Source organism: Catharus ustulatus, chromosome 2 (assembly GCF_009819885.2).
Source record: "Catharus ustulatus isolate bCatUst1 chromosome 2, bCatUst1.pri.v2, whole genome shotgun sequence".
Classification (NCBI taxonomy): domain Eukaryota; kingdom Metazoa; phylum Chordata; class Aves; order Passeriformes; family Turdidae; genus Catharus; species Catharus ustulatus.
The window spans coordinates 46,011,220-46,155,398 of NC_046222.1; the positions used below are offsets into that span (position 1 = coordinate 46,011,220).

Below are 144,179 nucleotides of genomic sequence, written 5' to 3' on the forward strand. Positions count from 1 at the left end.
ATGCTAACACACAGGCTAAAATGAACAAGCTTATCTCCAAGCATATGCCACCATGCTGGATACCACCGAGCTGGAAAAGAAACTATAAGTGGGAGGACACTGGATTTCTTTTAGTGTGCTTTTTGGGCTCTTCTGTCCTAGCAGTTTCAGAATGGGAGAGACCATAGCGTGTCCCATAGTCAAGTTCCATTTAGTATTTCCCCATGATGTGGTTTCAAGCTCCACTCTGTCCCTCAGAAGTAGCTTAGGGAGCTGCTGACACAGGCAAGATAAAAACACATCCTTGCAGGGTGTTCTGCCAAGATGGATTCAGAAAGGGATTGGTCACACAGAAATAGTCTTATTATGAAGACTTAATGTCTTGTAAAGCCAAGCAATTTTTATACAGGGAAGATGGGCAAGAAGTGATTTTTGACCTTATATTCTCCCAGGAGACTATTTGGCATGGCAGTCTGAACAAGTGGATTTACTGAACTGAGAGGATTATTTGGAAAGACCAAAGGAGAGGCAAGAACTCTGGCCATCCCAACAAACCTCCTACCAGGGATCTTGGAGCGATAAATCTCGCTATGGCCTGCAAGATGGCTCCATGTCTTTCAGGTTTTACAACAGAAATGAGAGAGACAGGAACAACATCAGAAATCACACAATTGTGTTTAATCTGTGAGATGTCAGCAGAAAGAAATTAATCTCCATGATTTTTCTAATTTAAAGCAAACAGAGAAGCTACATCTCCATAATCAGCATTTCTTCATTAAAAGGAATTGGTGCAAATGTTTTTTACTCCAGAAGACCTTCTAATTTACATCCTTGTCACATACAACCTGATATCCAAGAAAGCCTGAGACCCAAGAATGCACAATAAATAAACTTTTTTTCCCCATTTTTAGTGTATTCTTCATACTCAGCAATTGAGACAGAGGAAATATACCCTCTCATTGGGGTAGCTTGGTGAGAGGCATTGATGAATTCTAAAGAAACACCCTCTGAACCTTCTTCAGAATATGGGATGAAGAGTAAGGAGAGTGAGATGTGAAGTGAGTACATGCAGCAGAAATCATTACAATGGCAATTAGAAAAAAAAAGAGGAAGCATTCCTCAAAGAAACCAAGCTCTCTTGAAGGACATAACCCCTTAACAAAAGGGTCATGTAGAAACTGCTAGGGACTGGTTCTTACGATAAATTAAAACCAGCATCAGGCTAGTTACCAGATGGGTTACTTACTAAAGGGCTTTATGTCAAAATTTCCCAACCTGAGATGCCTGTAAGAGGCCCAGAGATCAATAACCTGAGGAGAGGATTTGAATGGGAAACATAAAGTGTTAGGATTCTCAAGGACTCAAGGATGTCGTTACTTATGAGACAAGGAGTTATTTCTGTATTGGTAAATTAGGAAATCTAATTTGGGTGAGAATTCAGAGGCCACGAGACCAGAGAGGAAATATGTACATAAAGAAAGGCAAAAAGATGGATGACATGCACAAACAAATCCTCAGAAAGGGATGTTGTGGACAAAAAATTGATTTGCAAAGGAAGAAAGAGTGGGGAGGAAAAAGTAGATTTGTGTTAATAGATTTAGAGAGGACAGGAGAATGTATAAGGACTATGTACTGTGCAAATCACTTTTGGAAACTAAGCAAGAGGCAAGTGGGAAAAAAAAAGAATTAACAACCTCTTCTCTGTTTCTTATCCTTGCCACCTTTAACTGGAAGAATAAGGCAGTGTGAAAAGCTGGGGAGCTTTGAAATTGGAACTGAATGCAGGATTTGCCTTCTAATAGCAGGAATGTGGGATTCACTGTAATTGTTCCAACAGAGCTTCAGATATTGCCAGATTGTTACTTGAATTTTTGCCAGGGAGAGCTGCAGCAGGACTCTGCCTCCCTGAGATAGGCGCTTTAGCAGATCCCTGGTTGCAATTTTATGCTTTGAATTCATCCAAGTGTACGAGGAACCTAACATTAAGGACTGATGTGTGTTTGAGCAGTTGAATTTGGTTAGAAATGTGCTGCTCTGCACAAGGCATCAAAGGTGAACTGAGGAGGCAGGATGGTTCAGCAGCACACAATGAGCTACTTTTATTGTTAGTAATTTCTAAACTGTCTCTGGGCCTTGGAATCACAGTTTCAGTTTTGATCTAGAGTCTGAATAAGATATCACATGAAGAAGCATAAAATAATTTATAAAAATACAGTAATTTCACAATTATAAGCCGCACCATTGTGACTAAAATTTTGCTCCCAAACTGGAAGTGCGTCTTACATTCAGGAACGGTTTATATATGAACAAATTTTGGAAATTTCCCAACCCAGAGCCAGCAGCAGCCCTGAGCCCAGGAGGAGCCCGCTCGGCCCTGGGTGGTGGGGCAGTGGAAGTACAGCGGCAGCGCTGCCCAGCCCCAGGGGGCGCGTCGGCAGCACTGGCTGGGCAAGCCCCTCTCCCTCCTCCCAGCAGCAGCAGTCAGGCACACCACTCCCCTGCCTCCCGGCAGCAGCAGCGAGCAGGGCCAGGGCCGGGGCCACTCCCTGGCAGTCACCCCGAGCAGGGCTGAGCCAGTAAACCCTGTGATCCCACGATTCTGTTACTAATTGGCAACTTTGTGAAAGTTGCACACGGATCCTCGCTGCGAATGAAAGTGCGGCTTACAATCCGGTACAGCTTATTTATGGACAAAGAACGAAAGGTTGCTGACACCCCGGAAGTGCGGCTTATAATTGGTGCGGCTTGTAATCGTGAAATTACTGTATATATTTCACATTCATTCTACTGTCTTGTGTTTTGGTTCAATAGTTTTCCTTGTAATTAAATTTCAGTAGGAATATAAGAAAAAGACATCGCTAAGAAAAAATACATCTATATAGTTAATTGTTGTGATCAAATATTGGTTTCCTTTTTGTTGTTTTTTTTTGTTTGTTTTTTCAGATAAAGAGAATTAGTTTTTTAACAAAAGTTAGCATGTCATCCTTTAAAGTAATAATAAAGAGCATTTCTGCATTGCAGGGAGAAAATTAATTACTGATACTGCACTGACATTTCTCTCCACCTTATTTGCTTGTGAATTGGAAATTTCCTGGCACTGCTTTCATAAAACCAAAGGAGGAAGTACTGCTGTCATTGGGGTTGCTGTCTTGTAATGGTAAAGCATAGGCATAGCCTGCTTAGAGGGTAGAGAAGAATTTCATGTCAGAGACCTCTCTCTGTGTCTCTGATTCACCTTAAACAAGGATACCTTTCAAATAGTTTAAAATACTGGCAAAGTTTCTGAGAATTTTACAGTATTTGCACACCAGAAGTGGCTTGCTGTAAATGCAGAAATGTGACAGGAATACTGTACAAAATTATGTGAGCCAGATAAAAACAATCCAGGGACTTGCTGTTGACCTGAGTTATAGACTTCAACAATGGTGTCTTTTACAGTTCAGTGTGGTGGATAAGCTCAGAAATTTGTGTATGACAGCACCATCAGGCACAAGCTGCCTGCATTCAACAAGCATCTCCGTAGTAAATATCTGTTAAGGAAGCAGATGACAGAAGGAAAATGTTTCATTTGCAGCCACTTGAGATATCAGGCATGGTCTTTCAGAAAGTTTAGACAAAGCAGTGCAATTCTGATTCTGCCTCAAGAGCACATGTACTAGTTAAGGCAGAGCAAGTTATTTGCATAATAAATTAGGGTCCAAATGCTGATGTCAGTATAATCACATAAAGTACATTAACACACCTAAAAGAGAATTGTAATAATGAATGAAATGTCTTTCCCTCTTTTCTCCACAATAAATTATAGAAAACCATAGTGACACACAGAAAGTGATAATGACAAGAAATCCTTAATTGTAGCAGCAAGAAGAATACACAAAACAAAGGACACTGGAGACAGTGTATTAATCTTCTTTAGCATTCCTGGGCAAATCTTTATAATTTTCACTTTGCAAGTGGAAAGTGTTTCTGTGACAGGTGTAATAACTGGAATTCTGAAACTAAAAGGCTTTCTTTTAGATTCTGGTAAACATGAACATTTTGTAATATATGGAAAATATTACCAGTCTAAATCTCTCATAATTTAATGGGAAGGCTCCTCATCCACGTAGTACTGTCAGGGGAACAGTTTGCAAAACTCAGAATATTTGCTGTATGTAATGACAGCTGCATGACATTTATTTCTGGCGTGCGGTTCCCCAAACGTGCTCATTGACGTTCACATTTTATAGAGAATGTTTGACATCTGTATTTGTACTTACATGAATTAGAAGCTTCATATTCATAATGCTTCTGTGAGAGGAAGAAGATTCCTAATCCTGGTATGAGAATAGGAAGCAGCTGCAGAAATAACGTGTGATGAGGTGACCATAATCCCCATTCCCCATCTCTCTGAGTCACTAGAAGGAGGAGTTAGAGGATCAGAAATAAAATTAATACTGGGAAGAAGGGAAGGGTGGAGGGAAGGTGTTTTTAAGATTTAGTTTTGCTTCTCCTTTTTCCACTCTGGCCCATGATGGTAATTGGCGAGTGATCTCTCCCCAGTGATATCCCAACCCATGAGCCTTTCATTAAATTTTCTCTCCCCTATCTAGCTGAGGAAGGGCATGATTGAGTTACTTGGGTGGGCACTAGAGAGTACAAGAGCTAATCTTTTGTTCACTGTGCCAAGGCCAGTTCTTCAAGCTTCTCTTAAGAGAAGCTGTGGTTCCCATTCAGCTTTTTGTATCTCTCATTCAGCAAAGCAATGCAATCAGCATGTTGTCCCTTGCCATCTGCTATCCTACACCCCTCCCTGCTAAGCCTAAGGACCTCTCTAGTCCTGGGTGCACTGAGCTTTGATGACAACTGGGACGTCAGGGAGGACTGCCACAGCAGAGGCATTGGTATTCACAGCACAGATCACACTCACAGAGAGCTTTGCTTTCTCTTTATCTTCTAGACTGCAAATGAATAACCATTTAAGCACATTTGTTATTTCAATAAGGCCAAAAAGGGAACATAATTACTATGAAAATCAGTGCACCAAGAAACGTGTAATATTTCAACCCAAATGCTGACCTTAAAAGAGTTTCATCTCATTACCACTTCCAGGATGTAAAAAGGGGCAAGTGAATACTGCAGAGGGCAGCTGTGGTGGCACACAGTTCTGTGTGTCTCTGCAATACTTTTTCTAAACATCTACCTGCCCTCCTCCCTTGTCCTTTTCTCCTTCACCACTTCATACCTCTTTGAGCATCTGAAGAGACTCTCTGACTTTAACCAAAGAAATATTTCATAACATTTCCAGGCCTCAGAGGATGTCAGGATACTTTTTAATTTTCTACTGTCTGTAAAGAGATGGCATGCCACTAGGATCGTCCTCTGTCTCACGGCCCTCAGAAATGCCAGGAAAAGCTTCCTTGGTAAGGAATTATATATTGCATGTTCAACCCAGTGTGCCTATTCAAGCAGTGTTGCCCAAGCTGGTGTTCCCCATGCCAAAACCTCCTTCCAGAACCAGGACCCACTGGAACTCACCCCCATCAGGCTGCCCAGGACAGGCAGAGTGACACTTTCTGTTCTGAGCCAGCATGAAATGGATCCAAAAAGCTGCTGTGACTCAGCTAAAAGGAATACCTTGCAAGAAGACTGATGGTATCCAAAAGACTGACAATAAAATCTGACTCTTCTCTCAGACATCCCAGGTGCTTCACTGCAGACCTGGTGAGAGGGAAACTGACCTATTCATATATATATATGGCAGTCAATAAATGATGTTAATCAGCCTGGAAGGCAAGAAACACTACATGTGATACCAGACACTACCTAATGCTGCCTCTGCCAGGGAAACAGGGAAATCTGGAAAGCTCTACAGGAGCCACAGGGCCTGCAAAAATAGATCAGTGTTACATAAAGTCCACATTCAATTATTCAGGCTTTGTCTACTTGATGCATTTGAGCCCCAGGTCAGAACAGTGCTTAACCCTGTGTCCAGTCAGAACCAGCAGTGAATTTGGAGGCAGCACTTCTGAGCTATCTTCAGTCAGAACAAGGGTACATTGAGTAATTGAGCACAACTGCAGACCTGATTCCTAATTTGTCACACAAGGTCACGATATGGCAGCACTTCAGTAGGACTTTCAAGCAGTAATTGTTCCTTGCCAGAATACCATATATCCTTAAAGAAGGATGCAGCTACAGGCAATGTACAAACCCAGCAGCAGCTGCTGTGTCCTCAGCAGGAGTCCAGGCACCAGCAAACACAGAGCCATGCAGACACAGAGCTCAGAGATGTGTCCTCCTACTTTATTCTACATGAATGCAATCCACATAATCAGAAATAACAGAGAGCTTGGTCTGGTGAGTTAGTCACTGCACGGACACCCAGCAGAGGCTTCTCACCAGTGACACACTGACACCATGTAGCACTGCACCCTGGAGCTGTCAGGCTAGCTCTGGTCCCACAGTCCAGCTGGGAAAGGGGCGAGTTCCTGCACCCAAATGCTGTGTCGCAGTACTGAAGCCAGCTCAGGTCTTGATGCAAGACATGTTTCCAGCTATGTGATATTCACTGAATGTGTGCAAATCAGCCCCTGAACATGCCCAGAGGGCTCATTGCTACAGACATGTTTCCTTTGTTGTCTAAAGGAAAGAAATCAGTTAAGACAAGGCTGCTGCTACATGGACAGCATTGTGCAGCTGAGGAATGAGACCTTCCTTCCCAAGGGCTCTTCAAAAGCAGACACCAAGCAAAGCACAGGCCAGGTGAATTGTGGTGGCAGCAAGCTCCTCTCTTACTATTCTCATTCCCCTCAGATTTTCTCCATTAAAAGATGGGAGTCTAGGAGAAATGGTGACTGTGAGCAGGCTGCCAGCACAGCAGCCTTTAACCTGCACATGGGAGGCAGGCAGGAGTAAGCCAAGCTGTCCTCAAAGTCCCCACATGATTTAGGATGGGCACCTCGGTTTACGTGCCATTATTTACAGCAGCATGACCTGCCAATACCTTGCCACAACTACAGGCAATCAACCAGTGTAGGAGACAGTGACAGCATAGCTTAGCAGCATTGGTTTCCAGAGGCACCAATAGCCATTCACCTTACAAGAGTCAGCCCATTATTTTAGTTCCAGAAATGCATTCTAGGTATCACTCTCCTTTTGCAGCACGAGAGTTGTATCAAATAAATTGCACTAGTCCTTGTAAGCCACAGCCAAAAGGGCTGCTCTGAGTCAGCCAGCCCAGCATCAGTTCTCCTCTACTCCAGTCCTTGGCTCTTCTGAAGTGCATTAAATAAACTTTGCTCCACTGCCAGCATTTAGAGGTTGAAAATACCCAGAAGAAAACCTGCACCAATATTGCCTTCACTGTAATATTTTTCCCTTTTTTCCCCCTGGAGGATCTCAGGGTCACCCTACCCCCACAAGTCCTGGTGCTACAGGCACAGAGACATGCACTCATAGGAATGCAGGTGTGTAGCAGAGCTGGTCTGGAACTCACACCTCACAGGAACTTTCACACAACACTACAATGAAGAGCTACAGAAATCTGGGGATGAACAGCATGAATTGTGGGTATTTGAGTCAAGGAAGAGAAAAATGTCTGTGGTATCCCCACTAACCTTCCACTTCCCTTTGAGAAAATCATTATTATCACAAATGAGAGTGTATTCCAATCTGAAAGAGACCTGTCACCCCTCATGGACACCAAAGCAGGCAGGATCAAAGCTGAGGCAGCAGTTTGACTCTTCAGTTTAACTGCTTCATATGCCATCCACTCCCTCCTCCCTGATCCACAACTTTACACAGTAAACAGCTCTGCTTTTCCTGCCCAGACTCCATTCCAATTAGCTGTTGACTGCAGGGAAAGCACTGCAGCTACATCAATATAAAGTGGTGTAAGAGAAGGGAGAACCAAGCCCTTTGTCTTTAAAAGATCAATGCTGGCCTTAGTGATTTGCATGGGCAATATTTTCCCACTTAATCCTCTTCACTGTAATTCAGAGAAGTAAAGTAAACATTCTGCAGAGATAGTAGCTGAGTTTTGTCATTATTTTGTTAACATATGCATACAGTGCTAGCCACTGTTATTAATTCAATACACAATCTTTATTCTGTTATTTTAAAAGAGGCAGTAGCTGGAGCCTGCAATAAAAACATCTTTCACAAAATACCTTTCACTTTAAAAAACAAAAACTCTACAGATAGAAGAGGAAGCACCACAGGCTACAACTTTTCTAGAATCACACACCAGTTTCCCTGATCATAATAACTCTTTTGAACCCTCACACAGTCCAGGGATCTGCATACTGCTTCCAGTTCCCCTTCACAGAACACATGGTAATAGCGGTGGAAAACAGGGCTGAGTTCTTGCGATTCTTTGGAGCCACCTGGAACCAACCCTGTATCAACATTTTCCTCTTTCTTTTTAGTACCACCTTTCAGGTGCCAGGGAACCAGCAAATCTTGAGAGTGAAAGGAGGTTCTGTTAGTGTGAACAGGCAGTCTGAAGTCTGCTACTGGCTTGGCATCACAGCTTTCATCCTTCAAGTTGTTAAGGAGCTGGTCAGACCATGCTGAGTCTTGGCTGCTGTTATCAGGCTCTTGGTCACTAAGTGGTCTCTGGGCTGTGGCAGTATTCATTTCCTTGTCTTTGTTTTTACTACCATTCTTTTCCTTAAGGTATTTAGACTTCTGGTTTTTGTATTCTTGTTCCATTGCCCAGACATAAATGAGTGCTGTTCCACCAGGTCTTAGAAGTCGAGCTAGTTCTCGGATAGTAGCCAGTCTCCGCTCCTGGAAAGGAAAAGTGTGAAGTTGGTACATAAACAAGAAGTCAGGAGAATGGAATGGCAGCAATTTCTCCTTACCAAAGATACAATAAAACTTGAAAAGAAGGTGTTTTTTCCCACTATTTATTTTCATTCATAATATAGCCCATCACTGTGTGCAAGTCAAGACATTTTCCTAAACACAATTATCTTTGTGAAGACATCATTCATGTCAAGCACTGGAACAGGCTGTCCAGAGCAGTGGTGGATTCACCATCCCTGGAGATATTTAAAGGACCTGTAGATGTGGCACTCAGGGACATGGTTTAGTGGTGAACTTGGCAGTGTCAGATTAACAGTGGGACTCGGGGATCTTAAAGGTCTTTTCCAGCCTCAGTGATTCTACTATTCTCTTTCCATTTGAAAATAGTTCTCTGCTGAGCAGGATTTCTTGGACATATCAGCCCACCTGGAAAAGACAGACACCTTTTCAAGAAGGTGATTCAGTATTTAAAATCTCAGATTCAAATCTACCACACCTGATGATGCACAGGCTAAATTTGCAGCTGAAGGGGCCAGACTTACAGCTTAAACCCAGGTTCTCTGATCACATGAACAAAGATATGTCAGCCTTCTCCAAAACGGAGTTCCTTCTACTTTTTTTTACTGGATTTGGAAAAACATTCACCTCATTTCTGGTATGTAAAGATCCATGGGGCCTCTCTAAGATGGTCTAGAAACTTGTTACCATGGCACAGTTTCTTCCAGAAGAACCTTACCCAGCCGAGCGATGCAGCAGACTGGTGAGCAGTCTCCCTTTTGTTTGGAGATGGGTAACCAATGCACAGATTTAAAAGCCCAAAATCACAAGATCTGCCCAAGAGCCCAAGATCTGAGCCAGGAAACAATGTAATTCTTGACTCCCAAAGCAGAGTCCCCTTCTCCAGTGTCATTAATTACAAGCACACAAAAATGACACCCAAACATAGGGCCAAAGCTCCACGGGGAGCAAGGGCACCCGAGAAGCAGAATGTGAACAGAAAGTTTAAGAAGCAGCAGTACCACAACAGCTGAACTCTGCTCTGACAACTGCTTACACCAAATGCAAACCTTGGATTTCTTCCCATTTTGTTCTTGCCTTTACTTGTATTGTAGTATTAGTAGCTCTGCACAGCAATCCAACAGTACAGTGGAGCAGAAAGAGGGGTGACTTACTGCTGTTGAGAAGTGGTGGATTACAGCAATTGAGATGCAGGCATCACAAGAACCACTGCGGATCGGCACTGACAGGGCATCACAGACAAATGCCTGGAAATGCTTTTCTCCACAGATATCCACCAGGTTTTTGCTGCGATCACAGCCAACCTGGAACAGAAAGTGTTTCATTAAGCTTTTCATGAGAGGATAATTACAAGACTGGAATATGATTTTCATTTGATGCTTACAGTAAGAGAGTCATCACAGTTTTCCTACTGAGGGAACAGGGTTTAAAATCAAAACAAGAGGCAAGTGTGAGAAAACAGCCTCAAGAGGAGTATATAGTTCCCAGGTATAGACAAAAAGAAAACAACCCTGATGCTACACCTGCCCAGTGTCCACACCAAAGGCAGTAAGACAAAACTTACTGCTTTTGAAAAATCAGCATTTAGAAGTGTTTTTTAAATGCCTGCATAAAAACAATAAATCTAATAAATGTAATAAATCTAAATTGATCAAGACACCTTCTGAAAGAAATAATGAGGCACGCACCATCCTGGTTTTCATGTCTGCACACTGAATACTCAAACCAAAGCCCTGCTATCAGGTTATATATCAAACTTTGCATGCATGAGAATAATAAATTTATTTGTTTTCAGTGACCAGCAAGAAGTAGATAGCAGAGAACAGGCTCAGACAGTATTTGTTGCATTTGACACCAAAAGAATAACTAAACTGTCTTTGATGCCAGAAGAACAGCAAACAACTTACTCTGCTTAATCAACCCAAGAGAGACAGTAGTACCACGAAAATTAAACAACCTCTTTTGCAATGATTACTGAAAATATATTTATCTTCCATCGTAATTTTTCATTTTATCTGTTCAAATCCTTTTATCTTTCAGCCTATCACCACAGTTTGGAAAAAAAACAGAATTCTGTTCCAGCATTCTTTCATGAAAGCTTACCAGTGAGCTGCCTTCTACTCAGGTCCCTGACTTTTGATCCAAAGTAAATGAAACAGTTGTGAAAATGCCAACCTGACAATACAAGATAATCCTCCACAAAAACTATGAATATGCACATATAATCCTGCCAATTAGCAATAAACAGACCTGAAAAGATCAATCCTAACATTGCTTTCTTCGCACTCATTCCTTGGTCTCCGGCATTTACTAAATCACTAAGTGAATTGTGTTGCTTATGAACAAAAAAAGGAAACCCTTATTTACTTGAATGCAAACAAATCCCCATCATTTTACATTGGCAGCCAACTGAAGTGTCTTTAAATTACTCTGACAGCCTGCATGTTAGTGATTGCACACCTCATTACTGGTACCTTTAGTTACTTCTGCAATTAAGACATTGACTTGCAGTACTTAATAATAAAACTCAAAGGACCAAATTCACTGCTGGCAGAAGGAGGAAGAAAAATACTTGCAGCTTCCACTGACAGAAGCTTTCTCAGAAAGAATTGCTTTGGTCCTCCACACCTAGAGTGAAAATGGACTGGATAATGGAACACAATCCCCCGTTCCCAAAATGACCTTGAAAAGGACTACAATGTATGTTGATGAAATCAAACAAACTGAGAACGAGAACAAAGGCATGAGTGCCAGATTGCAAAGCCCTCATTTGCATCTAAATTATTTCAAATATTATGAAGTCAGGTTTACTTATACTGACATACTTTCTCAAGCAAATGTACATCCAAAGCTAGAAGATGGTGTTTCATAGTGAAAATTGAGACCTTGAAACAGTACACTTCAAACACACAGCTGCTCTAAAAGAGGCATATTAGGCTAAAACTTCATGTGGTTTTAAACGTAAACATGACAATGAGTGCTATGCATATAGGCATAAATGGTGAACACAGGGAGCCACCACAGATGCCTGGCGCTGAAGCTAGGCAACTTCCACATCCTTACGGCAATTATCTCTAGGTGATATTTCAAAATGATTATAATCATCACACTCCTGCATTTTCTAACTTACAAGAGACATGCATTCATTAAAACCAAAATACATTTCAGACACTTAGAAAACAACAAGGTAGCAAAAAAGCAGGTAGCAAAAAACCAGGTTAGTTTAGTGGTGCAATACCAGCTTACAGCTGGAAAATTAGCCTGTGGTTTTTATGAGTACAGAAAACATTTACAGCAAGGGGCAGAGAGTCCAAACTCAACTTTTCCCATTCTGTTACTAACTGATTTTTAAATTCTAAAGCATGCAGAAGATTTGACTGATGAAACTTCATCTACAGAAGAGTTCAAGGGACTATTTTAATTGAGAACAGGTTTTTCTCTCTCTAATTAAATATATAATCAAAACATTTAAAACAAATCTCAAAATATAGCTGGAAAGCTTTAATTTTTGCCAGTTCATTTCTCTATTTTCGATGCTCAGAACAGAATATTTATTGTCTTTGCTAGCATCTCCTCTAGAAGAGTGGATACAGGCAGATGAATTACTATTAGTCTGGCGTCCAAACCCAAAAGAATCTAGTATATCTCTAGGTGAGTCAAGCTGCATGTATGTTTTTTGCTTTCTATTTCATATTATCTATGATTCTTCTCAATAATTTCTTGAGAAACTATAAATAAATACCTCAGCTGATTATGCAGCTGAGTCTGCTCAGCCAGTCCACCTCTCAGCAAGTCACTCCTGGCTTCTCAGGTTTCTCACATTTTGCTCCAGACATCCGTTCCCACATCCCTGCCTTTTTGGGAAGTACCTCCACCCATCTCTTCACCACTTTTTGTGATGTAAAAACAATGGCTCACAGGAGCGCAAGAGTGACCACTGACAGGCACTGTGACTGAAACCCACTTGATTTTCAGTGTATAAGGATAAATATGCATCCAACTTTTACTTTAAGACAAGAAATCTGTATTAGTATGGAGGCCTGTAACTCTGCAACTAGAACCCAAACAAAAACAAAACTTAGGAAAGGGGCAAAGGAATGTCAACATTCTGGCATACCACACCCTCTCTGGGCACACTGCATAATGCAAACCTTTAGACAATCAAAGTATCAAAAAGAAAAAAAAAAAAAAAAAAAAAAAAAAAGGCCAAGAAAAAAGAGGAGAAGGAAGGAGAAACAAATGTAACACCTGCCCATGCACCTTCACCTCCACCTTCACAGCAAAGAATAGCTAAAGTAGATTTTATACATTCTGTTTAATGCTGTGGTTTGGTATAGATCATTAGGGAGCAAAAGACACTAAGAAATAGCTTGCTTTGTAATGATGCTGCAAATCTGCAAAAGGCAAGCCCTTTTGCATGCTGAAAAAAAGATAGGTAAAGACAGGTTGAGATTGCCCAACCACTATGTGTTTTCTTTCACATTATCTCATTATAACTAACTCAGCCTGGTAGACTTAGTTCATTTAAGTATCTGGGAACCTGATTTATTCAGCACATTACAAAGCGATGAACAAAACGATATCTAATTCTGAAATCCAGCCACCGAATGGAATTATGTTGCTCTCCAGAGAAACGCCTCAGCTATAACTAACAGCATGAGCTCAAGAAGCCAAATTACATTCCAGCAAACAATTCATCTGAGTCAAGCTTTCAGCATTCCTTTCATGTAGTGTTTTGGCTTTCCATTGCATGTAGTCAGGGTATCTCTGAAAGCAAAGTGCTATGCCTAAGGCCTGGAGTTCATTTCTCAGTGACAAAGCAACAGAAGCAAGTTGAACAATTCAGCCTTCATTCTAGTTTTGTGCTGCTCTTGCCCAGTTCCTTCTTAGCTCTCTTCCCAGATCTCTCACCCATTTAATGACTATTATTCATTGAGAGAAAAGGGCAGGAAAGGTTCATCTGTCTCACCCTTCAGTTCCTAAGATATGGTGAACTTACTCCAGGCATACCTTTACTAAATGGTTTTTCTTTCCCAGGTTTTACTCACTACTAAAAAGTCCTTGGGAGAGGAATCTATTACCCAGTGCAACTAAAACCCACCCAACTTTATGCAACCATACCACAGTAAATATTCACTGTCTCTCCTCCCTACACCCTGGAAAAATTAAATTTTTATATAGTTCCAGTAGATCGCAGTTTGGAGCAGTAATGCAGAAAACAGAGGTACACATCTGACAGCAAAAGCAGGTCTTACAAGGTCTTGTGAAATATAAACTGCATTACCAATTACCTCTGAATGACATACAAAACAGAAATAGGAATATCTGTATTAAAGCAAATAATTTTGGCTCCTCTATTGCCATATTGTTTCTCCTATCATCAGTAGTCTGTCAAGTAGAGTAATTTCTTTATACAAAAAGGAAACATATCTACCTTATGGCATTTTCAGTTATTTGCCACTGAATTTCTCACCAATTTATCAGTTCAATTAAAGATGTAAACTACAAATTTGAAAGACTTAAATGACTTTTCATTCATGCAGCAGTCTGAACATTCCTGCTGAGACTTACACATCACCACACCTACCTGAACACTGGAAACAATGAGACAAAGCTAAAGTGCATAGAAATTAATTACATAATTGCAATAGCATCAATGAAACCTTTGCGGTAATCGGGGAATGGCTAAGGCTGAAACATTTTGTTCCATAAAAATATAAGCTCTGCTTACAGATATGAATATTAAGCTTGAAAACACCTAAATAAAATCTGTTAAAATAATCCCCCAAATGAGATTTGGTGGGAAGGGAATTGTGGAAAAACAACACTAAAACTCTGTCTCTTTTTTGCATTCATTTAAACAATAGCAAGGTGGGCGAGACAAAAAAGAAAAAGTAATCTGAAACACTGTTAAATTCAACCTTTCCCCAGCTTTTGTGCTAGCTACAACAGATATGGATTCCATCTCCAGCTGAAACATCCTTAATCTGAATTTGTTTATCATGGAATTGCTGCTCTCTCACTGTGTCAGAATAATGCAGCCATTACAGCACTGTCACTTTTGCTGAGCATAGATGGACTCGTGCATTTCATTGTCACATGGGACACTCACGTAGATAAGGCTGCATGTAATCATCCAGAGAAACTGAAGCAACTACAACAGCACAGGCCACAGTGGAGACGTTTTCAGACAGCACCTGAAGATTAAAACCATCAAGAGAGCTACCTTAGCTGTGATCTACCATTAGCACTGCTACTTAAACCATAAAAGCGCACAGTAACCTGTAAAGCATATTGCTTGCCTTCAGGAAATGCTTGCCTCGGGTTTCAGTACTTCTGAGTCAAAATACCCCAAGCTACAGAGCTGTGCCAACAGTGCTTTATCCAATCCCTACACAACTCCTAACTTCACAGCACTGCTTCATTGCTTCTTTCCCAACAGGACATGGGCTAAGAGCTCTATTACACTCTGCACAAAAAAAAGATGTAGAATTTACTGAGTTTATGTCTGGATTTTATGTCTCCATCTAAAGAGTAGTAAATGAAGGAGAAAACTGATGCCTCCATCTAGAGAGCACTCCCTTTATCCCAACAATACACCTGACACATAAAACATTGTTACCCCTCACCCTCAGCTCCATGACTAAACCATGGTAGATGGAATTAACAGCACTAGAGACACCTTGTCAAATTTTAAAAACACCTGTAAACACAATACACACAGGGTTTTCTTTAACAACACTGGTTGTTACAGAAAAATAAATCTGGTAGAAAGAAGGAGTTAAATCCATCCTCCTGAGGCACTGTGCTGACTTGTAGATGAAAACAGCCAAATATAAAATCTAGAATCTATCTCCATCTAAGAACCACTAGTTGCCACCAGTGGAAAATAAAATGTCAAGGGAGGCCAACTGAACGAAGCAATTCCCAGATTCTATTTTTCAACCGTCTCAAGTGCTTCTTTAATAGTTTCCTCCCTTTCACTGTTATTTCTAATGTTGTTATTTCTCAGATACATATTAAGTAACAAATTAGGTAACTCCTAGAGTAATAGAGAGAGGAGCTGGCTTTTCTTTGACTGCCAGTCATTATGTGATCATTCCTTTCCTTAGCTGGTCAACTGTGGGCTCCAGAAAACAGACTGGTGCTGGCAATTTCTGAACACAGTAGCTTGCATTAATTTCACTTTAAAAGTCTACCACAAAACTCCACAACTGCAATTTATCAAATCCATTCTACGACCAGTTGACCTTCATGATAAATGTTTCTACTCTCCAGTTAGGCTTGCTGCTTTTTCTTACAGGAGTCAGGACTGAAAGACTGAAATGTACTGAATTAAATAATTAGGCTACAGCAGTCGGGAATAGAGATGCCTACTTATTAATTGGTTGATGTTGTTCTAGCCCATAAGAACAGTAAGGGAAATCATTTACTAACACAAACAGCATTGTAAACAAAAACTTATCTTTTTTAGCTGCATATAAATAACAGGACAGAAACTCCTGAAACAGAAAAACAACTCCAAGTTTTATTATCAATAATGAATGCTTTGCCCTACATAGAAGTTTTCAAGTCTGATGGATTTCAGAGTGTTTCACAGGACAAACAAGTGAAACAATCAGACAATCCTGGAACAGGAGATAGAAGATACCATAACACACACTCCTTTGAGATTTCTTTTGGGTTAGAACAATGGCAAGTTTGACTCTTTTTTATTTCCTCCAAAAATATCTTTTAAATATCTGCAATGAAAGCTATCTCTTGGTTCATATTTGTACATAATTCACCTCTCCCTGCTAGGTAGGGAGAGAAGTAAAACCCGACTAAGTAGAGATTGTGAGACAGTGAAAGAGAGAAAATAAGCAAGAATTATGTCAGAACTGTCTAAACGTGAAAAAAAAAAAAGGGAGTGAAAGGTCAGAAATTTTCCCAAAGTTGAGATCTCACTGTGCTGGATTTTATGTTGGCATATTTATTGGGCCTGTGCACAGAGCCAGAGGTGGAACAGTCAAACATGACATCATTCACAAATGAGATGTGTCACCAGGCCACAGAGAACTGAAGAGGTCATGAAATATAGCATTGCCCATGGAGATTTCACCCACTCACCAAGCAAATGACAATTTTGTTTGAAGCATTCAAATTGCCCAACCATTTAATAAATTTATTCAACGACGACAAAAAAGGCTAAATCATCCATTATAAGTTTTCAATCCATTGCACCCATTACTATTTGTCTTAATGCATTTTAAATTACAGAGCAGAAGTGGCTTTGAAAAAAAGAAAAAGGTAATGCACATAATGAATACATGTGGAAACTTAAGAAAACTGGTAATTGATCTTGCATAAAGAAATACTTTTCTGTTCTCAGCATTCTTCCAATGCCAACCTGAACCTCCAGCATGCTACAAGTGCAGAATAAACACCAGAACCAGTGAAAACAAATGACAGTAGCTACTACTTACCATGTACAAATCCTTGTTGATGCCAAGGTACTTCCCATTACCACAACCAATATCAGCCACTATTGACCCTGTTGGCAAGGACCTGAGAAACTCTACAATTCGGGGCCATGGGCTATGCCTGGTACTGCTGAAGTGTGTGGCAATCTCTTCATACACCTTGTGTACATATTCTTGCTCCAGTTTTGAGGCCTCCATCTCATTCTGGGGAAATGAAGGTTGCACCGGTCTCTGCTGTCCTTTCTGGCTGTCACAGACAGATGGGTAAACTAGATACAGCAACAGATACAAAATATTATTTATTTTAAGCAATTCCTCATTGATTAAGCATACTTAGTAAAATTAACTTAAAAGTGAAATATTAAAATGCAAAAAATGCTTCATTTCTCCTTTACCTTTTAAAAACTGAAACACAGGTCAAACTACAGAAGTGTTTGATGACCTGGAAGTAAGTAACCGGCCCACATGTACCAGAGGCTGTTTGCAGTGATCATTATCTGCTATGTTAATGATGTTTACATTCTCAAAACTGAGATAGTGCCCCCAGTGCCAAAGACCACAACACTATTACAATTCAGCCTCTGAAATTCTGTTTTAAGGGCATAAATGGACTTCAGTTCCATGTAATCATTGAGGCACGAGTCTAATTATCATCTCTGCTGCCCTAAGGCACTTTACATGGCTCTGTCCCAGCAGATATGACCACTTCTCCTTCTCTAATGTACCTGTTTTCTCAAAATTACAGGCTCCTTCAAAAAAAAACCAAACCAATCAAAACTGAGGAAAAAATGTGAATAATAGTACTTATTTCAATTTTGTTACATTATTAAGCACTTGAAATGCCAATGAAACATAAGACTCCAGATTACTTGGTTGTCTCTGGAGCAAGCCAAATGCCTTCTTCTATAGAGAAACTCCAGTAACCACGTGAATGCAACCAATTCAAGCCATATAGTATGCTAAGAACCATCCAAGAATTGCTATGATGACTGCCAAAACTACCCAAAGGAATCAAATAATTTGCTCAAAAAAAGAAAAGCTACCTATTGGTGATAAATAATTTTGACTTGAAGGTTGCCTCAAGACACTTACTGCAATTGCAAGGGCTTCTCCTCACTTTCCTGAATGTAAATGATGTCCTTGTTTCCCTTCGATTTAATGTTAAATCTCCAACATCAGCAGTGATTGTTCTAACTTTGTGCCCAAGTTCTGATGCTTGAATAACATCATATTTTCTAGGTGTGATCCTAAAATAAAGGAACAAAAAATAAAGGAATAATTCAATTTGCATCAGAATAAAACCCAGTCAGTCTTTGTAAGAAGGCAATCCTTACAACCTGTAAGAGAAATGTGATTACAATGTGCTATTTAACATACCTCTGCCTCTCAGTTTTTAACTTATTCAATTTCAGAGAGCAAAGAGATGACACAAATTAATGAAATGAAGGGTTGTTTAATTCCATGTAATTACATTTCCCTTCCCTCCTTCCCCCTTCCATTTCTTTCTTCCATTAAGTTTGATTGTTTCTTTTTCTAGTATTTTTATATACATATAATTTTATTTATTTATTTTTAATGTATAGATTTTTGTCCTGTTTTTGGCTGGGATATATTTAATTTTCTTCTAAGTGTCTGTGCTAACAGCATCAGTGCTGTGTTTTTGATTTAGTATGAGAATGATGTTGGTAACACTCTGATGTTGCAGCTGTAATGCTTACTGTAAGTGAGGACTTTTCAGTTTCCCATGCTCTGCCAGTGAGGAGGGGTAAGAGAAGCTGGGAGGCAGCATGGTCAGGATAGCTGACCCAAACTGAGCAGAGTTTCCATACCACAGAGCATCCTGCTCAGTGTACAAACTGGGGGTGGGCTGACCATCAATCAGTGGGTGGTGAACAACTGCATTGTGCGTCTCTTGTCGCTCTTGGGTTTTGTTCCTCTCTCTTGCTTCTTTTCATTACTATTACTAGAACTTCCCAATGTCAAAAAGAAAATGCTGCATGCCCTCTTGCTTGGCACAGAGGGGTTTTACTATTGCAGTGCCAAGAATGAAGCCTTGCCAGGTAACCAAATATGAAAAACATCACCAATGAACTTCATCAGAAAAGCCAGAATTTTACCTTCACCTGTGATTCAAAAAGAGAATACATCTTTCACCCTCCTTGATGACACTGCATAGTTTATTTCTAAACCATGTATTTCTCATTCACAGAGAGCTGAACAAAAATGCTTTTCCTGTGCACTTTGTTAATGGGGTCAAAACAAAGTCTTTAATTCCTTGGCATTCAAGTATATACCCTGAAAATATGTCCAGATTAATTTCAAAACTGACTCTTGTGCTCTTATGATTTGACTTTCAAGGTGTAGATAAAAGGCATCACAAATGTCATTAAATACATTTTGATATTATGTATGCAAGTGAATTAGTTACAACTTCTGACTGGATGATTTTAATTTTGATTACAGTACAACATTCCAGCGGCATGATGCAAGGCTTACTCCAGTTGAGTATCTTGACCCACTGTTGCTTTTAAAAACATATAGAAAAACTATATTTAGGAAAGATGGACAAGAACCAGCACAGGAACCACTTATGAGTAGAAAGGTCTGAGATCTTAATTTTCAATGTAGTTTATTCATTGGTTCTCAAAAGACAACCATCACTTGAAGGCACAAGGGAGTTAAGTAATCTCATTCCAGGTTTTAACAGACAGGTACACTATTCCAACCTCAATGGTGGCTGGCCAGTACTGCAAGTGCCCAGCACGCATCCTTCTGTCTCCTGGGAGTGCCCAGGGCTGGCTTGGAAAGAGCAGAGCTGGTAGTCCTGGAGAAACCTGAGGCCTCAGAAAGCATGAGCCCTCCCTCCTCTGGGAGCTGTGTTTAAATGGAGGCTGTCCCACTGGCCCTTGTTCCAGTTACAATCTCAGATGCATCCCCAGCTCCGTCTGTGCACGGCCTGACCTTGACCCTGGGCTGGTGTTCCAGCCTGGCCTCAGCATGGCCCAAGGAGCAGCCTGGGGTTGGGGACTGCCCACCGGCTTCCCTGCCCAGCAGTGTTACTGACGTGGAAACTGCACTGTATTCTCAGAGCTGTGCACGACCTTTCCAAAAGACAACTGATGGTATTTGATAGGACAGCATAAGAAGCTTACAATATTGGTATCCATATTCAGTCCTGTATATCAAGCAACAAGGGTGTTCACTGCCCTGAGCTTCTATAGCAATGCACATCAGAAGGACCAAGTGCTTTTTACAGCTATTTAATTTAACAAGGGAAGATACAGGTGGTATAAGAGCTCTATAAAATTAACAATGTAAATGTTACCAGAGAGTCCATGTTCACCCTGTTTTCACAATACATATTAAACAGCAAAATTAAAAGGTAAAAAATTTTCTGCCAATAAAAGGATTTGGTGTATAATTTACACAGAATGTAATTAGTATCTCCAATTGACTGTTGAGCCAGTGACAGCTTGGGTCAAACAAAGGAAGAAATGCCTTACTCTGGGCATTTCTGTCCAATACAGGGTTGCCATATGCTCCTGAAATGCATTCTTGTCACACTCAGAGCTCACGACGTTTTTAGCCTTTTTGCCAATTTCAGCACTCCAACTCTAAGTATCTCCCAGTGGTGCACAATTTTAAAAACATGTATTTAAATTCTACAATAAGCAAAGCCCCAAGACATATTTCAAGAAATCTCTTTGCAGCATCCCAAAACTGCTCAATGCAATCTTACCAGCAGCTAAAGTGTCCCTAAAGCAGCTGGCAACAGCTCAGGAAGACTCCCCTCTGCCACCCTCAGGCTCTCAGTGCAGGGGAAGTCAATCTCTTAAACTAGCCCCTCTCTCAAGCCTTTGGCATATGTGATCCAATGGGAAAAGCTGTGGGCTGAAAAGAGAGAAAGGGAATGGTGACACTAATTGCACTACAATCAATTCTTTGCCAGCTCAGAGTCATTGAGAACTTTCACACTAGAGATGTGAGAACAATTTCCGACTGAAACCTCACTTGTAACAGCAGCAGGAAACTGCACCTCAGGGACTGGCAATTAGCTTCCTAAATCCCCAAGTTTTTCAATTTAACCTAAGCAGCATCTGAGCAGCAGAGTGAATTTGTATATTAATTATAAAGCTTGACTTGATTTCTTTCAGGCAATTTTAAACACAGAATGTCATTTAAAAGCAAACAAACAACATTTATTATTCCTCTATTATCAGCAGTGCAGGTACTCTTACACATACCCATGTGTCCACAGGTATCTGGATTCTCCAGTCATCACCAATAAACTGCATCGGGGCAACATAATTGCCACTGTACGGCCATCAGGGTGCTTGAAATCCATCACAATCTAAAAAGAAACAAAACCAGCCACCATGAATGAGACCTTCTTATACAAGCCAGGTATTCTCAAGTCCTAGCTTTGTTTGTCTCTCTAATGCGTTCAACTGAATATTGCTATGAAACAGCTACGTATTTCCTAGGCATGCACAAGTCTCCATGTCTCCTGCCCTAAAGCTCCCTCCCTTTCAGCACTATGTTCAAATCTCAGGTAGTCACAAAATATGCATATAGAGGTAATTAAAATTACACATCCATTTCATTTCACAACAAAAACTTTGTAAGAACAGTAGCACTGCTCAATCTCTGTGTGCACCTGTGAGGCAGGAAAGGACTGCCATCCCTCAACTAAAGGCAGCTGCATGAGAGGACAAGAGGGCTCATTTGCTGTACCTCCAGCATCTGAATGTTATGTATCTGGACTAAGGCCATCAGCTACTGTCTTTTTGTAATGTCCATACAGAGAGACAAGCTTCTCCACAGGGTTGTTCATTCTAGTGTAAAATGTAGAGCTAAGTGATGTGGAATGACCCTATGCCCTATGGAATTGCCTATCCATTCACAGTGGTGAGCTGAGACAATTAGCTCAGTAGATACATAACACTGAGATAAGCAGTATTAGGTGAGAGAAATAATTTCCAACCTGCCTCAGTTCTTGGGAATTTGAAGCACAACAAGCATATCCCAAGATTCTGATTAACATGCCAACTACCAGACCATCCTTTTATTATCTGCCATCTGGCTTCCAGCCATGGCAATATACTGAGGTAACGCTTTCAGTTTTATTCCAATTTCACAGCCCAGATGGCAGTGGTACATTTTGCTTCTGCTTGGGCTAGGAATGTTATCCTTTTACATTTCCCAAATGAGAGACATTCTTGCTGTGGAAAATAAGGAGCAGGTCATTTGAGCAAGCCAAATGAGTTACAGAAGACTTACTGAAAAATAGAAGTGGTCAAAACCTATTCAAGTCAGCAATTCCTGGTACACTGGAGAATTAGCACCATGGAAATGCTGCCATCTGATTTGTAACCTACTAAGTATGCAATTTAAAAGTAAACTTACTCCAGTAGGCCAGATTAAAACAAATTAAGCAGTTCTCCTTCTGCATACAGATGCTTTTAACAAAGAAAAAACAGTGGTGCAACAATCAGTCATTCAGCACAAAAACCCAGCATGACAGAGACTGAATAAGCAAGACTCTTAAACACTACAAATTGCCACTAACAACAATTACTATTTAATGTTGTGCACACTGAAGCAAAGCACAATAGTATTTACACTTCTAGGAAAAAAATTATTTATACTGTACTACCACTCAGAGTGACACAGCTTCTCCTGTTGGGCTATCCAAATTTAAGGCAAAAAGTGACAAGGGTGATGAACAGCATAGTGGGGAAGAGTAATAAAGCATAACTATAAGCTCTGATTAGAGCATGAAACATTTCAATAGCAAATAGATAAATGGCAGACACTTGCTACTGTACTCCTTCCCTTGGACTTGGCAATTTCTTCTAGGAAACCTCAAAGAAGCATGGAGTGAAGAAGGAGAAAATACAGGAGGCTTTACAAATCTGATGGGGATGCTGTTGTGTAAAACACAAGTAGCAGCAGGTCTCTGTAAAAAGTTGCTGCTATCTGGTAAGAGAAATAAATCATAAGATAACTGATCAGGACCAGCAAGTAAAGAAAGAAAATGGGGAGTGAAGTGGTAGGATGAAATGGGTCAGATGATGCCTCAATCTGTTTTTTGCCTCTCAGGTCACTGCTGCTGGGGACAGGTGTGAGGGGACAAGATAAGAGTCCAGATTCTTCAGCAGTATGGCGTAATATACTGAACACAACAATGTCCAGATTCCTCCCTAAAAGGAATCCCGTTACCCCACTAGTCCTTTCTGAGTCAGTAGCAGCTACAAAGCTCTGTTCTTGCAGATGATATTAAAGAACTGCACTTTATCCATGAATCAATGAGGAGACCTCTAATGTGTCCCCTGCATTTCCAGTTCTCATCTCCCTCCAAGGTCCAAAAGAGGACCTTGTTCCCTTTTCACTTCCACATGCCAGGCTGGTGACTCCATGTGAAATAGTGGGAAACAACAGAAACTCCAGCTCCCTGCCTTCTCTGCTGTTTTACCTCGTTCAATTCCTCTCCAATTCCTTTTCCCCCACCATTTGTGTGGCCCCAGAGTCTCTTCACAGGAGATGTTCCTGAAATCCTGCCCTTTAAACAACTGTGCACCCGAAACAACAGAGGGTCAGAGTGCATAATGGCAGGTGACACGTTGGGAATGAGAGGCCACAAAACTATCCCTGGCAGCTGGATTTTCAGGCAGCAGCTGCAGGAAAATAGAGAAGAGAAAAGCATCTTCTCCTGGCTGAATTTCAACTACACTAACCCAACAAGAAATACATGAAACAAAATTTCTGATGGCGCAGAATTTGAGGCTGAAAAGCAAGAATTTATCTTGGTAACATCTAGTTCTCACCAGAACAGAATCCTAGCTCTGTTCCTGCTCCCTGCTTTTCTGGGAAGGCAAAGTTTCTGTCCTATAATCTCACTTTGTATAGCTGCTCCCCATCTAACTGAATTTCATCTTTATGAAAAGCTGTGATGATTCGGAAGAAAAACATAATTGAAGGATTAATTTACTTGCAAATGGGCAATGACATCAAGTAATTAGCAGTAATTAAGAGTCAAAAAAATCCAAATCCAAAACTGACTTTTGCTGATGAAGCAGACTGAGGTCCTCAGCTAGATTATATTAAGGTTTTGAACTGGTCTATTAACAAAAAATTTGACATTGCAATTGAGACAGAGAATAAAACTTAAGGAACATCTGAAGAAAATGGTAATAAATTCTTATGCTTCATTCCTTTACCTAGATTAATTGCTCCCGAATGCTTAAAAAACCCAAGCAGGAGTACTACTTCTATCCTTTGTTTACAGCACAGTAAAAAACATTCAACACAGAAGGATTTCTGAAGAACTCTGTTCTTATCTCTGGCAAGCCTGTTACTGACTGAATTAGGTAACATTCCCACATTCCTCTATGTGTCTTTATCATGGCAGAGCATTCTCAATTGTCACTGTCAAACACACGCACACAGAAGATTAACACATTTGGTCCTCTTTTTAATTTACTAAGGACTTGCAATCAATAAAGAAACTTTGCCACTGTTGAATCAATCTGCTTCATGACAGCTTTGCTCCACAGAAGCTATTTCCAATTACTATTTTTGTTTTTACCTATATTCTTTTTTCTCTTAGATGGCAGAGTCAATAAAGGTCAAATTTTCAGCTAGCTCATGGTGCATCATCCAAGGATTAATCAAAAAATAAAAACAGTGGGTGCTATAGAAGTTTCACCAGTTTTCCTTCTACTATGGAAAAAGTGGGTCTCTGAATATAGAAAAAAAAAACCTTATAAGAAAAAACCAGCTAACATCTACTTGTGGTTTTAAATAACTTGTCATGAAACAGCACATGAAACAGTAAACAGCTTTCAAGGACGGCTAAACATCAAAGCAAAGAGACACCCACATCGCGAACTGTGGCATCAAATATGTTAAAGTGGAAAAATCAGAAAATAATCCAACATGAGAAGGGAATAAAGTATCTTTTTCTTAACACCTCAGGGTGCAGAAGCCTGCACCATCTTTCAGGGCAGTGGTTCTGTACTTCATGAAAGAGTAGGAGGATGAAGGTGAGTGACTGGTCTATGAAACAAGTAAAGATTCAAAGGTAAAACAGAAATAATGCAACAGAGCTACAAGGACAATGTCAATAAGAAATTCACAGCTTCAGTGGGGATTGACAATTATTTTTCTAAGCTTTGTCTCTGATGCAATTTGTATTTGATGTTAATAGACTACCTTAGACGAAACATACTCTAAAGCTAAAAAAAGTACAATGTGGAATGCTTCTCAACTCTCTGACATTATTTACTGAATGTTCAGAGAGCAAAGACAGATTATCAGCCTACATAACAGTTTCCCACATGTAAAACAGATGAAAAAAAGAATGTCTACTTCAAAGACAGCTGAGCGGTTTAAAGCCCACACACAGAGCTTGAACAACACAGTGGGGCTCTACGCAGAGACAAGAGCCTGCTGGCTCACACAGGACCAAAGCAATTAATTGGTAACATACAGCACCTTCCACTGCAAAAAACATGCTGAATTACAAAATTCGGAATTCAGAAAATGCTGAATTTAAAAAGGAAAGCAATTAGGATTATCTTTCCTGAATAATTCACATCATAGCAAATTTACCTTATGTAATCCATGCAGATATTTACATCATGTATCATGTTCTCTGGCCATACTTCAGGAAATGAGTGCAGCATTGACAATTGTGACGATGAACTATTTCAGTACTGCCTTTCTCAAAAACCTCTCAACACATGTGCAGGCCTCCCCCATATCAGATCTATACCAAAGCTCTTGCTAAGACTGTTTATCCACTTAGGCACGATGGTGATATTACTCAGATGCTTTATATACAGTAATTTCACGACTATAAGGTGCACCTTTTGACTAAAATTTTCCCTCGAACCTGGAAGTGCGCCTTATAGTCCGGTGTGCCTTATCTGATGCACAAAGTTGCGAAATTTGCCACCCCGGAAGTGCGAGCCCACCGGCATCAGGACGGTCCCTGCGCGGGGAGGGGGAAAGCTGCTGAAATCAGAGCGGGCCCCGCGTGGGGTGGGGGGAGGGGGCGAAAGCCACCGGAATCGGAGCGGCCCCACGCATGGGCGGGGGGGGGAAGCCGCCAGAATCGGAGCAGCCGCTGCACGGGGTGGGGGGAAAGCCGCCGGAATAGGAGCAGCCGCCACGCGCAGGGGGCGAAAGCTGCCAGAATCAGAGCGGCTGCCGCGCGGGGAGGGGGCAAGCAGCTAGAATCGGGGCAGCGGTGGCACAGGGCAAGCCTGCCGGCATCGGGTCACCCGGAGCGCCAGGGAACTCCCGGAGCATGCCGGCAGTGCGGGGTTCCTGGTGCGCCAGGGGAGTGCGTGACACCCGGAGTGCCAGGGAACTCCCAGAGCAGCGGGGCCCTGGGGACGCTGCACGGAGCAGCGGCGGGCATAGCCCAGCCCCACCGGGTACAGGCGGGTCCAGGGGCCCATGGCTGCCGGGTTGAGGCGGGGCCTTGGCCAGCAACCGCGCAGGGGGAGCTGGTGGCAGAGCCTCACTGAAAAAAAAAGTGTCTTATAGTCTGGTGCGCCTTATGGTCGTGAAATTACTGTACTTACTAGGCTTCCTTTCTTCAAAAATTGCATTCAGTTTTCCATCCATGCAACATGTTACTATCTTCCTGAATTCTTTGTTGTTTTAAGTATCTATGCATTTCTTCCTCTTAATAAAAGTCTAGCACATAAGTGCTTAAAATATTTCAACATATGGATAGCACTTCATTCTTTTATATCTGAGGTCTCCCCTTGTTATGATTTTCTTGATAAGTCCATGGAGTTGAGAGCATCCACTGAACAGCACACCAGTATCTCTTGTAGTTAGTCTGTATGATACAAATTGCCTCATTGTCTGGCCTCTGTCTAAAAGATTCAGGTAGTGCACAAGAAGAGAAAAACTATTGTAACTTTCAAACTAACCAGGGCTGGATGGAGGAGCTTCTAATCCTCTATGAATGTTGTCACAGCTAGCTGGAATATACACTACTCTCCTTTCGTACACAGGGATTAATCTCTGGAGGTTCATCAACTCCAAGTTATTAGAAATTATCAGTCACCTCACTAAGCTGGATGTCAGCTCCTTGTGATGTCCAGCGAGGTGGCTGCTCTGCCCAGCCTTGGCAGAGGCTGGGACATGGGTGGTACTTCTGGCAGCATCCCACCAACTTTTGACGGCTACTGTTCCTACTACAAGATCACTCACAGTTGCTACAAATTTTTATGCTTCACTCATGTGTCTTCTCAAGCTGACTCGTTGTTCCAAAAACCTTTAATATTTCAGTTCCTACTGCCTCTACGAATATCAAGTTTCTTTTGTATGTCAGGACAGGACCAGTGGTCTTTGCATTTTCCCAGGTCATTACCTGTGTTAAAATCCAAAGCTGAATATTAGACTGACATATAAAAGGCTTTCAATCCCTACAGTAAAAGGCAATAGTTGCATTACCACTGTCCCTCTCTCCTCCAACAGGTATAGATCTCTCCTTTCTGGAAAGTGCTATCTGACCCAAGCATAAAACCTTGATGTCCTTCTGTGAATGCAGACCCAAAGAGTCTGTCAAGTTCCCAACAAAAACCAATTTATTCATTCTCACTAACATTTCATCTTCATCCATTAATAACTTGCCTCCTGAGCACTTAAACTCTTTTAATGCACAGAAAGCAAAAGGCTAATGCTGTTAGTCTTCATTTAATTTTTTTTTACTGACTTAGTCTCCTCTGCAATATTTTCCTTCCTTCCAAGCTATATATCTTCCCTCACATCCAAGGGTGCTACTACAGAGACATACAGGGAATTGCATCCAACTATACCAGGGCAGAATGTGCCTGAAATGCACCAAATGATTCATGTTCCTTTCCAAAGGAAAGGAAATTTCTAAGGTTTTGCATCACTAGCCTTCTAATGGAGTACTATTCAATGGAAGAGCACAAGAGGACTCCTACACATCCTGACCTTGATGGCCTCCAGAGGGCTCAGTCTGTTAAGATGTAAAGCCCAGGCACTATAAGAAAGCAGTTCTGTGTCCTCAATCACATCTCCTCAGACTTCCACTTAATGTATTACTCTAAGTCCTGAAAGCAAATAATCCTTATTTACATGTTTAATACTATACCAAATGTCTACCAAGAAACCACTGAGCAAGTCCTTACAACACAGACACAGTTTTTCTGTAATAAGCACAAATTTATATGCAAGTATGATATTTAGAGGATCCTAAATGTGGTAGCACATGGTCTATGTGATGCTGTGGCATAACTGTGGTATATCTGTAATTCTTCCACACATTTAGAAAAGGCTCTCAAGAGATTTTCAATATCTAAGTAGAAAGGGAAACACTTCAGTATTCAAAATGCACATCTCACCTTTCTAAACCACTGTTTGTTTACCAATATCTGTGGAAATACACACAATTCTCACGTTACTGCGGTTGCAAATACAGATAAGCAGGACTCCCTTCAACTGTAATTTTATGTCCATTCCACACTACCTGTACATTTATCATCCTGTCATCAACCATTCCAGGCTTTAATTGCAAGTTTTCTACAGAAGAGCAGTGTGAGGAAGAGTGAATAAAGCCTCCATGCAATATAAACAATAATTGATACAGCAAAAATCAGGCTTTGGCTGAGCAATATTGCCAAACATGGAGTAGAACAGGAAAGAGTAATTTGCAGGAAAGAGGACCTGAAATATTTACAGTCAAAGTACAGACTCATACCAAGTACTAGTACAGCACAGACCCACCAGCTGTTTTAAAATAGCCCAGGTGCTTGCAGGTCCAATGTATTTCAAAGTATGGGTAAAACATGCTGCATGCTCATTATCCTGCATTGTGGAAAACCATCTTCCCTCACTCTCCACAAATACTGGGATTTTTCATTAAACCTTATTCTCCTGTGCGGATCTCAGCTTTCTGCTTGCAGTGCTATTGTACAGGAATTCAGGCTAACTTTAGGTCTGTGGTGGAAATAGGCAAGTCAGTTAAAGATTAAGATCTACATTTGGCCTTAGATTCTAAAACAACCCATTAGGGAACTCAAACTTATGAAATGAAACACTAGATGCCTAACTCAGCATGAGCTGAATTATCCCATAGGTTGGACTGACTCAATCCTCATTGATTACAGAGGAACTTGGGCATGCAGTGCACAGGTACACACCTACTTGTAAACACTAAAATTTCAATGTCTTAATCCTGGACTAAATACCACTGACAACAAGTTATTTAATAAGGCATCCAAGTATGGATTTGGCAGATGCTTCAACTCTGTTTAAAACAGTTTTGCTTTAATTTAAACCTCTTCCTGAATGTTGTGGGTTGGCGAGGTTTAGAAATTTTTCCCATTATTATGTTAAGCTAGCCGGGATGGCTCTCCTATTAGCCGTTAAGAGCTGGAGACAAAGGACTAGTTGAAGCAAGCTGATGGCCCCATTAGGGAAAGGTGGAGTCCTGCTTTTGTTTTCGGCAAGTAAGAGGACACTGGGGGTAGGAGAACTGGTACAGCTCGCCGGCCGAACTCGAGGAGAGAGGTTGCTTTTCTCCTGTTGGGATCAGGCTTCTTGGATTTGGACTGCTAAAGCTTCCTGCTTCCTCTGAACAACTGGGAACTGGGACGCCCACGGTGAGCAGAGCTCCTTCCTCACCCTTTTCTTCCACCTGGGGCGGTGAGGCCACCTGGCCCCCTCCCCTGCCCCTGCAGCAGCCACGACTGAGAAGCCGCCTGCCCTGCTCCATCGGAGAGCCATCGGTGACTGAAAAAGGGACTGGGACTGAATTCCGTTCTGTTCTGTCACTGTTTTTTTTTCTTTCGTATAGCTGATGCTGTTTTTGTTTGTCTTATAAATATATCAGTAAAGAACTGTTATTCCCAACCTATACTTTTTTTTGTGCCTGCGAGTTCCTGAATTTCCTTTTCCTGGTAATACTGTCCCTTTAAACCGGGACACTGAACTATTATCATCACTAAAATCCTGGTCCCTACTACTGATAAAGTAGTACGGAAACCGTGTGGTGCTGAATAGCTGTAATTCAAAGGGATGAAATGATGAATTTATGCATTCATTGTACAAAACAAAGGTCAGCTAGTCCTTCTCATACCTGCATCAAACAGCTGTCCCAGAGATCATTACAATAAAAGAGAACTGCCAGGATACAAGACATGCAAACTGCACCTTCCCAAACTCATTCTTGCATCATATCTCGTAAGGGCTGACAGGACATGGTTTTTAATCCATTGCTATAGAAACTACCATATGGCCTGTTTCTTAATCCTCTACATCTTCACTGTAAAAGGGAAATCTACTGAGGAACAAGAGCTAGGCATGAATTTAAAGAAATTGCTTACGTACATTAAGAAACCTCATTCCTTAGCAGTCTAAAGCATATAACCCTCAACCCCCCCAAAAAAGAAAACAAAAAGCCCCCAAAAATCCTCAAACAACTAATGAAAGCCAATGAAAGCTATTTTCTTAGTTAATGATGGTCTCCTGTGGCCATAAAGTATAATTCAAAATACTGCATGACACATAGACACTTCTTTAAATTCATTAAAAGAAAACTGTTTTATCAATTACTCAATTGCTATGTTCCAGCCCACAGAGGTCCCACACATCTGACATATACATGTTATTTTAAAGCAGGGAAAACAACCATAAAGGAAAAATGCATTCTGAAATCTGGATAGGCAGTATTCCACACTGCTGGTTTTCATCATAAACAATGTCATCTCTTTCCTCTGTCATTCCCTCCATCTGCTTCATTAGCACAACGACCATCTTCTCATAATGCAGTCAAAAGTTACACAAAAGGGCTCTAACCAGGGCCTCAACATCAGGCCCTGAATTTGCAACCAAGTGTGTGAACACGCACAGCAGAGATGCAGGCAGAAACTGGAAGGGCAGGAGAAACAAGAACACCTCCCAAGAAACTGTGAAGTGTCCAGTTTTCTGCTGCACCATCAACCTTGGTTTTCTCCAATCATTCCTCTGCCACTCCAGCAAACAGACCAGGGTTTTCCCTGCACTGGCCCTGGGCAGCACAAACAGGCTGCCAGCCTACTTGCTTCTCTGCTAAGGGCACAACTCTCCCACTGACAGAATCCTTCTGTCAAGTGTATCAGCATCACAGGTCTGACAGGTCTGGCAGCACACTTTAACTGCTCAAAATTGCCAGTTCCTCAGCAAAAGTTCAACTCTACTGCAACAAGAGCTCTGTGGAGAAACTGCTCCCAAAACACAGCTGGTAAGAAAAACAGAAACAGAACATTATAGCATGTAAAATACTCAGATTTGTAAAGATAGCATAAATGCAGGCAGACTTCAAACCCCTGCACTACACTTACTGCTATTACAGAGTCCTGTACAAAGCCAAGAGAGACAATACACCAAAGCAGGAGCATAACAAGCTAGGCTTGTTTCTTTGCTTATAGGCTACTTGTGATTATTATTATTGACTGACTAGGCATTTCTACATTAAATTTGCCACAGTCGTAAAATAAGCTCCTGTGACAATAGAGATGACAACAACAGCTAATGAAATGAGATTTCCTTATTGAATTCCAAAACTGAAGCATAGTTGAAATCCAACCGCTAAAGATAACAACCTTTTAATGCTCCAGTTCAGTTTGTTTGCTAATTGTTAATTGGTAGTAGACACCAGGATTCCATTTCACTCAGCAAGTACTGACCTTCTAACATGTGGAATTAAATTAACTTCCACTGATGAACCTCTCGACAAAAAATCCTTTTAAAAAAATAAGAAATTAGTAACTACTAAAAAACAACACAGAGGTTTCTATTAAAAAAATTGAACTATATTTCAAGAATGACAATTCAAAACCTGACTTAAAAACAACTTCTGCGGTAAAAATACCAATTGAAATGTAAATTCAAATGCTCTGTTAGCTTTCATAGAATCACAGAATGGCTTGGCTTGGAAGTGACCTTCAAGAGCATCTAATTCTAAATCCCCTGCCAGGAGCAGGGACACATTCCACTACACCAGCTCAGAGAACAATCCAGTATGGCAATGAGCCCTTCTGTGGGTTCAGTGCTTCTGATGGGGCATTCACAACTTCCAGTGTCTCACCTGCCTCACAGTAAAGAAATTCTTCCTAATAACTAATCTAAATCTACCCTCTTTCAGGATCAAGCCATCACTCCACATTTTGTCACTACACTCCCTGATGAGGAATCCCTGTCCCACTTTTCTGTAGGCCCATTTTAAGTACCAGAAAATTCCCCATTCCTATCTTCTTCTCACCCTATCTTAATAACAGAAGCTCCAGCTCTCTTATCAATTTCATAATCCTCCTCTAGACTATCTCCAAAAGGTCCATGTCCTGCTTAGGCAGGCAGTCCCAGAGCTGGATGCAGCACTCCAAGACGGGTATCATGAGAGCAGAGTAGAGGAGAATTCCCTCCCTCAACCTGTTAACCACACTGTTTTTGTCTACTGACGTTTCTTTTCTTTTATTACAGTAACTGTAATTTTTCCCTGGAATAAACAGAAACTTCATATTTAAATAGTTAATTCATCTCACCACCGCAGAAAAATGGTTCATGTATCATAGTGAAGAATACATGGGAGGCATGAAGTGCAAAAGAGGGAAAAAAAAGTTTTAATTTAAAATGAGTGGTACTGTATACCATAATATAATGTTTTTCTCAAGATTGTTACCTATCCACCTTTTTCCTACCACATGAAAACCAATTAGAAATATGTAGCAATAGCTATGGAATAGCAAGACACTTTTTAGAGAGTACGTTTGCTTCCACTGAAAAATTCAGTATCTGTATTTGTGTGTCACAGTAGTGCCTTAACAGCCAGACGTCTGAGAATTGAAAATGAAATGGTGCTGCCTCAGCATACAAAATAACCACACTACAAGAGCAGCAAATAGCCTGGAGACAACAGGTTCTGTTAAAACAGGATCAAGTTGGTAAAGGAATTAAGAGGAAGTTTTCCTTCATTATTTATCAGTTATGACCCCAATCAGAAAATCGTAAGCTCTACTGCAGACTGCAAACATTTTAGAAAGTATTTCAGTCACAGCAGGAGTTTTCTCACAATCACACAAAAATAACTGGAACCATATGACATTTTTACAGCATCTCTGTGTATTTTTCTATATGATATTGAATGGATTTCATTTTTAAATTCTTCCTAATTGCAGTTTCTTTTATCTCTCTTTCCACATTCACCCTGGATACACTGCCCAGAGGACTTCAGGAAACAAAGGGAACATTCTTCTCACAGACTTTTCTCAACACTAAACAGCTCAAACAAAACACAGGATGCTAAAAAGAACAACCAACTGACTGTGAAGAAAGCAAACTGCTAAGAATCAGGAGGAGCCACAGTTTTGCCTTTCCCCTCAGTAGCCAAAATAATGGACTGTGAACAGGAAACAAAACCTACAGAGAATGAAGTAAGACAACTTCCCACTCAAGCAGACCCAGGAGAAATAGCTAAGCAAGTCACAGCACATTCTGCTGTGATCTCACGTCTGCAGAGATCTCACAGCAATCAAACCATAGGGTGTCTTCCTTCCTCAGCACTGAAGTAGGAGCTACTAGGCTTTGCATAGTGGGAAACAGTTTTATGGAGAGGTATGGGGGATAAGTTTCTACCTTCTGTGGAGAGGAAGGCAAGCTGGTATAAGGCCAACAGAAGTGAGACAGGAGGCCAGCTTTTGCAGAGCTATTTACCTGGTACTGGCTCACTGGCAGTAAATGCCCAGCCTCAGACAAAGAGGCAGCTGAACACTGTATCCTCACCAACATGAAAGGGGGGCAAAAAAAGCATATTTTAACGTATAAAACTTCGAAATATGGCTCTGTTAAGCTTAGCTTTGATTTTGTTCTTCCCAAGTAGCTGAAATGTCAGAGAAAGCTCCTAGAGAAATAATGCTATCAAATCATTGTTCTGGGGTCAATTCTGACCAAATGCTCTTCTTGTACCATCTCAACACAAATTGAAATTGATTAGCAGATTCTACAGTGCTTGGAAAACAAATGCTTGACTGCATTAATTGCACAGTGGGTGCCGTGGTCTTTTTACCCTTGGCTAAAACAGGAGTTAGGCTATCAACAACCAAGGAGGGTTTTTTTACTGCAAGACAGGCTCCCTCCAGTTTACATGAAAGCTGGGCTTTCAGGATCCTTCCAAAGCTTAAAATAACTCATCGGGTGGAAACATCAGCAGGACATGTTGACACCTGTGAACAGAATCCTGTATGCAAATGGGGAAGAGACACCCAGCACAGAAATAAAAACTCAGAACAGAATGTTTCACCTTTCCAAAAAGAGGCAGTTAGACTGCTACAAGTATTCCCATGAAGGGGCTGCAGGCTTTGTTGCTTATCTCAGAGATGTTCAATTACATCAAAAGAAAGTTCTTCCTTGATTTTGGTGGTTCTTGTATCTCATCCAACCTCAGGGACAGTCCATTATGGTATGACATGGACACAAACAAACACACAGGATGTATCTCTGAAGAGAAAATTCAAACAGGAGAGATTTATGAAGCCTGATGCATTTAACTTGCGGTGCTCAGCTCACCTTTCACGTGGAGCAACTCCTCATGAGTTTTCAAAAATTAAATATCACTTTAAATGGAACAAACCAACTAAACTTGGCATATAATTATATATAAAGTCCATTTGGATTTCCAGATAAAACCTTTGCAAGTTGCTATTCTTCAAGAACTAGTAAAATCCATGACTGTAAGACATGTTTCTTGAGTTGCACCTGTCTTACAGATTGGAAAGTCCTTTACTAAGCTTTAGGAATCCTACCTCAGCTGAACAAACTTCTAAACTCAGCATTAGGTTGTAGTGATTAAAATTAGTATCTTCCATTTGCGTTCAGAGACAATTTGATTCTGCCAATACAATCTCTTTTTAAATAGTGATGACTATTACTACTATTTCACCCACTACCATCATCCTGCCAGCACAGACAGACAAAAAAACTTCGGTATAGCCACTACCATAGTTATTCTTTAAATAGGTAAGAGCTTTCTGCCTTCCCTTACAAGAAAAATAAAGCAATATATATGTAAACAGCAAATCAAACTGAATTAGCAACTAACCAAGATAAGCAGAGTATGAGCTGAGCCGCACAGCAATATCCAGTGCCTGCCTATCTTATTAAAGCTCATGCAAGACACAAAACAGCTGCTAACTGTCAAAGGCTGGGTGCAGTCTAGACTTTCTAAAGGCTTCTCATAAAATCTCTCAGCTATTACAGAAACAGCTGCTGCTACACCAGCTACAGGTTTCTGTTTGTTAGCCAAGAAAGACTGGAAATGGATCAACAGATAAGAAGCAAAAGTGCCAGAAAAAGGGTCAATTATAAGACTGAGAGATGAGTAGAAGCAGCATACCTCATTCTATCAGTTCTAGAATGACTATACTCAAAGGTTGTTCAAAAGGTCTGGTGAAGCTTTTCTCTGAAACATTACTCTGCTTTCAAGGCTTAAGAGAGTCAAAGGCTTTCTTTACAGATCAAAGCACTTTAAGATCCACAGGCTAAGAGATGATGAATGTGTTCAGAAGAACAGAAGCTATACAGAGGTCAAGGATGATCAATACACATCCACCCCTCTTTAACCCTGAGCCACAAATTTGGCTGACATCTCTGAAGCTTTCCTTCCTCAGACATTAGATTGGGGCCTAAGACAGAGCATCACAACAGTTCTCAGTGTTTGTACCAGCCTTTTGTCAGCCCAAAGCATAGGAAGCACAGTAAGGCAAGGAAAAGCAGAGCTAAGAAGAGAATGACAAGCCTGGGGCTGCATCTTAAGAAAATAGGACACAGCACCATAAATCAGAGCATTGTGCCAACATTGCACCCCCTTTGAGCAAACTATAACTGTGCTTTGCTGTCTGGCAGGGGCAGTGGATGCCCCACAGCAGTATCAGACACAGAAGGACAGAGCGGACAAGGGAGGGACTACAGGGTTTTGGTGACTTTAGACTGGGAGTAAGACCTGCAGCTAGGACAGGAAAATTCTTCTATGGGTTGGATATGTTCATAGCACTACTTAGCTCATAGTAGAAATGACACCTCTGTATTTCTAAAGTTTTAATGAATCAAGGTTTACACAGTAGCATATAAAATGGCAAATCAGGAAAAGTGGAAAACCAGAAATCTCAATATTGATCAAGTTCCTGCTGCAAACCTGCAAAGAGAAATTCAACACAGGCTTTAAAATTAGGATTCTTTTGAGACAGCTGCAGACTTGGCCAGGTTTCTAAGATGAAATACTGTAAAACTGCTTATCTTTAGAGACACCAAATGGAGACACTGAAAATAACATCTAACAGAAGTAAAACCAAAATTCTCAACAGAAAGGACTGATCCCTGTTTTGCAGTCCTTTTTCAAATTAATGGATACAGAACATGATTTGCCATTAAGTTTAATAAAAGACTGCTCACCTAAATTTACCACATTGCCTTGTCTTTCCTCATATGACAATATCTGAATAAAAGAAAGCTGCATTCAATAACAGAGCACTGAAACTGATATTCATTAATATTTTTAGTGTATCAGCTCTTATAAAGACAAAGTGAATCTGATGATTTATAAAATGCAATTACCAGCCCACAGGACATTCTAGAAGTCTCGTTTCATCCTGCAATTTCCCAGGAGATGGCAAAGAAATGGGTTACGAACAGGAATAATTAGCCAAGACCCCCACTTTTCCTGAAGTATTATAGGACAAGACAAATCACCTCTCACTGCTTTGCCCTCAAACTATTCAGTAGTTTTTATAAGCTAGGTAGAAGTGCCAAGCAATAATGAGATTTTCCTCCTTCAAAACAAGTTTAATCCATCTTATAAACTCAAAACACAATGGATTGCACCAACCAGGGCAATCACTTGGCCACTCTGTGCCTCTCGATAAAGCTGTTTCATATGACAGAGAGGTAAAAGGATCTCACATCTACATTTCCATCTCATTTGGCACAGGTGTAAGAACCTAGATCACTGTAGATTATCTGATACAAGATAAATGCAGTGTTGTGAAGAATCATGCCTTTATTTCTCAAAATTACTTGTTTATATTTAAAATGAACACACATGTCAATAACCATTTCTTTTTCAACAAAAATCAGATTTGCAGAAACAAATTAAACTTGCAATGATTCCTCTAACAAACAACACAGAGTGCTTTGTTACTGGATAAACTCATTCCCCACTAATCCTCAGTAATATGAGTTAGATGGCAAGGTACCACTGATGATGGTAGTGGCACGACGCGCAGCTGGAGACACATCACTATTGGGCTGCCCTTGGAATTGATACTGGGCCTAGCATTGTTTAACAACTTTCTCAGTGACCTAGATAATGGGCAGAGCACACATCCAGCACATCTACAGACAAAATAAACTAGGAGAAGTGGCTGATAACAGATGGTTGTGCCACCATTCAGAAGGATCTTAACAGGCTGGACAACTGCTGCCAAGAGGAACCTCAAAGTTCTACAAACAGAAGTGCAAAAGTACTGCACCTGGTCAGAAATAATCCCATCAACCTATACAAACTGGCAGCTGATGAACTAGAAAGCAGCTGTGCCAAAAATAACCTTGAGGTCCTGGTGACAAGAAGTTGAATATGAGTCACAAATGTACTCTTGGAGAAAAAAAGGCCAACCATGTCCCGGTTTACATTAGGAAGAGCACTCAGTTGGTAAAGGGAGGTGATCTTTCCTCACTTATCAGCCCTGGTGAGGGGATATCTCTTGTACTCTGCCCAGTACTGGGACTGGACTGGGCTTCCCACTAGAAGAATGCCAAGGACTTACTGGAACAAGTCCAGGACAGGGTCATAAAGATTATTAAGGAATATCTTTACATAAGAGGATGCTGAGAGAATTGAGACTGATCAGCGTGGACATGGGATGGCTCAGGGTCAGGTAAGATGACTCTTTTTAATGTGTATAAATAAATGAAGGGAAGGAATGAAGAAGGAGCCAGATTCTTCCTAACAATGTCCATCAACAGGACAAGAAACAATGGGCACAATTTAAACCCCACACCATTCCATCAGAACACAAAGAAACAGTTTGGATTTTCACTGGTGACAAATTTCAAATACTGCAAAAGATTGCCTACAGAGGTTCTGGCATCTACATCTGCATAAATATCCAAAACATAACCAGACACAATCTTGAACAACCTACTTTTGCTGACCCTACTTAAGCAGGAGTTTGGGCTGCATGACCTTAAGAGATTCCCTCCAACCTAAACAGTTCTGTATGCCTGTGAAGATGATATAAGAAGTTTGAGAATCTGCAGCAATAACTATGTCACCAGGCTAGGGTGGTGTATGTGTTTAGTCCTCTGTTCTGCCCAGACTACTTTTTCATAAGCCAAAGCATTTATTGTAGTTATTAATTATCACAATCTGCCTAACTCAGATCCTGAAGGGACAAGCATATAAGCAATTGAAAGAAATGCTGTTCCCATTACTCAGTATAATGAGGCATTCTGGTCCCTTTTTTCCTTTGAAGTGTCTGCAATTTCTAAAATAGAATACATAACCACTGGGTTGCAAGGTTATTTCTTTATGGCACTTTTTATGTAAATGTGCGCATTTACTGTGGAGAAGAAAAAAAGAAAGGACAAGACATACGGCTTTATGCATGTTTTCCACCACACTGCAGCCTAATGTATTCAGACAGGAAAAAAAGCACACAAAACCACAAAGAAATCATAAAAATGTATAAAAGTACTAGAAAGAAAAACCATAAATAATACAGCATTTCATGGGCCACTGCCTGTTTTACTACATCTGTGCTTTGATTGCCTGCACCTGAAAAGTGTATTTATGGCCCATTAGGAAAAGGCAGTGAAATTTGTGAGATACCTAACAGGCTGTAATCCAATGCCTTTAACACCTGAAATATCTAGAAATTGTCCAAGTCTGGCTGTGTCCCTGGTTGAAATGTACACATTCCAACCTTTTACAGCTTCAAAACACTCCACGCAGTCCACTTGGCAGAACGGTTTGTATTTTTCCGGTGATTAAAGTCACTCTGCTTTTGGCCATCTCTGAGACCATCACAAGGTATGGTGTAATACAATAACCTAGAAATGAACTGCTTGTGGTGTTACATCAATGAAGTAACAGAGAATCTGTGCCAGAGTCAGCCTTTTCATTGAAATGGAAAGGATAAGAAAGCTCAGGACTGCAGTACTGATGCAGAATATGTGAAATGAAAGCATGAAATGAAGATGAAGGAAGGTCAATGGAGACCTGGATCCCAAGATTTAAAAATCATTGATATCACTGGCAAATCTTCCAGTGACATTGTACTGTAGTTACTTATCTAATTAGCATATCACACCACCTTTCATACTTCATATTAAGTTCAGATGAATGTGGACAGACACCATGAAAATCAAAATAACTAATTAATAATATAAAAATGGAACTTCTTAGTAAACCAACAGACCACGTGCAAACAATAAGTTTACCTCAGCTCCCAAACTGAGAGAGATAATTTCATCCTCAAAAGCAGAATGTGTATCAGTATGAGGGGGAATTCCTGTTAAAAAGAAAAAAACAAAAAAGTCAATATAATACTAACAACGACACCAAATGATCTCCCTGCTGCAGAAAGCAGTTCAAGCACTTTGCTCTCCTTGTAGGCAGTCTAGCCCTTAGCAGAAACACTTATGGCACCTATGGTGATTTTGGGTTTAGTTCATTCACAATCATATATTTCTTCCTCATTCCCTTCACAAAAGAGTAATCTCAAATCCTTCTATTTCCTAAGCAAATGACTGCATTAAGGGTTTCAGCTTCAGCATTAGGACCTACTACTTCAGAGGCAGGCACTGTTAGGATCAAGTCCTGCCTCAGTTTTGCACTTCCTAGGCAAACACACATCACTGCTAGGCTAACCCCTGGGTGATACATCTGCCAGTGCATGTATGAGTACACACAGAGAACTGAGAATTGCCAAAAGGACAGTCATTTTTTAAGGTTTGTTTAGATTTCTCTTTCATATCTGCTAATTGGAAAGAAACTGCCAATCCCTGCAGCTTGTGTCACACATTTTAATGCCAAGTGCTAGAACAGCAGTGTGCATGCCACAGCAAGATCTCACCACATGGTGGGGAACAGCAGTCAGCAGTGGAGCAAGAGAGAACAGCAGACAGCTTGGAAGAACTGCTTCCTCTGATCCACTGCAGGCCAAGGCAGACAGTCATTCCTATATCATCCAAACTGAAAGAGTTTTATTTGTTTATTAAAAATTCTACCCAAGGTTAATTTTGGTCTCTGTAGAGAATACCTGAGTTGAAAACAATTTTTTCTGAAGTGTCAGTCAGCTCTATAAAGCACCCTTACTATACAGCAGATTTTACATCCAGATATAAGTATTCTGAATTCCATTAGTTTCAGTGAAAACAATACCAGTGTTTTATGAGACCAACATTTAATCTGATAGAAAATCAGTGAGACTTTAAAACCAGATAGATACCTGTTTGCTACAGCTCATAACTTTGTCTCAGTACAAAGCACAGAGGCTCTGTTTAAGAGGCACACTGAAGTCTGTGCAATTCATTGTGCAGCAGGAGAACACTGACAGCTCTCCAGACTGTCACCGATAATTTGAACAAGACCAGACTGACTTACCCACCTCATTTAATGTATCTTCTATATCTTACCCTCCACCTTAGATATGCATAGCCGTAACTCACCTTCTGAAATTTCAAGTGCAATTTCCAGTGAAAAAATGGCTTAGAATAAAGATGCAGGCAGTATTAATCTGTGCTCTGTACTCATACACATCCTAATGATTTGCACTTAAGAAAGGGTATTTTGCTTTGGGCTTGGGTTTTTATTTGATTTTCCAAAAAAAATCTGCTTCCATTATTGATAGAAATCTTCAGCTCTAATCTCCTCAAATGTCCCAACCAGAAGTACAAAACTATATCAGTTTAACAGATTGTCCGATACACAAACAAACAGGATCAGCTTTTCAGACCCTTGTTCAGCAAACACTGTAATAGCTGTCAGACATTAATTCTGAGAGTAAAGCCATTGTTCTTTCTTCCTAAGGACAAAAGAGAGACTCATCCTGGAAAGCAAGCCAGATACTTAACCTTGATGACTAAGCTTAGCAAAAAGTACAGCACATGATTTATTCCCTAGAAGTGTCATTAGAAGCTTATTTTGTTTCAGAAGCCTCTAGTTTGGGAAATATTACAAAGATACAGTAATTCCTAATTTCTAAGACAAGGGAACACTGCTTGCTTCATACGTAAGACTCTACATATCACATGCATCATAACATTATATCATAATTATAACATTATATCATATGTACTAACAGCAGGAGCCATTTCCTGGAGATTGTATACACATTACAGGAAGCAACAGAAGCTTGGAGTAAAAAAAATGCACTTAACTAGAAGACCAAATATGACTATTTGTTCCTATAACTTTTTATAGTTAGCTTTCAAATCACAGCCTTGGACTCAAACAACATCATTTTCCATAACAAAGGTATCAAAAACTAAGTTCCCATGTGCAGAAATCAGTACTAAGACTTTAGTTTTGATTCAAAGCATCTCTGGTCACAGAGGAAATACACTAGCCAGGTGCTTAAATCCTGTCCCTACACTATTCCACAGTTAGATGCCACACTCTCACGGTTTGTAGTGAAGTTGTACTGGTTTGGCTGGGATGTAGTTCATTTGCTCCACAGTTGCCTGCAAGGCGTTATGCTTTGGATTTGTGATGAAAACAAGTGCACAAGAAGAATATTCCACATGATCATACGACATAATGATCGGTAATAACAGTATGGGACTGGATGAGCACTGACTGGCCAGTAGCCAACGATTGTTTTTTGCATCACTTGTCTTTGTTTGCTTTTTTTTTTTTTAAACTAAACTCTCTTGATATCAAACCATGAGAATTCTCACATTTACCTTCCAATTCTCTCCTCTACCTCAGTGAGGGGAGTGAGAAAGCAGCTGCATGGTGTTTAGTTACCTACCAGGGTTAAACCACTATATAAAATAATAAAAAAATTTTGGAGTGACAAATAAACCTACCTTGTCCAGGTTCATACTGATTTACAGTCAGTTGATCAGGTTTATGTTTGATATACCCCTGCTTTAAGCACTTCTCCAAGAACGGGCTGCAAATTTCAGGAAGACCTAGTTAAAGAAACAGAATTGTATACAAGACTGGACAGCTTTTTACAACAAATATAACTAAGAAAATACATAGAAGTAGCTTCCTATACGTGCAAGTCCATCTATAATGATGATTATTCTCCATCTGCTGCTAACACACACATCAGAATTGGGGACTTAATCTTCAAGTTCAATATATTTTTAAGAACTCAGAATTAGAAAGGTTACTCTTCTAAGACCTCTGCATTCGGAAGCAGATTACTCCTTAAAAATGCAAACTGTGGTATCTCTACAAATAAATAATACCAAATGAAATCAGAGGCAAAGTTTTCACCAATTACAATAAAAAAGTTGTGGTCAAGAAGCAAAATTATTTATGCAGAGAGTCAGTTGTGCAGATAGCTCTCTAAAAAATTTGTTCCCTGGAAATCTGTTACTGAATTCGATTAAATATCACCAGAAAATCTGCTGAAGTTAAGCTAGTCTTGAAACAGGAATGAAAGGTATAGTCCTCTACTGAAGCTTTGGTTTGCTATTTTACCTGAGGACTTGATTGAAAAATTCTGCTGAAGGTAACACCAACAAATATGTTACTACTATCCCTTCCATGAATCTACTGATATTTATTCTTGTTTTCCCCTGAGAAGTGTTTATGCTTTTCTCACACAAAATAGTCTGTGAGACAGAAAACGATTCACATATCAATCCTCTCACAATGATATAGCTTCACAGTTAGAATCTTAATATAACCAGAATCCTTCTGTTGCATGCTACATCCACCCCTTAAACACCTTAAAGTTTTACAGGAATTTAACTCTCCTATTTTACTATTTTTAAATCTAAGTCTAGAAGATGACTCACTTGTTTTGCTCTGACTCACAGCTTTCAACTCCAAATATGAGTTATTGAAATGTTTATGAAATTGCTTTCAGAGCAAAGGAAATTTTATTTCAGTGTGCATCCAGCAAGCTTCAAGTTGGCTGAGATAAATATACACAGCAACATACGTCACATCCCCCAAACAAATTAATACGCAATTTGTAACACGTAGCTGTTTTATGGAACAAAAAGCTAAAAAGGAATGACAATTACAATCCCAAAAGCCTTATTTGGCCAGACCTCAACAAAGGGCAGCAACCTATGGCTTCAAGTGACTGGACAACAAGCTTAAAGCACTAACAATAATTTGGAATGAATCTCAAAATTCAAAAGCACTTTTGTGTGTGCTTAAAATACAGCAAAGGCTCTCCTTTAATCAGCTTCTCACAGCTATAACTCAGTGAGGTTTAAAAGCTTTACATAATGGTTCAAATAACAGTGCAAAATAAGCAAAGTTTAATAGGGAAGTTCTCACCTCCAGGTAACGGTTTGTCTTTATCAACATTATTGTTATCATAGCGAAACTCATATCCAAAATGCTTTACTTTTCTATGCTTTAAAGTCTTCTGGGCTGTAAAAAGATGTAACTTTAAAGTAAGATTAGACTACATACGACTACATGCAACATTGCAGGCAATTTATTATGTTTCCCTATTCCATCTTCCCTGTTAAGCCTAAACATTCTTTAATTAGCAGTTAAAACAGTGTATGTGACCCTCGTTCTTCATGCACACACTTCTGCTTATTATCTTTTGAAATTCATCAAGCATCACATTCACTGCTGTTTTGAGTCAAAGGGATGGCGTTTTTGTATATGCAAGAAACAGAGAATACAATTTTTTGAGCCATGCTTAATGCATCTTTTTCTTGCCCTAATCTCCAAATTTACACCTGATGAATACCCTACAGCTACATCAAGATCCATCATTCTCATTAATCACCAAGTTACGCATTAGCTAAGGTCAACATAACCTTTTGCACGGGAACTCTGAAGTATTTTCCAAGAATTCATTTACTGAAGGATTTGATTCCACAAGGCTCAAGTGAAAGCATGAAAGCATCCACAATGTATGCCTCCTAAGTATTTTTTTTACAGAAAAGAAGACACAGCTCTTCAGTTGGACATCAGATTACAAATAGTCTTGTGCTTGGCACAAGAAAGATAAAAAAGACTTTAATTGTCTCTGGATGCTTATTCAAGTAAATCCATTCTAGAATATCAATTACCCATCCCAAGGAGCTGCTCACTTGCAGTATAAGACCCAATTTCTAAAATGCTAAGAACAAACACAGAATCATTTCTGACAATCCATTTACCAAGATGGAGACTTCCTGTAACCTGAAACTGCAGGGAAAAAAAAACAATGTAAAAGTATAGAATGTCTGGATTTCTATAGTTCTACCCACCATTCTGAGTATCTTCATCTCCTTTCCAGTCAATACTTTCCAACATCCTCCTTTCTTCCTCTGGAGAAATAATCTTTTCAATTACCATTAAGCCTGGAGGCAAGCTTGTAGGAACAGCATTTTGTAAGGAAACTGAAGTATGTGAAAAAAGAGAATTTTGTCACTTTTTAGAGAAAATTAAACCTGTGTTCTCTATGGAGATATAATTACTTTGTATGAGAATATAATATAGCTGTAGAAATATTTATTAATACAATGGAGCCCTCACTGTGGTCTTATTTGGAGAATGAATGACCCCTTTCTGTCATGACAAAACAGGATAAGGGTCAAGTTCTGCATCATTCAAGTACTTTCTAAAAATTTTACTGCATAAGACAAACCAAACTTTACACTATTCAAACACAAAACCACTTGTGGTTTTCCAGTAAAAATAATGGTAAACAGAATTTCTCAATCACTTCAAGGTTCTACCTGAATTTCATTTTAATTTTGTAGAATTTTAGTGATTTACCGTATCAGCAGATTGCTTCCATGGACAGAATACTCTGTAATCAAATGTACAAATGAGGAGTACAGAGCAATACCTAGGTGAGCATAAAACATCAGTGATGGTGGGACATTCAGTTTGCTATCTTAAGAGGTCAAAAAAACCTATTTGGTGGCAGAATGTAGAGACCAGCACCAGGAACCCTTTTTGCTTGACACTATGAAAGCTCACAGAAAAGAGCAACAGCTCTTGTAGTAAATAGCTGATAAGCAGCCAAAAATAAAATATTGAGGAGAAGGGGGGAAAAAAGACATTTAATTGTGTATATTTTTCTTCTTGGAGCTAAGACAGAGATTGCAAGACTAGGATCACACAAGAAATCCAATGAACTGTCCTGAGATTGCCCAGGGTCCTTAATCACAAAACCTTCATGTGCAGTATTGAATGGTCAGGAAATTACTCAAATATTTTTTCTCTTCCAAGTAATAGAGTTGAAATTAGAGTATCCTGTATCTCAGATCATAGCTTTCATTCTCTGCACCTACTTGGAAAAACTAGTGTGCTTTTACCTACATTCATAACCCAAGAAGCAAAAGCAAAGGGGAGCAGTGTGCAGGAAGCTGGATCTATAGGAGAGCAGAAAAACCATACCTTTTTCCACAAAATTAATATATAGAACAATGTTTTGGCTACAGTCTTCCAGTTTTACTTCCTTCCCATTAAGGGCATTAAAGGCTTTCTTGGCTTCTTCTGTTGTCCTATATTTCACAAATGAATATGGTTTATTTGGTGGCATTAAGAGTGTTTCCATTGCTCCATATTCTTCCAGTATCCTGAGCAGTTGCTGTCTACTCATCCCATTACCAAGACCAGCATTAGCAATAACCAGGTTCTAATTGAAAGAGAATTAAAAAACAAAACAAAAAAGAATTAGTGATTATTGTTGGTTCATTTAAAACTAACATTTTACCAAGAGAACGGCACTATAATGAAAAAATAAACCCATGAGCACTCTTTTATGTATTCTGCACAAGATATTTACATTTCCATGAGCTTGTTATACAAGGCTAATGCAACCTTTGCTGAAAGCCTTGCAACCTCTATCAGAAACACCTCCTCAGTTAATGCACACTTTGAAGTGGTATGTGTGTGCAAGCCAACAGCGGCACTGGCACACAATTTTGGAGGTTTCTGAAGTAGCTGGGAAAAGTGTTCAATTATTTCAAATGACAGCATTTCACTTCTCTAAAAAAAAAAAAAGAAAATTAGGTTTAGAACTGAAGAGGAGGGTCACTAAAAAAATAAATTATACACTAAGCACTGCTGTGATTATGCCTATTGTGAAGACGCTGTTAATATCTGTTCTAAGCTCTACATCAGGTTGTCCACTATGGATCATATTTTTCAAAGATTATCTCATTATTAATTACTGCTATTTTCTAGAATGTTATTGATGGAGAAATCCATGTGTGTAAAGGACATGGAGTGGTTCAAACCACTCCTTTCACTTAATCTACAAAGACCCCACCACACAATTGCTCCAGCACAGGCAGCATCTGATCATGTAATTTAGAGATAGTGAGACTATTGCACAAAGCCTGGAAGTATTCTCTATATTCCTGACACAAGTTTACCACTTGCACTATGATTTTGTTTCTTATATCACTTATTCAAATGTTCTTTCACCAGTAAGGACCTTGCTGCATCCTAAAATTACTCTTTGGATAGATTAGATCAATAATGTGGTACCTGGGACCGTTTCAAGGGGAACAAGTCTCAAATTACAGACCCATTTTCAAGCAACACTAGAAAAATGCAGTCTTTGTTCTAAAGAGTTTACAAGCAACGAGATTGCTGAGTCATTAACATCTGTCAATGTGGTGTCCGAGCAAAAATTAAACCAAATTTTATTGCAAAAATGTGTAAAGATCTAACTGATGATTCCATATTTGAATGGGAAGAATTTGCAGGATCAGGATGAACAAGCATAGGGTAAATGATACTGCTCTACAATGTTTCAAGCCATTTGTATTTCTTTATAAATGAGAGAGGGAAATAAGAAACTCTGACTTCCCTTTCTGTCTGCAAGTTCCTGTTACTTTTTGCTACATCATTATCTGTGAGGTCACTCTCTGATCTGCTGTAACTCTACTGTGACAGAACACTACAAATCAAAAATCTAAGCAGCTTTCTGCTAGGTCTCTTTTCTGCAAGGAAAGAAAAAGCTGTCCACATTTAAACAGCTGCAAGTCAGCCAACCAGCTCAATTCCCACAGAACCACAGCCTTAATTTGTTTAGAGGAAAAAAACAAAATGGAAAAGGTTTCCAAGACAGACATGTTTTTAATGAGGAGTTTAGATGAGACAAATTACATTTGACAGAGAACTATGGAGGATAGAATGGTATAAAAGTTAAAAGCCTGAGAAAATAAACCACAGAAAAAGAGAAGAAAAGTTCATCTACTTCAACAGCATTACCAGTGCTTCCTTCTCAACCCAAGTAACTACTGTTTCAGGTTAAAGAAACCTTATCCAAAGGCCATCAAAGTCTCTCCATAGACACTGAACTGCTGAAGTACAGTTCTGCTTTGAAATCAAAGAGGCACAGAAAACTCTCAATCTTGGGAAATGCATTTTTAAGAACAGCATTTTACACAAGACACATGAGAAAAGAACACAGATAAGCAGCATTTTAACATTACCATCAAAATCACAGCTACCAGTCACCTGTGTGGCATGGGAGATGCACTTTATGCCCTCATGTCTCATCAGTGTATGCTGAGCTCTGACCTGCTTCCTCAATACCTTCTTCTTCATTTTCTGGACTTTCAGATGATCTTCACTGGTTTTAGCTTCCATACTGATGTTCTGAAAAGCAGAAGTAACAACACATAGTGAGTGTCCTGCTTGAAAATGACCTCTCCCAAAAATAAAGCTTTAAAAGATTGCTATGATGCTTGATTTTATTTTCCCATTTTTGTCTTCCTCTTCACTCCTTTATTCACATTCACAATATCACTGCATCCATTTGTGGGTTTTAACCTGTCTGCCCCTCCTGTTTTCATACAGTAATTTCAGCTAATTTCCTTCTCTCTACAGTCTCTCCAGAGCAGAACATGAGAAAAAAAACTATGTGTGGAACTGCCATGAGATTTTGTCTCAGTTTCTCAGTCAAATGCTTGAGTTGGAGACTAAATGTTTGGCTCCTTTTACCTAATTGCAACCAAGTGTGACATTTGGCCAAACTTGCTTTTCTGGAGAGTAGAAAAATGTGTGCAATATTTAGATGTCCTAGAGCAAGCAACTAAGATGCTCCACGCATCATTTACCGCATTTCCCAAACTTAATGCAAATCACATTCCTGTTGTGAGAAGAACAGAAAACTGTGTACATATGTATATTTATATTTACTGAATTTCATGGCAACAGAGCATTTACCAACCAGTGAGCACTTGAAGGTCACTGGCATTCTCTACGTTTTGCTGCATTTTTTGCCACTTTTGGTCTAACGTTATATTCAGATCATACAGTACCTTCCCATATTTCTCTGAGCCTACATTGTTTTCTTTTTTCTACTTCCTCCAAATCCAAGGGAGGAGTCAAGATCTCAGATCTAAGATTATGACAAAGCTCCCAGACACTGATGCAGCTTGACTTTATCTGTCCCTACAACATAACCCCTTACCTGTATTTTAGAGGTATCTTCTCTTCTTTGCCAAAAATCCTCCTAAAGTATAGCTGGACAATCCAACTGCAGCTGTCTGTCCTATTCCACTCCTTTATCATCATCAACCTGACAACAATCCTTCCATCTTCTCTTCCTGTCAAAAAATGGTTTCGTTTCAGTAATTTTTAAGGAAAAAAACAAAACAAAACTTGGTCAATCACCCCTATATGTAATTACCTAACTCTGTCAACTGCCCCAACAGTCACTCATCCACTTGCATGCTTTCTGGCTTGCATGACTGCAGAGCTGCTTCCCAATACCTAAACTGATACACAATCATCATGACAATGTACACAAAAAATGGTAAAGGTAAAAAAACCCTCATATTCGCATTTGCTGCAACTTTGTATTGAACGACTTAGCAATTTTTTTTCTAAACAAGCACTGATAGGCTAGTAAATTGTTATAAAATATTGAAGTGTTGCACAGGAGCTGTAAGTATGTACTCCCTTGTGACTGCTGCAGCATTACCATCATCAACCTGCACAACTTTTAACCACACTGCACAAGAAAAATCTTTAAGGAGCATCAGAATGACAAAAGCACTCTGTGGAAATAAAAAATCCTAATCCTCCAAAAAGAAGCAGGATAAATGCTGCCAAAGAAGACTCAGTCTTTTCCCCTTCCTTTCCACTTACTAGTACATCCTCCTACCATTCCTCTTCCATTCTCAAACAAAATTTTACAGTGGTCTTAAACGAATTTAAACTCTTGTCAACAACAATTTCAAACAAACGTAGCAAGTTACTGGAATGGTGGGCTTCAACAAGTCTCTCTTGATATGGTTTCATGTGCCTGCTATCAAATTTGAGGTAGCACATGCAAGGCCCTAACAGACTGAACCATGACTTCCTGACATTATTCAAGTTTTCACACATCTGACTACATAAAGATCACATTTATATCTGAGCCTGACCCAAAAAAAAAACCCCAAAACCAAAAAGCACTTAAAAAATTACCCAGCACCAAAATCCATCCTGCTACCATTAGACTCTTGACATTTCCTAGAATCTCTTAGAGAGAATTCAAGCACAACCATGCTCACATGCAATGGAGGTAAAATGCATGAGACAAAAATTTCACAAGTAACAAAACTGAAACAGGGCAGAATAAGGAGAAGACTACTAAAATAATTATTTCACATGACTTCAGAAATGAAGTGTAGAGGTTGAAAAGATCAATGGGTTATAGAATCAATCTTGATCTCTGCAGAATTAGTTTTATTACAGATTTGTCAGGAACTGTCTGCCATTTCCCTTTAAAGCAACAGTGCTCATTAAGGGCTTTTTGCCCGTTTTATGGGGTTTTTTGCCTTTTTTTTTCCCTTCCCTTCCTCAAACTCTCAGTACCTTCTTAAATTATCATTTTCCCTTCCTGATGGCACACTTGCATACTGGCCACAGCTCATTCTTCAAAAACCATATTCTTCCTTCTAAAGACAAATACCTCAAAACAGTTCAAAACAAGATTCTTCACTTAATCAACTTAAACACACAGAGAGCAATGGTCCTCCTAACCTTCATTAGTTAAATAATGATAAAAAAAATCCCACACTTGCTTAAACCAAAAAAAAAACAAAAAAAGAAAAACAACACAGTGAGAGACTGTGTGAGACAGTGAGAGACACACACAAAAAAAGCAAAACTAAAAAACCAATACCCAAAAGTGTAAGATAATTAGAAGCCAAGGTGACTGAGAGGGGAAAAATAAAAGTCTCAGGAAAAGAAGCACCAAAAGCTTTTTTTAAAGTAAATTCTCCTAAGTGCATCTTAGGGATTACCCTTACCAAGATTCAGTTGATTTGCAGCTCCTTCAGCAAGCCTACTATGACCAAGCTGTGCAATTATAAGACTTCCCAGAATCACAAAATCATTTAGGTTAAAAAAAGACCTGTAAGGTTGCATTCAACTGTTAATCCACCACTAAACCCTATGTCCCTAAGTACCACCATTTACACAACTGGGTCCAAAAGGCTTGGCCTGTCCCACTTTATTTGACACACAGGTGAACAAAGGCCCACATCTTTACAGCCTGCACATGTGCAGGCTCCTCTGCAGAGGGTGTCATGCAGTCCCAAACTACTTCCCAGGAAAATGACATCTTTGACCTGGTGAGTTTACAGAAAGAGGGCAGGGATACAGGACAGGAACCAAGCAAATTGGATTCAAATGGGAAAGCACGGAGGCTGTGCACATCATCCATACCAGTCAGACCACTGTCAAGCAGCCTGCAGAACAGACGACTTCAATCTGAGAGGGTCAGGCCTCTCCCATAACATCTGCACCAACACATACTGGATGACTGCATCTGATCTCTGAGGAAAGCAGTTCTGAGTTTAATCAGGCCTTTAGATCCTCACAAACACCCACATTCTCCAGGCAAAAGCAGAGAAGTCATGCCACAGTATTTGTCTAACAGCACAGAAACTGATGCTGAAAGACTACTTTTTATCCTTTCATAACCTCTGAACTAAACAACTGAACAAGGGTCAGCTGAGGTGTGATTCAGCTGTCTAAATAGCATGTAACACTGACAGAGATGACCTATCCCACAACACTCAGCCTTTCACTTACTGCTCAAGAAGCTGAAGACCTTCCTGATGTGCTGCGTCATGCTTGCCAGCATCACTCTGGTGCCTCCAGCTCCTGAAGGCATCTTAAACAGTACTACCTGCATAGCTGAGACAGCACAATATTCTCTTGGTCCTTGTTTGAACTGCATCTAAACTCTGTCTTGTCTGTTGCATCACTACCAGTGGCTCAATTCAGCAGGCACAGAAACCAAATCTGCACCGATTTCAGAATAAAGGAATCACACTCAACTGTATAGAAGTAGGAAACTTCATTTGCTAGGATCTCACACCTCCATTAGAAAGGCCAATATGACTACAGAAGAAAAAGGGCTAATCCACTGTTGCATTCATTACTGTTACCACCTAGTTTTACAACAAATATTTTTAAAAGTAGCTACTGAAAATACACACTGAAAATGGTTTCCCCTTACAATGTTACGGTTATAGCACGTCACAAAACTGGCTTGAAGTTACTGCAAAGGTTCATGTAAAGCTTTAACGCAGTACACGAAGCTTATTTGCTGTGGAAGCCGCTTCTGAAAACGCGGGTACCTGGCGGCCGGGCAGAGCTGAGCGGCGGCTGTCGGCAGAGGGAGCGCCACGATCAGGGATAAGTCGGGCTCTTTGTTACTCAGTTTTGGCTTGGTTTTGTGCCGCAGACACGCCACAACAAACGTGTAAAGACACAGTATTCACACAGACATCCGAGGGAAAAAAAATTAAAAAAAAACAGGAGGCCCGAAGGTGAGATTTAGGAGCTCCGGCACCGAGCCTGAAGGCACCAGCACATCCAGGCACCAGCACGTCCCCGCAGCCGTCCCATCCCACCCCTGCTAGGGACAGCCAGCACCAAACTCCCGACACACCGCAAGCCCCTGGGCTCCGGGCACTCGCTGCAAACAGGAATAACCACAGGAGTGCGTCTTAGAATCACAGGATGCTGAGGGTTTCAATAGACCTTAAAGACCAGACAGTCCCACACCCCGTGGCATGGCAGGGGCGCGTCCTGCTAGACCGGGCTTCCCAAAGCCTTGAACGCTGCCAGGACTGGGGCACTCACAACCTCCCTGGGCAAGGTGTTCCAGGGCCTCAGCACCCTCACAGCAGTGTCCCTTCTGCTGTGCCCTGAGTGCACACGGGGGAGGCTATAAAACCTGTGAGGCACACGCAGGGACTGACTTGGCCTTTTCCGCCTTACACCACCTCGTCCTGACGGGGACAGAGATGGAGCCGGAGCCGCGGCCAGGCCGCCGGGGGCTCTGCTCGCCGCACAGGGCGGCACAGGTGGGGACGGGAGGGGAGAGGAACCAGTGGCAGAGGCCGCCTGCGCTCCCGCCGCCCCCGCGCTCCCGCCCCGTGCCAGAGCCGGGCGAGACCCGGGCGCTGCAGCCCGGCCCGGCGGGCGCGTTACCTGCAGGAAGCGGCCATGTCGGGGCGGGCACCCGGCACCGGCACCGCCCCCGCCGCGCCGTCACGGCACCGCCCCGCCCCGCGGAGCCCTGGGGCCTCGGGGGGGTTTGACGGGTGCAATCGTCTGTCCCTTCAGTACAGGGGAAGCCAGGGAACCCAAGCTTTGAGGTGCAACAAGAGTAAGTGCTGGGTCCTGCTCTTGGGTCACAGCAACCCCAGGCAGCGCTACAGGCTGGGGGTAGAGTGTGTAGGAAGGACCTGGGGGTGCTGGCAAACAGCAGCTGAACATGATCCAGGGTGTGCCCAGGTGGCCAAGAAGGCCAATGGCATCCTGGCCTGGATCAGCAGTGGTGTGGCCAGCAGGAGCAGGGCAGTGACCTCCCCCTGTGCTGGGCACTGCTGAGGCCACAGCTCCAATCCTGTGCTCAGTTCTGGGCCCCTCACTGCAAGAAAGACATTGAGGGGCTGGAGCGTGTCCAGAGAAGGCAACGGAGCTGGGGAAGGGTCTGGGGCACAAGTGCTGTGAGGAGCAGCTGAGGGAGCTGGGGGTGTTCAGCCTGGAGAAAAGGAGGCTCAGGGGGGACCTCATCACTCTACAGCTGCCTGATGGGAGGGGGTGGCCAGGTGGGATCAGCCTCTTCTCCCAGGTCACAAGTGACAGGGACAAGAAGACATAGCCTTGAGTTGTAGGAGGTTCAGGTTGGACAATAGGAGGCATTTCTTCATGGAAAGGGTGGTTAGACCTTGGAATAGACTGCCCAGGTGAGTCACTGTCCCTGGAGGTGTTTAGGAAAAGACTGGGCATGGAGCTTAATGCCGTGGCCTATTTGACATGGTGGTGTTGGGTTGAATTGATGATCTCCAAAGGTCTTTTCCAACCTAACTGGTTCTCTGATTCTCTGGCAGCAGCCAGTTCTACGTGCCAAGATTTCCCAATGAGCAGGCCAGGGTTCTCCCGCAGCATGTGGCCATGGCCTGGGGAGAGAGACATCCATGCCGGATGGATCACAGCAGTCGGAGTGGCAAAGGGAAGGTGGGGAGCAGCCCCCTACAACCACCTTCCATGGACACACACTTAATGTCGCTGTGCCACCTCCTGTTCCTGCTCACTCCATGCTTCCCAGCTCCACCTGCCAGCAGGCCCTCCCCATGCCACCTTTTCTCCAAGTAGAGCCAGCATTTTGCCATCCTCCTCTTCATCCACCGAGTTTCCCTCTGAGTCCTCACAGAACAAGTACAGTGCTTTAACCTTACATGCAGTGGGGCACCATCCCTCAGCCCCACACCTGCCTCCATTCCTTCATTGGAGCCTTCTCCAGCACAGGGGATCCAAAACCACATGTGGGGAGCCACATCCACACTGCAAGTTAAAGACAGCTTCTACCAGGCCAGGATGGGTTAAAGACAGCATCACAGCTTTCCCCAGGTTCAGGCGCTCACTAGAAGAGACCATCCCCTGGACAAGCCACCATTGCAGCCAGCACTGATCACGTTACCTTTGGCCCACCACAGCACAAGGGACAGAGGAAGATAAAACTGTGCCAGTCCAGACAAGGCCATGTGAAGACCAAGCCTTTGACTGTATGTAAATATTTCACTGTACCACTCTTGACCTGGCCAGCAGCCCCCCTAAGGCTGTGGAGTGAACCCACACTAGTGAGAGGCCTGCCTCACTGAAAGGAAGCATCTCTGCACCTCACTGACTCCCTGTGGAGAAAGTGGTCCCTTGAATCAGAGATACAGTGTGTTAAACTTTGCGTAATTTTTATTCTTCACAGGCTAACTAAGCTTCATACTATGCCCCTAGACATAACCTTTCTCCCTTCTTTATGCAAAATGCTGGAATTTGGGATTGCCTTCTTTTTGTTTACCTTACAAATATTCTACTTCTCACTGTATCTTATTACCTAAAGTCTAATGCTTATTTTCTCTCTCTGTATTTAAGTACCAAGTTGATTTTTATTATTCCTCCCTCAGCCTCCTGTTGGTATGTAATCTTTCTCAGCATCAATGATGTATGGGATTCGCAGGCAGGTGGTATGTAAGGTGACTGATGAGCCTATAAACCTGTAGAGTGAAGCCAGCTCCTCAAGTTTTTCCCCAATGTGCGTTCTGAGGAATCTGCCTGTGGCTGTGCTTACCCAGAAGAGAACAACAAAAAATTCAACCAACCAAGAAACAACAACAGAAAAATCCTTTCTCTTTCCCTTGGAATGTATACCATGCCCTATGCCAGGGACTCAGCTCTTCCATGTACAGAAGGTGCAAGTGCACTAAGCATGTGGGGCTGACAGGGCATATCCCCCAACCTGTGATATTTGGGAGGTAGGAAATACTTGGTCAGAAGGGTGATTCCACGTCTTTTCCTCCACTACAGTCTGTGCTATTAATTCACCCTCTGTCCTTGACCCACACAGTGGATAGCAAAGTGTTGTGGTAGCACGGATCTTCTGCCTAAGATTTCTTATATTTAAAGTATGAATATTTTCTACCTACCTAAATAAGAGTATAGATAGAGCTTGTTAACCTTTGTGAACACTGAGCCTTAGCATCATCTGCTCTTCTTGAGAGCCAGAATGAATGGGGAAAGAACAACCAGGCTGCATCAACAGCTGCTCTCTCTAATAAAATATTCTCTGAGGCTCTCAGCCCTGGAACCCACCCAACCCTGAAAGCTACTGAAAGGATGATCCTAATGATACCAGTTTGTAATTCATTACCAGTTTGTTCTAACAAGTTGAAAATACTTGCCCAATGGTTGTTTCTCTTTGGTGTCACATTCCAGATTCTGTGCACTCTCCAGTCTACGTGCATGTCCATGTGTGTTCTCTGGGAGAGAACAAACTCACTGTGAGGTGGGGGTTTTTTTTAAGTATCTCTATATGATTAGCATTGCTCAAGAATTTTTCATGTTCCTTGCAATAACATTTCCTCTCATTATCCATCAAGGTTTTTCTTCTATAAACAGCATTCTCATATAGGAAATTTCCACCATTTGAAAGGAAAACAGTTAAAGGTGATTAGGGGTTTAATACAAGCTTATTTCAAACCAGAACTGTTATGCTCTTCATGATTTCAGCCCAGAAGCACTGTGCATTCTCCTCCCATGCTAGGTAAGATGGGTACAGGCTCCTCCTACAGATACCACAGTGCTTATTGACAAGTAAAAATACATCTCCATTGTAAACATTATCACTGCCTAACCCACAAAAGAGTTCACAGAAGTGGAGATTCAAATACATTTACCTTTGATGTTAATATAATCTCTGATTTAAAGTGCTTTAGTAGAAAACTCACAATTCCATTTTAAAAATCCTTTTTTTATAATTTTAGTATTTTGGTTTTAAATGTCAGAAAATATTCTAGTTTGATATTAAGTCTTAAAAGTTTTCTTAAGAAAAAAGAAGGTTTATATCAGAAAATCTTGGCTCTTTTTTTAAATTGATAATGAGGAAAAATGTCTTTTAAAGCAGAGTATCATGCTCCTGTTTAGTCATAGGTGAAAAATAAAATCTTACTGACTTTTCTCAGGAACAAATTACACTATTTGCTATGCTGTTAGCTATTTTGGCCACATTCCCAGGGAGAATCAAGGCATTTGTCAGTCCCTGGGAATCAACTTCATAGGATAACAAGTAAACACTTCTATTTCCTTCAACAAACAAGAGGTTACTGGTCTGTAGGTGGCAAGACAGTCTTACTGCCTTTTATTGCAAAGCGAGCCAAACCATGCTTAAGCCTAATGTGATCACACCTGGATTTCCATTAATTTCAAACCTAATTAAAAGGGAATCGCAAGAAGATTGGATTTGCTATATCAAATCTCTTGGTATAAGAAACTGCAGTTTAAGAATCGTGACAAATAGGATATATTTCAGGCCTGCAGTTTGTTACAGAAATAAGAAAAAAAAACCTCTTAGCACAAAATCCAGCTCAAAATCACCCGTGACTGCTCCTGTAGAGAAGTACTCTAATAAAGGATGAGACACAAGATGAATTGTTTTAGGATAGCATTCATGTTCAGCACTTGGACAAATACATGTTGACCTACATTCAAAATGTGCAACTGCTGCTGCTTGCAATAATAAAACTCTCCATAATAAACCTCTGCAATGCCAAGGGCTTATATTTTTCAGGAAGAAGGCAAGGCTGCCTCTGTGCTGTGTGTCATTTTTATTCTGCATTTGTACTGTGCAATGCTAGATTTCATATTTCTTTGTAAAAAAGAAAAACAGTCCAAAAAAACCAGCTTCTAGAAGTTTGTTAGCAATTGCATAAGACTGAAGGAGACATGAGAAGTCTGGGTCCTGTTAAAATCAGTGGCTTTTCAAATGCTTATGATCAAAATGCTTGTATTCTCAAGAGACTTAAAATGTCAAGTAGTATCAGTATGCTTTCTGATTTCTAAGCTTTAGCCTACATTCTGTTCATACCTCCAAACTTTTTCAAGCTTTTTTCCACAAACAAGATTTTAGAGTACTTTTTTTCTCCTTTCCTTTAACAAAAAAAAAAAAAAAAAAAAAAAAAAGCAAAAAAAAAAAAGCTGCACTTTTCCTGAAATCTCAAGACTCAGTATACTGGAACATTAAGAAATACACTAAACAGCATAAATCTCACTGCAGAATTGTAATACTTGGCAACACTGCATTTCTGCCACAAATACCTGATTGTTGGCAGGTTCACTTCCACTGTTACCAGGTATGATCCTCCTGTGGAGCAAGCTTCTTTAGCATGATGACACAGCTTTTTCTGAGCAGGGAAATTCCAGTTCTCTACTGGGACAGCTACACATCTTGTCGTCTATGGAACCAAACCAGTCAGTGAATGTTTAGGATTGGACAGGGGTTAAACTGAACACTTCTGCTATGCCATGAGATTGCACTAATGAAGTTCAAGACTGTTTATTAGAGGCAGGGAGGTACAGCTTTAGCTTCTGTTACCAGACACACTGCAAAAGCATGCTTACACTACTGGGTGACCATTAATATTGCACTTGAACTGGGAGCACAGTCTGTAAGCCCCAATAAACAGAAAATCTTTGATCATTTTCTGGTGAATCTTCAGAAAATTCCTATGAACTTTCAGGCATAAGACAGGAATTACTGTAAGTATGATGTGCATGGTACAAGTCTGAAGATACTTCATTGCATGTACTGCCATTGCAAAGAATCGGCTCTTGAGAGGTTCCTGAAACATGTGGACACAGATGTCAAAAACAAGATAATTTCTTGATTTCATTAAGGAAGACTCCAAGAGATGTAAATTCCCTAGACACAACTACTGGAAAGCAGAATATCCATGAAATTAATTTTAAAATTCCCAGTGAAGCTCCTGCCAGCTTTTTCTGCTCAAATAAAACCTGTCAGTGAATGGTCCTCAGCCTTCAAAGTCCCACATGCACCAATACTAAGCAAACCATACATTGCATGAAATTTTTTTGTCCTCAGTTTTAATTTTATCTTGGCAACTTAGGGCTTTAACTCTTTCCAATACCATGTAAGCTTTAAAGAAAAGATGGTAATTCTGTGCTGAACAGGATTGTTGCTTTCACTGCCACTGTGACTCTTTCTCTGCAGTTCAGGCAAAGTTTAGGTGAAATGTTTCACTAGTCTAGTACACTTTCTGGGCTGTTAGAAAAGTAGTATGGAGTACTGAAATAACCATACAAAATACTGATTTCCTTCTAAATCATTAAACCCATGAGCACATGGTATAGTTTAGCCTTGAAGGCAATGTTGTTAGAAAGAGTTTCATAAAATATTTGTTTTCTGACACAAAGACTGAAAATTGACATCCTTTCAAAGTCTGCATGTACTTTACATTCTCGTCTGGCTCTTTATGCCTGTTTTACATTAAACAAATAGGAAATATAATTTTTAAAAAATATTGTTTGAACTATATTATACTTTTCTGAGCGTACAGTCAAAATCTTACAGTAACCTGGGAAAACTCAGTTCTATCACAAGCAATTAGGATTTGGTAGGCATTCAGGAAGCAATGTGACCTTGCACCGGGATCCTCCTTGATATCAACACTAGGCAGGCAGTCTGCTTTCCTGCATATCCTTGGAAACCATAGTTTCTCACAGTTATAACTTCAGGGCATAAATATATCACAAGGCCAATCATGGAACATCAGGCTCTGGTTCTGTCTACTTGAGAAATCAATATATTTTTAAGGATGCAGTGCTTGCAGTTCTGACACAATCTGTGAAGTTAATTTTTAAAGACATAGTACTGTTTACATAAGAGAACTAAATGTTACATTTCCATTGTGAGATCCTTGATGCCCCCACTGACTGGACAGAATATTGCAATGTACTCCTTGGACTGGGACTCCATTCTTTCATCTCCTTTCAGGCATCATCTCAGGAGAACTCACGAGCTGTTGCTCATGAATGAAACACGTTTACTTTCTTTATAAGAAGAATAGCTGTTCAACCATAAGTTAAAATTTTCTAAACATAAACATGGTCAGATGGGTCACCCTGTTTGCTGCTCTTGTAATCTACTTTCATTACTTCTCTGGATCTGTGTGCACACTTGACATATCTGGAGAACAGGAATTGTAAGCTTTTAAACTGAATAGGCAAAAGAAGAAGAAATAAAAAGAAGATGCATCCAAACTTAGTGATTTTTTTTTTTTTTACAAACACCACTTCTGTGTGAGTCAGTTTACTGATCTGTATGACATTTACATAAATATTTACCCAAATCACCAAGGGTTGTGAATCTTCATGAATCATTGTTGGTGAAACACTTTGTAATCTTTGCCTGAAGTGTAGCACATGCATTCAGAGTATGGATCTAATTAATGACAGAAGATGAATGAAAAGAATAGATTTTTAAAAAATCACGTTTTTTATTTCCTTCATTGAAATTGATTTTAAATTTTTCTCTTGTAAATCTTCCTTTTCAAATAGACATAATATGGTTGGTACATATCTTGGTATGATTAGGACACAGTCTCAGCATATACGAGTTTGTTTACTTTTATTAAGAGAGAAAAGCTAGCATATAGTATTTGAAATTCATGACTACACCACTTTATTTTAATCTTTCCGTGTAGAAATATCCACCAGAATTAATTTAAAATAAAATATTATAACATTAAATGCTCTTAACTTATATGTAGACAGTCTTTTCTGGCAAAATTCTTTGCTTGAAGAAATGGGCAAACTAAATAAACTAAAACTGAGCATACTGGCTGCTTCACTTAGCTGTCATCTCGCTAAAGGCTCTATGAGTAAGCCTGACACACTTCATCTCTCACGTTACCATCATCTACACGCTTCTGTTAGTGTCTCCCATGTTAAACTTTATGGCATCTTCAGTCAAAGAAATACAAATGAGGGAAAGTGTGGGACTGGAAATGAACAAAATAACTAGGAGATTTTTAAAAAATTATCCTGAAGCTTGTGTGCACACAGCCCTAGTTGCTATACTATCAGTGCGTGAGAGCCGTATAATTCATCATCACAGGACAATCTGCATTTGATGCTTGTCCTAAGCCAGGCACCAAGAATTGCCAGCTGACAAGAATCCCCTCAAAAAGGGCAAGTGTGGAAATTTGGGAACAGCCTGAGAAGCTTGTCATTTATGGAGAGATAGTAGCCTATCTCATGCCGAGTGACAACTAGAGGGATTGACAAGATGAACTATAAATTTTTGAAACTGAGGTAAGAAAGTTCCTTATGTAAATAGGGAGGGTTTTCCTATTCCTTCTTTATTCTTTCTTACTTTTAAGGTTATTCCAACAGTACTAGTACTGTTAGGTGAAATACCTTCTTTCTCTTGTCGATTTTAAGTCAGAGAATACAAGTGTAGATAAAGTATTTCTGCCACCAAAATGAAAAATGTTACTTGTTAAAAAGGAAACAAAATAATACTATAAAACCATTAACTAAAATATAACTCCTTATGGTGCATTTATTAATGCTTGGGTGGCACATTGTCTGAGGAAAGTGCTGGGTGATGTCAAAATAGTCAGATTCTTCACAAGGACACAGCATGTCCTTGTTATCAGTTTTGTCTTTATCAGTAATTTCTATAACAGCAAGAGCTTCTATCCAAAATAATAAGGGACTTGAGCTTTTGATTTTTTTACCAATATCTGAGCAAGGTATGTTGCTATCTGGTTTTTCTGCTGCTTCTGTCACCTTCTTTCCAATGCTAAATTAATCATGCAGGCGACCTTGCTGGTTTTTATTAAACACAGCAGGCTATATGAGCTATTACTGGGAAAGTGTGACATTGCTCAACTAGTGGGGTCCTACATCTATTTTTTTCTAATATGGTTTCACTGCCAGTTCTAAATACAGGCTATATTTCTGCTGTCATGCACAGTTTCTTTCATTTGCCATCAATTAAAATTAATTATGCAGTTAAAAGAAAAGTACAGAATAATAAAACATTATGCTTATAAACAAATGAGCTTTTTATGAAATGCTGAGTTGCCTCAACTTTCCACAAAACAACAATGCTGAACATAGGAGTCATAGTAACCTGGGTAGCTTCCATACCAACACATTGAGAATGGGTGCATCAAACTGAAATTTGACAACAAGGGTCTCAAAAAAATTCAGGCAAATCTGAAGTGGCGCTGTGTGACTACAGTACTGCTATTTACTAATGTATGATTCCAGAGAATGGGCAGAAGACCATCTGGAAACTGCAAGCATATTGGTCTGATCCCCTAAATTTGCCAAAACAGTAAGGGAACAAGTCAGTAAGACTTTCTGTCTTGCATTTTGAATTCCTTAATATTTGTGAACAAAAGCATGTCATCTGGGAAAGTAAGGCTAGTTCTGTAGCAAGGATCTGGCTTTTCATGCTCATGATTCAGCTTGCATAATTATGAATGGTCTTACAAATCTCTGTTCCTAGATTTATTTTGGGAAGCATAACCCAACTCTGCTCCTGAAGCCCCTGAAAACTCCCCCGATTTAAGAGTTTATTTCATTCAGACATCTACAGAGCTGCAGTGGATCTTCTGGCCTCGTGCTAGAAAGGTTTCTGACAGGCACAGGACCTAAGAGCAAGGATCTGATGTGCTGGGGCTGCACGTTGTTTTGATAGAGTAATTAGAAACACTGTTGTAATGCAGGAGGTGGGAGAAAGAACTGCTTTTCTAGTTGCATTAATGCATGGAATTAAGCTTGGAAGATTACTTCAGTGTGCAAAACATGATGCAAATAAGAGATGAGGTGGTAAAGCTGTAGTCTGATACCGAGCGTTGAGTTGTTCCATTGAGCGTCAGACCTCATTTGCTGATGGACCTCACAGCTGCAGTGCAGGCTGCTGGGACCTCCTCCATCCCTGCCACTTGATCAGCTCTGCAGGACACTGCACCTGCCAGCCAGGTGCATTGGGCATGCTGACGGCAGGTGGAAGAGAGACTACAGAGCTCCAGCTAGGGGGAGAATTAAATACCAGTCTGCTTTGCCTTAAGACATGAACAGTGTTTCCTAGTCGTTAAATGTTTATCACAATGACCGAAGTGTTTTCACCACACTTCTTGAATGTGACAGTTGATTATGGGATCAAAATTACTGAAGAAGGAGATTCAGAAGAAATGAAACTGTGGCCCTGAAATGGCATGCAGAAAGCTGTTTTCAAATTACACATAGAAAGCACTTAGAAAAATAGGTTAATTAGGATTTTCAAAGGACTTCAGAAAACATGAGACTATTGGGCAATATTAAGATGCCGGTGTGGCCTGACAGGCTCCTTACAGCTTCAAAGGAACATCTGGACAGATGCATGCAGCAGTAAGGATGGGTGGAACACAGATTATTTGCCTACTGGCAGTAGATACTGCTGGGCAACTTTAAATGTTTCTGTGGATGCTGCTGAAAACAGCTGTTATGCTCCTGGAGGGGAGAGCCGTATAAATAGAACGACATGCCTATGATCCCGATTAGCTGACTTTAAACTTGGAAGATCAAAAGCCTTCAGGATATACTGCTAGGAGAGAAAGGACACTGAACTGCTTGACAGGTCGGTGGGATGGGATGGGATGGGATGGGATGGGATGGGATGGGATGGGATATGGAAGAAGGATACTGGCTCTCTGAGTACTACCCCAGCTAGCCGAGACCTTGACACCTTGGAGATGTCCCCCGCTTTTCTGTAGGACATTTACCGTACTACTGCGGCCGGACTGCCCTGAAGCGCAGCCAGGTATCGCCTTTCTTTGGCAAGAACGAGGTGCGGGGAAGGTCTCGAAGCGCAGGGATGAGCGGTGCATCCTGCTCCGGGGCCGGGCACCGGTGGCAGGGAGCGGCCCCGCGCCTCCCGTCGGTCCCCGGCCCCTTTCCCTCCCCGCGGGGCGGGTTCGGGCCCCGCCGCAGCCTCCCCCCGCGCTCGCCGGTAGGCGGCACCGCCGCCCGCCTTCCTCCGCCTCCTCCTCCTCCTCACCTTCGTCGGGCGCCGCGCCGGGTGACCCAGATCGCGGCGGCGGCGGCTCCGTGTCGCTCCCGGCTCGGAAGGACGGCTCGGCACGGCGGCTGCGCTGCGCCGCGGGGATGGAGCGGTGCGGAGCGGTGAGTGCGCGGCGGCGGCGGCGGGCCCCGGCGGCGGCCCCGCGGGTCGCTTAGCGACGGGAGGCGGCTCCGGGCATCGCATCGCAGCTCCCTGCACCGCTTCCCTCCCCCGTTCACCGCCCGGCGGTGGGAGAGAAGTTTTGCCCCTCTGAACGCGGGACGCTTTATGGAAAGACCTTGCGGCGTAAAGAAATTTGGAGGCGCTGAGTGGTTTGCGCATTGGGGGTATTTGTAGTTGAATTTTTTTTTTTTATTTGATTTGTATTTTTTCTAAGGGGCCCATCCTTTCTAATGGTCCGGGAGGAGGCCGGCACTGGGCGGCCGCCAGGCGCACGGCTCTGCGGCTCCGCAGTGGGCTCCGCGCCCTGCCCTGCCCTGCCCTGCCCCGCAGCGCGCCCTGCGCGGGGCCGCTGGCCTGCCCCGTCCCGCCTCTGCCCGGCCCCGTCCTGCCTCTGCCTCGTCCCGCACCTGCCCCGGCCTCCGTGCACCTCACTCACACCAGCCCGTGCACACGAGCATGATGACTTCTTTTTTCCGTGGCACTCTCTTCTTCCCCGCCTCCCCTTCATCCCCCCACATGGTCATTGTGGGCTGAAGTTATACTTGCTCCGAGTTTATTCCAGGATTGATGTCTTTGATGTTTCCCTTTGTCATCACCATTTCTGCTTTTCTTACAATTTCCTTTAAAATGGCTAAAAGAGGGTAGAAAAAGTGTATGTCAGAATGGGGGCGGTGGGGGGAGAGGGAAGAACAACACCTTTGTCCCAATTCAGTCAACTCAACAGTCAGATCACAGCAAGCTGGGTTTTTTGTGACAAAGGCATTTGAAACAAAGAAGCCATTTTAGAAAATGAAAGAAATTTATTTTGTGGCTTGCATACTTTAGTAAATCCAGGTTTTCATTCTTTTCGCTTCTGCTCTCCCTCACCCCCCTCCTCCGCTGCCCATTATTCTAATTTATCCTACAATGAAAGAGAATAGAAAAAATAGCATCTCTAAAATCCTGCATCATCCCTGTACTCTACAATAAGCTTACTGATTGCCTTCTGTTCCAAACGTTTCATTGCACATTTTTAAAGAATGTTATTTTGTACTCAAAAATCGATGAATAGTTCAATCAGTTGAGTGTGATAAGAACATCTCATCTCCCCAGGAAGAGAACAGCAAAAGCTTCATTATATGTAGTAATTTGGTAGGTGTAGCATACTTTTATCTATTTAGTGAAGTGTGGTTTCAGATGAGACTTGCTGATTCTTAGGAGAGCCTGTTTTTTTTTGACTGTCTTAAAAAATGTGGGCCACTGTGTTGCCAAACTGAACAGGTGGAGTTACATCTAGAAATATCCTTTGATTTGTTCAGTTCTCATAATCTGCGTATTATTTTAAGCAATATTTCAACTAAAACTAATGCAAAAGTACATTGCTGTAGCAAATGACTTATCATCAAGGCTGATAGAAGCTTGGAGACAGGAAGCCTATGATTTCCGAGAGTGAAATCATGTGACAGCATCCGATGCTGTATGTATCACTCTAAACAGAAAATGGGCAGAAGATGACTCCGGGAAAGCAGCAAACAATGGAAAAATCATGCAACGGAATGCATTTGTTAACTTTCCTATTGGCTTTCTGATACACAGTAGAACATGTTGTGCTAGTGTAAAAACCTGCTATGGCTAAGCACATAACCAAAGTGTCTATGAATCCTTAGCCAGCTCAAGTTTTGAGACAGGGCTTTATTAACCATGGGACAGCATCACATTAGCTTCACTGACATGTGTGAACTCAAGAATTTCCTGAGATCAAACATCTTCCTGTTGCTCTTGACAGGGAATTGCAGCCCCCTGAGCTAAGCTAAGTGGTAAACTTCAGGGTTATGTTGCATTAAGTGATTATTTTGTTATCTATCATCTTCCCTGGGCAAACAGACTTGCTGCTAGCTGCAGGGAAAACGCTGTTGCACAAATGCTGGTGTATGTAGGGCTCCAGACTGCTGCTAGTATTTAAATAATCTTGCATTTTAAAGTTAAGCTGTGATCAGCCATAAACCAATTTAAACAAAATTATGTTCAGTTGTACAGTCAGGGCATTATAACTATACAGAGCCAGGCAAGCTTTATTTTTCCCAAGGGGTCATTTGAAGTGTTAGCAGAAAATTGCAAGAAGAACAAGCTTGGGTTGCCTGGAGATCAAATCTTGTTGGATTTAATACCCTCTGGCTCATAAGACTACATTTTAATTTTTTTTATGAACATCTGCTCAGCTTTCTTGATTGGATTTCATTTGACATTCCTTTAAAATCCTTTGCTTCGTAGTGCAGGGCAAAGAACAGCATGAAATATGTTACTCTTTGAATACAAGTTGTGGGAAGGAGGCCTGAAAAGTAAACTCTAGAGCTGAGCTTACTGGAATACTGAGAAGGAAACCAGGTGAGAGATTCCAAACAGGCAAGAAGGATAAAGTAAGGAAAAATAAAATGAGAAATGAGACTGATGTAAAGAGATGTGGAGAATGTTTGTGGTTGTGCAGGACTGTGGCTGTGTTTCAGGCTTAGCATCCTCAGCATCCATCTAACATGATACAGGCTCAGCCACCTAACTGAGCTCGAGTGCTGAGCTGTGCTGTACTGCAGGATTTGCCAACCCTGAGCTGGGGGTGGAAATTTTGCTTGTTCCTGCCAGGCAGAGGAAAGGGAAGTATGACTGCAGAAGCTGTGGGAGCAGCTTCCCGAGTCACTCCTTAGTGGTACGTGGGACTGCGTGAGCACTCCTTTTCAAGGCAAAGCAAGCATTTTGGTGACAAATGGACCTGTCTGTCTTTGCCTTGAGGCACATTATGGATATGTTTACACTAGTGATTTGGCTTGCATCCGGATTAAGTATCTGACACATCCTCCAAAGACCTTCTCCGGTTGCCTTGCAGTGGTTCAGGTCTCAGAGCAGTCTGGTTGCAGGAGACCTGAACTCTCCCATTGAAACTACTCCAGGACTTGTGCTTTGGGAGTGCTCCCCTTCAATTACTGAGCCTCTCATTAAATATATTAGTTTCTTTAAAGTATCTCTCAGCTGTAGTCTAGTGAGCAGTTCTGATCCACTTTAGCATAAAACCAATGAGAAACTCCACACCAACTTCATCAGCTTCAAGTGTTTCTGTCTGTTTGTTCTGGAGCACAGTATCCTACACTTCTGCAAAATGTGAGCAAACACTTCTCAGCTTTCTGTTACAGCTGAGAGGCCCTTCAAGAAGATAGTTTCTAGCTCTCCCAGTACCTGAGTGTAATGGAGCAGTTTGGCATTGGTGTTTTTACCTCATCCTAATCCTTCTGCAGATCTGCAGGCTGAGCACTTAATTCTAGTTCAGACAGATACAGACACTGACATCAAAAGGAGCCTGGGGAACAGGAGGCATATAGGAACTACACAGACTGGAATTGAAAGCAATTGACAATATAAGCTGGAGCAAAGTAGGTGCAGTAGTGGTCCTCAGGACTGTGTCTATAGGAAACTGTGTACCTGTGAGTTCTTTCCTTTCTGATAGGAAATTACTTCACAAGCATTTTAGTCTAAATATAGATGTCTACACTAATGTTTTTCAAGCAAATCTCCCATCTTTTGTTCTTCACCTTTCTTTCTGTATTCTTGGAGCACCTGAGAGTAAGTAGGTGAAAATGTTTTGGGAGCACACCAACTGTAACTTGGTATTCAGCCCCAGGGACCTGGTTGGAGCTGCTCCAGCATCTGTGTAGGGTGTTTTGTTTAAAAACAAACTGCCTTTCCCCATCCTATGCAGTTTCAATTTCAAGTGCTTGGCAGCAACGTGTCTGTTGGTCTGTTCTCCACACTAATGTAACTATATGTAGTTTGCTTTTCCAGGGAAGGATGCTCAGGTAAATTAAGGGACAAGACCAAACCCAAAAGAATTAGTTACACAAAGTCCTGTCTCCCTAGCTCTCTGTCATCCTTCTAAGTTGGCCATGGTGAACCAATATTTTCTGATGGTGCATAAGAAGGAGAGGCAGTTTCTGCAAAGAAGGCTTGTTTAGGACTGTGTACACCTGGCTATCAATTTCACAGTTATTCCTTAATATATATATACCATCTGCCATTTTAGCCCCTATTGTGTGCCTGTGCCCATGCCTGTGTCTGCCACAAATGAATCAGTAAGTTTCCTAGGACCCCAAAACTGATACTATTACACTTGCTGAATTGAGCAAGTTACAGTGGCTGGTTACAGATTGCACTAATGATGAAAATAAGTTTTCTAATTATTTTTATTTATTCTTTATTCTTTTAGTAGTCTTATTCATGTATTTGAAAAATAGAATTAAATCCCTACCTTTCATTATCTTCCAGGATGACTTGGATGTTGAGACTTGTCCATGGCATAACAATTTGTTACTACGCTGATAATACTTGCACAGTCATGTGTAGGTGATAAAAATTGGGCCCCTTAGCACAAAGCTGTCCTGTGGTCATGGAAACTATAGTCCTCTTCTGGTAGGCAGTTATAAGAGCAAGTCTCTTATTCCTTCTCCCACTCTGCTCTCACAAAGCTATATCCATATCAACATTGGCTTGGATGTGTGCCATCAAACAGGTTGTTCCTCTGAAACACTAAAATCAATGTGGGGTTTGTTAATTTTGGGTTTGCTAGGCCCTCACGCTGTCAGTGTTAAAGCAGCCTGAGGAGAACAGATGGGTTGAAGGCGGAAAAAAAGGAGTTCTTGCTGAACTGAGTGAGGAAGGAAAAGAAATGGTGGTGCTCCCAGAAGATGACATGGAAAACAGGATATACCATAAGCACAAATTAGGAAAAGGTCACACAACCTACTCCCCACTTTTTCAAGTAGGATTACAGCAATATCTCAGTGGTCTGAGATAGTCATGTTCTTCTTTGAATCTCATTTGTCTGGACCAACGTGTGCTATGTTGTACAGGTTACTATCTCAAGGATAAGGTCAGTTCATACTACTGAACTATTATGGGTGTATCTGCTGCAAGGGTCCTGGAAACTTCTTTAATGTATTCCCTTTTAGAAGCTTTTTCTATCACTTTACACTTATGAGGTTAAGAGGAATACTGTTAGAAATAAAAGTATGCCCACTTTTCTAAGTAGAAAGAGACACTAAAGGAAGAAAATTTTCGGTGTTGCAGTGTGTTAAGAATAAAAGCTTTATGGCAATCCTGTCAATCACCCTGTCGTAGTTTGTATTCCTCTTGGCTCTACTTTGTTCCTCTTCCCCCTTGGTAATGTTGTTGCAGGAGCAGTTTTCAATGCTCTTCATGTTTCTTCTTTCTCTTTTCTTCCTTTATGGTCTTTTCCCTTCTTTCCAGTTTTCTACTATCAAATCTTTGCCAGCATCCTTTTCTATCTGAGAATGGGCACCCAAAAGAATGTAAAGGTTTGATTGAGCCAAGCAGGAAGTGGCAGACAGAAGAGCACCAATGGCACTTTGCACATCCCTTGTCACTCACTTTTTTTTTCCTACTTGGTTGAGAAAATACATTTTCTGCAATTAATGCATAAGAATGGTTCCTACACCATGCTTGAAAGTGTGTTTCATAGGTCTTGTGTAATAGCTGGTGTACGTTCATTGACATTCAAACCACTTTCTATCTTTACCTTTTGCAGATCTTCATTGTCTTTTCCTCTTACTTTGTCATGTTAGTGTGGTGTTTGTGTTGATTTATTCCTCATTTTTTTGACTGTCCTGTCTCCAAACTCCATCATAGCTTGCTTTCTCCACTGCTAATAGAAGCAGTGTTTGGCTTTGATGCTACTTGGAGGTATCTTAAGCTACAGAAAGATGAAGGGAGTCTTAGTGCAGTCATTTTTACAGTTGTTCAGAGCTCTTGTTAATAGAAATAAAATTTGGTAAGATAATTCTGTCTCTTGCAAGTTGACTGTGACATTAGCTGGTATATAGGCCTGTCTGGAAAACAGATATTGATAGATGCACTGAAGTGATTTTTTGTTTGTTTGTTTTTGTTTTTGTTTTGAGGTTTTGCCATTCAAAATTTTTCCCTAAAGAAGGGCTTAAACCTGGTTCAGCCAGACCATGGAGTTTGAAATACATATTAGAGAAACTTTTGAAAAGTTTCTAGTTTCTCTGATAAAACACAGATCATTTCTTTCACTTCTCCTCACTTCAGACATTGGTAAAACCAGAGCGATCTGCCCTGCATGTGTCCTTCTGGGCAGCAAATGCATAACCAGAGTTTCCAACAAGGTCATGTACTTGGAGTTGTCCTGATTTCCTACCTCCTGGGATACAAAACCTCTCACTGAGCAGCAACCAGGAGATTAAATTGTAGACCATGAACTTTGCAAAATAACTGCGGTGGGATTTTAGATCCTCCTGTCTGCTGAAAAGGTTTGTTCCTCTTTTATTGTGGTCCCCCTGCAGGACAGCAGGCAGCAAACAGCTAGTGCATAACACTCACTATAGGATGCTTATGGTTTTGCAAGTGTGATGCTTCATGACAGCATCTAACTGACTGACTGCATGGGAGGTCATCATTCTTGAATCCCATCTTGGTAAAAATGCAGAAGGAAATGCAGAAACCCTCATGGATCCTACTTGCTCTACTCTTGCACGTCTGTCTCTCAGAGCACTGTGGATAAGTTGCCACTTAGATGCCAAAGTCATCTGGTGAAATGATGGGAAGATGGCACCACATGGAAAAGTTTTCTGTCAGATTAGTATGAATTGTGTCTGATCTCCACCAGATTCCTGGGTAAATACATTGATTTATGCTCCTCTAGCTCAAAAGCTGAGATTGACTTTTGTGCTGACACTTCTGGTATCCTTATCTTAACTTTTTTGAGGGGGAAGGGTCAGTTAACAAACTAAATCTCAGTCCTTAGTTTTTACATGCTTTGAGGCTGATACTTGGTGTGAGGTCGTATTAATCTGATATCTGAGTTAACTGTGCTTGGTCCAAGAAAATATAATGGATATTGTAAAGGTAGGGGAATGGATAGAACAAGAATCTCTGGTGTAAATCTATTGACATTGCAGATCTGTATGTAACCTGTTGATAGGATGATGTTTCTCCCCCACAAACTACTGCTTGTTAGGAATTGATAGGGCTCTACAGCAAATCTAGACTTCAGTTAATTTTGTGGCAAGGGAATACTTCATCTTTGCATTTTAACTTGTACCTTCCACTCATCTCTAGGCAATGGAGTGGAAACCTAGAAGGAAGGGAGAGCTAAAGCACATCAGTCATCACTTTTAGGAACAGTCATTTTGGGTTTTTTTCCATGAAACTTCTGCAGTAATTAGTCTGGGAGGTAGCCAGGCAACCTCTTTGGATTTTATGTATCTAGCCTTGTAGGATTTACTCTAAACTTGAAAGATTTTTGCTACAAAGTGTGATGTTTTATTTAGAACACACTTCCTTGCAATACAAGCTGTCATACAGTGTGTCTGGCAGCAGAGCAAGTGGGCCAGAAACATTCCACTGCAAACCATGTAGACACATGTGAGCAACCCAGATGAAGCTGCTGTTCTCCTGGGTGAACTCGTTAGTGGTCAAGAGAAAATTCATGAGAGGACTAAAAATTATGCTTTTTTATAATGTATGAAGGAGCGGGGGCAGAGGACGTTGCTATACTTTGACAACTGTTTTCAAACATGAGAACTCAATCTTTAGCTGATATGTCATTTACTCTGTGACCTTCTGGATAAAATGCACTTTCCTTCATAGGTAAAAATGAGCTGGTTAAGGATGGACACACTATAGACAGAAACAAGACTTGGATACATTAATTCCTGTTGAATTTAGGCATCTGATTAGATTTCTATAAGTTTATGGTATTCTGGGTTGTGGACAGCTTCCTCCTATTTTTACCTTTGTATTTATTATTAGAAATAGACTTATTATTAGAAATAGAATTATTAGTACCCAGCAAAGTCTTCACCAGTGACCTGAAGTGACTTCATATAGTTTTGTCCTTTCTTTACATCTTTCAACACTGTAATAGAGCAGAGCTAATATAAATTGGAAAAAGTAGATTATTGTCAGAGTTCTGCATGCAAAGTGTGTCTGTATGGATGAACATTTCCTTTGTTGGATTTCTGGGATTTAGTTTGCTTTGAACAGTCAAGTAGGGAACCCCAGCCTTTTTCTTTCAAAGGGCAGAGGTCTACAATGAAAGGTGGAGATGCTTCTACAATGCTGTGCTCTGGTTTGATGTTACCTTCATCAAACTGTGGGTTGTCACTGAGCCAAAATCTGCAGAGGAATTACAGCATGTAGGCTGAATTCAGTGGTGTTAGAAGTAACTTGCCATGTGAGATTTGACAAGTAAGTTCTCTTGAACCCAAATACAGTCCTACATGACTGTCTCTTACGAGAATTGTAAGACCCTCTTGATCCTTTCTTAAAGTCATAATGCTTTGAAGAGGCAGTAATGGGCTGAAATGCAAAGTTAGAGCTACAAAATTAGAGGCTTTCAAAGCACTCTTCTTAGCTTGAGAGAAGCTGGGGGTTTTGTGCCCTCTGACTTCCTGATTCTGCTGTGATTTTAACCTTTTATTCAGGCCTCTTTTTATTGCATAATTGTGTGATATGTACTTTTGCTCACAGGACTAAAATTCAGTTAAATTTTACTTCATATCTAGCCTTGCCCTCACTCTCCTAGTGAAATACAGAAATGTGAAATGTCAATGTGTGATGGAGATTAGAAGTGGAAAAAGTCTTATTACCTGTGACAGTGTGACTGAAGTCAAGTCTTGCTTATTAGGGTCATCAGTCAAGTGTGACATTTTGTTCCAAGATTTTCCTCTAAAGAATGCTTGACGTTGAATACAGCCTCATTCTGGCACATGGAAATGAAAATACATTTCTGTACTGAGATAGGAAACTGAGCTCACACAAAACAGGCATCCACTTTTGATCTTTAAGGTGAGTCCTGCCAGTGCTGCATCCATTTGGAGTCAGTGAAAGCCACTTCTGAGCCAAAACAAAACTTTTGAACTGTGTGGGACAGCTGACCTGTTCTTGAGAGCTTTTCTGGCAATAGAACCGTTTCCCAGGATGTCCTCTGAGTTGGAGAGGTCTGAGCAGTGTTGCTGCTATAACATGCAAAGGCCTATAAATGATTATTCTGTGATTGAGATGAAGATCCTCTGTTTTTACTAGTTTGTTTAATACACTTGAAGTGATTTTTATGCCACCTTTGGGCATGAATACAAGAAGGTGTGTATCTATTCCATGGTATAACTGGATAAACAACACTTGTTTAAAATTAGAATGGTGCACAAAACTGGGGTCCTAGAGTTGTTGGGGTTTTATTTGTACTTGGGGTTTTTCTGTGTTGTGTGTTTTTCATTGGCATGACTCTTGTAGACTCATTCTTGAATTGTAGGACCATAATACAACTTGTTTATGGTCAAATTTCATGGTGGAGGCTTTTGGGGGAGTAGAGGGGAGAGACGAGAGAGGGAATGATTTCATTCCATCCTAAAGCTAAGCTTGTTTCTTGGGAAACATTGCAAAGTATACTGAGGATTGGGTAGCTCTTAAACTGATAAAATAGCAGGCATTTGGGCAGTCTGTCAGTTGTATCCCTATAGCACCATAGTAGTATAACACGGGATATCTGAGATCGCCCTGTGAGTGACTGTGGGGGAAGCAGAAAATCAAAGGCTGTAGGGGACCTCAGGCTATCTCTGGCCCAATCTCCTGCCCACAACAGAGTCAGCTTTGAGGTCAGGCTTCTCTGGGCTTCATTTTGTCGGTTGGGACTTGAAACCTCAAAGTGTCTCTGAGCAACCTGCCTCTGCCTGACTGTCCTCCTGGAAAAAAAAAATTGCTTGTATCCAGGCTGAATCTCTCCTGTGCAAGTTTTTGCCTGTTGTTTTTTCCCCTTGCTGTCCTGTAAAGACTCTGTCTCTTGACTTTTCAATGACATCCCCATAGGCACTGGAGGTGCTGTTATATCCCTCCAAAGCTGTCCTTGCCTGAAGCTCTTTTGCCCCAGCCTCACCCCTGTCATGTCAGTGGCCTCTGCTTAGCTCTCTTAAATTTGTTGGTTTCTTTTTTGTTTGCTGGGGCCCCAAACTAGGCAGTGTCTAAATATGGCCCAGAGCGCTGAGAAGAGGAAGATAATCTCTTCCCTCAATCTCCTTACTGGCTCTGCTTGTGTTCATGCAGCCCAGAGTGCTGTTGTCTGTCTTTGCATCCTGCTGGCTTCCAGCCAGCTTGCTACACCCAGGACCTCAAGGGACATTTCATAACGTGTCTCAGCTGTTCTTCCCTCTTCCAATTCTAGTTATCTCAGATTGGTGTTTGAGATACAGAAGCACTAACATTCCCATCAGCAGAAGAAAAAGGAATATACAATAGCAAAACACTTTTGGTGGCATAAGGCTCAAGCCTGTTGTCCCTCAGAAATAAATAAATGTAGACTTTTGAGGTGAATGAGGAATAGATGCCAACCCAGGATACCACTGGAAAGAAAAGTGGCAACCTGAAATCTGTGGTGGTGGAGCATGGTGGTGACATTCAGAAAAACGTACTTTAAAACATATTTTAATCTGCAACAACTAAACTTAAAAATAAATTACTTGGTTTGGGTTTTTGAGATTTTATGTTAATCTAATGATCCACATAAACAATTATATCCAGCCTGCTCACATTCATGTTTCTGATTTATTTCTTTTTCTTCAGCACACTTATTCTTTCTTTATAATTGAAATATACATTTTAAAGTGTTTGCAATATACCAAGTTGCAAATGCCCATTAGCTTGCAAAACAAATATTGTGAAGGGAACTACCTTGGATTTATATTTTATTCTGAAAGTATGGTGATTTGTATTAAATAACACAACTTTTCCCTGCAGCTGTATCTGCAGCTTTATTGAAGACAAACAAAGCAAACCCAAAGCCTGAGATAAAGAGGTGACGTTTAAGGCTTACTTGTGATTTCTTTAAGCCTTCAGCAACTCTAAACCTCTCAGATTGATGCATGTTTTGCTATATGACTAAAAAGATCACAGAGTCACAAAAAAATCATATAGTTGATGTTTATTTAAGGAAAGCTTCATTTATATTTGGAGACAGATCTTGCAATAGTTTTGCTGTTGTATGTGATTATAGTAGTACTGCTTCTCTTCCAGGAAAAGCTGGGGTTAGTTTTAGGAGGGGAAGCTGTCTAGTTGAAATTAAATGGAGTGAAACAATTGGCAGTGAATGGGGCATGTGGATGTGTTGTTGGAGGGAGTAGGAAACTGCTTTGTGGAAGTGATGTGGTATGGGATAAAATCCTGCTAGCTGAGAATGTGAGCATGTGGGAAGCCCAAACTTCATCCTCACCCCAGCATTCTCAATATAGAGCCTTAGAACATGAATGAGTCTCTTCATGTCCAAGAGCAAACTTCAAACCTAATGGCAAATGAGTTTTTTTGTCAATTCTGAATTGTTGATAGAACATACCATCTAAGCTAGGGCTGTTCTTCCTGTTCACTGAGATGCTATAACAACCTCACTGGAAGTTTCACTTATGAGAAATCTATTACATTTTGAGATAGAAAGAGATTGGCAGAAATAAGATCTTCTGGCTCTAGAGGCTTATGAATAGTTGAACTTATTGTAAATTGTGGTAATAATCCTTTTTAAGAGTTTAAATGCCATTTTCTTCACAGAAAATCTTTACTGAACGCTAGAGGATCACTTATGGAGATATATGGAAACAGAGAATGCTGCCCCCAGTCCTACTTATTTAAAGATGAATGTAAATTTTCACCTGATTCAGCTTCTCAGTTTATCCAAGATGTAAATAGCTTAATGCCATCTGTATGTGTGTTCACAGAGGTGAATTGTTGAAGAACCACAGAGCATAGTGTTGATTTCTAGCCCTGTACTTGGCAGATGACAGCATTTAGAAAGGCTGTCTGCCATACACAAAAATTAAACTTTTTACCTTATGAACCAAGACAACAGCATAGATTCCCTATACTTTTTTTTTCTTTTTTTTTTTTTTTGAGCTGGAAATCTTGCCTCTAGATCTTAAAGCCCTCTTGTTAATAGAGTCAGATGGGATTTGCTTTGTGCCTCTGTGGAAGAAATTGCTTTTGATGCCATGGCCTTCCTATGGACCCAGTTATTAACTGGGCCTGTACTGTAGGGAGCTGGCTGTTGAACATGCAGGGTGAACTCTTTCTCCCCACACTGAAGGGCTTTGATATTTACTTCTTTGGCATCAGGTCTTCAGCAGTAAAGTTTTTTGTCTGTGGACTTCTCCACACACATTTTAATTAAAAGGGAGAGTGCAAGGAAATTTTATTCTTGTAATTTCAAGTGTGGGCTTTTGAAGAGATCCAAAATAAGCACTTTTAACCACTTGTCATGCTTGTTATCCACTTAGTTTTTCTTCTGGCTTTTTTTTTTCCCCCAATCAACTATCCTCTTTTCAGTTTAGCTTTCTGCGTAGAATACAAGGGTCTCTGAACAGCTACAGTGATGCTCTAATTTTTAATGAGCATTGGAAACAGCTTTATAATTGTCTGGAGCTGGTAACTGTTCTTGAAGAGATAGCATCTTGAAGCTCCACCATGCCATGTTTGTATGAGCAATTTCTGGCATTGGGGCAAGTGGAATTTCTCTTCACTTTAAAACAGTAATAAGGAAGCAGCATAATTTTCAGCAAGGACCTTGGTCAGAATCAAGAAGGAGCTGACCTCAGAGGCTGAGACTAGCATGCACTTTTAGAGGGGGTTGATTTGACAGCTTCTGGCACTTCTGGTGTGTTCCTTACACTGATGCCCTTATGGGTCAAATTTTGTGGTGGAGCTTCCTTTGTTCAAGTTGATGTTAAAATGCTGAGACTGAGCTGTGAGAATCTTTCAGAAGCTGTATCTTTTAAACAGCAAATTATTAGACTGGAGAAGAGGAACAGGTTACATCCCCTCCAGTTTTTGCCTATCTCCTGTGCTAGCTGACATAGAAGACCTATCAAAAGCTGTAGCAGGAAGTGTTTGGAGCCTGCCTCTTGTGTTCATTAATGAACCAGTTAGAATCTCTGCCCTTGCAAGCAGGTGTCACTGCAGCCAGCACCAATTACAGCTGTATTCAGGGGACAGCAACATGATTCAGCCAGTCAAAAACAATATAAATGAAGGAAGCTTTCACAGTTCAGGGATTATATATTTTTAGCAAGCTATATGTGATATAATCCAACAAGATAGCTGTATTTTTCTGAACTTAAATGCTTGTTCTGTTCCTGTCAACAGGCAATAGCACAGGATAAAATTTGCAAGTTACAAAGAGAAAAGAATATAAGAACATGGTAGGGCAAGGAGATTTTTATCCCATTATTGCTGATAGGTCCTGCAGAAGAAAATAGGTTTGAAGTTCTGTAGATTTTTAAATTTGTGACATAAAAGGTTGGATTTCTTAAGGCCTTCAGTACTTTTCAGTATGCAGTGATAAGGAAAAATGGGCTTAAAATCTTAAATTATTTCTTAACAAGAGAACTTTCATTCAGGCCTTTGTGTGTGGTTTGTATCAGTACAGAGCTTGAAACCATGATCTTGTTCCCTTTAAGTGTTGGGTTAAGTTGTCCTGATAGCAGACCTGTGTAGCAGTGTCTCATTTTCTGGCAGCAAGTAAAAATGTTTTGCTGCCTTTTATAGGGCATGACGTACAGTAATTTGAGAAGTCTGCATCTTTTAATCAAGTATCACTTGTATATGAATACTTGATTTTAGAAACTTAAAAGTAAAGAGATGGTGACTGGGGGGAGTCTACAGTACACAGGCAGGGTTATATTTATGAAGTTTCTCCATGAATTCTTCCTTTTCTCCTCTGCTGGAACTATCTGGTAATCATAATGAACATTAACCATAGGACACAAGATCACAGAACCAATGAGCAGCCTGGTCAACTGTATTTTAGGAACTCTGAATTCAAGAAGTGTTTGGGCAATGGTGTCCTGCAAAGGACGAGGAGTTGGACCCGATAACCCTTGTTGGTCCCTTCCAGCTCAGCATATTATATTATTCTATGATAAGCACTGTGAAAATTGTGGTGAAGAGAGAACTTCTAACAGCAGAGTGAACTGAAAGTCTCTTGAAGCTACTGCTTGGGAGTTGCTGTGAACCAGACAGGTGTTTGAAGAATACAAGAAGGTTTGAAAATGTCTAGATACTTTTTCAAGATTTCTCACTTATTTCTGTATTCTCATTCAAGTTTTTTACTTCTCTGAAAAAGAACATGGGTAGCATAGTCTGGTCAAAGTATGTGCTCAGGCTGAAGTGTGAACACCTTATGATTTTTCATTTTGTTTTTATTTACATGAGATTTTTTCTTAATATATTTTCCTTGTATTTACACAGATGTTTGTTTAAAGAGCAATTTTAAAAAACTGAAGTACCCCTTTTTTTCCTATCTGTAAAAATGTCTCAATTCTATTTCTACAGCAGTAGTATCCCCTGTGAAGAAGAGGTCACCAGTGATCAATATATTACGGCTCTAGCAGCACAAACCAAACCATCACCATGAAACACTTCCTGAGGTAACTGTTCTGTATTTTCTCAAAAGTGTTGAATTATTCTAGTTTCCTTTATGCTTTATGAGTGGTTTAGCTATTACAAGTATTACAGAAGGTGTAAACTAGTTTATACTAGACTGCTTTCTGTTCACCTAGATTTCACTGTTTAATTAAAGCTTTTTTAATTTAAATTTTCTTTTGCTGTTCTTTATAGAAGCAAAGAATGTGGGAACTGTCTTGTGGGATTGGAGCAGTGATGTATCACGTCAGTAGTGCCTGATGTGTCAGGGGAAAAAAGAAGAAATAGTAACATAGAACAGTAACATAGAAAAATGTTGGGTTTTTTCCTTCCTGCTCTTGTCCACTGTCTGGATTTTTGGAGTGTTGTTTGTGAAAGCAGAGATGCTTGCTGAAGATGTGCAAGTGTTCTTGAAGTTGATCATGCTCAGTTTGTAGAATAAATGTCAATTACTTGCTCCTACATAGGACTTGCAGTTGTTCCTCTATAAACCAATTACAAATGGGGGACTTGCAGACAGCAGATGTAGGTGCAGAAAACCCATGTTGTATTTGTTCTGTAGTCAGTGGAGGGAGTTGAGCACTTCTCAAAAGTAATACAGATCAAGAGCTCAATTTGTGTATAAACCAAAGAAATCATATTCTGTCTGTGTGGGAGGAACCTTTTCAAGAGGACTAAAACATATGCTTCTGTATAGAGCATCTGTCACTATATTTTTCTCCCTTTTTAGACTGTTTATGGCAAAGAATCTTACACACTATGGATATCAGCACCATTACCTCTAGGCTGATCATCTGTAAGGATTTTGCTGCCAGGACAGACATAGTTTAAGCATTTCTGTGGAGTGTTTAGGCCAACTTCCTCATGTCTCTTGAACCAACTGCAAAAGGGCTCTGTAATCAGGACATACGCAGATCAAAAGTATGAGACAACTATTTGTTTACTAAATCCACAAAACACATCCAAGGCTGAATTGTGCTTTAATTTAGTGCAGTCACTACCTGATAGGCACCAGCCAGGAGGGAAAGAATTGACCCTTGCAGCTCTGTGGCCCAGGTCCTGGGTAGTCCCAAGTCTTCCACCAATTCCATTTGTACTGTTCCAGTGACCTGAAAGCTCACAACTAGCCTGACTAACATCTCTGCACTGCTTTTTTTCCCTTTACAATTTTGTAACACCTCATGTCAGAACCTTTGTTCTGGAATCCTGCTAATTATTTCCTTCTCAACAGTCCTGCCTCTATGATTTTTACCTTTTTTCTCTATACAGACTTGTTCAGCAGCCCGACCCAGGGTCACAAATTGATGCCATATGGAATTTGGTTCATGAGTCCTTCATAAAATGGACCCTACTATCCTGTGAGAGGATAGTTTAGCTATCACTTGCTCCCATAATGGTCTGGCATTTTCTGAACATAAAGTAATTTTGCTCCCTCCTGATGGAGAAGCTGAGCTGTTGACAACTTTTAAGCTGCCAGCTCTCCTCCTTTTAAACAACCTATTCTGCTCACCTTTGCTCTCCTGGCTCCTCAATGATTTTTCCATGTTGGAGAAAGAAAGAGTGCTGTTTTGAATGTGGGTTCCTGAAGCTATCATGGAGAAACTACTTTCTACTTCTCTTCATGTTATTCCTGAAGTCAGTGAATCCTAAAAGATTTGAAAAGTCTCAGTGGTGCTAGAGTCTCTTAAATAGTCAAGGTAGATCTGAAGAACTGTTGCCTATCTAACCAGGACAGTCTAGGTTATGGAAAACCCAGTATTTCAAATGCTGAACAGAAAGTTGGATTAAGGGATGGGGGAGAGTACAGAGTACCAAAAATGTGAATACAGTGTTGAAATAGGAAAGCTATTTCTATTTACTTACAAGCATCTGGATTTTACTATATTATGTTAATCCTTTGACGTGAACTGGTAAGAGTTCTATCCTCCCCATATTTTGTAAATATGACAAAAACCAGAGGCATTAAGAAGCAAAAATCCTCCAGGGAAAGCACTTACTGGGGATAATGAGTTCTGCTCTATGTGTTGCAACCTGCAGTTGCAGGTTTGTGTGATGGGAAACAAGGCAGTGAAGTGTGGAACTGCAGGGACATATATGTGCAAGACAAGGATATTAAACCTTCCAGCTTGGAAATCAGTTGGAAAATAAGTTAATATTTATTGTGTCCCCATGTTTGTCTGTTACCAATAGCAGCACCACCTGGGAGCTTAAATCATCCTTAGCTGTTTGTGAAGATCAAATGCAGGGCTGAAATGTGGAATTCTGATGGCAGGGACTGCTCAATGACACAGTGTTCTCCTTGTTGCACAGCGAGGAGCAGACACCAGAATAGCTGATGCTGATGGCATAGATTATCTCGGTGTTTAAAACCAATGACTTAAGTCTGTACAAACTGCAAGTAGTTTTGTTGATTGCAATGTGTAAAATGCCATAAAACAGATGTTGAGAGGAACAGGGCTTTCATTTCAGAAGCTGTAATAACCTTGACTTTGCTTTCTATGTAGTGATGATAATTTACCAGTAGCAACTTCAGGCAGCAAATATTCACCTGGAGACCCATGGAGGACTTTAAAAAGTGGATTTCAAATCCAATTTCTTGTGTTGTAAGTGTTTAGTGCAGTTGTAAGACAGCTCTGGAAATCAAGTCCTATCCCATTGCTCAGAGCAGGGTCATCTACAGTAGGTTGCTCAGGGTTGCATCCAGACACATTCTGAGCACCTCTAAGGATGGAGATTTTGCACCCCCTCTAAAAAAACTGTTCCATTTCTTTCGAATCATAGAATTCCTTAGGTTGGAAAAGGTTTTAAGATCATTAAATGTTATTTCATTCTGAGGTTTTTCTGCTTACTGGCAATTCTGTAGCAAGGCAAGCCTGGGATGGACAACATGAACAGGATAAAAGATACAAAGAGGCTCTTCTCCCAGGATTTTCCTTGGTTTATTTTTTCATGGCTTCCAGGGGGCAAAGAGGAAGTTTTTCAAAGTCTGGGGTCTTTTCTAGGGTCAGGAAAGGGGAGGGGAAACTTGGCTTTCTGCCAATAGGATAACAGAGGGGTCGGTCCATAGATTTACGGGGGTAACAGGAATCAAGGGACATACCGTTCTTAATACATTTTGGGTACAGGGTTACAACAATTAAATCCAAGCATTAACTCAGCATAGTAAAGTGTACCACTAAACCATGTCATCTGAATGCCATATCTGTTTCCTTTAAATATCTCCAGGGATGGTGATTTTACCACCTCCCTGGGCAGCCTGTTCCGATGCCTAACAATTATTTTTGTGAAGAAATTTTTAATTATTTTCAATCTAAACCTTTCCTAGCATAAAATGAGGCTGTTTTGTATTGGGAGAAGAGGCTGACCCCACCTGGCCACCCCCTCCTTTCAGGCAGCTGTAGAGTGATGAGGTCCCCCCTGAGCCTCCTTTTCTCCAGGTTGAACACCCCCAGCTCCCTCAGCTGCTCCTCACAGCACTTGTGCCCCAGACCCTTCCCCAGCTCCGTTGCCCTTCTCTGGACACGCTCCAGCCCCTCAATGTCTTTCTTGCAGTGAGGGGCCCAGAACTGAGCACAGGATTGGAGCTGTGGCCTCAGCAGTGCCCAGCACAGGGGGAGGTCACTGCCCTGCTCCTGCTGGCCACACCACTGCTGATCCAGGCCATGATGCCATTGGCCTTCTTGGCCACCTGGGCACACCCTGGATCATGTCCAGCTGCTGTTTGCCAGCACTCCCAGGTCCTTGTCTGCCAGGCAGCTTTCCAGCCACTGCCCCCAGCCTGTAGTGCTGTCTGGGGTTGTTGTGACCCAGGTGCAGGACCTGGCACTTGGCCTTGTTGAACCTCATACAATTGTCCCTGGCCTTTGATCCATCCTGTCCAGATCCCTTTGCAGATCCTTTCTGCTTCTAGTAGATCATCACTCCCACAAAACTTGATTGGAGAAAGAGTCTATCTATTAAACAGTCCAGTATTTGGAGTAACCTTAAATCCCTAAATTTAGACTCTTATGTTCATATTTCCAATTCAAGGCAATGCCCAAATGAAAATAGTTGGTCTTTTTCAGCTTGTTCTGATAGTAATTATTTCTGACATCTGAAATATTACTCATAAAAGAATAAAACTGTTTCCAGTTAAATACTTAATCTTTCAAGACTTTCTCTTTTTGTTGTAAAGGGGTTCTGTGACGTTTGTCAGCAACACTTCTACTTTGATTGTAATTTATCTTAAAAATCTGAAGTAATAACAACCTGGAGAACCAACAGTAGTAGACAGGTTTTTTCAGTAAATCCTAGAAATCTGACATCTTCTCTTGCTCTACTGCAAAGCAATCTGTAAGCTCTAGCAGATTTTAAGCGTACTGGAGTCTTCAGATAAAATGAAAATCAAATCAGCAAGAGCAGTGAATGTATGGAAAGGTGCTGTTAAAAACTACTCTTATGCCTCCCCTAGTTGCCACAGTGAGTTGCTCCCATGTCTAAATGGGGAGATAAGGTGTGTTTTAGTTGTCAAGTCTGCAAAGACACAGAATGAAAGCAATTTCTTGTGTTTTAAAGAAGTAATAGGAGGTCTGCCTATTGCAGAAATGGTGGTTGGTGCCTCACTTCTTGGTTGACCTTGTATGCACACTGTAAATTATGCACATAAACCAAAGATAGTCATGTTAATGAGCTCCTAGCAGGGTTGTATCACTTGCTTGCTCACCCATCTGGCCAGCTTATCAGCCATGAGTAGTGTGTGCTTGACTTTTCAAACTTTAATTAGAGTTCTCAGACAGGAAATATGATGTGTAATGTACTCTTTTTCTGAGATAAGTGCAGATAAATTCAGGGGAAATAACTGTGCAAAAATCTTCAGTATCCATAGGACCTAAAACATGACACACAGGTAAGAAAATTATCCGTAAGTATGCTCTGTGACTTTTATTTCATTCTTTTATAGTGGTGGGTTTGGGGGAGTGAAGTTTTTTATTTTATTGTTTAGGGTTGAGTTTTGTGTTTGTTTTGTGTTTTGGGGGTTTTTTTGGTAGGGCTGGGCATTTTGGTTTGTTGTTTTATGGTTTGGGTTTTGTTTGTTTGTTTTTGTTTGCTTGCTTCTCCCCCACCAGTTTCCAGTTCAGTAACTAACACTGAGTACCTAGATGAAGCTTTCATTTTACCCAGAATACCTATGTTTGTTACTAGCTCTGAAAATACTAAGGTTCTGAAATTACTGAGGGAGGGAATAAGCACCTTGTATTTTATTAGTTTCAGAAATGTTGCACTGTAATTAACCTCTACTTCCCCTCAGGAAGTACTTCATGTTACATTAAACATACATCGTGCTATTTAGGTGAACAGATTACACAGGAAAGAGATCACAGAAATATTAGGCAACTTCAGAAAAATTTTCACAGTTTTGCTTCTGGCAATTTATCATGGAGAAGGTTGTGCTTATCCTATAGAGCCAGGCACCTTTAAATAAAACCCCAGATTTCATGAAAATGTGATGTCATACTGTCATTGGAGAGAGATGTCAATTCTAATAGCCAATGCATTTTCCATTTTAATCACACTGTCCCAGCATCAGCTGGGCTAGTCAAGGGCAAATCTGGAAACCCCTTGTAGAAAAGCACTTATGTCCTTCCCTTTGCAGGGTTGGGGTGTGAAACAACATGCTCAGTGCTCTCTGCTGGTTGCTGCCACATGCTTTCTTTCCCCAGACAAAGCAGCACATGCTGTGGAAAATAGAAGCACTGTCTCTGCTGCAGCAGTACTCTTACTCTGTGTTGGCTTTGGCTCTAATTTCTCCCTGTCTTGCAAGGATCTGAGCAATTGCACAAACTCCTTTCTTTGTCTTCTTCATCATGGAAGAGAGCTCTCCAAAATCTCTTGAGCCCCATTATTGCTGACAGAGATTGGTTGCTTGATTGGTTTTGTCATGCAGCATCCTTGGCAAGGGAACTGAATGTTGATTTGACATCTTATGCAGTTTTTTCTTTGTTTTACTTGAGTAAATGTTCATATGAACTGTTTTAATGCATGTATAAACACAAATATGCAGGTCTATACAGCTGCTTGGAATACAGGAGGAGAAAGGAGCTTGGATTGAAATAGGAAAGAGTAGAGTGTGAGTCCCTGAGGAACACCTTCATTTCTGTAATACTTCTGTTCTTAGACCTCACCGAAGGATCTGAAATAATGCTGTACATGACCACATAAGCTATTTTCTGTGCTGAGAAACCTGCAAAGGCAAGCAGGTGGGGAAAAATCCACAAAACAAACAAAGAAGAATAACAAACTAAAGGAAAACAAACCAACACAAAGGAGACTGAGTGGAGAGGAGGTTTGGAATTTAACACAAACCAGAAATGAATGTTACTGTGCCACAGTCAAAGCACATGGCTGTGCTTTTTTTTGGGGTTCCCATTTATGATACACTGTGTTTTGTTTTACACTCTATAGGGGCTAACATAAAACTTACCTTGCATAATCACTAGTGTGCTTTTATTACAGGATTTCTGCAAGCAAGAATTCCCTTTTATAAACAGCTTGTGATACTTTTTACATCTTTCATGTTACAAATTGAAGGTTTCAACTGTTGTAAGCTTGAGATGATGAGTGGTAGAAAACTAGAGGTACCCACAAAAGCTAACTTTCTTCTATAAGCTGCCTAGTGTGTGTTTGGTTTATTTGTAATAGCTGCTACGCGTATTTTAGTGAATCACATAGGTGTGTGTTTGTGTGCTGTAGTGCCATGTTTTTGGTAGATGCATTTTAATTAATCTTTGTGCAAACCACTGCCAAAGCAGAACTTTAGTGAGAAAGTGGTTGCAATCCTGTGGTCACAGGTCTATCCCATCTGGAGTTTTTCCTTCGATTTGCAGATCTGTCATTGAGCCTAAAGCAAAAACATGTAGTTCAAATGCACCTGATACCTTCCCTCCTCTAAGTCCCTGAAACTTACCCACAACACAGAGTGTTCAATTATCCACAATATAGTACTCAAACATTTTTTAATGAAATGGATTGTCATGTTTCAGCATTGGAGGCAATTACTATAGGCATGAACTTCCTTAAAGGATATGTGGCTTCTACAGGAGCTATCTTGCTCATTAAAAGGAAATCTAACATGGAGTTAACATGAAGTTAAGTGAGCCTTTCCTCTCATCTTACATATAAATGAACTCTATGTATTTTTTAGGTCCCTTTAAAAGAGGCCTAATGTTTAGAAACAAAGCAGACCAAAAAGAAAGCAACTCTAATTTCTACTACAAATACATTATTAAAAATTGAGGACTTTGTTTCACCATAGTCCACCTTCCAGTTTGCTGTTTTCCTGTGCTTTTAACCTGACTACAGAGCTGAGTTGTGCTGATGAAACTAGAGCTATAGCGTATATTTGAATATATATTTATTGGTATATTTATTGGTATATTTATTGGTCTATTGGAATGTGTCCCTGCTCAGGACAGGAGGGTTTGGAACAAGATGATCTTTAAGGTCCCTTCCAGCCCAAATCATTCTATGTTGATTCTATTATTCTATTGCTTCCCAGTGTTGTTCTCAATGCTGAAGGTGATAACCTGCTGTAAAGCACAAATTAACTCCTCAGTAGCGTGTTCTGGCATGACTTAAGTCAGCAATGAGGGAGTACCCAAATACTTTGATATCAGCACCTGAAACTTCTTTCTTGTCTAAAACTTGGTTCTATCATGGAAACTGGCTCCTCATTCTTTAGGTGTCAATTTGTATCTAAAACAGAGGCTTTCTGTTGAATAAAACCAAGGACATTTGCCTGCATGCAGGCATTTGGGAGTACTAAGTGAATTAACTAAAAGTCTGAAGATAAAGTGGATGCTTTTTAAGCATTTTAAATACTTGTGTGGATGCTTTCCATTTTGACATAAAATGTCTTTAGTTCCCATAGCTTAATCCCTCTTCAAAGATGATTAAGCTGAAGCCAACATAAAGCAGATTAAACTCCTGTGTGGACATTAACATGCGTTAATTCATCTTCCCTTCCTGGAACATCCTTCAGGAACTTCTTAGGAAGTGATGGAGCTCTTCAACTTTGCATACATACATATGTACATACATACATACATACATGTACATATTTATAACTGATTTGAGTATTTGGAATTCAGTGTTTTGAAATAATCACTGCAGTCTATTGAAAAGGATAATAGAGTGTCCTAAGAAATAACTGTCCTTTGAAAGCATCAACAGCAGAAAATAGTGGGCTAATGATGAACAGGCATGCACACAGGCTTAGAACATAGTGGCCCAAATTATTTCTGAGTATTTATTGGCAAGCTAGCATATCAACATTGTATTGATGTTTTCATATAATATAATCACAGAATATGATAACAGAGAGGTTGAGATTGGAAGTCACCTGTAGATGCCATCTAGTCCATTCCCCTGTTCTAGCAAAACCACCTGCAGCTAAGGAGATTGCCCAAATGACAATGCTCCTACTGCTAGCTCTTTGCAATTTGTCTTTGATGAGATGTGTTTCTGAACCCAGGGGCTGTGGGTGGATCCATGTGTACCCCAGGAGGTTGACAGATAGTTGGGTAATGATAGTTGGGCAGGATCTGTGCCATCATAGCCATAGGAACAAGAAAGATCAGTTGTTTCCAAATAAATTGCTTCCCATTAAAATATGGGTTTATGGTGTGTTATGTAATTGTGGTAGCAATATGTGGGCTTTGGTAGCAGCTGTAATGCTAACCAAATATAAAACCGAGTGTTTCTCATATATGGAGCCTTTTTCAGGTTTTTGTAGGATCCCAGTTGAGCCTGGGAGGGACCTTAGCAGGTCTCCAGTTCAACCTCCCTCTCACAACAGGGTTAGCACTGAGGCCAGACTGGCCTGCTTCTTCCAGTCAAGGATTAAAAACCTGAGGAAGGAGACAGCACAGCCTCTCTGGGCAACCTGTGCCACTGCCTGCCTGTCCTCAGGGGGAGAAAAGCTCTTCCTTGCAAGGCTGATTCTCTTGTGTTTCAGCTTAGAGCTGTTGTCCCTTGTCTACTGGGCCTGCAGGACAGTCAAGAGCCCAACTCCCTTTCCTTCATGATCTTCCCACGAGCACTGGGGGCTGCTCTTAGATCCCCCTGAAGCTTTACTTCAGGTGGAACAAGCCCAGCTGTCCTAGCCTCTCTTCACAGGGTTTGTGCTCCAACCCTACCATCTTCACTGAAATAAATCCAGTTTTTGGTTGCAGTAGCTACATAAAGAGTTTCTTGGCTTACTGACAGTTCTATACTTTGAGAAATTGTGCAGCATCAGTGCTGTGTAACAGCTGGTCTTGGGAAGAACTGGCACTCCTCAGGACAGATTTTTAAACACCTTTTCTTCTGAAAGGGGAGGAGCTTTGATTGCCTTAATTTTCTTTCTTAGGGACATGACATGAATGCTGTCAGGATGGATGTCAAGTTTGTCAGGATAAGCAACTCTGCTTGTAGCAGATGGTTGCTGAGGCAAAACTAAGCCAGGGTGTAATGTCTTCCTGGATTCTCAGCACCCATTATATCAGGGTGAGCTGTACTCCCTTCTCATGTAGTCCTGTTTCCCCAAAGCATTGGTAGGGACTATACAGCCCTTTATGATAAGAGGACAAAGAGTTTGCTACAAGTACTCTTTTAAAACTCTGGAGTTTACTTATTCTGTGCTTCTAGTTGTTGTTCTGTGTGTGGGGGTTGTTTTTTTGGCTAATACTAAAAAGCAAGATTTAACATTTACCGGCATTAATGTTTGTAGTGTGATTGCTGCTTTTGCTCTGAAGGCAATGGGAGTTTGGGGTGAGGAATTACTTGCTGTTTGGGTGGTGACCATGTTGAAACAAACTCTGCTCCAGACTCTTATTTGCAGGCTTCTTCTTTTTCCAGGATGTTTGTCCAGATATGCCTGTACTTCTACTGCAAATGCTTGTGGCGCTGCCTGAAATTCGTGGTCAGGAAGCTAACAGGTCAATGTGAATTGCAAAGGATCTGTTACAATACCAAACCTGGAGCTGCCAGAACTATGAAAATAGGTAACTGCAATATGCTTACTTCTGCTTTCCTTTGTAACTTTCTGCATGTGCTAAAAATTATATGATATTATTATAAATAAGTTGTTAAATTGATCCAATGTAAACATGCTTGTTTGACATGATGCTTTCAAATACTGTTCCCTTACAGAGGCATCCCTGAAAGGTTCAAAAAGTAAGGTGAGTGAAAGATCTCATTTCTATTGTGTCCTGTACTTTTTGTTTGTTCAGTCTTTGTTTGCTCACCTCAAAAAATCACTTAAAGGTTTGATGTAATTTTACATGAAAACCATTTTCCACTGAAGAGAGTTTTGTGTCTGCAATAGCAGTTGATCTTGCAAAGTTGGATAGAGTGTCCTGTGTTCCAGGGACAGGCCCACTGTGGCAATGAGGGAATCAAGGGAACACCTTGCCATGGTGGAGGTGATGAGAGTGAAGTGTTGTAATTTGGGGGTTCTTGGCTTAACTCCCCATCCTGTCTTAGAATATCTGTAATCTGCAGTCAGTCACTTGCAAACTTAGAAAAAAAGAAGGCAGATTTTTTGTCTGGAAAGCAACTTTACCAACTTTGCTCCCTCTTTTCCTTTTAAATACATTGATGGAGAAAAGCCTCTTTCACTTCATCCTTTTACCATACCAGCGGTTATTCTTACCTAAGTTCTTCCCTAAAGCATTTGTGTGTAAGTTAAATAACTTCCTTCAGCCTTTAAATTCTCTGTCACAAGAGCCAATGATGTTGAAAAACTTACCTCAGCATTGGCAAAAATGGTGTAATGTAGCTCTTCGTTCAGCATAGTACTTCCAAATGTATTTCTACCACAAACAGAAAGGCAGAATCTTATTTAAAAACTTGCATTTAGCAATTGTACAGTCTTGAGACAAAGCATAAAAAATTTCAGCCTCTCAAGTTTTCAGATGGCGTGTTGGTTTTTGAATACTGAGCCCTCAGGGGCATTTCTGCAGATAGAAATTACATGTGAAAGAAAGGAAAGAATGTTTTGCTGTGTTACTGCAACAGGGTACATGAAGGAATGTCAAATGAAGGCTGGAAATTCTGGTGTAATTAGGTGGATGGTCTGAAGCTGCTTCTTGATCTGCACTGAGGCCTTTGATCATCTCACTGACAGCTGCCACAGAAATGCAATAAACTGACTGCAAGGGAGAAGGGACTCGAGTTCCTACAGGGCAGGTGCTCTGAAAAAAGTTGGTAGAGTTGAATAACTTGGAAAGATATGTACATGTGTTCAGTTGGGTCTTCTGGGCTCTTCATACAGAAGCTTTCAGGTATCAAATTTACCACTTCTGTAAGAATTAACATGTGTTTAAAACTTCATTTTAGCGACTGCAAACATCAGTAAATGTTCACCCTGATGCTATTGAAAAAACGATAGATGACATCATGGAGCTGAAAAGGATTAATCCAGATATAAATCCACAGTAAGTTCATAGTTTGCTTACAGAGCAAGTGGGAATTACTGATTTTCTCACATCCTGGGTCCATGGAGAACTGCTTCTCCATGGTTATTGTGGTACACAAGTTGAAGATTAATTCTGTTGCTCGGCATAAAATTCTAATTTTAGCTTTTCTGCCAAAAAACTGATGTAAAAATGAATGATTTTTTATGGTGACTTAATAAGCAAGTCTTGAGGCTTTTATCTAGCTAGTTCTGTCTTAGTATGTTGTTGATGCATGGATTTATGGGGGTCACTTCCCCAGGGATAAAATACCACCAAACCACAGGTCCTGGCAGGGACAGCGATGGCTTCTTAGAAAGGCTCTGTGCTGCCTTTTTAGTAGGGAAGAAATTTTCCTATTTTAGCTGATACAGATATATACTGGTTTGCATTTTAAAACTGCCTTTAATTATCCAAACAGAAGTTTTAATGATGTAACTGATATTTATTACTGTAAGAAGAGATTGACAACCAGCCATTACATTTACAAGTGTGTATTTCAAGAGTAGGTGATGATAGCACTTTTGTGGTTGTCTTACCTTTCAGTTCCTAGCTTAAGGCACAAGATGTCTAGGTCAGGAATCAGTAGGAGGAAAGCTGAGAACTCTATTATCCAGGTGAGTCTGAGGCTCACTCCTCTTCCCAAGCTTGAGGTTGATATACATCACTAAAAATGGGCATCCATAAATTGATAGCTGCTTGTCTTTAAGTGGTCAGCAGCATCAACAGGTAAGGCAATGTCAGCTCCTGAACATAAAAACTTGTATCCAAACTGTCTTGTTTAGAAGCTCTGGCCTTATGTTGAATAGCAGAGACTTGAAATTTCCTGGGGTAAGGACAAGAGGACGTGTCATACTGTATGTGTTTCTGCAAATCTGTATGCAGTCATTTTTGTTGATGTGGCATCTTCGCAGAGCTGAACTGGCATCTCAGGGGTGCTTGCACTGGCTGTTCTTGGGAGCTGTGGGCTGCTGTGATCTAAAGAGGAGGAGAAGGCATCCCACTGTAATTTTCCTTTATCATTGCCTCTCAGACAAGTATGTGTATTTAGCAGTAGGAGCAAGTAGGTTGAATAACCTGGTGGTGACATGTGCAGTCTACACTAAATATGGAAGCAGACATAGAATCACAGAAAGACTTGGGTTGGGAAGGAACTTCTCAACCATCTAGTTCCCCTGCTCCAGTTTTGGACTTGCATCCATCTGGTGGAGCACCTGGAGCTCAGTACAGTGGGAGTGCAAGCCCAGGTACCTTGCTCCTGTGCTCTGAGAGCAGCCACAGCCAGAATCAGGATGACAAGGAGGAGGTGTGGGACATCAGCACCTCACCCACATCCTGTGTTTGGCAAGAACAACAAAGCATTCATGAAAAGGAAAGGGAGGAATCTAATTCAACCTCCATCTCCTCACGCAAATAACACTGCATAGAGCTTTTGACTGCCTTTACATAAAGTGCAAAAATGGTTCACTTTGAATGTGTTGTGCACCTTGGATCTTAAAAGCATGTATTTTTTTAACATAAAATTGCTCTGCTTTGCCACAGCCGGTGTTCTGCTGCTCTAAAGAATTCTGAAGCTATAAAGAAGTTAAAAACATTATGGCTGTGATTTAGTGATATTCTACAGCAATTCACAGTCTGTCAGGATTTTCAGCTTTCTTTGAAATGCAGCCTTTCTGTAAAATTGGAGGCTATAGCTAGTGAAGCATGTTTGGAAAAAAAATAAAAGAAGTGAAGGATGGAAAATACTGTGGAGGTTTTTCTGTCTGAAAGGGTTATAGCCTCAAATGGGATAAAATTGCAGCATGCAAATGGACTAATACTGACATCTCTGATTATGTAGATTAACCATGGAATCATTTAGGTTAGAAAAGGTTTAAATTTCTGAAGTCCAACAGTTAACCCAGCATTGCCAAATCCACCACTAATCCATTTCCCTAAGTGCCTCATCTACACAACTTTTAGATACCTCCAGGGATGGTGACTCTGCTACTTTCCTGCAGCCTGTTTCAGGGCTTGACAACACTTCTGGTGAAGGAAATTTTCCCTGATATCCAATTTAAACTATTGATGCGGCAAGTTGAGGCCATTTCCTTTCATCCTGTCACTTATTTCCTGGCAGAAGAGGCTGACCCCACCTGGCCACCCCCTCCCATCAGGCAGCTGTAGAGTGATGAGGTCCCCCCTGAGCCTCCTTTTCTCCAGGCTGAACACCCCCAGCTCCCTCAGCTGCTCCTCACAGCACTTGTGCCCCAGACCCTTCCCCAGCTCCGTTGCCTTCTCTGGACACGCTCCAGCCCCTCAATGTCTTTCTTGCAGTGGGGAGCCCAGTGCTTTGCCTTGATGAATCTCATAAAATTTGCCTTGGTCCATGGATCTGGCTTGTCCAGATCCCTCTGAGCCTTCCTGCCCTCCAGCAGATCAACACTCCCATCCAATTTGGTATCAGCTGCAAATTCCCTGAGAATGCACTTGGTCCTCTCGTCCAGATCATCGACAAAGATTTTAAACAGAACTAGTCCCAAACTGATCCCTGGGGAATGCCACTAGGATGTAACTCCATTCAGCACCACTCTCTGGGCTTGGCCATCCATCCAATTTTTTCACCCAGAGAAGAGTGCACCCACCCAAGCCATGAGCAGCCAGCTTTAGTAGAATGCTGAGGAAAACAATGTCAAAGGCCTTAGTAAAGTTCAGGTAGAAAACATCCACATCGTTTCCCTCATCCTGGGCAGGTCACCTTCCCATAGAGGGAGACCAATTTAGACAAGCAGGACCTGCCTCAAAAGATAAGCGCTGAAAATCCTTCTGTTCAATAAAATTTAAGAGTATTACAGAATAAACAAAGTGTTTCAGTGTATCAAACACGACAGACAAGGAACCTGTGCAGCTTAATGTCAGTGCAGCCTGTGTTCCACAGAGGAATAAGGGTGCACACTTAGCTTGCCCTCCAAATTCATACCAGGTGTTCAAATAATTTTAGGCACTATTAAATATTAAAGTGCATATTCCCATGTATAAGCAAATGTTTCTATAAGCATGGCAGTTACATACTTCATGACTTGCATTTTGTATTTTAAAATCTTAATGTAAAGCTGTTGTTTGGTGCAGAGTTTTCTGGTGGGGTTTTTTTAGGTTTGGTTTAGGGTTTTTTGAGGGTAGTTATTTTATATGTGTTAAATTTTGTTTATGGTTTGGTTTTCTTGATGATGCATCAGAAAATGTAAAAAGGAAACACAAAAATCTGCACTATAATGAAAAGACAACCATTATGGTGATTCTTAACATGACACAAAAGCCAAATCTGCCTGGAGGCAGATCTTTGAATTTATATTACTTCAGGGTTTTGGCTTCTTTATGCTAGCTTTTGTGGCACAGAAGCAAAACAATTATATTTAGCTTTTTGCTGAGTTTTCTTTCCCCCCTCAACCTTTTTCAAGTTCTCATCTCTGATCCCAGGGAATTGTTTGAGAAGCTGTCATTGGAACGAGGAGAAAGATTCAGTAATGTGCTTGTTATAGGCCTTCAATGCTGCTGTGTATAGTTATAATGGGATTTCAGTATGAAAAATCACAGTTCATGGTTTTAAAAAAATCCCAAATATTATCATCTAAGGAAGGCACTAAATGAGATTACGCCTTTCACAATGCCTTGTTTAATCTAATATTGATCTCTTGGAAATTTTTCTGTTGCAACTGAAGTGTTAGACTATCAATTCATGGATGTATCACTAGTCAGGTGTATTAGCTGTGTGCGTGCATGGCAGTGCTGTTTCATGGCTATAATGATTGAGTTGGAATGTGTTGCTGCCCCCACCCTCAGGTTGGGAGTGTCTCTTCAGGCATGCCTGCTGCAGATCGTGGGGTACAGAAATCTCATTGCAGAGGTCGAGAAGCTGCGCCGGGAGCCGTACGATTCAGAGAATCCACAACATGAGGAAATGCTGCTGAAGGTAAGTGCTGAGGAGGTGCTTCGAGGGCATCCTTCATTCATGTCAGCTCCCAAGCCTGCTTCATGAGCCTCTGAAACATCAAGAGCTGTTGTCACCTTCCTCCATCGTGTACCTGTTTTAAGATAGGACTATACAGCATTATAATCTGGTCTGGGTGTAACACCTGCTTGATAAATGCATTTCCCTGGGCTGGACAATATCTAGGCACTGGATAATGCACAGAGCTGTTATCTGCAGTGAGCTCTGGAAAGGTAGCTTTATGTCCTACCTCAGTACACCTTTCTCCAACACAAGAAGAGTATTTTTCTCTATTAACCAAATTACAAATTTATTTCTTCAATTTCTTGTATTTTTGAGGGCAACGTCTATGTGTACCAATGGCAAACACCTGTTTTTTGTTGTGTGGAATGGAAGAGTGGGAGTTGATGACTTACACGTTTATAGTTACCAAATGTATTTTCAAGTGAAAACAAAATGAAACTATTCTTTAGATAATACATGCAGAGTTATGAAAGCCATACCAATTGGATTTTACTTCCTTCATGCTTTCAAGAAAACCTTGCACTGGGGCAGATAATAAAAGTATTTTTCTATCTTGAAGCTATAAGAAGAGGAAGAGATAGAGTTCTTATATTAGAAAGAAATTGTGAAAAGAATAATGGTTCTGGAAAACAGTTTAATAGCAAGCCCTGGTCCTGATCCTGGTTTTAACCATAGCTATTGCAAGATGCTTTGGAGAAATGCCAAGAAATGTAGAATAAGTGACAGTGAGTTTATTGGCTACAAACCAAATTCCTTCTTAGAGAATTTTCAGAGCTCTTATAAAAATGTACTACCTGTTTGGTTGTGGGGGTTTTTGTTTTTCAATTTAAGACAAAAGTGCTGAAAACTTTAACAATACCAGACGATGATGAAGACGTCTTCCATGCTGCAGCTTGCAGTGCAAAGCTTTGTACAAGTTACAGGGAGAGAGAGAGCATTTTACCACAGTTACCTGATCTTCCAAAAATCCCAGTAAGCATATTATACAAGCACTGTCAGATGCAAGTAGCTACTTCTAAAAATGTCTCAGATGATCAGGATTCCTGTTGGTGTCTGGAAAGCTGCCTTTAAGGTTTGCTGCTGCTGGCAGGTGGGAGTCTCACCAAGGAATGGTCCAAATCCAGAACTGCCCTGAATGAGTGTTCTAACCATCAGGTAGACTTGGGCACCTGGACTCCTCCTGCTTGAGTCCTGCCCCTGTGCAGCCAGATGCACAAATTTATGGGAATAGAGTGAGTTTTAACTAAAGGCACACACAGACTTACCCACTGAGGAAGCCTGTGTCTGGTGAGAGATCCAGGTGGCAGCCTACAGCGCTGGTCCCTGAAAATGCCAGGCACCTCACTGCAGATTAAAAAGGGTTTTGGCTTCAGGAAAGCATCCCTAAATACCCTGGGTACCTACATTGCCTAGAGAACGAGCAGGGTCTGGGATCATAGCTGAGAGGGACCAAGGAGCTGTCTGTAGTCTCCCCCTGCCATCCAGCCTGTGATGGAAAAGTCCTGAGAATCATGTCAGCAGTGATGTGTAGTCATGTAAATGGCTTTAGAAACAGAATTGCATGAGCATAAAAGCAGGATGAAAACAACATTTGTTTGAGGAGAGATTAAACAGTACAGTTTATGCAACATTATGCAAACTCATAATGTTGAAAAAAAGTATAATTTTCACCCAAGAATTAGCACTTGTTTACAGCAGATGTTCTACAGTTGCAAATGTCAGGTGGAAATATGTCCAAGGATTTAATTCGTTTTCCAGTCCTCACGGTGGAAGGATAGGCTGGTTGGTTTCATTTCTTCTAGACACTCTGCTAAGTGATCTCTGCAATGGGTAATTCAGGTTCCTAATGGCTATCATTTATTCATGTTTACCAGGAGAGCACTTTATGAATGAGAGAAAGATTAACTTAATGTGATTGGACTAATGATTAATACTGTATTTAGTGTTGATGGAGGAGCATTGGTTTAAACAATGATGCTTTATGCAGTCATTACAAAGTGAAATCATTAAAGTTTTAAGCTTCCCAGGGCACTTAATTTTAAATGCAGTTGGAATTGCTAAAATTAAAACAATTTCTGTTTCTTTGGGAAATGAGCATACAGCTCTTTCGCTTGGGTAGGCTTTGTCTCGGTGATTTTCTTGAGGGTGTACTCACCAGCTCATGGTTGCTGCATAATACACATTCTAAATTCTGATTTCTTAATATACACTTCAGAAAGGCTGAGTTTGTGATATGGCACATGAGGTGTGCATAAAGGTATGTATTTCTTATATGTCAATTTAGGCTGCTTTTAGGTGCATAGCAACATGATATTTAGGCACTAAAGTTGCTGGACCAGTGCAGTTAAATGGATTTATTCCAACTGACGATCTGGCTTGTTAAATCACTTCAGACATTTCTTTATGTGAGATCAATGAATGATTCTTCCCTTTGTTAAATATGATGGTGCACAGGCTATCCTTGTATGGATTTTTTTTTAATGTTCTCCAATTTGCGTTTCAACACTGTGGTAGCCAAGTCAGCTCTCTTGATTTATAACCTTTCCAGAGACTTGCAAAAGATGCCAGAGAAAAGATTGCTGTAGAGCCTCAGGGACTCAAAGCTGCTCTGCTGCTCTGTCTGTGATTTACAACCAAATTCCAGCCCATTCCTGTCTCTGTGCTTATGGAGGCAGACACCACCTTGATGCAGAAAACATGAGCAAAACAAGTCCTTGTGTGAGATGTCAGAGCAGCTGTGATGAGGTCAGAAGGGCCTTGTAGGGCTGAAATGTCTGCAATATTTTGGAGTGGTTTGGGATTTCCCCCTACAGACACACATCCAGAGGAACCTCGTTTGATTTTGTGTTTGGGTTGCTGGGATGGCAATGCAGTGATGTTATTGCAGTCATCTCTTCAGTGATCAGAACTTAGCTTGGTTTAAAAAGGGAAACAAAAACCCCAAAACTGTACTGTGTGGAAACCTAATTATGTTTTACCTGTAATCTTCCTAGTTGTGGAAATGCTTGAAGCCGAATTCACCACTGAAGGCTCGGATTTCGAAGCAATGGTGTGAAATTGGTTTCCAAGGTGACGATCCTAAAACAGACTTTAGAGGAATGGGTCTCTTGGGCTTATATAACTTGGTGTAAGTATGTCCCTCTGCAGATGGGTTTACGTGTGTCTGAAGTCAAGAAAAGCAGCATTACTTGCAGATTCTAGCAAACCTGTGGAAATGATTTATCAAAGTGCTAGGGATTTCATAGTAAGCAAATAAAAGAATTTATTTGCTAGCCTAATTTTTGGAGTGTTTCTCTTCTCAAAGAGGTCTGCTTTCTTTCAGTTAGTATTCCTAATTCTGATTGTAATATAATTCCTAATTCAAGCTTGTAATGCCAGTTGCTAAGCCCTTTTTTTAGTTTCCCTGTAACACAGTAAGTTAGCACTTTCTACCAGAAAGAATGCCTAAAGTATATTTTCACCAGTATATAGATGTCCTTAAACAAAATGCCCAGGAATTATGTAGGTGGCAGGTTTATGTTACTGCTCAGCTGCTGTCTTTGGGAATTTCATGCTGAATTCCTAAGCAAAACACTTGATATGCTGCCGCTGATGGCAGACTTAGGTAGTTGGACTACTACTTCAATTTCAGTCTATACTCAAAATTAAGCAGTGAGTTTACATCACTTTTTCCTTCCAACTCACGCACACCAGCTGTTAATGCCATATTTGTGCTTTATAATTTGGGAATCGACTAATGCCTGTTATTTTCTCCAGCCTTTGTATTTGCTGCATGCAGTTACATAACTTACAAACAATTGGTAAAATAATTTCTCCTTACAAGGTGGAAAAAAGTATTTTCTGCTTTTACAGATTGAAGGACATAAATCATCCTCTGTCCGTATGTTGTTCCCTAGTAAATCTCAGTTGAGGATCTGGACTCTTGACTCTGGCTTTGAACTTCTATTTGAAACTAATCCCTACCATGTATTTAATTTCTTAGTCTTCTGTGATGACTCTTATCTTGCTTAATGAATCTGCCAGATCAAGAAGCTTGAACTGCTTTCTCTTGAGCTCAGCACCCGACATGCTCTAGTCATAAACAACTGATTTTCTGTAGGATGGGTAGGAAGGAGAATCTGGCAATGCACATTCACTAAACTCCTACAGGAGTGCACTTGTACTTGGAGGCTGCTTTAATCTTTCAGTTTGGGGGTCTCAGTGGCAGTTTAATGAGTTTAATACATCAGATGCTACTCCTACTGTGTAACACATGCACTGAGTTTTAAAAAGGTGTGTATAGACAGCTTAGTATGACTTCAGATGCTTTTTTTGTTGTTTTTTTTTTTTTAACAATTCACCCTAAACATATATGTCTGCAGGTATTTTGCTGAATGGGACACTGAGATAGCTCAGCAAGTTCTCACTGATTCTCTTCACCCTAAATACAGGTAATGTTTGAGACCAGAAAGAATAACTTGGGAGGGCACTCTGCTGGCTCTCTTTGAGAAAGAGGGCTGGTTTTTTTCTCTTTGTTGGGCATATCCTTGGGTTTTGCCACATGCTGCCTGTTTTAAAGTACTGATCCTGAAAGTTCATCAGATGCAAGAGGCAAACTTGTATTCTGAATCTTGGATATAGTTGCATTTAGTGTTAAATGTCTTCACTTCTGATTTCAAGTGATTTTTGTATTTTTATTTACATTTCTTTTAATTTCTTTGTGTTTTTTCATAATAAAGGGAAGTCACTAAGAAGGAACTAAGGTATTTTTTTTCTTTTTTCTAAGTTTTCTGAGACATGACATGTAAATAAAGATCAAACTGCAATTTGCTGTATTATTACTAGAAGTCTTTGTTGTAACACCAAGAGATCCATATTCTTTTCTTTAGAGTGAATCCAAACTGGGGGGTGGAATACTGGGTATATATAAACATGCTTATATATAAAAAATTAAAATCCACCTTGCTTGATGTAGTTAAAGTGACTGATTTGATAATCACAAGTATTCGAGGCCAAATATTTGTTAGCAGAGCTGAAAAGCCCCTTTATTTGTAGTCACACGCTCTGTCTACCTTGACTAGTGATGGTTCCAATCTGGCTATCCAATGTCCTGACTGTTGAGAGATCAGATGCCTTCCAATGTCATAATCTGTGTTGTAGGTAGTTTGTCAATAATAGACTCCATAATTATTGGAGGGTAGAGACCTCTTAGCCAGTTACATAGAAATCAATGGCCTTAAAAGACATTTTTCTTCTGCCAGTAATGTTAGATACCCATAAAACTGGTTCATACCTAAATCCTGAAGCTTTTGATCTCCTCAGGGTTTTGGGAGTTTTTTGGTTGAGTTTCTAATGGTGATTCTGTGACAAAAAGCCCTTGGAACACATTGGTGTTCTTCGTTTGCATGTTTGATTACCAAGGGCAGTCTTGGAGTGCTGTGTGAGCATGTGCAATTTCCATGCCTTGACAGAGCATTCAGCAGAAGACGGATACTGCAGGTGGTGCCTATGGTGATCTTCCTGATGCGGTTGTTTAGCAGCTGTGCTGTTTGCTGATGGGATCGTGATCAATGGATTTTCTCAGTTGAACTGTTTCATTTGCCCACATCCTATGTGTGCCACCTTTAGTATTCAGTCTTTGCCTGGGGTTTTCTAACTGGTGTTATGCCACTGCCTAAAAAGATGGTTCAGACTTTAGAGGATGAGCAAAGAGTAGTGTATTGCTGTATGCAAAGCTATTTAGGAACTGGAGTTTTGTCCTTATGCATGCCAGCCAGAAACCCTCAGATCACGATGAGTATGAACCTATTTGCATCTTGAGTAATTAATGACAACAATTTTTATATACTGTATTTACATGAAGCTCAGGGAATTGCTTTTAGTTTAATATATACTTACTGAAGTTCAAGAATAGTCTGAGAGCAGTGCTTTCACACACAGCTGTCTTTACTCTGGGATCTAAAGCTTGCAAACTCTGATTTGCCTTACTGAGGCAAAACTCTCACAGCCGTGTCAAGGTTGTATCCCCCTGGTTAGGGTCAGTTCCATGCCTGCCTTTAGCTGGTTATAAATGAAGGCAATGATTTCTGCTAAACATGCTCATTTCAGTAGGCTCAAACCTGGTTAGTGGGATGTTGGCTGACTGGTTGGATCACACAGCTCTTTTAAATAATTGAAGAGCTGAAATTTAGTTTAAAATCAATCTGTTCCCTAACTAATTTTAATTTAAGAGATGCGTCTTCTGTGTCCTTGAAAAGCACTACATTATTGTGCCAAATAATAGGAAACACTGTTCCTTATACTTTGGTTGCTAATGATTTCTAATTTGGCCAGTCATAAAAACTTACTGTCAGAGGAGTATTTTCATGTTTGCTGCTTCAGGTGAGTCATGCCTCCAGTGATGAGTATCCCATATATCTCTGAAAACAGAAAAAAGCTAAAACCATCTTTGATTAATTAAATGTAATTTCAACTTCTTGTACAGATTGAGCTTAACTGAAATGGATCACCTTTGTGGTCAATTAGGAAAACAATGGGCTTTTGCTGAGAACATTGACATTAGGTGCATTTTGTAATGGTGAGATGTGTTTGCTGGCAATGCTCTGTTACTCTTTTCAAGTCTGTTTATATCAATCCATTCAGCTACAAGCCGTGTTTAATGGGGTTAGACATGTAAAAGAAGGTAAAATAGTTAAGTCAATGTAATAAAATCAGAGAAGTTAAAGAAAAATATTTGTCAGTTAGCAATGCTTGGATTTTAATTATTTTTTCTTCCTCAGCCAACTTAGCAAAGCTGAATGGGAGAAGAAAAAGTTTGATAAGGCAATTGGGTAAGTTTAAAGACCTTTTTTAATTTGCTACAAACACAGCAGGTAACGATGATGCAGAAGGAGAAAAGGTGTCTCCTAGTTATTTTTTGAAGGGAACTTCTGTGAGCATATGTACATCTACTGTCTTGGCCACACCTTGGTTTTGATCAAAGATTACAGGAGCAACAGTTCAAGTTACATTCAAAAAAAAAAAAAAATAACCAAAAAATTTTGTAGCAAGGAGAAACTTTCTCTGTATCCTATATATAGTGTGGTGATTAATATCTCTTTAGTTCTTCTTAGCACATGACATGATCAAGTCTCACTTCTTGCTGTCAAAGCCAGGTTCAGAACTGCTTTTAGGAAAATATAAAAGCAAAGCAGTGGTACTGAGGGTTTTTTCTACTTTAACAGTGGGTTTGGTACAACAATTATTCATGAGAATGGAACAGGATGTTCCTTCTGAATGTATCTAAAATCTGTAATACAAGATTTTGCTGCCCATATTTAATTTTTCTGTGAAACTTGCCATTAGGCCTCATGCTGAAGTTAACTTCTGGACTTCTGGTTTGGTTTTTTTGTCCTGAAATGCAAAAAGAAAAAACAAATGGTTAAAGAAAAAGAACATATTTTGGGTTGCTTGATAGAGGTAGTTGAAAAAATACCCAGGACAGTCTAGAGAAGACAGCTGTCTTTAGCTGAGAAAAAAATCCAATTACTGAATATCCAAACATGCCTGCTTTTATCACTAGATGTCCATGTGAGACTTTATGTGCTTTCTTGGGAAATAGTCACTGCTAGAAATGTCAAGTTCCTTAAGCACCAGCCTCACAAATTGGCTTCCAGTTGCTGATTTTTTTTGTGCTTAAATGTACTTCACTTGTTGGTACCTCTTAGCTGGACAGAGTTTGCTTAATGAGTCTGATTTTCTTGTTTCTGTTTCCTGCATGCTCTGGTTAGGTTTTTTGCCTGTTTTCTGGCCTTTGTCTCCAGTTCTCTTTTAGGGAGAAATCAGAAGTGACTCAACTGGATCTTTTTCACAAGCTTTTTAGCCATAATGTCTTTACAGGACAGGTTGTTGAAACCTGATGTTCCTAACTATGGGTAATGAGTTCCAGTGGGGACTCCAGCAGCTAAAAATAACAAATGAGGAGCCACCCTGCAGCCGTGGCCACCGTGTGGAGTCCTTGCCCTGTTTCAGAGGCGAGTGCAGGAGCACGGGGACGTCTGTGCTTGTTCTTATTTCGTAGGAATTAATCACAACTGTTCCACTGGAAAGGCTGGCGCAGTGATGAAACTCCCGTTTTTACTGCAGCCATATATTTCCCAAGGGAAAATGCAGAAGCATACAAAGCATGCAGAATAAATGTTTTCCTTGCTTTGCACCCCACACACAGCTTGGAAACTCACAAAGGAGAGAATTAATACATCTCAGTAACACACAAAATCTGCAACATCAGAGTCATCAGTGTTCCTTAAAATGTGACGAAGGAAGGTGAACTCTCAACCCAAGTTGCTGCTTTTCCTTCCAGCTACTCTTTTGCTATCGTGGGCATTAACATAACAGACCTTGCCTACAACCTGCTGGTGAGTGGGGCTCTGAAGACCCATTTCTACAACGTCGCTCCCGAAGCACCAACGCTCACTCACTTTCAGCAGACCTTCTGTAAGTGCTGGGTGTGAGCACGGGGCAAGGGGTGGAAATGCATCATTGGTACTCTGCTAACAGAGTACTGCAAATAGTTTAAAAAAGGAAATGAAGTCTTCTGACACAGCACAGAGACTGTACTTTCCTGTCTGGGATGCTTGGATTTGTCTCTTAGCTGTGATGGAGACCACTACCAAACCTAGGTGTAAAAGAACAAAGAAACACAAACCAAAAAAAATGCAGTAAGCACCTTAACAAGTGACTTTCCTGTTTTTTGAATAATAGTAAGAAAGAAAATGTACTTTAAGGAGTGTCTGAATCTTTAAATCCAAATGTGATGTGATACTTGCATGTACATTCTAGTGTTACTCCCCATCCTTTAGCAAAGTTGCAGCTCCCCCACCAAAATAATGCTTTCACAGCTCTTTCCCCTGTATTTGAGCATCCCTTCTGCAGCAGAAGCTTGCTGTTCATCTTTGCTCAGTGGGAGTAACACTTCTAATATTTTTCAATGTGTAGGCGAGGAACTGATAATAAGCACCTGCAGCATCTTTTCCTGTTTTTATACTCCCTAGTTTTATGTTTCAATTTGTGGTTCCATATGTCAAAGGTACTTCTTGTGTTTATTGTGAGAAATTCTGCCAGTATGTGTAATATTCATACAATTATGGCATTGTCCAGAATAGCTGTAGTCTCGTTCCTGCACAGTGGTGTCAAATCTCAGCAACCAGGATTCTCTGTGCAAATAATAATTATTAATTCCAGGCTAGTTCCTCATTTTATATGTCATCTTTACATGATATATCTACCTCTTCTTCCTTTTTATTATTTTGTAGGCTACTTAATGCATGAATTCCACAAATTCTGGATTGATGAGGATCCACTGGACATAATGGAATTCAATCGCGTCAGAGAGAAATTTTACAAGCGAATCTTGAGACAGCTCCAGAACCCAGAGATGGCTCTGTGTCCTCATTTTGCTGCCTCAGAAAGTTTAATCAACATGTAGTTACTCAGTTGATTTAATTTGGAAGCACCGTCTCACTCTTGGTTTAGCTCACTGTTAGACCATCACTAGCATACTGAACGACCATGGCAATCGTGTGCATGTTTTTGGCGCAGTGTTCATCTATTTTTGTCACATGATCCCCTTCTGCTTCTCTTGTTGGGGATTTTTCATTTTAAATGGGTGCTCATATTGCCTCATTATGCAGTGTTACCTTCTGAATTGATGTCCAGATATCAGAGTTTTTTCTATTTTTTTAGACTTTACGCATAATTCAGCATTGACAATTGAATTGTATTTCTCTAGCAGTGTTTTTGTATATGTGGAATAAGTAGCTGGATCTTGTATTGTGAAAGCTTTTTAACTTCTTGGTATGTTTTAAGATAACTACTGGCATTTCAAGCAAAATATATGTTTGGACCTCATCTAGAAGATAATGTAATTTAATCTAATGCAGACAAACACATTAAAGTCCAATTTTCTCCATGCAACCATTATATGCTTAATGCAAAATTAATGAGGCTTATGAGATACACGTTTCAGTGAGAAGAGTTTATGCAGAATTACAATCAAATGCATGAATACCAAATGGTCTGGTGATGCTAACACAGTGAACTGTGAACACATTCACAACTAACAGATACTGGCAGGGGCCAAAAATTATAACATCAGGCTGTTGTCACCAACACCACCATGCTGAAGCATGGATATACAGAGGTTAGTGTTTTGTGTCACACATTGGAAGGCAACACGATTTGGTCATGTGGTGCTTGGTAAATTCAGGGGAGCAAATATTTATTTCTTTTCTTTGAACTACTGAAAGTGTTGCTTTGGTTGTTAATTCAGTTCCTAAAAGCTGGGAGAAATAATTGATTAGAATAATTGATTTGTTCTAAAACTACTTGTGTTTCCCAGACTATTTATTAAAAAAAAATTAAAATGGCAAACTGCCTTTTTTCTAAAACCATAAATGAATAAAAGTGTTTGACACTAAGATTGTGTAGTATACTGAACAACATCTACCATGGCATTTCATACCCATGGTATTTTTTACCTTCTAAGCAATCAATTTTAGTATTATATGTTTGTGTAAATCACTTGCATATGGAGATTAAATTGAGTAGTGTCCAACTACTTGTGAATTATATGAATAAATTATACATCATTCTAAACTGAAGCACTGTGGGTTTCATTTTTGAGTAATACAGAGGAAAGATGTTTTACTTAATGGATCAGGTAAAATGGGTTGTAACAGCTCTGTTGTATTCCCAAGGCTGAAGTGTGATCACAACTTCTAAAGATAAGGTGCTTTATATTATTTTAGTTACTGCTTGGGCCATCACTTTATTTAACAAAAATTAAAATAAAGAAATGGGAGTACTTCAACTTCCTAGGAAACTCCTTGGGTTTGAGCTGTCTGATTTCTTTCATAAAATGTAATCTGAGTGGGGTTGGGACTTCTCTACACAGCTGGAATCTTGCACTTATGGAGTTAATCAGCAGAATTTTGTGGGTGTTGCAATAATTAGTCTTCTCCAATGAATTTGGAAATATGGAAATATTAACATTTGCATATTTTGCATGAGAATACAAGGAATAAAAAGTATGCATGCTTAACTTAATTCCGTTGATTTTGGAAAGTGGTTATTTATAGCCCTTAGCTCTCAAGGACTTTTTTGTGTGACTCTTGAAGCTTCTAAAATAGGTTTCTAGTAACAGTTTTAATTGTTTCAAATTTTAGGCTCTCTCTTTCTTTCCTTGCCCCACTCTGACTTAAATACCTTCAGCAAATTATTAGGTTACACTGGTTTATTTTTAATACTCTGCAATGGAGTTCATGGAGTTGCAGGGGAGGGAGGGAAGGTTTCTGCCACCTTCTTACTGCTCTGATCCTCTCAGTTATGCCTTGTCTCAAGGTGTCAACTTCAAACAAAATCAGAATCAGAAAATGTCATCTGGCTCTGTGTCAGATTGTATCACTATAATCTAACTGGTTCAGTTGATTATTTTTCCTGTCTTGCAGGAAGATAGATTTAATGAAGCTAAGTGTGAAAATCCTTCTCCTGTGGAGCGTGTTCATGCTGGTGCCTTCAAAGCTGCTCACTTGTGCTTCAGCTTTGTCCTGTGACATGCTTGTTCCCAAAACCTATGTCAAACCTGGGGCAGAGAATATCCCTGGTGGGTACCTAAAACTGGCTGGGCACTGCTGAGGGAGGATGTCTGTCAGGCACTGCCTTCCTTCCTCCCCAAGGATGACCTCTTACCATGATGCAAACCTAAGCATTTTTTTACAGGTTAGAATTTATACAATCACTAGTACAGATCCAAACTGACCTGCAAGCAACTGGATGCTGCTTTCCCTAGGGAGGAGAAAATGAAAGAAAACTGGGAGAAAAGTATTAAAAAGTTGTCTCAATAAAGAATCAATATTTATATTCACTGCAGGGTACAGAATTTGGTTTAATTAAGTATTGAGAAGATTTAGGTTGGATCTTTCCGAAAGCTTTCCACAGCTTCATGGTTGCTGCATTTCACCAGCCATCTCTCTCTCTCAGGCTCGTGCCTGGCCATGTGCACCAAGTGCTTCCTGCCCAGGCTTTAAAGTAAGTGGTCACCTTCTTTCTTAACAGATAATTTTTCTCAGGCAATAATTTATTTTGGCAATGCCATGCAGCCCAGGTGTTATTTTAAAAAGACACTGCTGTGTTGTAAGTGTATGCTGCTACTTTATTGTATAAAAATCAAGACAGCATGCTGAAGCTATGCAGAATATGCATTGCTTAGAAAATGTATTTCTTTGAGTCAGCAGATGAGAATTGATGATAGTGAAATATTGAGAGATTGAATGTGTTAAAATGCAGAAATATTTCCCTTGATCTGTTTAAAACCAGGCAAAAAAAAAGGACTGTGTGTTTTTGAGTTCTTTAATTCTGTATGCAGCCTTTTATAATGGCACCTATGTTCCTCTCTGTTACAGATTCAGGCATTTCCCATAGCACAGCATTTTCTTCTGCCAGCTAATGTGTATTTAAATTATTACCAGGGCTCCTTCAACAACACAGGTGGACACTGACTTGTGTTCACTAACCTTGGTGCTCAACCATCATCTATGGAGCTGGGGCTGTGAGAGCCGATGGGATCTGCCCGGGGGGTTGATTACAGCCAGGAGGATGAGAGCAAGTGCTGCTCCAACTTCCTGACACTTTTTGGCTTGTAGCTTTTTTTTCCTCTTTGAGGCAAGGAGAAATATTTTTGCTGCATTTCTAATTGGCTCTTTTGGAAGGTAATTTTTCAAATGCTGGTGGTACTTCTATGTACTATTTTTAGAAGCAAACAAGGTCTACCTTATTTAAAACAAGGTCTACCTTATTTATATGATTCGTCTTGGACAATTTTATGACCTGACTGTTTCCTGGAGCAGCACTGAAGCCTGATTGAAAACTTTACTGTCATGTAGAGGGTAAAGGAGATTAATTTATTGTCTTTTTTAATGAAAGAGCAATCTTTAAAAGCACCTGTGCCCACTGTGTGCCCTGTGGGGCACAGACAGCTGGTGATGACTTACCAGGCTGAAACACTTGCAGCAAGCAGGGCATTTTCAGCACATCCCCAGCTGAAATAAGTGCTGTTAGGTCGAACACAATGTATGTGAACAGGGTGCTCAGGTTAATGAATCCAGATCCACCTCTACTAGCCCAAAGAACCACTGGTAGCATCATAAACAAATTATGAGAGATCATAATTTCTTTTTTAATCCTTCCCTTCATGGATTGTGGTTAGCTTTTAGCATGTCATTTGCTGACCTTTCCCTTTTTGTCAGAATGTGACAGAGATTTTTGACCCTTCCACAGGAGTGACCAGCATTGCAGGGTTGTCCCCTAGTGGGGTATTGCAGATTGTTGTAATTCCTCCCTGAGCTCTAGAGGAAACCTCAGTCCCAGCTCCGCCACTTGGATGGATCTGTCTGAGGTAGGAATCAGTTACAGCTTGAAATAGTAACTGGAGTGCAATTCTATAACTGTTAAGTTCATGTCTTTGGCAAGTGCTGTTGGGAAAATAGGGAAACTCTGTATACTCATTGGGAAATACAAGAACTCTGATTATACTAACTTCTGTCCCCCAGTTAGCTCTTAACAAGCTTGACATCATCAACATATGACCATTTTGGCATCACAGAAAGGACTCCTCTGGAATGGTGATTTTCAGAGAATTGTTCTACTTTGAATCTTTTTAACTACCCTGATTTACACCTTTCACTCCTCACTTTGAACTTGATCCAATGGGAGCTCAAATATTGCACTAATGAATCCACTAGGCCACACTGAGACAAACAGTAGGGTTCCCCTCTTCTCATCTGCAGCATGGTGCAGCTAAAAACCACATAAATTATTAAAATAGATATTTTGCAGAAAACAATCCTGAAACGGATCAGGAAATGAATTATTCATTGTTTTCCTTAGTTTGCGGCAGTGCGGGTTTTCTGTAAGACTTAACAAAGATTAGACAGGACTCTTCCTACCAGATCCTGCAGCAATATAGCAGGACAGCCTTCGTGCTTTCCCCTGTGAGCAGTACACATAGAAATCAGGTCATTACTTATTCTAGTAAAGGAAAATGTTCTACTCAATATACAACTATAATTAGAAAAGAGATTTAGCTCAAAACCTCCAAGCAAGAACTGGGTGCAGCATCTTAGCTCCAAAGGAGCTGTGAGGAAGGGCAGAGAGCTGGTTCCTAGGCCTGGGCTCCACTCTGCTGAAGGACTGTCAAAATTATAGATGGTGTATTCCCCAAGGAGCTTACAGCTTGGAATGAGGGAGGGTAGCAGGATGGGGAAGCATGAGGCCAAGACACAGCAGCACAGCTGGCAGCACAGCAATGCAGAGCAGCACAAGAGGAGCTGGGAAAAAGAGACAGGAGGTCACCTGTTGTATGTTTGCAGGCAGTATCGCCCAGCTGAAAGGGTAACCAAGGAGACAGGTGACTGTGAGAAACCTACCCCATGGACAACAGGGCATGGCACTGTGACACTGGAAATGAGGACAGACATAGCACTGCATTGAGCTCTGGGGTCCTCAACACAGGGACGACAGGGTCCTGTTGGAGCCAGTTCACAGGAGGGACACCAGGATGTGCGATTGAAGGGATGGAGCTCCTCTCCTATGAAGAAAGGCTGGGATTGTTCAGCCTGGAAAAGAGTAGCCTTGGGGTGACCTAATCCCAGCCTTCCAGTACCTGAAGGGGTCTACAGGATGGAGAGGCTATTTAAAAGAGCATGTAGTAACAGCACAAAGGGGAATGGCTTCCAGCTAAAAGAGGGAAGGTTTAAATTATGTATTAGGAAGAAATTCTTTACTGTGAGGGTAGTGAGGCACAGAACAGGTTGCCCAGAGAAGTTGTGGATGCCCCGTCCCTGGAAGTGTTTAAGGACAGGTTGGAGCACCATGGTCTAGTGGAAGGTGTCTCTGCCCATGGCGGGCAATTAGAACCTGATAACTTCCAACCCAGGCTACTGTACTATTCTGTGATCCCTGGTGCCTACCACACATGTGATTTTTAAAAGAGACTGGAGTAAGGAGAGTCAGGAAGTACCAATAAGATGTGGACATAGCCTAGATGTAAAGCCCTGAGGGGAGGCTAAGGGCCAAAGTGGGCCCCTTGGTCATGGTCCAGAGACAATATAGGATTGTTCTCCAAAGTTAGAAAGTACTTCTTGGCACGTCAGCCTGTGAAACCTGCCTGCTCACCCCTGAGAACCTGCCTCTGCTTGATGTGCTGGATGGGGGAGCACTAAGAGGCAGGATGCAGAAGACCCAAGGATGCAGTTTGCTTTCCCTCTTTGATAGGGGAATTTGTGATGCTGACTTGGCTCTGGATGGTCTCACATGTTCCTTTAGGCTGTTATGATTTGCCATCACTTGCCTCTTTACTCTCTCTCTTTTCCATTCACATTGGCTGGTTGATTTGAATTTAAGCCAACTGGCACACGCTTCACCTCCAGTTTCCATGCCTCTGGCACCACTGGCCCTCCTCACACATTTGTCAGCAAGCCATTTTGCAGAGGATGTGTCACTTCTCCATAGCTCTGTGGCCAAAAAATAGCAGAAAAAAGAACAGTGGGAGTAGAGGTCTGAGCAGGCTGCTCTGAAATGCCCTGACCTGGTGAGCCTCCTCCTGCTGCCATGCCCTGGCCCAGCTTGCAGGAGGCCACTGTGACACTACAGGTAGGAAAGCTGCTCTAAGCTTGGCTGTCTCAAGGCTGGCTCTGCAACTCAATTGTGCTTTTCTCAAGGGCCCTGGAAAAGAGACAGGAGCATGTGGCTGCATGGACAGCCCAGGCCTTCTCTAGCTCAGCTGCTGACAGTGCTTGGGGCTGTCTGCCCCTCAAGCACCCTCAGCCTCCCACCAGGCTCTCTCCAGGGAAAATCAGCTTCTTCTGTCTTGCAGAATAGAATGGGAATTTTCAGGAGATTTTTTTGGTCCATTTCTAAGACTGACCTCAGTCAGTGTAAGTCATGCCTGTCTGCTGTGAGACTCGGCAAATTTACACAGGTTATAACTCTGACTGGAAGAAATGAATCCAGCAACAGCAAAGAACAGGGGATCCTGAGCCCTGGCAAGCAATTATAATCCCAGCACAGTGCTCTCCTTCATTTGCTGGATAAAAAGATGGTCTCAGGGAGATGTGAACATCAACTATCTAGCTGTAACCAAACATTAGTAAAAATAAAATAAAATAAAATAAAATAAAATAAAATAAAATAAAATAAAATAAAATAAAATAAAATAAGTTTCTTAACACCAGTGTAATATTAATAATCACTCTTTATTTGTCTCGAGGCATGAGGGAGTATCTTCTCCAAAATAGTGTGCATACTGAGTACAGGAAAGTTTATATATAGTTTATATACTGTATTCCACATACATATTCACTGGTTGTCCAAGAATAGACATACATATATGATAAACATGTATCATATGTACATTATAATAATTTCCCTGAAATCATTGACGTATTTTCCCTCCCCTTTACACGTGTTCTTCTGTGCAGGGCGTCTCTTTGGTGGTCCCTGGTGGTCAGCAATCCCAAAGTCACACCTGAATGATCAGTGAACTAGTAAAAGCTGGCATGACAGGCTCATTGCTTTCCAGTTCTTCTTACACAATGGGCATTGTGCACTTCCAAAGGCCAGTGGGTTTTGAAGAGTAAGCATGGTTTTAGCTCCCCAGGTGTAGATGATTTTTCATCTGGCAACACAGTGAGTGGGTTAGAAAGCCTCCCTTGGTCCTTGGTGTGAGTGCTCTTGTATTAATGGGTGGACTAAGCATTCACATCCTTAGACACTACTTAAAAAGCTTGCCAGAGACTTTCTCCCTGTGTGAAATATCAGGGCTTTTGGAGTGCTGAACTAATTTCTAATGCCAATAGAGATCCAAAAGATACAGAGAGATGGATTTTAGAACTGTCTGAACTACAAATCAGAGAGATGCTGGCACTTTATTTTGCATGCATAGGTGCAAGTTAAGAATAGAGAATAAAGCATTAAACATCACTGCCTATGAGTCTTATACATAATGGTGATTAACTTCTGTGTCACAGTTCTATTCCATTATTTTTTAGGCAAAGCAATGACAGCTCCTAGACATCTGAGTGATGAGAATTAGAAACTCTCTTCCTCAGAGAGAGAATTGCATTTGGGGTAGATCACTGTGGGAGGTAATGCTGCCTATGTCATTTGGCTTAGGTCAAGTGCCTAAACTTCAGAGAGGGATATAATTGCAAGTGAAAACATTCATAAGACCATGTACCTATTGAGGAAAAAGGTAAGCCTCAAATACCCATTGCAGTTGGGGACTGTGGAGTGATTAATTGCCTGCACTAGCAGTGGGACTTCTACACTGGTCTAGCACTGTGCCGGGAGTTAATTCCAGGACACCTTAGCTCACTACTGCTCTTGGAATCAAAGCAGTTGCAATGTTTTTGTTTTCTTCATATTAAACTCTCTGTAACAAACTCTGTAATGGGAAAAATATGGTGGTTTAGAAAAAGCAAGTTTTTTGTTCACAAGCTTATATAGTATCAGGGTGTCTCAGTACACTGCTGTTGTATGACTGAATCTCAATATCCATGCTCCAGCAAGGACAAGTAATACTTTGTCGATCATAAGGAATTCAGCTTCACAAAATCCTTGCACCGGGATGAATAACACCTACTTGTTCAAAGAAACACCTACCACATTTAAAGAAAAAGAGGTGCAATGCAAAATAATGTATGCAAGTAGGATACCATCTGAGAATGAAGTATTTTAATTTATAGTTGGTGAATACAAATTTTGGGTATGAACTCATTGTTCTGTCTCAGTGGCTGTACAGCTACTTCTCTGACATGGCTGAATTTAGTGTTTTTCCTTACATATGTACACTGAGCATGGAACACAGTGTCTCATCTTGCTTCAAGCTATCACAACATCATCGTGCTGCAGCACTTGAAATCTGACCTTTTAGCAACATCTGTGCTGATTTTGGCTGAGGGAGAGTTGATTTTCTTCATAGTAGCTACTGTGGGGCTGTGTTTTGGATCTGTGCTGGAAATAGTGTTGATAATACAGAGGTATTTTTGTTATTGCTGTGAAGGGCATACACTAGCCAGCAGTGAGTAGGCTCGGGGTGTGCAGGAAGTTGGAAGGGGACAGATTTGGGATCAATGAGATATTCCAGAGCATATGGAATCATAGTCAGCATATAAAGCTGGGGGAAGAAGGAGGAAATGGGGATGCTAGGAGTAATGGTGTTTGCCTTCCCAAATAACCATTAAATGTGACGAATCCCTTCTCTGGAGATGGCTAAACACCTACTTGCCCATGGGAAGTGGTGAGTTAATTCCTTTTTTTGGTTTGCTTGTATGTGAGTCTTTTGCTTTTCCTGTTAAACTATCTTTATCTCAGCCCATGACTTTTCTTGCTTTTACCCTTCTGATTCCCTCCTTCATCCCATTGTTGGGAGGGTGAAGGAGTGGCTGAGGGTACTGATTTGCTGTCTGGGGCTAAACCACACACCCCCCAAATGTAGAAAGTCAGATACCCTGGCAGAGGGGCAACTTCCTCTGTTTAATACCTGGCAATTTTTCTAGTTGCTAACGAATTAACCATCATACCATTGACACCTCTGGGTTTTGCCACATTCCCTATTTTCCCCATCTACATTCTTATCTCCTCAAACTGAAGTCTCACTTCCCCTCCAAAACTTTCCTTCTTGCAAGGCCCCCACAACCTAAGTCTTCACCACTGATGTCTGACTATACGATGAATTTGAAATAATAAGAGAAAAGAAAGAGAAAAACAAAAACACAGAAGACCACTTCAAAGCCATAAGTACCAAGATTTTTATGAACAGCCTGACATTACGGTGAGTGAAGGGCCATCAGGCTGGTGAAAGGTCTGGAGAAGAAGCCGTATGAAGAGCTGCGGGGGTCACTTGCTCTGTTCAGCCTGGAGGAGACTGAGGACAGACCCCATTGCAGTCTGTAGCTTCTTTGTGAGGGGAAGACAAGGGGCAGGCACTGATCTCTTCTCTGTGGTGACAGTGACAGGACCCGAGGGAGTGGCCTGAAACTGTGTCAGGGGAGGTTTAGGTTGGCTATGGAAGATATTTGGACACTGGAACAGGATCTCCAGAGAGGATGTCACAACACCAAGCCTGACAGACTTCAAGAAGGACTTTTAAAACACTCTGAGGCACATGGTGTGATTCTTGGGGCCGTTCTGTTCAGGGACAGAAGTTGGACTTCGGTGATCTTTGTGGATCCCTTCCAACTCAGCTGATTCTGCTATTAATTGCCTTCCAGTTGACCCCACTGCGTACTATTCTGGGGTAAAAGCACGAAATTTCTCTTCTTGTCCTAAAAAGCAACCAGAGGTTGTGGACATACCCCTTCTCCCTGTGGCAGGGTCCCTCCCTGCCCGCCGTGCAGAGCCTCCCCGGCCGGTTCAGCACCCTGGAGAGCGCCGGGCCCGCCCCGCTCCCGGTGCGGCTGGCTGCGTGCACCGGCCATCCCGGCAGAAATAACAACCCTCTCCGCCAGCTCCTGGCAGTTCCCGCGTCACAGCCCTTAGCTGCCACTGAGACTTGGAACAATAGCAGCGGGGATGCTTGGTAGCTATCTCCAAGAAAGCCCTGTTAATAGAATTAAATTGTAGTTGATTTTCTGACGGAATTCGGAGATTGACAGTCATGTGGGGCGATGCCCTTCAGGGCTTTGGATCTGTACTGGGTGATTTTTCGCTCAGTTTGCCTGTCAGAGTTCACAGAGTGGCTGGACAATACTCTTGGCCATATGGTTCTGTTTTACATATTGCTTCAAGGAGCAGGGTTTTGGACTCAGTGATCCTCATGGATCCTCTTCCTACTTGAGATAATTTATGATGGTATTCTATCAAGAGTTTCCTGAATAGGAGTTGATTGTTGTGAATTCCCTCACCTTGGGGATAGTCTGCAAAGGATCCTGCACTTCAGACCTGAGAGATCCCAAAGAGACAGGAGCAGCCTGAAAGAAATAAAATCAATGCAGCATTTGTCTTCTGTGAGGCAAGCATTTTCCATGCTGTAAAATACTGCTCTGAGTCACCTAAACACTTCCTAAATTCCACCAAGGCAAGTGCAGATAGGCCTATTTACATGCTCCTTGTTTATTCCTGTAAGAAAATTACAGCAACTTTGTATTAGCATTTCTCTCCATTGTAAAATGTCCTCCTCTTCATTGGGCTGAGCTGGGAAGGCTGAGGCCTCTTAAACTCTCAAAAGAAGCCTTTGATATTCACTTTCATAATAAAGCCTCAAGATTTCCTTGATATCCCTCTCCAAGCTATTACAGTTGTTATAAAGTATTTCTGATGGATCTTTGAACCCATTCCTTGGGATCACTGGCAGCGTCTCCTGACATTGGTAGCCCCATACCTCTCAACACCGTAGCATAGCAATCAACTACACCATGCACTAGTTAGACTAAGAAAAATGCTCTGAAATCTCTGTTGCTAACATCCAAACCCATTACTTTGGATGCAAGGAAAAGAGTTTTTTGCTTGCTTCTTGGCTGCTATGTTGTACATATTTTAAGGTTGTTAACAATCTTCTTTTGTCTTATTTGGTCCATCTCCTTTCCCAGTGAGGTGCCTGGTGTCTGCTACTGGGTCTGGTCACAATGCTGCCCTGATGATAGGTGAAACAAGGAAACAAGGTGCAATAACTCTTCAAAATAGTTACTGAGACTTAGCAGTCTGTGGGTTAAGCTTCCTGTGGAGCCAGCAAGTCTATCTTCATATCTGTCAAGACTCAACATCTTTTTTTCTCCTTCTACAGATTTGTCTAAACATTTTTAAACATATCTGTTCTGTTTTCTTTCAAAACATCTTGTACTTTTGAGTTTTGTATTTCAGTTCTGCTTTGCGAAATGCCTTTCTTCATTCTATATGTCGCTATTATGTTTGCTATTTATTTGATGGACTGAGAAACTGCAAATAGCCAGTCTTTTTGCCTTTATTTGTTATTACTCATGTCTTTTCTTCAGTTACATTTTTTTTTTCAAGGTAAAGGGATCTATATCTACAGTAATTTCACGAATACAAGCCACACAGACTATAAGCCGTATCTCTGGGTGTTGGCAAACATTTCGTTCTTTGTCCATAAATAAGCCGCACCTGAGTATAAGCCGCTCTGTCGTTGCCAAATAGTAACAGAACCACGGCATGGCGGGGGGTTTACTGGCTCAGCTAAGGCTGTGCAGGCTCAGCCCGCTCGGGGCTGCTGATAGGGCCAGGTGGCCCAGCTCGGTGGTGCCGCTCGGGGCTGGCCGCTGCCTCTGGGTTCGCTCGCCCCGGCCTGGCACTGCCCTGTGGTGGCAGGCAGGGATGGAGCATCCCTGCTCCCGCGGCGGAGGGCGGGGGCAGAGCCTGCCTGCTCCTGCCGTGGCAGGCGGGGGCTGGAGCCTCCCGCTTACCCCACGGGCCACGGGGATGGCAGCACGGAGCCCCTGCCTCCTCCCTGAACCGTGGGGATGTCAGCACAGAGCCCCTGCCTCTCCCCCGTCTGAAGGAGGGAGCTCCCCTTCCTCCCTCCCTCTCCCCACACTGCCGGCACTGAGATGGGCCCACCACCGCGCAAGACAGTAACCAATTTGTAACAATCGCGAAATCCTGGGTTTTACTGGCAGGTGCTCGGCTCGGCACCCTGGCTGGCACTTCTGGGGTTGTAAATGTCACAAAATTATTCACATATTAGCCGCTCCTGAGTGTAAGCTGCATTTCCGGTGTGGGAGCAAAATTTTAGTCAAAATGGTGCGGCTTGTATTAGTGAAATTACTGTACTTAATTTCTTCTCAAGTCAAAACTGTTAAAATGCTTTATTATTATTTTATTGCCCTCTGCATTTTTTCCGACACTGACTATGGAGATGATGTGTTCAGAGAACTCTGCAGTAATTCCTAGATTTTTCCTGTATGTCAGTGTTTGCTGAGCTCATTATTTTGTGTGTTGGAATGTTCGTTCTCCCTATGTATCCTCTTTCACATTTGTCAACTTTTAATTTCATCCGCTATTTTATTACTTATGATTTGACATTCAGATGACTTTCTGTAACCCCTCATCTATGACATTTATACCACCAGAAAATTTGCAATCCTTCTGCTTTTCCCGTAAATACGTTAAACAATGCAGTTTCTTGTGAACCTCCTTTTATTATGCAATTTCACTGTTCACTGCCAATCTCTTCCCATCTTTCACTCAGTTAAAGGGAGAACTCCCCTTTCTCTCCCATCACAGTCTGTGGTTTTTTAAAATGTAATGATTGGCTTACTTTTACTGTTTCAGAATTTAAATAGATACCAAGAGCACAATTTCCCTTTACAGAAGCCTTGCTGACTTTTCTACTTAGATTCATAAAACTGTAGAATTGTTTAGGTTGGAAAAGATCTTTAAAATCATTGGTTCCAACCATTAACCCAGCACTGCCAAGTCCACCACTAAACCACGTCCCTGAGTGCCACATCTACACATCTTTTAAATATTCCAGAGATGCTGATTCCACCACTTCCCTGGGAAGCCTGTTCCAATGCTTGACAACCCAAGGCGATTATGTGCCTTTAAATTCTGTCTATTTTTCTGTGGTTTGGCTTTTTTTAATGTGGAAATGGAGCTTCCTGGTCTGTAACTGCCCAGCTGTCCTCTGCAATCCTCTTAGAAACTGATACTTCATCTGCCATCTCCCGTTTCTCTGGTACCAGTCTGATGTGAGCAATAAGTTACACTCCACAGTAACTTGGCAGGCAATTTCATATCCAAGCTCCTTTAAAATCACTGGGTGAACATCATCTGGTCCTGCTGATATATCACCATTCATGCTATTGGCTTCTGGCCCGTCAGTTGAGACCATTACTCATCACCTGCAGATAAAATTCTAGCATGGAAACTCTCCTAATCCCTTCTACAGTGAGCTGCAGGTAATTAATATACCTTTGCTGTACCAAACATATTTTCTGAGCACTCCTGCTCTGTATCTATCATCTCCAAACCCTGCAGTCTCCTGGCAGGTTGCCTGCTGCTGATGTATTTTATTTTTATCTTATAATGCATCTGCCTTGGTATTAATCAACAATTTTCTTGCCCTCCTTACAACCTTTTATTTAACTTTCCTGAGTTCTTTTCAGTTTTGCTAGTGTAGATACATTTTCTGTGTTTTGAGCAGTAGTATTTTATTCATAACTCCTCCCTGTGCTTTGCAGATTTTTCTTTCAGCCCTCCTAGTTGCATAAGGAAGTTTTTCTCGTGCACGTTGTGGTCACTGTCACACTGTCATTTTACAAAGGTAACATTTGATCCTGATCCTGTGTTCTGTTAATGGCTGCACGGTATCTCCTTCTGGGACATCTGACTGCCCAAGAAGAAATAATTTATGTTGCTAAAAAATGTATCAGGAATTAGAGTCCAGTTTGACATTTTCCGACTTTGTGGAGGCAGTGTGAAGCTGGAGTTTTCTATGGCCACTGTGCCTTCTGCCTTCCAGCTTCTCTGGTTTCTTATTCTGGTTCACACTTTAGTCCTAATTGCACTTTTCCTGTTTTTAAAATGTCAGGCTAGAGGGTTGTTAAATTTGCATTAACAGTGAGTTTATTTTGATGAAGATTTCTTTAATGTCTGCTGCACCTTCTTTACTGATATTGTTGTCTTTATCTTTCTGATATTTGCGTTTGCACCTATGGTTGTCCTACATCCTATGGTTGTCCTACATCCTATGGTTGTCTCCCAGTTCCCACCTCTCTCATAGGCCAGTCCTGGTTAACAAACAGATGTTCCAAATCACTCAACTTCACTTTTAAATTAGTAATATTTTCAGGGGAAAAAAAACCAAAACAACAAATTAAAATGAAACAATAACAACATCATCAACATCAACAAAGCAATCACACCAAACAAAACAACAACAACAACAAACTCAGCACCACCAATATGCCTAACTTCGGTCTTTTCCTGTTTCTGGCTCAATAGACCTTTATTTGTTGAAGTTGCTGATTGGGTGTTTTTCCATCTGAATTTCACTGACTTTCACTCTGTTCTGTATAAGGGGATGCAGTATGGTATTATTTTAAGTCTGAAGCTGAGCACTCCACATTTAGATCTGGCTCCAAAAGAGATTGCAGAAAAGGTTTCCCCAAGCCTGAAAGGGAGTTTTCAGTGATTTCAGTGCTCATCCTCAGAAGAGAGAAGAGCCAAAACTCCCAACTAAGGATGCAAAGGGTATGCAACTCTGGGACAATGGGTGTAAGTTCCTAATTATTAATCTCACAGGAGACTTTATTTAGCCTCATTATGACATGGAATTGACTGTATCTTATGAGACAGTTTCAGTTTCACAGTTTTCGTGATACACAAGTAAAAATGCAGCTGAAGTACCCAGAGGTATCATTAAATAGAGAAGTATCCTAGACTGAAAAGAGAAAAAAACAAAGACACAGTGTTTTCAATGCTTATTATCTTCTGAGTTCACTTAGATTTAAACCACTTTAAAAAATAGGCAAGATTTAAAATTCTACTGGGGTTATAAAAACAAATGTGCTGCAAACAAAATCTATTAAACTCAATTAAACGTTATTACTGATTTTGTTCCAAGACAAATAAGTTTTAGAACCTATCAATTTGAAAGCATAATTTGAAATACAGGTATAGATCTAAATTGTGAGGCTTGCAGTTTCCAAATCATAGCTTCACTAAAGTGTTAATTAATATTGCTTATAGTGAAATTCTTTTCTTGAAAATGGTGTTGAAGTGAAAGATCTAAAGCTCCTTCTGGTGTGTCTCTTCCAGGTTATGGTAAAACAGGACTTTGTGGAGGGCAGATCAGAGCCAGAGAGACCCAGAGAGGCAAATCCTTGTCTGAAATAACCAGGCCGAGCTCCCCTGGAGCTCACTGGGGAAATGGCTTGCAGCAAGCAGAAGCAGATCCTGCCTAACACGGTAACAAGGCTCAGTCCTACTGGAACTGGCAGACACCAGTGAAACTGTGCTGCAAGTATTAAAAAATTATGTCCCTGCTTTTAGCTATGCCAAAAGATGTCTGTGAACAAGAAGCTGAACAGCAAAAGGGTTTAATACAGCAGGGGAAAGAGGTACGTGCAAACCCATTCTAGATTATTTATTGCTCAATGTGTCCCGTAGATTTGATTAAGGAATTGGGTCACTCCCACTCGATATTTTGGGTGATGCATCTGGGCCAGGCTGTCTCAGTCATGTGCAAGCCCACATACACACCATGTGCAGGTAGAAATATTCAGATTTCTATGAGCATGAGGTAGGATCTGCGCCAGGAGCCTTCCTCCCAAGGCACATATCCATGAGGGATTAAGTCCTTCCTGAGCAATTTAGATACCTGGATACCATGAATATCCTGGCCCCACCAGTCTGATCTTAGGTCACCTGAGCCACACTTGCTCCAGGCCTTCATACACACGGCAGGGACAGCAGGGTGGGGCAGACATGAGCAGGGGGTGACATTATTCTGGTAGACTGTGTACACCTCTGCCATGAGGCTGAGACCAACCCACTGCCTGCTTCCCAGGAGGGCAGAGTTGAAACACAAGGAAAACAGTTATTTGGAAGAGAAACACAGCTCTGGCTGCTCCTCTGGGTACACCAAGAGCCATATATGCAAAGCCAAAAGATTAAGGGACATCCAGGCAGATATAAAAACTTTCCTGGGCCCTGCCATACAAGCTGTAGTAGAAGGAAGCATGAGTCTACATTTACCTCACAACTGCTCCCAAAACCAAATTATTACTCATCTCCCTCATCCACCCACTACAGCCAAGAACTGGCAAGTGCAAGGGGACCACAGCACACACTGGGGGACAAGATGAACACCTCTGTTCGTTCCATATACGAATTCATGCTTCTTTGCACTCCCTCACAGATCAGCCCAGTGTGAGTAGCGATAGGCATTAGCTGATAAGCATAGCAGAGCCTGCTTGAAAATGCTGTCATCTCCCCGCAGAGGCTGACGGCTGAACTGTTAAGCTGGAAGGTCAGAGTTGATTGGCTTGAGCAGCAGCTGTGTGTGGCCCTGAGAAACGTGCCAAAGGCTTTTCCAGCTCAGAGCTCTAATCTGTGGGTAAACCCAGCACACAGGGGGCAGAGCAGCTCAGCTGGGTGGGTGAAGAGTGATTTAGGAGCCCCCGCAATGGCAGCGCAGGGAGTCAGCACCTGTCAGTCTTCTTGATCCCTTCTAGCTCACTGCACCAGCAAAATATAGATTATGATTGTGCCAAGTTCTTCTTGAATTGCAAGGGCATCTATTCCCTCTGGCACACTTCCAAATGCAGTTGTATAAATAGAACTGTGCTGGACTTGCTACATAGTGAGGAAGTTTTTTATGCTTCACTTTTTTTTTGGCATGACCCAGAGAAAGATTCTGTGCATACGCAGGAATGTTGCCTTGATAAAGCTGAGAACTCCAAGTTTTGCATTTCCTTCTTCTTTTTCTTTGTCATCTGCTGAACACATATACAGAACTTATACATTTCATGTTATATATTTACATCTGCTGAACACAGAGATTACACAGCATGCCTTTTTTTTTTTTTCCATGGAAAACTGAATTTTGAATGAATCTTCGCAAACTAAAAAATGTCACTAAGAAAATGTTTGTAATCAATCCACTTAGGAATGCAGCACGTGCAGTTCCTTGGTGTCAACCACTTCTTTTTCCCATACTCACCTCTCTGTCATTGCATGACAGTTTCCTACCTTGTGACTTGGAGACAGCACATCATGAGAGGGGTTGGTTATGTCACATGGGATAGAGAACCTGCCTGGCCTGGAGCCTGGGCAATAAAACAGAAGGGGACACAGGTCACACAGCCTACAGCAGCCTTGGCACATCATTCAAAATGGACACAACTGGTTTTCGCACATGACATTTGCCTTTGACAAATTTTATTTTTCATTGATGAAAACAATTTTCTTGAGAAAAAAAAAATAGAGAAACTGGTTTCAACTGAAAACATACTGGACTGATAAAAACATTCTGGTAAACTCCACTGAACAGTTTTCTAAGGATTAGCCAAAGGTTCAAATTTTGGTACCTAAATTTGTCCTGGATTGGCACCGAGGTCCATAAACTAGTGGTCTGATTTTTCCTAAAATCATGCTGAACATCCCATGTGATGAGTTTCTCTGGAGTGAAGTACTAAGGGCTTAGCAATTCCAAATTACCGGGTCTAGAGTCAAGCTTCTGAAATCTGAACATCTATAATTAGGTAGCTATGGTCTGATCCAAAGCCCAGTAAAGTGAATTGAGAGACTGCTGCTGGACTTCTGCTTCTGTGTGTGGCTAATTCATCTATGCTTGAAAAATAGTGAAAAAAGATGCTTGAAAAAGAGTGAGCAATACCTTGTTTGGTCCAGGTCAGTCCTGAGCAACCACTGTATTCCTTGTCATGAGCAGCTGCTGTTGCACAGAGGGCCTTTAACAAAGGAGGTGGGATGGCAGAGGGGATGGGGCAGTGAAATGTCACCTGGGCAATCCTCCTCATGTGCAGGAACTGTGTTGCACTGATGTCATGGGCACACTGGGTAAAACTTCTGGTGGGTCAAATGCTGACGTACAAATGCATAGGAGGGGCCAAGCAGCTGGAGAGAAGCTCTGCAGAGGACCTGAGGCTTGCTGTGGACAGCAGGCTGACCATGAACCAGAAATGGATCCTTGCAGCAGAAGCCAAACATCCTCCTGGGTTGCATCAGGCAGAACATTGTCAGTAGACTGAGGGAGGTGATCCTTCTTTTCTGCTCAGCACTGGAGACACATCTGGAATGCTGTGTCCAGAGCTGGACTTTCCAGTACAAGGGAGACATGTAGAGACTCTAGCAAAGGGCCATGAAGCTGAGGAAGCAAAGGGATGGAAAATCATGACAACATGCATCTCCACAAAGCCATCTCTCATCCAGGGATCCTTTGGTGAGCAAGAAGGTAATGGACAGAGTTTGAGCCTTAAGGGTCACACCAAATACCTCCATTAATGTCCTTCAAACTAGGAAACTTTGTATTTGTATATCTGTATTTGGTTGAAGTTCTTTGACATGAAAGTGCCTGTACACCTACAAAATGCTGGCCCTTCACAGCATCTGATACCAGATATTGAATTGCCTTTTTCCTCAGTTTCAGGCAAATTACCTAAGGCAAGTAATTTACCTCATTCAAAATCTGCTTGAAAACTAGAAATTCCTGAGAAGAGAACCACTTAGGCTGGTATTCTCACTTTTAGGAACTTGTTCGAGGCGATTCACCTTAATGATACTGTCAAAGTCAGATGCATGTCGATTCTGAAAAAGATTATTGACTAAAAGTTGTGGATGGCCCAAACTCTCCAGAATATTTTCTCAGCATCTTTCAGCACAAATACAGGCTGGGTGGAGAATGGGAGAATGGATTGATGGCAGCCCTGAGGAGAAGGACTTAGGGGCATCGGATAATGAGAACTGAACAAGACCCAGCCAAGTGCACTCAGTCCAGAAAGCCAAAGGTGTCCTGGGCTGCATCCAATGGTGGGCAGCAGGGCCAGGGAGGGGATTCTGCCCCTCTGCTCTGTGAGACACCACCTGCAGTGCTGCATCCAGCTCTGGGGGCCCAGCACAGGGAGGACAGGGACTTGTATGAACAAGTCCAGAGGAGGGACACCAGGATGATGAGAGGGATGGAGAACCTCTCCAGTGAAGAAAGGCTGAGAGAGCTGTTTAGCCTGGAGAAGAGAAGGCTTTGGGACCATCTTCTACAGCCTTCCAGTACTTAAAGGGGAAGAAGAAGAGCTGGAGGGGAACATTTTACGAGGGCATGTAGTGATGGGACAAGGGGGTTGGACCTAAAGTGAAAGAGTGGTCTAGTGGAAGGCATCCCTGCCCTTGGCCAGGGGAGTTGGAACTAGATGATCTTTGTTGGTCCCTTGCAAACCAAACCATTCTGTAATTCTTCCTATCTGAAAACTGCTGGGATCACTTTGAACTGTTTCTGAACCACTTCTGGTTCAGAGAGTGAACCCCACACCTCTGGTTTTCACATTGCTAGACTGAGATGATCCCAAAAATATCAATTCACTTATGGTATTGGTCTCTCTGGGAGTTACAACCAGTGAAAGATTCTCATCTTTCATACTGAATTATCAAATATTCACGGTATTTAAAAATAGATTTTCCATGTCCTTATCCAGCCATTGCTTGCATGTCTCAGCCAACCTTATGAACACCAACAGAACATGTGCAATATTGATAAAAGAGCAGCCTCTGGTGCAAGGTTGGTGCAAGGGCTGCAGAGAAAGCTGTGTCCATTGCTGGCAGAGGTTCATTTCAATGTCTCAGTGTTTTATTTTTTTTTCAGAAAATTTGCCATCCCTAGAAGTGCTGGAGGCAAGTTTGCTCATTTACAGCCAAGAATAAACAAGAGGTGTCTTTTTAGCATTGCACTGCAGTGGGGACTTCTTGACTGGGAGAATGAGAGGCACAAACTGCAAGGCTGCAAACTCAGATGGATGGCATAAGTGACACAGGGCAAGGGCTCACTTATTAGCAAACTCTAAGCAATACAGACCCTGGTGCTACCAGGTGGTGCTACCAGAATAAGTGCTGCTACCAGAATTTTTGTTCTTTCCCTAAAGCCCAGGCCCAAATCCCACCTGTGAGGGCCAGCTCTGCCTCACCATCAAAGACCTGGGTAGCCCAGCACAGCCCTGTAGTGTTGCCTGGAAGGGAGAGAGATGTAAATCAGCATCATGGCACATCCTGAACTCCCTTCCTACAGGAAGCCGCACTTTGTAAAAGATCCTGATGCTCTGAAACCATTAAAATGACAGATGGGGAATTCCTAGGAGGAGTTTGATTACTGACTTCACAGGCCCAGGAGCTGTGGGCTCTTCAAGCTGGCTCAAGATGTTTTAGCAGGCGACGACACCATCACAGGAGCCCAGTCACGCCTCAGCCTCCCGAGGCTGGGCACGGCTGTGTTGTGATGCCTGGCGTGTGCCACACTGCACCCAGAGGGAATTCTGCCCTGGGCAAGGCTCACAGCAGGGCTGGGGTGCCAGCAGGAGCCTATGCCTGCAATTGGCCAGGCTCATCCCTCCAGGCACTGCTCCAAAAACAGCTCCAAAAATAGCTCCGAAATAGAACTGTGGGGATCCCTGCCTGAAATCGAGCTTCAGAAAATGTGATTATTGACAATGTCCCAGAGGGACAAAGGCTCCTTTGAATTCTGTGTCCACAGGCACCAAGTGTGTTAGTGCCTCTGGACAGAAAAGCCACCCAAACAGTTCATATATGTGGTTACAAGTCTGTTATGCTGCAGGGTTTCCATTCTACAGCACTGTATTAAAAATTACAAATTGAAGTGTAAGTAACTTTTAGTCAATAATTTTTTATATCACACTGTAGCACAGCTGTTATCAGCTCAGGTCAGGAGAGGGATAAGGAATGTTCAAAAAATGATTTTATGTGGTCTTTATTTAAACAAAATGTGCAAATGAAAGCAGAGGTTTCGCATCCTTTTTGCTAAGCAAGTGTATGCCTTTTACATTGGATAATACAGGTTCTTACATTACACACTGCAGTTTTACACCCTCCAGAACCCAACACTGGTGCCAAACAAGCCACCATGGTGGGCTGGGGATACAGCACTCACAGAAACTATCTGAGGAGACAGGCACATCAAACTGTTCCTAAGCATCCCACATTTTACAGCTGGATCACTGCAGACTGAAAGAATTACACCATCGCAGACCCATTACAGACATTAGCACAGGCAACAGATACGAGAGAGTAAAAAATAAAGGTTCGGGACATCCTCAATTGACTGAAAGCTAATTGCTGTGGCATGTTGTGGGTGTTACTGATGTCTGTGGAGGCACACACTGAAATCACCTCCAGAGTTTGTGAGAGCCTTTCAATCCTGATAAGACTTCACAAGAACCCACATAAGGATCACAGTAATCAGGACAACCATGAAGTTGAGGCAAATTTCTCGCGTGGAAAGTTCCATTTTTCTGGGAGTAATGAGGAGAGATCAGGGGTCAGCAGGCAAAGCAAAGGGAAAACTCTGATGACTTCCTTGGATGTGTCCTTGAGCTCAACCTTCAGGTCACAGGCTCTTTGAAAAAAAAAAAAAAAGAAAAATACGTAAGGGACAGATGCATGAAGGTGGCAGATTCAGTAGAGTTTTTTATGTCAGCCTAAATAAATGTTGTTTCAGTGGCCAGGAGTCAGTAAGCACTGGGGTGCCAAGAAGTAAAAGCCATCTTTGGCAGCTTAGCACCTTCTTTGATTTCCAGCAAGGACATTCCCAGTGTCACCCCAAAAAACAGTGCACAGGGTGAGCAATCTGTGGAAATCAATGCTGCTTTCTGCAAGCTTTTTCAAATAAATAATGCCCAAGCCCTCTTTGACACTTTCAACGAATATACATTGCAAATATACTACTGTTAAGAGGCTTGAAATTTCTATAGTTGTCAGCATATTGTTTTTAAAAAACTAAGTGCAAACTTTTTTTATAGAGGAAGACAAATCTGAATTATTTGTTACTACTAAAAATACAAGGAGAACCTAAGGTTAGATATTTTCAATTCTGAAGAACTTCAAATATTTTGTGAGTCATTTCCACAGATGGAATAGTATTTTCTCAAGAAATTTCTGCCCTTCCTGAAATTTCAAGGAAAAATTGAGTTCAAAAATACTAAAAATCTCATCTTTCAAAAACACCATTCAAGTCATATTCCAAAAATCTTCTGTTGGTTATTGCTTTTATTTACTTTACGACAGAAATTTTTGAATTTTATATGATTTTAGAATTCACGCAAAGAGAATATTATGAATATCATGCACTAATATCTGCAAACCATAATCAAAATAAGAACCCTTTAACAAACTAAGTATTAAGCCTAGACAAATAATTTCAGCTACACAACCAGATTAAGCTGTAACATCTCTGGTGAAAATGAGAAGCCTTGGGACCTTACCAGCATGAAGACAGAGTCTCAATTAAAATTACTTTAGTTTGCAGATTAAATATTAAAAGCCTAGTGCATGCAGTTAACAAATTCCTACATTTTCAAGTTGTTTTGCCAGCCTTCTATGTCTTTGCACATGAGAAAATCTGACCTAATAAGTAAGCCAGTTCGTTTACCTTTAGGAGGTAAATGGAGCCCTGTGGTTCTGCCTCTGGACTTTGGGTCACTGCAGATAATTTTTCCCTCCAGGCTTCTGCCAATCTCCCACTCGGTCTGGATGCTCTGTCCCTGCGTGGGCACTAAAGTAGGCTGAGGGTGGAGACCAACAAGTGCATTGGCAATCCAGGTGCTGACATCACTCCCCCCAAATATTTTTAAAGGGCTAAGCTGGGCTGCAAATTTGGTTAAGGATGTTTATGCAGTGGGCTCTACGGGCTCGTTTGCTTCTTTTGCCATGGTGCTGTACTAACAGCAGAGCTGTGTGCATTCCTTGGGAGTCAATTGGATCTGATAGAGAATTTCATACAACCTTAGAATGGTTTTGGTTGGAAGAAACCTTAAAAATTATCTGTTCCAACTCCCCTGCCATTGACAGGGGCACCTTCTACTAGACCAGGTTGCTCAGAACCCCATCCAACCTGGCCTTGAGCTCTTCTGGGAATTGGGGCATCCATCTTCTCTGGGCAACCTGTTCCAGTGTTTTACCACCCTCACAGTGAAGAATTTCTTCCTAATATCTAATCTAAATCTACTCTTTGAGCTGGAAACCATTCCCCCATGTTCTGTCACTAAATTCTTTCCTTTGGTCTGTTGGTGTCTTCCCCAGTGTAGGGAAAGAGAAAGAAAGAGCTGCTTGAAGAGTTCTGTGTGCAGAGTTAAGGATTCCAAGGATCCAGGATATGGAGCCTGTCTACACATCTACCTTTTTGAGTAGAGTCAACTGTTGCTGTTCCACATACCTGTAAGTTTCACAGCTTCTTGAGTTCATATGCATTTAAAACAAAGTGAATATGAGCAAAATACACTTTTCATTTCAATACAAATAACTGAAACAGGATCATTTGCTGGATAGAAAAGTTTAGGACTAGTTTGTGCTGAAAAATACATTTATTTGAAGAACTGCTCACACTCTTGCATGCTCTTCCCCCACTGAATTTCAGTGCTGGTGTGAATGCTTCACCCATCTGAGCATATAGTATTTCTGCCACCCTGCAGTGTTTCAACCCAGAAAGAGATTGCTCTGTGGCCTAGGGAGCTGTAACCCCCACATTCCCTTATCTTTGCTCAAGGCACTGCTGGAACTTGCTGTAACCATGAACAAGAAGTAGTGGCTATTTGCTCCCTTTGAATTGGCACAGCAGAGCAAGCTGGAATGAGCTGGGAGCAGACCGTGCCATGGGTTTCCCCCTACTTGGAAAATACGAGTATTTCCACTGAAGTCAGAGGGGCCACTGCTGCAACACTGCTACCAGAGGAGTGGGGGGGATCCTGCTCAGGTTTGAGTGTGTAAGGCTATCCACAGCACTGACCTTGTTCTCGCTGCCAAGCACCGTGTGACACACAGCGTGCAGATTATTTATTGATTCTGATGCCTTCCATATATTTATATTCAGGCATGCTGGGACATATTTTAGCTCACAGTATCCAAGTTTGTTTGTCACCATCCTCCTCCCTGAGCTCCCAGGTTTCTTCCTCTGCACCATTGCTGGCACTGACATCATGGGACCATGGCCCAGTGAGCCAGGCCAGCTGGCTGGAAACCTACCCAGTGGAAAACACAACAAAACAGATAGCTGTGGGTAACCAGGGGTGGAGGGCAGTGGTGCTTGGGTTTTGCTGGATGATCTCCCTAAATAGTCCTCCCATGGGATCAGTGGAGGTAGGAGGGGGATCAGAACAGTAGAAGATTTCCTCTTCATTGCTTTGACTGCCTTGCCACTGCCCTCCTACACAACCAGGCAGCACATTCAAAAAAAACCACTGTGCTGCGTGGGAGCCTTGTGCTGAGGCACACAGATCAAACAGCAAAGGCTTTAAGCCATGCCTCATTCAGGAGTTACATGCCTAAGCAGGTTTGCAGGGTCCTGTTATGAAGCATGCTCTGCTGAACCATCCCTTTAGGGAAAACTTGGGCAAACATCCCACACTTACAGGGATTTGCGATATCCAGGTTGAAAATGCTCCTGTTAGTCAAAGGGAAGCAAGATTATGACTACCATGAGCCTACCCTAGAATATTTCCTCCCTTGGCATGTTCTGAAGCAGAAATCTGTGAATTTCTCATGCTATATCATCTACTTCACCTTGAATCACATAAATATTCACTAGAGAAATGATGAAACATTTGAATGCCATTCACTCTAATTATTAAATTTTCCACAGCACCGCCTAAATATTCCCCTTGGGCTATGGAAACCTTGGGATTTATTTTGCTCTCTGCTAACAAAAAACTCAAAGGTGTATTTTCTAACTTAGAACTCATCTGGTCAACTAGGCTGAGGTCTGCTGCACTTCCACACTGACAGAGAGCTCCTTCCTCCTCTGTGCCAGTTCATCTTCTTCTTTAATGTCCTGCATGATAGCTAGAAAATTTCCCTTCTTCAAAGCAGGGAAACAGCACTATAAATGTCATTAATCACAATACACACAATAAACACCCTAATTCACCTCTACAGGCACTGATGTTTCTCTCATTTTCTGTGCTGAGGACCTTGCAGTAGACCATGAATGAGCATATAGAATCACGAGCATTCATTGTTGAATGAGAACAAAGTTCATCTAACCCATCATACTCACTGGCAGTATATAGAAACACAGGAAATATAACATGATCTTTGCCTAGATATCCTCAAACATCTCGGATTCAGTCTACTGGGATTGCTAGGTAGGAGCTACAAACAGGCTGGGTTTATGACTTCCTATGGCTCATTCCATGAATAATTCTAGATCAGGCAACTTGCTCATAGTTGAGCTTTACCTATATATTACATAAGGTACACAAAGACACACATACACACAGACTTGTGAAATAAAAGGGCTTAGCACTGACCAGGAGGTCCAATAAACACCCTTGAGTTGTGGAATGTGCCTGGATGCTATTAGTGAATCGAACCAGAGTTTGAACATCTGATTTCAACTCACCACAGGTTAAAGAGGCTGAAAATCCTGCCCCCTCCACTCAATTATACCACCCACCCCCCCAAAAAAAAAGACCAAACCACTTATTACTACTCTATATGAAAAAGCAAAAAGATCTTAAAGGCTGTTTTTTTAAGAAGTTGATTTATTTATCCAAGCGATTCACTACTGATTAGGAAAGCAGAAAGGAGAGGAAGAGAATGAACGTAGTGATTTTAATTTAAATGCTAATCCAGAGGTTTAGATCCACTGTTGAATATTTTTCTCATTGTCACTTTTTGTTCTTTTTCTGACAGATCTGAATGTTCTCAGCTTTCATGTGGCCATGCCAAAGCTCCATTTTCATGCCTTGCATACTCAAACTTACGTCTCCAGTCTATATTTAAAGTTGCTGTGACTATCTCACGTTCTTCCCAGCCTACTAATCAAGTACCATATCATCTTTCAAAGCCGTTCTTACACAATTAGAGGATATTGTGTTCATTTTTGCTCTCAGCATTACCTTTCTTACCAAATGCAGTATATGTAAGTATGGGCCATGAGTCACACAGGTGTTTACAATTGTTGCCAGCATAATTCCTTGTTCTCTGTTAGAGTTTGATTTTTTATACTTGCTCTTATAATATTTTTATTGGGGTTTGGGTGTTGTTTTGTTAGTTTTAGACTTCAGAAGATACTCCTTTAATTTTTCTACAATGTTTTCAATTGGACAAATGTGTCAATACTCTGAGCCAAACTACAATCCTCTGTGGCAATGTACTCAGCCAGTGAAAGACCACATGCAAACCTGAACATAGAGGAAAAGGAAGAAAACTTTAAATTATTTCTAAAACACCACAAATGAGAGGTAAGATAAGAAAGATAAAGCAAATGAGACCTTAATTTTAATCTTTTATAACTGTTTGTCTCAAAAAAAAAAAATAAATGTCAGATCAAGAGTGAAGAAAACATCAATTCACCTTCAACAGCAGTGACCCAAGGACAATCAAGCTGTAAATAGCATTTGAAGATTAAATATCACAGATGAAATTGTGCAAAAATGCTGTCGATAGTTAGACAAAAAAGGGTGTATTTTACATCTTGGCTCCTATATTCTTCCATCCCACTTGTTCTGAATGGAGCTGCATTCTGGGACACAGCCTTCATCTTTCACAGGGCTTTACAGAAAACCATTAAAAGCCAACTTCCCTCCATGATGCTAAATGTCAGACCTTGAAGTTAATGAGTTTCTCCAGGAAAATAACTAAAGGCTAGGAGGGAATTTATGGCTATGCATTGGGATATGTTATTGTTGCCCTTCCTTGTCTAGACGGTACTGGTGGAAGCTATGGAGAGGGTTTTGAGCTTAAATGCTTGTAAAGCTGATTTCAGCAGTCAGGATCAAGGCCACAGACATGCAGATTACTGAGGGCACACTCTTCCATACCACCTTAAAATGTGCTGCCAGGCAGAGCTGCAGTTTGGGCAGAGAGAGTAGGCAGGAGCACATTAAATCCCCGGGAATATGAACCCCTGCATTGGCAACACCTTCAGAAGCACGGTAGTTGTGACCTTTGTCACATCTGTCTTCTGATGAATGCCATTTATGAGGTTAATGCTTGAACCAGCAGGCTTCTCTCCACAAGCATAGGAGAACAGATAAAAAATCTAGTCAGCACTGGTTCAAAGAAAAAACAATCTGCAGACTGGTAAGGAGATACATGAGAGGGATTGATAGTAGAAGATGCAGTGGAAGAAGAACACATTAAAATCAGAAACAAAATCAATCTCTTTAAAATTAATTTCTGAGAGGTACAAGAAATTTCTACAGGTGGTGAAGGAGAGATTGGTGCAGCAGGGTCAGAGGCCCAGGCAGACAAGAGCAGATTTCTGTACTCAGGCCATGGTGTTCAGTGCTCTTGCATCAAGAATTATTGATGCCCTTGTAGCTATCAACATGTCATAAGTCTCCTGCAAGGGGTTCAGCTATCCCAGAACAGGTATGGACACAGAGCAACAAGGGTGGCCATGAACCTACAACCTGTTGGTTGCATCCTGGTAAATGAGCATATTAGCAAAGACAGGGTATTTTTCTCTGAAAAATAAAAAATAGAAAATAAGGGGGGCAGCTTTGTATGTAACTGTAAAGTAACTTCTGAGTAGGAGTTTGGCCACGAGTTTCCACTGATGTCACTCAGGCTCTCCCCTTACTCTAGCACAGAGCGAGGCATCTGTGCACTTACAGCATAGCTTGATCTCTTCCATGGAAAGAAGTGAGTCTTCAATAAACTATGTCCTGGCACCATGGAGGAATACAATTTTTATCTCTGGGAGCAACAATATCAGCACTACTGGTATGTGACCACTTAACCCATACAGCTGTTGTGTCCATTCTCGCATCTCTGAAGTCACTCACGCGGCAGCCGGCAACCCCTCCCTGAGAAGGAGGTTTGCCTTTGGTTTCTGAGTAGCCACCAGCTGTTGTGCCAACACACCCTGGTACATCCAGCCAGCAGTGTTGGAGGGGTTTTGCAGGGCTGTGGGCTGCTGGACCTGCCCTCTGAAGGCTCCCAGCCCAGCTCTGGCACAGCACACAAACGGCAGGGCTGTCCTTATCCCGGGTGTGCTGCGTGGTCCCTCCGCCTCTGTCTGACACCTTCCCCATGGAGCAGCCACACAGATGCCATGGAACATTGTGGAGAGGACTTGCAGCTGGTCTGTGGTCAGAGAGAGTTAGTTGATAAGGTTTACTTCTGAGAGGAATTTTACCAAGGCTGTTGGTATGGAGACTGGGAAGAGAAGAAAGAGAAGGAGATAAGCGAGAAGCAATCTGCAGCTGGGAAAAGCATTTTTAGAAAAGTTTTGTGAAAAACAGAGGTGGAGATGGTTTCACACCAATGAACGTTGTGTTGATTTGCTGTAACCAATGAACAAAGTGTAAAGTTTTAGAGGATACTAAAGACAGCATGCTGTTGTGACAAACAGCATATTACCCTTCTGAAATGCAGTGCGTCCTTCCATAAGTCGCGTGCGCTCCAACAGCGACAGAACACGTGCTGCATTTAGGGAAAGCAGAGCTATTTCTCCTCAGACAGCCAACATCCTGCCCAAATCCTCATGACAAAGCTGTGGCAGCCACAGGGGAGTGTTAAACATGCCTGGTTGGCCCTAAGAATACAAAGAGGGTATGCTCCAGAGGGGTGGTGGGGGCTGTCCTGAAGGATGGGCACTGCTGAAGGAGGATGTGGCAGGGGAGCAGCCTGAGCATGCAAAATCAGAAAGGAGTGGAGGGGACACTCTTTGTGCACCTGGGAAACAAATCCTTTGACAGATCCACCTGGGTCCAATAGGCAGTCCCACCTGAATCCAACAAAAGAAAAACCCTGGAATTCTGACTAAACCTTGGCCAAACTGAGTTCTCAAACACCACTTCAAGAAGAAAGAAATTCTGGGTATGCTCTACTTGTTAGCACAAGCTTTCATTCCTCCCATTCTCTCTACTTTACAAACACCAACAGCAAACTCTGACAGAACAGTGCACTTGGTTCAATGAGAAAAAAAAAAAACCAAAAAACCAAAAAGCACCATGGTGGGACCTCACTCTCAGCCAGGAGATTATCAGGAAGCGACTACCAGCAGTAGGCTGGTGTTTTATACAGTCCAGCATCCAGAGTAAGAAGACAGAGAGCTCATTCCTGGGAACATGGAAAGGAACTGTCCTTCCCTAGGGACACTCAGAGCGTGTGAACAGAACCAGCAAGCTAAAGCCTTAGCCTGGAACCTGTCTGGTGGAGGGTGGGGGGGAAAGGAGAAAAAAGAAAACCAAACACAAACAAAAAACAATCAGAACCAAACCAACCAACCAACCAACCAACCAAAAACACAAAAAGACCAAGAAAAACAAATAGAAAGCAGCTGCGCTGCTCCTGGACTTATAGAGCTCAGAGGTACATAGCAAGTCACGCATTTTCATCCAGAAATCAAGAAAAATAAGAGTGGGGGGTCTACAAAAGAGAATGTGTGTGGTGGGCTCTAGGTCCACCTCAGGACCTAGGTAGATAGGAAACCACAGTAATCTGGGTATCTGTGTTAGAACCAGGAATATTGTTGCACTTAAACAACAATAAAAGTTTATCTCTATAAATGCTTCATGCCATGAGTCCTGGAAAAGCACAGTTTAGCACACACCATCAATTAGATACTGGGTTTTACAGCAGTCTGAATTTCTTGATGCTGTAGACAAGAACCCTCAGACAATGCCTGGAGCAAGGGGAAGGCAACAGGCCTGGAAAACCTAAAGCTTCTGCAATATTTAGGTGTCCTCTACAAATATAAATGCACGTGATAAATAGATAAACTGCCAATAAACAGGATCTAAAAAATCTCTTCCGGCCCACCACTGCCTGAAATACCCCTTGAAGAGATGTTGACACTCACATTTCAGTATTATCCATTGAAACAAATCCAAAGCCAGTCTTATTTAGCAAGAAACGCTGATGAAGGATTTCATCCTTCTCTCACTGGATTCCAGAGGTATCTTGCTATGGGTTTTAGCAGGAGTTGAGCTGAACCCAAAGGACTGGGTTGCATTGCTTTGTGTTCATTAGGAAAAACACAGCTAGTAAGGCTGGATTGACTTGATGGGAGGAAGGCAGGAGCAGATTCTCTCTCAGCACAGATTCACCCTTCATTTTTGAGGTGTTTATACACAACCAAAGAGAGTCAAGAGATTTCTAATGACTTTCTAATCACAGCAGTCATTGACCCTGTGTGAGTGGGATGAAATCTAATATAAAGCTTGACTCAAGACATTGCAGATCAGAGTTTTGTAACAACTCACGAAAATAAATTATTATTCTTTCTCAGAGCAATGGACTTTTATGGAATAAATGAGAAGTAAAACATGGCTACTCTCAACAATCCAGTAACCCATTCCTTCTCCAGGACACAGATGATTGTTCCAGGCTATGAAAAGCACAAAAACACCTGGAAGAACTTTTGAGACTGTCAGGATTTAATCCAGAAAAAAAATTTGAACAGCCAAAATAGTGGAACAGTCCAAAACAGCACCCTCACCTGGGCCTCACCAGCACTTTTTCTTTCCTCTTACTTAGTCAAAATCCACACCTATTTTAATTGCTCTCCCAGTCTGTTTTGATGGGCTTATGTTCTGGGTCTTGGAAAGACCAGTGTTAGGAGCGAACAATAACTTGTAACATGACTACTGACCAGTAAGGTATCGGGAGCAAAGTCTTGTAACTTTAGACAGCTGCTTAAGGTTAAGGTTAAGCTTCCTCTGTTCTTTGTGTAAATGTTATTTTCCCTCTTCTTGTCTTCGTAATCACAGTTTGTGCATCACTGATGGATAGTTAAATCCACTTTTTGCTTTCTGCAAAATCAATTCACACATGTCTGCATGAGCAGATGGAGGTTTCATTACCTGAGGGTGTACAAAGTGAGCAGCACACAGACACCCACTCTTATGCCCACAGACTTAAGTGTTCTGTGGCTAAGGGGCAAACAGGAGATCCACTCCCTACTCAGCTATCATACCTTTCCTTCCCTTCCTCTATTAATACATTATCTTTCATGGCCTACCCTGCAATAGGAAACTACTTCTTTTACCCTCTCAGGGCTTTATTAGGCAGCTGCTCATATCAAACCTGTGCACTCTCAAAACAGCTGTCAGCATGGCTCTTTGCATCAGCTCATGGACATAATCCTGCAGCAGTAAAGCTCACCTGCCAGTGTGCACTCAGTGTTTATGGCAGCTGGAGCAGGGTACCCCACCTTCCCTTCACCCTTGGGTGTGCTCCTCAGTGCTACTCATTTTGCACAGTGCAAACCTTTCATGGTTACAAGATGCTCTGCTTGAAAGTGCTGTGTGGAAAGAATTGTTTCAGTGCACCTCTGGCATCTGCCCCTCTCAAGCATCTTCCAGTTCTTTTTTGTTGGAACACGTGTTATCTGCCATCTTCCAGACCTTTCTGCATCACAGGAGACACCGTCCAGGTAGGTGGTCTGGCTAAACTGTGGACAAGAATGAATTCCTACCCACTGCAGAACATGATCCAGGGTGTGCCCAGGTGGCCAAGAAGGCCAATGGCATCCTGGCCTGGATCAGCAGTGGTGTGGCCAGCAGGACCAGGGCAGTGACCTCCCCCTGTGCTGGGCACTGCTGAGGCCACAGCTCCAATCCTGTGCTCAGTTCTGGGCCCCTCACTGCAAGAAAGACATTGAGGGGCTGGAGCGTGTCCAGAGAAGGCAACGGAGCTGGGGAAGGGTCTGGGGCACAAGTGCTGTGAGGAGCAGCTGAGGGAGCTGGGGGTGTTCAGCCTGGAGAAAAGGAGGCTCAGGGGGACCTCATCACTCTACAGCTGCCTGATGGGAGGGGGTGGCCAGGTGGGGTCAGCCTCTTCTCCTGGGTAGTAAGTGACAGGGACAAGAGGAAATGGCTTCAATAATTGCCGTAGGGGAGGTTTAGAATTTTTTTAGGAAAAATTTCTACACTGAAAGGATTGTCAAATGTTGGAATAGGCTGCCCAGGGAAATGGTGGAGTTGTCATCCCTGGAGGTGTTCGAAAATGTGTAGTTATGTCACCAGGGTTGGTGTGACATGGTTTAGTGCTGAACACAGTAGTGCTGGGTTAACAGTTGGACTCAGTGATTTCAGAGGTCTTTTCCAACCTAAATGATTCTACCATTGTAACTCTTCACTGCAAGAGAGGGTCAGGGGTGCAAATCAGTGCATTCTTTGGCTTGATTTGATAATATTAACAAGATCAGCACTTTGCCCATAGGACCTAAGCAGCCATCTAAGCACCTAATAGACTGCTCAGGCGGGATGACACGACACTGACCTGTGTCAACCCTGGATAATAGAAGTATCTCTTAATCCAGCAGAAACAGCCAGGGAACCACACTCCGATCCTCTGCAGAGCCCCTGTGGGGCTAGTTATGCTTTTGGAGAGAAGCAGCAATCTGTGCCAGGTCAGACAAGAAACTCATTATTCCAGGAAGCATCAGAGTGATGTTGCTTCATTAACTTGAGCTAAAGTTCAGTCTTTCCACCCCGACACACTGACAAGGGTTGAAGCTGTTGATGATTACCTGGGCAATAAGGGCACAAGAACCTTGCTAGCCTGTGTTGTTTTCTGTGTGCAATTCTCCTTGTAATAAGAAGTTATTGGTTCTGTGCCAATTATTCCCTGAGGTTTGCCAGCATGTGGCTTGGGTATGACCGGCCTGAGAGAACGGAAGGTGCTGGGGAAATGTCAGCCAAGGAGTAATGGAGGAATGTGTGTGGTATGCAAGGGGGGCAGGGTGCACGGGATGCCCTGAGCCAAGGAGCCTGATCATTCCCCACCCCCAGAGGCATAACTGCATGCCTTTGCCTGCTTACTGTCCCCCAAGCCACTAGATTTGGAAGAAAAAGAAGGTCTTGCCCCATGAGAAAATTGTATTTCTCAAGAAATAGAGTCTATCAAACTTGGTTGGAGGGAAAAGTGGCCAAGCAAAGCCCCATTCAAATTCAGGGAAACTGGTGACAGACAAGTCACAGTGACTTAGAAAATGCTGTTGGACTCCAAGTACTTACAGTGAGGTTGACAGGACTCAGAGATCATGTCCAGTTAGAACAGGGCTGAACAGAGCTGGAGACAGATGTAGGGCACAGAGCTTTCTGCACCCAACAACAAATATTTTTGACAATGATTGATCCCACCATCAGTTGGTCAGCAGTGGTACCCAGAATGGGGCTTTCTGTGATTAGTGGTCAAGGCTGGTGCTTCTGGCTTTACTGCACTAACCAAGCATAGCAGAGTTGGTTTAGAAATGTCAGGGAAATACATCTTATTTTGGGCAGAAAACTGCAAATAAAAACATGACTGTATAAATAACTGGGTTTTACCAACTAACCTTAAAATCCCTTCTTCAGCAGAAATTCAGACAATTGCAGATTTAAAAATGCAGTAGGTAAGAGCACAAAAAGCTCATTCCAGTTTCATTAATGAGAGATTGTTTCTAAAATCAGGTTATTTGGGCTATTTTCCTTCCCTCACAACAGTCTTTTGTTCTCCAATCCATAACCATTCATCTCAGACCCAGGTTATTTTAATTGTTCAAGCCACAAATTTCATAAACACCTTTGGCACTTTAGCAGGTTGATGCCTGTAAAATAACCATAATCTCAGCAAGAAATGTTGCTGATCCCACCTACAAATCCAACCTTGGATTTGGGTTGCAATCTGGACCTGCAATTAGTGCATGTCTTGCCCAAAACACATCACAGAAGACATGCAGGAGGTGATGAGTTTTCTGACCAACATTCTGAGTGCACAACAGAGACAAAAATTGCAGCCATCTGTCTGCAGCATCCCAGCACCCACCCTGAGGGACTTCATGACGTGTGTGGTACCCATCGAGCCCTGTTCCCATGGAGGAGGGAAATTTGTTCTTCTGAAATCAGACCCAGTGGCCACCAGCTCTGCATGTCTGTCACATTCACTGCTCTGTATTTTGTATTGCCTTTCTGTTGTGTTTTATTCACAAGTGTCAGATGCCTGTTGTAGGTTATCAGGTTGCACCTGACATAAGCAAGTGAGGGAAAAGGCATGTTGTATTATTTGATCTCAGTCCCACCAGGTTTGCCATAAAGCCAGAAGTATTCCCTGTAGGAGGCAAGCCCTTTTCTGAACAATGCACAGCTTGCCACACTTCACACATGGCTAGGTGCAAATCCTGACTTCCTGGGTGGATGAAAATTTAGCTAAGCTCTAGTTTGGAAAAAAAGAAAAGATGTGTCAGGATTCACCTACTCATAAATTTGTCATGACTGTGTCTCTGCTGCTCCTTGTTTTCAGCAAAATGTCCAGGCAGACAGGAGTGGAGGGCTCTGCTCGTCTCCAAAACTTGAGATTTCCATACAGATGGCACCACCTCTCTGCTTCCCACTGGTCCCAAAGGTACCATTTGCCCACCCAGGACCCACAGGCTGAGCCCCACAGAGGGACATGCCCAAGCATGGCTTCTACAGCATTACTGGGACAGTCTGGGTATGATCATCCCAGCTCAAGAGGGAAGAGAGCTACGGGCAGGGCAGCTGGGCCACACCTCCCCCCTCAGGGAAAATAATGGCCCTGGTTTATTCTATTCAGTAGCCCAGGCACAGCTGTGCAGGGCTAACACTGTGCCAGGCTGGTCAGCCTCAGCATAGCCTGACCTGCCCTCACTCCCATCCCTTGCCCAGCTCTCCAGGCCTCTCACCTTGTTGGACCTTCATTTGAGTTCTTTTGGTTGCAATTAAAAGCAAAGTTTTAAACTGAGCCTGGGAGAGGAGCAGCAGCTCCGGGACTCCCGACAATGGGGATCCATGCTATTAGCAGTGTCACGAGGGAACAGCTGTCCCACTTACAGTCCATGAAATAGTTCTGAAATAAAGTTCTGGAATGCAATAAGAAGGTGTGATAGGATGTCACCTCCTGGAATTAGCAAAGGCACTAGGAGCACTGTAAGGTCACAGTCCTGTGGTAGGCAAGGTAGTGTGCTGTGCAGGTGGGAATTGCTGGTAGGAGGCACACCTCACCACAGGAATATCCTGGTTTCTGTCATAGAAAGATAATGCAACCCCTAATTTCTCACCAGCCTTGCAGCCTTGCTAGCACATTATAACCTAAAACCAGCTTGGTGACAGGAAGGCAGTAAGAGGAGGCAGGTCCATGTGCTTCAATGGCTTTTACCTGACTCATGCTGCATAATTTCTTCATTCTGCATAATCCCAGCTACCAGAAAATGTCAGGAGTATTAAATTAGCTGCTTTGGGAACTTTTTTCCCTTTTCCCATTAGGAACTTTCCCTGAAAACTTCTGGTAAAGACTTATTTTAACACTTCTTTTTTTTTTTTTAATTTGCTAAAAAACATGTGGGCTATGAAAGCCTGGAGAAAATCACTGACACTTTGAGTGAGATTATAAAATGCCTCTTTTCCCATATTCCTCTTGGTAGGACTGGGGAAGAATTATTCACAGTTTATTTCTCACTATCTTTCCTGAGAACGGTTCACTGAGGTGATGACTTTACATAAATTCATCTGATCTGTAAATACTGTACTATTTCTTAGTTTTCCTATAATGTATTCCTGGACAAATGTGAAAAATTCAGTAGAGAAGAAGTTAATGCTTACTGCAAATTGTAGCTGCAGTGAGTTTAGGGAGAAACAGCACAGCTGGCAAAACAACCTCCCTCTAGGGCCTGATTTAAACCCCTGGAAATCCAGAGAGACTCTGTCATGTTTTTAGTTCAAGCAATACTTATTCTGTCCATCTCTTGGACCTTTCACACTCTTGTGAAAATTGGATGGACCTGCAGGACAAGCTACTGCAAAAAAAATTGAAAATATTTTCAGATCTACTTATTTCATTTGAACAAAAAATTCTTTGAAAAAATATTGGATGTTTTGTTCAAGGGACAGAAAGAGAAAAACCTGAAAATATTACTTACACAAAGAAAAAAAAGGGGGGGGATTTTTTCCATTCAAAAGCATAATTTGTTTACTTTATAGACAGCAAGTCCTTTTCTTTCAATTTCAAAGCTGAGGATCACCAAAGACCAAGTTATAGCCTTTCCATTTGAAAAAGGGCATACTGGAAAGCTGTTTGTGTAAGTAGTTCATAGACAATGAAACTTTTGTATTCAATCTTTTTTATTCCTGGATAAACCCAGAGGAGAGAATAGAGGAAAAAATATGAAAAAGGCATATAAAGAACGCTAGCATGATTTTTTTTGCCTTGGTCCTAGCCACCCCTTGTGGGGAGGGTCTAACCTGCAGCCCCCCAGGAAAGGGGATGAGCCTTGCCAAGCCAGCCTCATGAGATCCGCTCACAGGAGCACAAGGATCCCTACGTGCCCAGCACTTTCAAGGAAGGGTTTTGCTGCAGTTCAGCTCCACACAGGACTGAAACAGCTTTGGTGGTGTCTGCAGAGGCCAGAAAACCCAAGAAGAAATTCCTGAGAGTGATGAAGGGCTGAGGCAGCTTTTACTTAATACAGCTTGAGTCCTCCAACTTTCACAGGCCATCTGCTTCAGTCTCAGGTGGAGATGGACAGTGAAAAACTAGCTGTGTCAATATGTATGAGCACAAGACATTCACATTTCTTTCTAGTATAGTCCAAAGAACTAGACAGGTACCTTATTTTGCTGTTCTTGGAGAAGGAGAAGAACCAGAAAGAATATTTTCATAACTAGACACCATTAAGGATGGCAAAATAACCCTCATCTCTTACAAGCATTTCATTTCAATACAAACCTGCTTCCTGAGAACAGAAAGAACACAGCCATGGCACAAGATGCTCTCAGCAAGGAGGAAAGGGAGTCCAGGTATGAAGCCTGGAGTTCATGCAGGATTCACCACTTTATTGCAAATGAAATAAATTGGCTTAAAAATTGCAATCCAAACCCAGTTGGGATTGGTCTCGCTTGTCAAAGTGTTACATTTGAAAATATTTGTATTGCTCATATACTTTATGTACTGTAAGTATTTTTTGTAACAATCTAGGTAAGTTGGGGGGTTTTAAAGCCTATTTCAAAAATTATTTTTTCAAAAAAAAATATACCAACCACAAATTCTTTGCTCTTGCTGTAGGTCGCAATATTTCCCTGTTGGTACTGTAACTATTTTATGATTGGGAATATGGGTCTTTTACCAGACCTTTGGAGCTTGTCATTCCTGTGAGGAGATAATCTGAAGGCCTTGGTGTTTGTGGACAGGACAAAGGACAGGTTCCCGTGGTTTATAGAGGGTTGAAAGCTAATCTTCACAGGCACTGAATTTCAAGCAGAGCTTGCCTCTTCAGCCATTAGTCCTTGCTGCAGCAATACTTGCTGAAGTATTCTTTACAGCTTGCAGTTCTATACCTCCACACAGCCCTGTTCCAACGTGCTCTAGAGGCCTGGCAGGTTTCCTGGGACGAGTTGTGTGGTCTCCAGAAACCAAGGCACAATGTACAGCCAGAGCCTGCTGTTGACAACGTGGCCAAGGTAACATCATGCCCCTGCTGCCTTGGTCTGGGGCTCCAAAGCTCCCCCACAACAGCTGTCCCTGGAATGTGCATCCATCCCTGCCACAGGACATCTGTCAGCTCTTGCTTCAAGATCTCGTTAAGGACTGGCTGAGCATTATCTAACCCCAGAAGGACTTGTTTGGATGAATGATTTCTACAGTGAGGACCCTGCAGTATAATGTTTCAGCTAAAGTTTGGAGCTCTTATTTGTCCAGGCATGGAAATCAAGAGAACACACAGAGAAGGATTAGGAGAAGTAGATAACTTCACTGAGAGCACTGGTTAAGTAATCCACTGGCACCTTTGGCTCTTGTCTGGTTATTAAGAGGCAATCCCAAAATGCACACAGATGATGAAATCCAAGTAAGCAACAAAGACACAGAAATCCTGTGTTCTCAGCCTGAAAAAATACCTCTTCACATACAAGCAGAGTGTTTTAAGACATTGAAATAAGTGCCTTAGTTATACAGTAGAAGGAATGTGGGTGTGCAGTTAACTTGCTGGGTGCTTGCATCACAGGAGGGCACCTTGACCTCAGGGCCTCCTGAGAGCCACACTGCAGTGACAAGAAGAGTGACAATATAATAAATGTACAACTCGGGGGGTGTGGGCTGTCCATTCCCTCCACCCCCAGCCTGGCAGGGTGCCAAGATCCCTGCAGGCAAGGAGCCATGCTGCAGCATCCCAACAAGTGCTAGAGTGCATGTTTAGCTCTTTGTGACTCAGCTGCTGATTTCAGAATAGCTCTTCTCACTCAGAGTTGAGTGCACTTGAGGAGCTTTGCTGAATCAGGCTGCAGGCAAATTGTTATGCAGGCATGTTAGACTCAAATAGAGATGCCCTTAATGAAAAAATTTATCTAGTCTTGCTCTAGCCATTTGAGATTCTGCCACTGACCAATAGAGGGCCTTTCTGTAGTCCAAGAACTATCATGAGAATGCCAATACAGCTGAAGTGCAGCCAGTCTCAGCTGTTTAGAAGCTTTCCATTCCATTAGCCAGAAGCCACATGTTAAAGCAGTAGATGAACTGGCACTGACAGGTACATAACCCTTGCTCTGTGTGTAGCAGGGTGATACCATGTACCATGGCCCACAGAAACAAAGGGAGAGACCATTGCCCAACGTTCCTGTAGCCTGGTCCCACATACTCAGCCAAGCCAGGCTAAGGACACTTTGTACCTCAGTTACTGTCCCCATTTTCCCCAAACCAAGTCCCTATCATCCCACAAGCCTTCATTGCTGCATTTTACAGCACTGGGTGAAAATTATCCCCCACAAGCTGTACTGGGAGAAGCAAACCTGGTCTTCCCTTGGCTGAGGGAACTGACTTCAGGACTTTCATTTCCTATGTGAATACTGCAGACATTTCTTGTTAAACTCCAGGCAAGCAGCTGTCAAAACAGTCACCAGTGCCACCATTAAACTTAGTGAGGACCCTCTTCCTGGAGGTATGGGGACACAGGTGCAGAGACCAATATATGGACTCCAAGAGAACCAGGTGGCACCTCTGCAGACCTCTGAGTGAGATGTGATGCCTACCCATGCTCTTTGCTCAGATTATGGAGCCAAACATTGGAGCGTGATGAGTGTGGGCAGCATGCAGGAATACACTGTGGCTTGAATCCTTTGAAGGGATACACTGGATCTGGGGAGATTCAGTCTCAGTCCGTTTTCAGATCTCAATGATCATTACCACAGCTAGCCTGACAGGATTAATTTGGGGATCACTGGGCATCTTCCCACAGGTCTTCAATGTCATTCTTTGTTCAGATTCTCGTCCTGGTGGTGGTTCAGTAAAGGAAGGTGTTGCCCTTTGGATAACTGTTTTGCCTGTTGTAGCATTGGCACCTGCTGGAAACCTCCAGGAGATTGTCAGAAGTCAACCAAAGTGAGGGCAAAGCACTCCATAAAGAATACAGTGAAAAGGCTCTCTGGAATCCTCAATGAGCCTCAAAACTCCTGCAGCCAGGCTGGTCTTGCCAGAAGAAGGAGGTTGAACTTACTACCAAAAGATAATGATAGTGATTTCTAGTTGATTTAGCCCCTGCTGGTTTTTGTTAATCTGGTCCTTTTGATTCTATTTTGGTTTTGGGGGGTTCTTTTAATTGCTGTGATATCTTCTTCAGTACCGTGGTCTTTAATACCTCAGTTATTGAAGTGCACATCCTTGCAGAGGGAGTATTGGTTGGGTTGCTCCATATCAGTGCAGTAAGAGAATGAGAAAGAAAGAGACTGCCTGTGTGCTGAGTTCTCTTTCCAGTGAGCTCTCAGGAGAGCTCATTATGATTATGAATGACTGAGACCATAGCCAGCAGTGCAAACTGTTCTCTCTGTGGTATCATACACCCACAGCTCATTTATGGCTGTCAGGGACTAAGACTTCTCTCTATGTGCTGGCAGTGCTTAATACGGTGCAAGAAATACCCATTTGCAAGTGTGTTGCTAATGAACAAATTTAGCGGACGATTTCATTTTGGAGTTAATTTGGTATGATTTGCCAGTCCTCCAAGTACTGCCATCCGTGGTCTTGAGCAGCCTGGAGGATAGAATGGAAGATATATTCAGTTACATAGGCAGGACCTACCCAAGCTCTAGCTGTATCTTGTGTCAGCTAATATGTAAGTACAATTTTATTCCCACACTAAGAGCTGCAGTATAGCCAAGGGTTACTTATGAACTTAACAGTGATTTTGTTGCTGCCCTTTGAATTAGGACCTGGAAACCAGAACATTTGCTTGAAAGGTGAAACACAAATTGCTGGGTCAGGAGGTTATTTGCCTAATGGCTTTGCACCTCAATAACTCCTCTTTTCAAGCACTTCTAACTACAGTACATTCACATATGATTTCCAGTTTAAGTGGAGTATTCCTGCTTGCTAATATGCTTCCTCATGCTGGAGCTGCAAGGGAGACTTCAAAGACACTGTGAAAATCATTATGCATCACAAGACTTCACACATTTATACCAACTGAAAACTGAAGTTCTTAAGGATTTAACCTGGATTTTGATTGATAATGGGACCCCAAACATGTCAGAACTTTGAGTCTGTTTCAACAAGGGCAAGGAATTAAATCAGTCCACTGATTCAGCTGCAGTACCAGGGAAAGGGCTAAGACTCACAATTAGGAGATTCCTCTTTCATTTCAGGTTCAGCTAAGCCTCACTCTTTTCTATTAAGAGGTCCCTGATCAGTCTCCAGACGTTTTCTTGCCTATCAAGCTTATCTGAAAGCCTCCTTTTGGTGTATTCTTCCCTTCTCATTTTCTGCAATCAAGCATGGGTCTTTTTCACGATCAGTATGAGCTCAATGCTGATGACGTTGTTCTGGTCTTGGTTCCTCCACCAAGGTGGCTGTAAACAACTGCAGCCCATCTGCCTTTGTAATGAAAAGGATGAAGAGGAACGTGATTTGGAAAAGATGCTGCGCCTATTTACAAGGCCAGCTCGAGCTATAATTAGGCAGTGCTCAACTGGATGTGAAGGAGGTCCCTGAGCTGTAATGTAACACTTGTGTGGAACAAAGTAGAAACAAATTTGTAATGCCAAACCCAAAGACTGGATAAAATATGGAATAAAATTGAGCAGATGAAAAT

The 144,179-nt window shown here is 41.4% G+C and overlaps 3 protein-coding genes across 10 annotated transcripts; 1 reads left to right on the forward strand and 2 right to left on the reverse strand.

Annotated features, from left to right (window-relative positions):
• Positions 1–6,243: 6,243 nt before the first annotated feature.
• ALKBH8 (alkB homolog 8, tRNA methyltransferase) lies at positions 6,244–57,725 on the reverse strand. Of its 4 annotated transcripts, none has more exons than XM_033053570.1 (13): positions 57,589–57,725; positions 48,902–49,037; positions 47,944–48,084; positions 45,868–46,108; positions 44,730–44,861; positions 43,798–43,893; positions 42,360–42,464; positions 39,768–39,838; positions 21,494–21,600; positions 18,342–18,496; positions 17,253–17,518; positions 9,942–10,091; positions 6,244–8,751 (listed from the first exon to the last, which is right to left on the reverse strand). In XM_033053570.1, exons 3-13 carry the CDS (start codon positions 48,073–48,075, stop codon positions 8,182–8,184), a joined length of 2,025 nt encoding a protein of 674 aa, XP_032909461.1. In that variant the 5' UTR covers positions 48,076–48,084; positions 48,902–49,037; positions 57,589–57,725; the 3' UTR covers positions 6,244–8,181. The 4 variants fall into 4 exon arrangements, with proteins under 4 accessions (XP_032909461.1, XP_032909460.1, XP_032909462.1 ...); XM_033053569.1 differs by lacking the exon at positions 57,589–57,725 and adding an exon at positions 52,927–52,984; XM_033053571.1 differs by lacking the exon at positions 57,589–57,725 and adding an exon at positions 52,068–52,156.
• A 5,090-nt stretch (positions 57,726–62,815) lies between these two features.
• Positions 62,816–104,288, forward strand: ELMOD1 (ELMO domain containing 1). Of its 5 annotated transcripts, none has more exons than XM_033053576.2 (12): positions 62,816–62,923; positions 77,894–77,988; positions 87,857–88,002; positions 88,151–88,179; positions 89,339–89,436; positions 93,274–93,403; positions 96,439–96,572; positions 97,807–97,875; positions 98,164–98,187; positions 100,204–100,254; positions 101,766–101,899; positions 102,718–104,288. In XM_033053576.2, exons 2-12 carry the CDS (start codon positions 77,972–77,974, stop codon positions 102,888–102,890), a joined length of 1,005 nt encoding a protein of 334 aa, XP_032909467.1. In that variant the 5' UTR covers positions 62,816–62,923; positions 77,894–77,971; the 3' UTR covers positions 102,891–104,288. The 5 variants fall into 5 exon arrangements, with proteins under 5 accessions (XP_032909467.1, XP_032909464.1, XP_032909466.1 ...); XM_033053573.2 differs by lacking the exon at positions 62,816–62,923 and adding an exon at positions 63,347–63,468; XM_033053575.2 differs by lacking the exon at positions 62,816–62,923 and adding an exon at positions 63,347–63,468 and having other exon boundaries at positions 77,897–77,988.
• A 19,672-nt stretch (positions 104,289–123,960) lies between these two features.
• Positions 123,961–125,676, reverse strand: SLN (sarcolipin). The gene is made up of 2 exons (XM_033053014.1): positions 125,589–125,676; positions 123,961–124,556 (listed from the first exon to the last, which is right to left on the reverse strand). Exon 2 carries the CDS (start codon positions 124,446–124,448, stop codon positions 124,353–124,355), a length of 96 nt encoding a protein of 31 aa, XP_032908905.1. The 5' UTR covers positions 124,449–124,556; positions 125,589–125,676; the 3' UTR covers positions 123,961–124,352.
• Positions 125,677–144,179: the final 18,503 nt, after the last annotated feature.

What these genes read in the sequence shown, in the direction of transcription:
- ALKBH8 (XM_033053570.1), bottom strand. Translation starts at nt 48,075, where the DNA reads ATGGAAGCTAAAACCAGTGAAGATCATCTGAAAGTCCAGAAAATGAAG. An exon ending in TCAGTATGAACCTGGACAAG is followed by an intron (nt 39,839 to 42,359) that starts GTAGGTTTATTT and finishes TCTTTTTAACAG; the next exon opens with GAATTCCCCCTCATACTGAT. An exon ending in TCAACAAGGATTTGTACATG is followed by an intron (nt 10,092 to 17,252) that starts GTAAGTAGTAGC and finishes TTTCTGTTCCAG; the next exon opens with GTTGGCTGTGATCGCAGCAA.
- ELMOD1 (XM_033053576.2), top strand. An exon ending in TGAAAGGTTCAAAAAGTAAG is followed by an intron (nt 88,180 to 89,338) that starts GTGAGTGAAAGA and finishes ACTTCATTTTAG; the next exon opens with CGACTGCAAACATCAGTAAA. An exon ending in ATGAGGAAATGCTGCTGAAG is followed by an intron (nt 93,404 to 96,438) that starts GTAAGTGCTGAG and finishes TAATCTTCCTAG; the next exon opens with TTGTGGAAATGCTTGAAGCC.
- SLN (XM_033053014.1), bottom strand. Translation starts at nt 124,448, where the DNA reads ATGGAACTTTCCACGCGAGAAATTTGCCTCAACTTCATGGTTGTCCTG.